General features: G+C 33.9%; 5 protein-coding genes and 6 long non-coding RNA genes across 13 annotated transcripts; 8 read left to right on the top strand and 3 right to left on the bottom strand.

Moving 5' to 3' along the window:
* The first annotated feature begins 38,570 nt into the window (after nucleotides 1-38,570).
* LOC105342642 (uncharacterized) lies at nucleotides 38,571-90,640 on the top strand. Of its 3 annotated transcripts, none has more exons than XM_066089232.1 (5): nucleotides 38,571-38,936; nucleotides 83,238-83,337; nucleotides 83,731-83,904; nucleotides 86,548-86,772; nucleotides 89,612-90,640. In XM_066089232.1, exons 1-5 carry the CDS (start codon nucleotides 38,610-38,612, stop codon nucleotides 89,824-89,826), a joined length of 1,041 nt encoding a protein of 346 aa, XP_065945304.1. In that variant the 5' UTR covers nucleotides 38,571-38,609; the 3' UTR covers nucleotides 89,827-90,640. The 3 variants fall into 3 exon arrangements, with proteins under 3 accessions (XP_065945304.1, XP_065921264.1, XP_065921616.1); XM_066065192.1 differs by lacking the exon at nucleotides 83,238-83,337 and adding an exon at nucleotides 40,951-41,050; XM_066065544.1 differs by lacking the exon at nucleotides 38,571-38,936 and adding an exon at nucleotides 82,025-82,443 and having other exon boundaries at nucleotides 89,612-90,639.
* Nucleotides 46,540-47,168, top strand: LOC117685899 (uncharacterized). The gene is made up of 2 exons (XR_010707595.1): nucleotides 46,540-46,584; nucleotides 46,845-47,168. It is a non-coding gene; the product is annotated as an uncharacterized lncRNA (long non-coding RNA).
* LOC117685540 (fucolectin-like) lies at nucleotides 54,449-58,306 on the top strand. The gene is made up of 4 exons (XM_066078257.1): nucleotides 54,449-55,007; nucleotides 55,809-55,905; nucleotides 57,585-57,830; nucleotides 58,092-58,306. Exons 1-4 carry the CDS (start codon nucleotides 54,708-54,710, stop codon nucleotides 58,304-58,306), a joined length of 858 nt encoding a protein of 285 aa, XP_065934329.1. The 5' UTR covers nucleotides 54,449-54,707.
* LOC105333615 (uncharacterized) lies at nucleotides 59,418-74,562 on the top strand. The gene is made up of 4 exons (XR_010712208.1): nucleotides 59,418-59,515; nucleotides 71,621-71,740; nucleotides 73,923-73,978; nucleotides 74,411-74,562. It is a non-coding gene; the product is annotated as an uncharacterized lncRNA (long non-coding RNA).
* Nucleotides 73,057-74,543, bottom strand: LOC136273966 (uncharacterized). The gene is made up of 4 exons (XR_010712209.1): nucleotides 74,417-74,543; nucleotides 74,066-74,137; nucleotides 73,900-73,953; nucleotides 73,057-73,647 (listed from the first exon to the last, which is right to left on the bottom strand). It is a non-coding gene; the product is annotated as an uncharacterized lncRNA (long non-coding RNA).
* A 22,451-nt stretch (nucleotides 90,641-113,091) lies between the features above and the next one.
* LOC117683940 (uncharacterized) lies at nucleotides 113,092-116,155 on the top strand. Its single transcript, XR_004597790.2, has 3 exons — nucleotides 113,092-113,562; nucleotides 114,620-114,685; nucleotides 115,962-116,155. It is a non-coding gene; the product is annotated as an uncharacterized lncRNA (long non-coding RNA).
* Nucleotides 116,156-116,358: 203 nt separating this feature from the next.
* Nucleotides 116,359-117,681, bottom strand: LOC136276203 (uncharacterized). The gene is made up of 2 exons (XR_010714679.1): nucleotides 116,776-117,681; nucleotides 116,359-116,669 (listed from the first exon to the last, which is right to left on the bottom strand). It is a non-coding gene; the product is annotated as an uncharacterized lncRNA (long non-coding RNA).
* A 2,461-nt stretch (nucleotides 117,682-120,142) lies between these two features.
* LOC117681791 (uncharacterized) lies at nucleotides 120,143-121,336 on the top strand. Its single transcript, XR_010712207.1, has 3 exons — nucleotides 120,143-120,314; nucleotides 120,613-120,703; nucleotides 121,255-121,336. It is a non-coding gene; the product is annotated as an uncharacterized lncRNA (long non-coding RNA).
* A 3,650-nt stretch (nucleotides 121,337-124,986) lies between these two features.
* On the top strand, nucleotides 124,987-125,958 carry LOC117685846 (uncharacterized). The gene has a single exon (XM_066086877.1). The coding sequence runs from the start codon at nucleotides 124,987-124,989 to the stop codon at nucleotides 125,956-125,958; it is 972 nt and encodes a 323-aa protein (XP_065942949.1).
* A 2,318-nt stretch (nucleotides 125,959-128,276) lies between these two features.
* On the top strand, nucleotides 128,277-129,593 carry LOC117685999 (uncharacterized protein F54H12.2-like). Its single transcript, XM_034460637.2, has one exon. It carries the CDS (start codon nucleotides 128,277-128,279, stop codon nucleotides 129,591-129,593), a length of 1,317 nt encoding a protein of 438 aa, XP_034316528.2.
* An 8,866-nt stretch (nucleotides 129,594-138,459) lies between these two features.
* On the bottom strand, nucleotides 138,460-139,148 carry LOC136276062 (protein transport protein SEC31-like). Its single transcript, XM_066086864.1, has 2 exons — nucleotides 139,143-139,148; nucleotides 138,460-138,966 (listed from the first exon to the last, which is right to left on the bottom strand). The coding sequence occupies exons 1-2, from the start codon at nucleotides 139,146-139,148 to the stop codon at nucleotides 138,460-138,462; spliced, it is 513 nt and encodes a 170-aa protein (XP_065942936.1).
* Nucleotides 139,149-144,179: the final 5,031 nt, after the last annotated feature.

The raw sequence follows: 144,179 nt of genomic DNA, 5'->3' as shown, positions 1-144,179 counted from the left end.
GCTCTCAGCGGAAAACCTTACTATTATTCTGAAAAAATTTCAAATTTCTTCTTATTTTTTTTTCTTCTAGACGCCAACTTTGATCCTAAATATCTCGCTCGTTTGTTCACTGATTGTTTTGAAATTTTCAGGACTGATAACATGCCGCGTGATGTTGTCGCTGCATATTTTAGTTGAGGAAAATCCCTATCCGGTTTTGAGTTATTCCCCTATTAGTAAAATTTAACGACTATTTTTGTCCAGGAGGTTTAGCTTTAACAATGACTGGCAGAGTCTCAAAGATGGGCTGGTTTGGAAGCTAATACATTGAATTTGTGCGAGATATATTTTATTTATTATTTAAATGCAAATAAAAGGGGTGGTATAGATGTTGAAACAAAGGTAAGAAAAAAAAATCAAAAAAATTCGCGTATTTTCCGTGTTAGTTTTCTACCGGATAAAAATGTGTTATAACATGTATTTTAAAAGTTCTTGGTCTTATCTAGACCTTTCATTCGGTATACCGAAAAAGGGGCTGGCCCTTATGATTAGGGAGCTAGAGGCGTCCAAAGTTTCTTGTCAATAACTTAAAAAGGAATAAAAATTTCTAATGCATTATTGAAGCAAAGTTGTAAAGATATTAGTTTTGAATCCTTCTATAGTATTCAATTTAATGTTTTCGTAGTTTATAGTCAGTATTTGCAGAAACAATTGTTGTCAGTTCGGTCCATTTTTTGTGGGGGTGCGCACGTTTATGAGGTTATGAAAAGGCTTCTTGTAATGCACTAACTGATACATGTAGCGCGCAAAAATAATTCCACATAAAATTCCCAAATGTTTTTATACATATGTACATTTTCATTTCATATAGATAAACCTCTTTGACCTTATTTTTGTTGTTTGTTTCATAACTGTGCCCCTGTCTATTTTTAGATGCATTACGAGACTCAGGTAACCGATCGATAGGAGAGTCGCTTGCTGTATTCAGGCCGTCGCCTAGACGACAGTGCATGTGCTTGTAGAGCTGGACGTACACGATTAACGCCCCACTGTGTTATTGTAACAGAGACATTTTGAATTGTTTCAGTACTGGGAGATGTGTTAATAAAATGGTTCCAATGCATGGTAATTAAACTCAACTTTTCTACAATACGTATACACGGCCGTCATATAAAGCACAATGTGTATTACTGACACGACAAATGTACGCTGGGAATTTAAACGAACGCGGGATTGCTCCCGATAGAACAATTCTTTTAAAGCAAAAAAAAAAATACTGATTTGCGATGGATATAATATAATTATCATCGTGGAGATGATTTTAAAAAGTGAACTTAATATTCGTATACGATAATATTTGAATCCAAAGCCGCTAGTTTTAAGTTAAAGTTATTAGGGATATTAGTTATGACTTGCCCCTCGTTTCAGGTTGTTTACTTGCAAAACATCTACAAACGAAAATACCAAACAAAATTCAGCAGCAACTTATAAATTATTTATTCCATACACAATTCTAAAGAGATAATTAAATAAATTTTATAAATGCTTTATACTTGTATTCGCTATCTTCCATGGAAAAAAGTGGCATGGAAAAAATGTTGTCCAATGTTCATCAAATACGCTGTAGCCTTAGCAATCGAAAATAATTAACAAACTGTATATTGATAGATTGACATATCAACAAACAATCAGACCGGCAATGTGTTTTCTTACAAGTTCTATAAAACGTAGACTCAATGACTGAATTCTTTACCGTTTTCCGTCTGGGTTATTTTGAATCACGTGTGTACGTTATGTGTAGCCATATACATGTAGATGAACACTTTAAGTGTTTAATTTTTAAAAGAAATTGTGTAAATGGTTCGTATCTTAAGTTTTAACTGCTTTGAAAGGTAGTATGGGTTTTCTGATAATTATGAACATGAATAATTAAATAAATATGGTTAAAATTACAGTAAAATTACCGGCATCGGTCTTCTCCGTGTGCGGATCTAGAAGGGGAAGGGTTCCAGACCCCCCCCCCCCCCCAGCGAAATTTCTTTCAATTACGTGTACATTATAAACTTACCAAATATGCCTCGGACATCCCTTGGCAAACTCAAATAACCGTCTGACTTTTCAACCCCCACCCCGGAAAAATTTTCTGATCTGCGCATGTTCCCCCTCCTCGAAATACAAAATTATTCTTCAAAATCCCTTGTAAAATTTCCAGGATCTCTGCATATATACTAAGACATTCATTGGCGCTTGCGTTCGATAAAAATGCGTGTAAAACGTTTGCCAATGATCTTTTTACCTTCGTACCGGGCATAACCACAGTCCCACTCTGTGAATAAAATGTGGCGAATCAAACATGTAGTATCATCGTGCAAAATGCACTGTTCAATTATAATTTTTTTTTACTTTACTTGTAAAATTCAACATCTGTTTCGTAATTTTTTCTCACAGTTTATTTCTTACATAGTTACTTTTTTATTGTTAGTGATTTACACTTTTCAGACTTTATAGGTGATTTCAAAGAGACAGAGTGTCATGTCTCAAGGACTGTTAATCTCTTAAAACAACATTGTGCAATTATCAGATTTTCATTTCTTGGACATCAAAGACTCATTGAGTTTATTTAATTATTTTACATCTGTGAACCTTTCACTCAGCTTACTTATATCATTACCTGTCAATTGCAGTTTATACTCATTGTTAAGATTCTTAAATAGTTATGTACAATTGTCAATGCGCAGTCTGGAATACGGCGGCCAGCCCCGGCCACGTCCGACTCTCCCAGAGTCTTGAGCCCGGAGGCCACTTCTGGCCATATCCGACCGTTTGTAACATGTCTGTCTGTTAAATTGTTATAATGTTGCCATCGTTGAGTCTCGTCCAATAATGTAGAATCCTGCATCAATTGCCTGTTTATTTCTCTGAAACTGTATACTGGTGGACCTTCGGGAATACAGCAAACCTACCCTCCGTTTAGCTTACGGCCCACAGCGCGCCCCAACCTTTTACCTTATACACTTTACGCCAACATTCCCTCACCCGGTTCGTACTGCACATGACCGATGCAGATCCAGACGAATTACCTATCACCGTAAAATCTATGCGGTCACAGAAATATAATACTTTGTTTCTCAGTGTTTACACATCTAATATTGTACTATGGTCAGCTATCAATTTTTTGTAATACGTCAGAAGTATGACGCAGCTACGACGGAAAACCTAATCGTTGCTTGCAACGAGCTCGTCTCTAGTCTTCTGTATTTTCTAGAAGTTCGTTGACAAAGCTGTCCGACGGAATCTCGAGGGAGCTTACCGACATATTGTCCAGGAAATTCCATTCATTACTAAATAAAGACAAAAATAAATAAAATAAAATTTGCACAGATGTAAAAAAAAAAACTACTTTCATAATAATTACTTCCATCTTTTTGGAGGGTACAATTAAATTGTTCAGATCTGGTGAAAAAATGAACTTGTCCTATTGGATTTCAGATTGCAAGGTGATTTTCTTAAAATTTAATTTGATTTTTATAAAAAAGAGATGCATTTTCCCTCCAATTTTTTGTACTCTGTTTAAGTTTTTTTCTGATTGGATATTGGTTTTGTTTTGTTATATATTGTAAATGTTGAATTTCCCTCCAACAACTTTTTTACTCCTACTCATTGGATGCAGAAAACAAATTCTTTGCAATTAGTACAGCGTAAGATTTTCTGATTGGATATTAGCGTTGTCTTGTTATACATTGTAAATGTTAAATTTCCCTCCAAAAACTATTTTACTTTTTCTGATTGGATGCAGAAAATGAGTTCTTTGCAGCTGGTACAGTGTGTTGAAACAGGTTAATGATATGTATATTTTCCTACGGGTGTAGATAAAATTGATACCGTAACCCTTTCAAAGTTTGATAAGATTGTACTTATAATGCTGTGTAACGTGACGAGAAAGAATTTTTTTTGTTAAGATGAAATCGATTTCAAAAATTGAAAGAGAAGCGCATAGTTTTCAAAAATTGAACACATTACTTTATACACTGGTAATGGTTTTTTTTTTAATTTTTTACGCGTATATTTAAGAAAATGCTGAATAAGTGAAATACTTTTCAAATAGGATGACCTTATTGAATGAGAAGTGCAAATTACCCCCCCCCCTTTTTTTTGCAATTATTTGTAAGAATGAATCACCCCCATGGATGTGATATGTTTTGACTCTTGTAAAAGGGCACAAAGCTGCTGACTTTGTATTTTTCACTTCTTTTGGAAAGGTTTGACCTAATAAAAGTAATTGCATTTACAATAAAATCAGCTCGATTAGAAACTTTTTTTGACCTTATGGGTCAAGTTAATTTCTAGTTTTTTTCAATATTTTTGTATTAGTGATTTCTGTTGACAAATAATTGTGCTGGTTCAATTTATTTTAACACAGATTTACTACACTTCACTTAATACAATGAACTGTTGCTAAAAAAAGGGCACATTTTGTGTCATCATGTATAGGTCAGCTCTTTTCAAGTTTTGAAACTTTGGGTGTTCTTCAATTATAGGATCAATTGCTACACCAGATTTTCCATTATCGTTTTTGACCCTCTAATGTTATGAGGGTCACAATTAAACTATATAAGTAAAGGTAAAAAATTTATCAGTACCGCACTTTGTCCTCATATCACACGGAGTATCTTGTTGAATTGTAAAAATGCAATTTGCTGTTTTTCTCCTGTTCGGAATTGTTGGACTATCGGTCCAACATTGTAATAATGTGAACTCTTGTTGTCGGGAAACCGCTCGTGAGTTTGATTGCGCCTTGAAGAGGGATCCATGCTCCTGTATCTTTTTATGCGGGGTGGCGGACAACGCCATTGTGGATATTGGTCCACAGACTATTTGCTTTAGAGAGGCTAATTATTCATCAACAGAGCACCACCATCTATACACGGATGTCGTGTCAAGGTCTGTTTTTGACAATATTTATTCAAAGATATCATATTTTTTAGGTAAATAAATATTTACAAAAAAGGGGGGTGGGTGTGAATAGTTACAAAAAAGGGGGGTGGGGATTTTGAATTTGTAACTGTTTACAAAAAGACTCAAATAAAAATCTGAAATAAAAAAAATGTTAAAATTAAGTATAAAATAAAAAAAAACTATGCTATTTTATAAGTGAAAAAAATAATTCAGGGGTGAGGGGACTATTTCGGAAAAATGTCGGGTTTTACGTCATCACTCTTCAACTATTGAACTTTATCGAGCGCGCATTCTTCGAAGCAAAATGGTAGGTAGATGACATTGTCATCCCGACACTTAAAATTTTATATTTTAATATGGGGGGCTTGATGGAAAGAAAGTACTTGTTAGATTGTGAAAGGTGTTAAATGTACTTAACTCACGATCCATTTATTTTCCCATTTAAAGATCGGATCGCAGACGACGGTTACCTGTCAAACTGTCATACCCCGCGATTTAATTTACGAAACATGAGGTCACATTTTTTTTAGTTGATGCATTGCATCAAAAAAGAGGGAAAAGGAATAAACTGAAGAAAGTTAACAGATAAAGAAGAGAATACCTTGTGATTTGTCTTAAAAATACCTACATATTTTTTCTTAACTCGATTTACCATTCGAATTTCATCATCGATTTTTTGGTAACATGATTACGCACGTGGGGGGTCAAATTTCGATAAAAACATTCACACCATGATTTTCACACACTATGTCAGAATATTTAGATTTTTTATGATTAAAAAACACAATTTCACTTAAAAGAGCGAAATATTAAAGCAATGCATATTTAATATGTATATATTTTTTTTTGTTTTGAAGAACCGTCAACGTCCAATAGCCATAGTGAGCCCCTTGCCGAGACAACAGCGAGCGAGACCAGCGCCACCGGAGGGGATGATCGTGGTTCATCTCCCTGCGAGGAGCCCATCCCCTCCGGTGAGCCTGTCCCCACCACCCTCCCCCTTCAGACTCCCAGCGAGGCCCCAGAGAGGAGCGAGGCCCCAGAGACCAGCGTGGCGGCCACCGGGGGCCGCCACTTCCACACCGGCCTTCAGAGGACCCCCACGGCCACCACCACCACACCAGGGAGCTCCAGCCCCAAGGAGGAGGCCGGTGTGGAGACCACCGGGGGCCGCCACCACTACCCAGGCTGGGAGGAGGCCACGACACCAGTAGATAAAGGGCGAGGTCTACAGGTAGAATAGGCAATTCTACCCACCCCTCCTCTACTGGTTCAACACCACCTGATGTTTCGCCTAGTTCTACCACACTCATATTAGGTAATTTGCAATCAAATACTTATCATATGAATTTAAATTACGTTTACTTTTTATTTTTACTTGTGTTGTGTCTTCCAATAAGCATTTATAGATTTATCATTTATTCCAAAAAAATATAGAATCTTGCAATTGGTCAGTGTTGTGAACCTCTTGGCGCAGCATAAAAAGCCCGCTCTTATCCCACGTGGCTTGAACTCGTCTCAGTCATAAGTACGGCCAGAAAAATCGTGTTCGAAAGGGTTGATTGCTCTTCGATGACCTGTCTATACCTGATCGGTTCTATATATACTACACCCAAACAACTACTTGTATAACTGCGCTAAAAGAAGTAGTCCGTAAGAAAATACAACTTACAGAAGTTTTAGTCCGTAAGAAAATACAACTTACAGAAATTTATGAACTGCAGGAGTGAGTTTATCAAGCAATGGGCACAAATTAACCATGCATTGGAGAAGTTTCAGTGCATGGTTTTGTTCTCTTACAGATAACAAGGTACAAATTCCATGCGTTATACCTCAACGTGTGTAATACAATATTTTTTTTTAAAAATAATTGATACCACTTTTTTGTTGACCAAGCTTTACATGTTTGAAGATAGAACATTTTTTAAATCCAAAATTCCTCTAGGTGTTGGCACGAGAAAAGGTTCTCTCACTTGCAAAATATTCATTACAAAGGCACTAGTCTAAATTCCAGACTGTAACCTTAAAAAAAATCAAAAACAGTAATTTAAGGTAATTATCCATACGTCAAAAAACAACGTCTGACGTAATTCACGCGTTATTACGTCTTATCCGTGCCCGATCTCATTGAGACCTAACGTTAAAAGGTGTATTTCAAAACAAAGAAATCAAACTGACATAGAAATTGATTCAAAACAAATTTATAAAAAATCCTGACAACTGCAATCAATTAGGCCTACCGGGGTATAAATCAGCGAAATAACATGACTGGGTTGTGTCGATTGCTTACTCGTTTTGAAAATACAGACCGCTTACTTTTGTCCTGCATAAACATTAAACCATTATAAGGTTGAATTTAATCCAATTCTTTGAACATTAATCCCTGAAAGTCCATAAAGATCCAAAATGAAATCCTGACCGAGATCTATATTCCAGTACACAAGGGAGATAAAAACACAAGGGGAAATAATTTGACCTATATCAAGACATCTTTATCCTATTCGCTTAGCAACAAGCATAGCTTTATTTTCCACGAAAAAATAAATGTTTTTAGAATTGAAATCATGTGCCGAAGAGAAGTTATTTCATTATAAGAAGAGTCTTTAAAACCAGTAAAAAAAAGTTTGAATAGAGGGTTTGTCTTGAAGGCATATATCAGGTAGTTAGCATTATCCACGCATGTGACTGCAATTTCTAAATACCGATCTCGATCCATAATACTTGCCGATATCCAAAGAAACCATATTTTGCGATTTAGATAATACAGATTAATCAACAGTTTGTTTAAATCATGTTTTCTATTTAACAGTAATCAAAACATATTTTTTTAGAGTTATGAAATAATGAACATATGCACAGTTTTAATTTTACGGATCTTTTTTGCAAAAAATATATTTTAATGATTTTACCAAAAATATACCAAGTGTGATCCTGAAAAGGCCGGTCCCTTGGGTAATTTTATTGCCAATTGATTAAGGGTATTAAGGTGTAAATAATATCAAAATTTTAAAGAATTCTGTACGTAATTTAAATTATAAGAGCTTAAATTATCTTTGAAAATTTATTCATTTTATCCAATTTGTATGCAGATTTACCTATTTTTTGATAAATAAGCAAGTGTAACATAAAAAATTTTGTTTTGAAATAATAATTTCTTTATTTTACATAGGATACAAGGCAAAAAATGATTTTGTGAAAGTCAGATTTCAGGCTTAGGCTTACATTCTTTATGTATGAGAAAAGCGCCATTTTCCCGAATCGGTTCTATTTTTAGCAACGGCACTAGCTTTTATAATACCGATGGACCAGCCAACAGGTTAAAATTTGATAAGAACATATCCTCAGATACACGTTTGAAAAATACAAAAACATTCTGTACGCATTTTATTTATCTAGTGGGGTATGGACCTTTACCTTAATGAATTTTATTTTTCCGAACTTCTTAATTTTGTGCATGAAAATAAGAATTTTTTTTAAGCCTCTACTGTTTAAGTTTGTACGATGCATGGTAAACTCACCCTATATTCTTAACAATACAAATTAATACATTGCACATAAAGACAAGAACAATTTCACAAAAAAACATTTTATTATAAAAAATTTAAACCGTGTTTTGTAGGATCAAGAACATCAATGCCACCATTGTGATAAAGTAATGAGCAATGAACACGACCTGATGTTTCACGAATTAGCTCATGATTTGGATCAAATGGATTACAGCGGTGAAGGTCCATGGTCCCCGTTGATTCCCAATTCAACATGTGAACCTATGGAAGAGGACCATGTTGCAGATCAAGAAATGGCTCCTGATTCCATGGAAACCGATGAAGCATCAACCTCTACTAGAACCAACCCATATCAGATTGGTTTTGGCGGTGTGAAAAAAATACCATATACCATTCAAAAAGTAGGAGAACGAACTATAATGAAAAATAATGCTATCGATATAAACTACAATATTCGATTTAATGCAGAAAACCCTGAACAAGGAATGAGGCTGACTGATCTGCTTCGTGAATTAGAAGATATGTTTGACAACATTCTCAATGAAACAGCTCGAGGACTTGACCCTTTTTTTGGATCTTGGACGAGTCATCATTCATCACATGGGATTGTACAATCCTGTGTATGTACCACTAAGACCCTTGAAAGATCTTACTGGAAAAAGTGTGATGGAGAACTTACAAAATGTCTTAAACAGCCATGAAAATCTTTCTCTAGATAAAAGTTTTTATCTTAATGTGGGGTTTATTAAAATTTCAAAGGGAGGTATAGCAGGCCAACGTATTAACAAAGTTGGTGGCAGCAATGATCTCTTCGAATCAAAAGATCATGTATCAAAATATTCTCTTTTGAGAAGTGGACAGGCATAGCCTACATCCACTTCTCTTCGCAAGCCCTCATGTTTTGATTCTGGAAAACGTGTAAATGTCGGAACCAAAGACGGTTTACGCTTCGACTCATATTTCGACTCCAGTTTCCCTGAATTTTCGTAGGAGACCTACTTTTTCTACATTTTAAACATTATTGCATCCATATATCACAAAAAAAATCTACACTAACCCGCTGTCAAATCATTTTCGCAACTTCTACATCCCGGGTTTAAATTTTGTGTATCACATTGTTTATCTAGGTCAGTGCAGATTAAATGTTTATGTTTCGGATAAAATTGGAAACATATTTAAAACAATAATGTCGAAAACGTAACTGAATCAACTTAATCTTACAATGTGCAAACGAGTTAAATAATTACAAAAAGGTATTTCTTCCCTTTTTAATCATCTCTTATGGTGACAAATTTTGTTCTACATCTGTTTTTTTAACAATAAAACGAACATTGATTCATATAGCATACAAGAAAGATTACAATAAAAGAGTTTTCATTGTTTTATGAGACAAAGTTACTTGTTTTATCGTATGCATTTTGTAAATTTGTCTTAAATTGTAAAACCGTATATAGCTCTGTAAATTTTAAGAAAAATACCTTTAATCTAAAGTCTACAAATCGAAACACTATTTTCCGTTTTTTCCGACTCTAAATTTTCTACTTTTTAAACCACCTATATCGAATGATCTCATAGTTTAAAACCGGAATGTAGAAGTTGAGAAAATGATTTGAAAGCGGGTTTGTGGTGATTTGTTTGTTATATATGGATGCATTTATGTTTAAAATGTAGAAATAATAGGTCTGTTACGAAAATTCAGGGAAACTGGAGTCGAAACATGGGTCGAAGTGTAAACCGTCTTTGGTTCCGACATTTACACGTTTTCCAGAATCAAAATATGAGGGCTTGCGAAGAGAAGTGGATGTAGGCTATGCCTGTCCACTTCTCAAAAGAGAATAGTATCAAAATTCAAAACACAGATGAATTATGCCTTGCTCGAAGTATTTGCATGGGATTTTTCAAATTACATCAAATTACAACATCCGAATGGCAGAAATTAGTACACCAAAGTGACAAAAGAACAATAGAAGAAAAAGTAATAGAATTGCAGAAATGTCCTATTTGGTTCTACAAAGCATGAATGAGACAGACCAAAAAAATAATGAGCATCCAAAAAAATTAGCCATTTGTTTTATGCCGGAAAGCCAATGTAAGCAGTGAGAGACGTCTGTCCATTTAAGCTTTTAAGAACGTATTGCATGTTAATATTCTAGTTGTCAGTGCCACTACCGGTAACAAATTCATACGGACTCATTAAACGAACAGAAAATAGCAGTGTCAGCAAAAGTTGTAAAAGAAATGGAAAGGCTAGGAGAGGATGCTGTTTTAAGAACATGTTTACCAGTTCTGAAACATATAACATCAGATTTGAAAATTATTTATCACAACACTAGCTCCTTACAATGTCATATGAAAGATGTTGCAAATGACGAAATCCTGAAATCAGGAGACATAATTGCTATAACAGAAAGTAGACTGGTACCTAATGATAGGGGTGAGGATTTCCTACTCCCTGGTTTCAATATGTATCGATTTGATACGTAGCAAGTGAAGGATGACCATTTAATGGAATGGTATTGTACTCAAAAAAAGAGTTGCCTAACCCAAGAAAATTTATTCTGTGTGGAGTAGAGACTGTGATTGCATCCATTGATTACCGAGATGCATCGGTGAATCTTCTGTTTATCTATTGCACCATAAATATGGCAAGCATAAGTAATATTTGCAAGTTTTTGAGGTATATTCATCAGTTAATATCACGGGAGACACAAATATTGACTTCTTTTCTCAGAGAGATCTCAGTTCATATCTGGAAAGATTGAATGTAAGACAAATAATGCACAGTTCTACAAGAGACTATGGAAGTTTCTTAGATCATGTTTATACACTTACATGTCAAATTCAGATATTTCCTGTGCCACCCTCGAATCATATTATTCAGATCACAAACCAATCATTGTATATTCGCCCCTGTAAAAGTAGTAATTCCCACAAATCAGATTACATTCATAGTACCGTTGAAATTGTTCTATTTAAAGAATGTGTTTTTTAAAGTTGATGTGCTATGTATATAAATTCATTATTTTCAAAACATTGATTCAGAAATAGCCTTTGCTAACTTTGGAGGTTATATTTTACTGAACAAATTTAAATTTAATAATGGGGAAATTCTAAGTACAACTAATTTTTTTTGTCAAAATCAACACATTTTTAGTTAAAAGCAACCTCAGTAGAATTACGATTAACACTCAACATTCCATTTATCATCATACAAGCTCATTGTGATGTTTACATTCTGTATTATAGAGTCCTTAAATGTTAGGGGGGGGGGAGTCAAATTCATGAATTAATACTATGAATTTCAGATGCATGAAAAAAGTCTCAAAGATTTGATTATGGAAAATAAAGGGAAAGAAGAAGCAGCATATCACATGGGAAAATAGGTTGTGGTGCAAAAGTTGGACACACTGCAAACTTCACTGGCAGCAGTGGAACGAAGGGAAGCATGTTGAACTTCAGCATAGCTAATAAAACTGATTGTATGCTGGCCACATTGAGTGACGAAAACCAGATGATGAAGATCAGAGAAGGCAAAACCATGCAGTTAGGAAATTTCCTCGTGAAAGAAAATAGGGTTGTCTCTTTATCTGACGAAAGAGCAGACAGATAAAGCTGTGCTGCTCATAACACAACTTCACCTTCCAAAACAATTAGAGAGGCTCTGGATATGCCCATAAGGGGTATTATAACAGTACAGGGACAGGTTATTCGGGTAAGTACAACTTAATTTAGCTTATTTTTAAGGTCTTCCGTTTTCCAACGGAAGACCTTATTGTTTTCGTTCGGTTTCTTTTTCCCTATTATTATTTTTTTTTTTCTTACAAAATTTGTGCAGGCGATTTCTCGGAAATGGCTGAACCGATTTTCGTGAAAGTTTCAGATCTAATAGATATTAATCCGAACTTAATATACATTTTTTTATTTTGATGACGTCATTTCCGTTCTTGAGAAAATGACGTTTTAGCGATTTTGAGAGGGTCGGCTTGTCCAGGGATCTCCTCCTAAACGGTAAAAGATATTGAGTTCAAACTTTCAGGGATTGTAGACAAGAGATTGTAGATGTGCAATTTGGCATTCAAATTTGTCATCCTCAAAAGGCGTTAAAGCTCGCCTGGTCCCGAAAATTGAGATGGAAAAAACGCCTTAATTTTTTATGGTTTTCTTAGTTTATCTCTTTTCTGAAAAATATTTTGTTAACACATGTAATGCAAAAAATGTTTATATGTACAAGACCTTTCATTTGATATCAAGAAAAAGGGACTGGCCCCTAAAATTAGGGAACCAAAGGGCTCTAAATTCTTAAATCTGTAGCCCTTTACTGAGAGATATTTTTTGAAATGTTATAGAAGCAAATATGTTTATCTCACAGTTATGTATTCAAGCAGTGTAATGATTTTGTCATGTATTACGTAATTAAGGGTTTTTAGGGGCCAAAAGTCCAAAATTTCGATCACCCAAATATCAGAAAGGAAAAATATTTTGTTATGCAACACAGAAGAAAAGTTGTTCAAATTAATGTTCTTAACAATATGCAACCTTCAAAATGTTGTTAAACGGCCCCTATGAGGAGATAAGGGATCGGCCCCTAAAACCTTCTTTCTCATATATCTCCAGAATGGTAACAAATTTCTGAACACGTGTTGAACAAAATTTGTTTAGAATTAAATGACCTTTCATTTGATATCAAGAAAAAGGGACTGGCCCCTAAAATTAGAGAACCAAAGGGCTCTAAATTCTTAAATCTGTAGCCCTTTACTGAGAGATATTTTTTGAAATGTTATAGAAGCAAATATGTTTATCTCACAGTTATGTATTCAAGCAGTGTAATGATTTTGTCATGTATTACGTAATTAAGGGTTTTTAGGGGCCAAAAGTCCAAAATTTCGATCACCCAAATCTCAGAAAGGAAAAATATTTTGTTATGCAACACAGAAGAAAAGTTGTACAAATTAATGTTCTAAACAATATGCAACCTTCAAAATTTCGTTAAACGGCCCCTATAAGGAGATAAGGGATCGGCCCCTTAAACCTTCTTTCTCATATATCTCCAGAATGGTAACAAATTTCTGAACACTTGTTGAACAAAATTTGTTTAGAATTAAATGACCTTTCATTTGATATCAAGAAAAAGGGGCTGGCCCCTCAAATTAGGAAACCAAAGGGCTCTAACGTCTTTAATCTGTAGCCATTTACTGAGATATTTTGTGAAAGGTTATAGAAGCAAATATGTTTATCTCACAGTTATGTATCCAAGCAATGTAATGATTTTGTCATGTATTAGGTAATTAAAGGTTTAAAGGGACCAAACGTACAACATTTTGATCACCCATATCTCAGAAAGGAAAAATATTTTGAAATGCAATACAGAAGAAAAGTTGTTCAAAAAATGTTCTTAACCATATGCAATCTTCAAAATTTCGCCAAACGGCCTCTATAAGGAGATAAGGGATCGGCCCCTTAAACCTTCTTTCACATATATCTCCAGAACGGTAATGAATTTTTAAACACTTGTTGACAAAATGTTTTCAGAATTAAATGTCCTTTCATTTGATTCCAAGAAAAAGGGACTGGCCCCTTAAATTAGGGGATCAAAGGGCTCTAAAAGTTTTTATATATAGCCCTTTAATGAGAGCCATTTTGTGAAAGGTTATTAATGCTAGATAAGGTATAATACGTTTCTATATCCTTACAATATAATGATTTTCTCTTGCGTTAAACAATTAGGGTTTTTAGGGACCAGATGTAAACAAAATTAATCTTTTCATTCTTGATTGGAGGAAATGCAAGCATTTAAAAAAAGCAATGCAATAGAACTTATAAAAAGCGATGCAATGAAGCATAAGTACTTCACTCCTTTTTCCATATCATGTTTTGTTGTCGAAAATCAAAGTCGATGATGTCATATTTACTTCTAAATATCGGACGGAAGACCTCCTCGTTGCTCGCAACGAGATCGTGTCTAGTTTTTTATATCTTCGGTCCTTTAACACATCAGGCCATGCAGGCAAATTGCACGTTAAGAGTGATATGATATTTTGACTGCACAGTCTGGTGTGTTAAAAAAAAAATGTTAATGCTATTATTTATGTTAGAGTTGATGTTTATTTGTTTGTAATATTTGTGTATCCTGGCTTTAAAGCCTTTACACGCCATCTTTGTTGTTTTGCGCGTTATAGAAATGATAGGAAAATGATCATCACAGATTTCCAATCGCAATGCAAACATAACGGGAAATAGAAACTGAGTATATATATTTGTTGATGGATTGTAATTTTCTTTGTTAGAATTTTCTACTTTTCTTTCAGGATTAGGCAGTAAAACTTGTTCAAGTAGGCCACCAAGAAACCAAAATAAGAACTGTTAGCTTAAAAGAGCAGGGGCACTCCATGGAGGTGACTCTGTGGAGAAACCTAGCAGAAACCGACTTAAAAGTTGGAGATTTCGTAGAAGTTACTCATTGCCTAGTGTCTGCACCCTCTGCGAGTTTACGCCGAACCAATTCACCTTCTGCTATATTTAGCGATGGCAGTAAGAAATCAACAGTTTTCCCACTTACAGAAGAAAGTGAGTTACTTAAAGAATACACTGTTTGTTAACAATAATGTTAAAAAAGGATTATTGATATATAAATTGCAGAATATTTATATATATGAAATAAATAATTATTTTTCTCCTAGAGTTCCAACGAAGGACAATTTTTTTGTTAACAGAAATCAGAGACCTGGTACAGTTGATACAACAGATGCCTTAAATTCACTTGAGAACAGCCTGGAAGACAAGGACTTTAAAATGAAAATGGTAAGTTTTATTTATATAAATATAAGAAAAATACTCAGTCTTATTGTATTCTGTGTTGTTAAAGAAAGTGTTATTTTTGGCATTGTAGAAAAATATGTTGATGTAAGTTGGGGGTTATGATGAAGCTGACTGTGTAAAGAAGTGTATACAGAGGTAAACAAATCTTTAACTTTTCTCTTGGGGGATGGGGAGGACTGGAATTCAATGCCATCTCAATTTTCATACATGATGTTTTCCTACTAGAGATGTCTATCAAATGCATTGATGGCTAATATTAATGTTCGAGGAAATAATGTTTTTGAATTAATGTGTTTGATGGTTCGCTCTATGAGGATACAGCGCTAGCGAATTCTCTCCAACACTCCATTCACTATGAACCGATAAGCGATGATGAGGATTGGTTGTCAATTAACTCAGAAATGTAAAGAGAACTTTTGGCTTCAACAAACAGGGAAAAGATGGACGCTATGGTGGACAAGATACTGGAGTGTGCGAGCCAAGAGCCCATGATTCCATTAAAGAAAGACGACAATGTTAACGTCGCTGAAGATGACGACTCTGAGTGCTCCGTTGATCCGGATCCAGCGATAATTCCGCCGACATCGAGGACTGTTACGGAAAGTTATATAAAGATGACGAAAACAGTTATTTTAAAGATGACGAAAAGGGCCGTAACATATAAAGACGGCATAACGGAAATAGTGCAAGAGACTGAAATATCTCATTCAGATACTATTCCTGCAAAAGACCTTGATGTTTTTAAATTCGCCACGGACGTCCTAAGCGACATTCCAGAACATTTTCAAAATTATCGGAACGTAAAAATTGTGAAATTGAACAATTGAATCAGATGCTACACATATTGTACATGCAAATTGTAAATACTTTGAATTAAAGAATGTATAGCCGTGAATAATGTTTAAATATTTTTTTTTATGTTGAGTTTTTATTGATCTGGTAATATAATTTTATTCATTGTTTTGTTTTATACATAGCCTACCAATTTCAATAGTTTAATTATGTTTGATTGTTTATTATTGCCATTATTACATGTGTCTGTTATTACCGAATAATGTAACATGACTACTTGTTTGCACACGACTATGCCTTGTAATGTTTTTTAATCTTTAATTATGTACAGTAAAAATATTGTTTATTTTATGTGTAGTCATGTGACGTGTGGGTTATACTATATTTCATTTAGTTTAAATATACATGTAAGTTTTTTTGATCGGAGTCAAAACTTAACTTGGGGAGAGTTGTAGCAAATTTATTCTTAGTACTGATTAATATTCAGATTGTAAAGTGTTATCTATTATCAATTTCTCATTTACCGTAAGCCTTACCTATCATCATGCCAGAACCCTAATAACCTTTTTATTATATTGTTAATAATTAATTTCCTGAACCGTTATAATTATTTAATATTATGTATTGCCTCCCCGCACTGAGGAGGTAAGTTTTTTACTCCTCACACTGAGGAGGCACTGTTTACTATAAAAGAAGGTAAACTAGAACTGTCCTAATGGGACTAATACCCCCGTAAGGCTAATTTCAAATGGGACAAATAATTGAATTGAATAATAAAGGTTTGGAACACATGCAAAAAAAAAATTGTAGAATTTAAAAAAAAAAAAAAAAAAATAGTTAAAGAAAAATTAAAATCAAAATTGTCAGAATTTCACTGTAAATACATATCTATATCAGTAATACAGTTACAAATTTATGTATCTGATGATATATATATTTTTTAATTTGCTTTAAAGAGAAACCAACAAAATGACAATAACCCCTCCCTTTGCAGTAAATGGAAATACCAGTAGCCAGGCAATGCTCTTCTGTTGATAAAACTTTCAATATCTTTCTAATAAGAGTCTTGACAGATGCAATTAGTTGTTTCAAATTTTGCTCACTTTCTCCTATGGCACAATGGAACTCCATATCAGAAAATTGATCCCATAGGACTATGATTTTCTTTGATGATCTTGTTAAGTTTAATAAACTCCCAAAACATTACCATAATTACCATACTATGTAAAAATATGTAAAAAAGAAAATTTAATATTACAAAAAATTTTAAAATTGCCAAAACACTACAATCATATCAGAAATTTTGAATTTCATTTAAAACAATGCCCAATAGGGTCACTTCATCAATTTACTTGACAAATAAATTTAAACAACCTCTAAAAATAGTTTAACTTCTTTATTAATAATGATATTTTTATTTCCTTATAATGATAGAACTTTTGGTTTACATAAAACAGTTTTAAAATAGCCCCAAAACCATCACCCATTTTACAGATTATCAATTTCCCCTAAACACATGCTCCATCTGAACCATGCCTCAGATAATGGCTCCCTTGAGACAAATGAATTCAGCCACACTTGTCTTTGATGTTCTTATTAGCTCTCAAGAATTTATCATTGACAAACAAAAACTTTGCATTGTCAGTTGATAGAATACTTATAAAAAATATTTTTTTTATTAATTAAGACATAAAAACAAAAACCTCCATTTGGATGTATTTATATAAATATATTTTTGAGTGTTTTAATACTATTCATTAATTAATAAAATCTGTAAGGATTACCTTTCTTACTTTTCAACATTAGTGTACAATACATAGAATAAGGAAAATAAAAAGTGTCATAAAATCATTAAATCTTGTCTGATCTTACACAAAATTGCAGGTGCACACATATGGTGTTCAACATATGTACAAATTTTCAAACTGTTCCATGCAGTAATAAAAAATTCTATAGAGGGGACAAAGTTGCGTCTACAGACAGACGGACAGGGTGAAACCAATATACCCCCCTAAACTTCGTTTGCGGGGGTATAATTAGCAATAGCAGTGGACAGTGTAGTGGAAATGTAGCAGTAGATAACGAATAGATTTGGATTTATACATACATGATGTTCTTACGTGGATTATTTCTTTTGTGAATTGTGTGGATTGTTTTTATGTGATGTGTAGACTTTGCGCTGTGCGTAGATATGTAGTAAATTAGTAAACTCTTTCAATGACTTTTCCATACAAGGACTTCATACATTCATTCTGACCTTGTTTGCATACAACAAATCAAAGTACTGAAGAACTGACGGGAATTGATTTTGTCGATGTTTATTGATTTTAAAATCAATGATGTTATTTTTCATGACAAGTACATGTAGTTTCTAATTTGAATTACGCACATTTTTATAATATGAATTTTTGGACTTTTTCGACAAGAATGTCGAGAAACCCCATATGAATTTTGTTAAATAATATTTAAAGATAATATTTATTCAATCAAAACTATGTATCAGTAATATAAATATTTCTCGAAAATTGTTTGGATCCAAGCAATATTGAACTCTGGTCTCGTTCAACCAAACGCTCGGCTGACACCGTACATCTCCAACAAGGATTTACGGAGACAGCCGAGCGTCGAGTTGAACGAGACTATATTTAACTCTGGGGTAGGAATATATACGACTACAAAAAATATTTAAATTGTTCGCACCATTTAAAATCTGACTATTTTTCAAAGTATTCATAAATACGTTTCCTTAAAAAACAATGCTTTAGCATACATTACATCGCATTTATCAATTATTTTCAAGAACTTAGTCTTATCAGCAGCAATGATTTGTGCTGAGGTCCAAATAGCTGCAATAATGTAGCCCTCTCCGATTTTTTATATCTGACGTTTACTGGAGAGGGCTACAATTCCACAGGATCTCCGTAATGGTGCAAAATTAAGTTTTTAATGCGGCTGACTTCGGTCTGAAAAGATCGATTTTATATTTGTCTTCCTTGAGATAAAATTATTTTTTAACTCAGGTTGAACAAATTAATCGTATATAAATCAAAACCAGATAAAACACATCAGCATGTTTACCAGTCGTCTTTTTCAGCAGCCATGACAGTTCTCGCGTGATTTAATGGGATGTACGCTTGGAGTTTTGATGGGCTTGATAACGTTAATGTCAGTGTAAACTAGAACTGTCCTAATGGGACTAATACCCCCGCAAGACTAATTTCAAATGGGACAAATAATTGAATTGAATAATAAAGGTTTGGAACACATACATGTGTACCAAAAAAAAATTCTAAAATTGTAAAAAAAAAAAAAAAATTAGTTAACAAAGAAAAATTAAATTCAAAAATGTCAGAATTTCACTGTAAATACATATCTATAACAGTAATACATTTACAAATGTATGTTTCTGATGATATATTTTTTTAAAAATTTAATTGATTTAAAGAAAAACCAACAAAATGACAATAACCCCTTCCTTTGCAGTAAATGGAAATACCGGTAGCCAAGCAATGCTCTTCTGTTGATAAAACTTTCAATATCTTTCTAATAAGAGTCTTGACAGATGCAATTAGTTGTTTTCTTTGATGAGCTTGTTAAATTTAATAAACTCCCAAAACATTACCATAATTACCATACTATGTAAAAATATGTATAAAAGAAAATTTAATGTTACAAACAATTTTAAAATTGCCTAAACACTACAATCATATCAGTAATTTTGAATTTCATTTAAATTAATGCCCAATAGGGTCACTTCATCAATTTACTTGACAAATAAATTTAAACAACCTCTTAAAATAGTTTAACTTCTTTATTAATAATGATATTAATAATATTTATTTCCTTATAATGATAGAACTTTTTGGTTTACATGAAACAGTTTTAAAATAGCCCAAAAACCATCACCCATTTTACAGATTATCAATTTCCCCTAAACACATGCTCCATCTGAACCATGGCTAAGATAATGGCTCCCTTGGGACAAATGAATTCAGCCACACTTGTCTTTGATGTTCTTATTAGCTCCTAAGAATTTATCATTGACAAACAAAAACTTTGCATTGTTAGTTGATAGAATACTTATAAAAAATATTTTTTTTTATTAATTAAGACATAAAGACAAAAAACCTCCATTTGGATGTATTAATATAAATATATTTTAGAGTGTTTTAATACTATTCATTAATTAATAAAATCTGTAAGGATTACCTTCCTTACTTTTCAACATTAGTGTACAATATATAGGATAAGGAAAATAAAGACTGTCATAAAATCATTAAATCTTGTCTGATCTTACAAAAAATTGCAGGTGCACATCTTCAGATGGTGTTCAACATATGTACAAATTTTCAAACTGTTCCATGCAGTAATAAAAAATTCTATAGGGGGGACAAAGTTGCGTCTACAGACTAACGGACAGACAGACGGGCAAGGTGAAACCAATATACCCCCCTAAACTTCGTTTGCGGGGGTATAATTAGCAATAGCAGTGGACAGTGTAGTAGAAATGTAGCAGTAGATAACGAATCGATTTGGATTTATACATACATGATGTTCTTACGTGAATTATTTCTTGTGTGAATTGTGTGGATTGTTTTTATGTGATGTGTAGACTTTGTGCGTAGATATGTAATAAATTAGTAAACTCTTTCAATGACTTTTCCATACAAGGACTTCATACATTCATTTTGACCAAAGTAAAATGAGTTGTAACTCCGAAATGTTCAGTTCGCACGCTCGGCGGAGAACTGCGCTACATCTTGTATTCCTTCTTTGTTGAAATATTCACTTTTGTCCAAAATTCATTTACCGCTTGCCGACTTCATTAGCCTTTTAAAAAGCTTACCTTGTTTGCATACAACAAATCAAAGTACTGAAGAACTGACGGGAGTTGATTTTGTCGATGTTTATTGATTTTAAAATCAATGATGTTATTTTTCATGACAAGTACATGTAGTTTCTAATTTGAATTACGCACATTTTTATAATATGAATTTTTGGACTTTTTCGACAAGAATGTCGAGAAACCCCATATGAATTATGTTAAATAATATTTAAAGATAATATTTATTCAATCAAAAATATGTATCAGTAATAGAAATATTTCTCGAAAATTGTATGAATCCAAGCAATATTGAACTCTGGTCTCGTTCAACTAAACGCTCGGCTGACACCGTAAATCTCCAACAAGGATTTACGGAGACAGCCGAGCGTCGAGTTGAACGAGACTATATTTAACTCTGGGGTAGGAATATATACGACTACAAAAAATATTTAAATTGTTCGCACCATTTAAAATCAGACTATTCTCAAGGTATTCATAAATACGTTTCCTTAAAAAAACAATGCTTTAGCATACATTACATCGCAATTATCAATTATTTTCAAGAACTAAGTCTTATCAGCAGCAATGATTTGTGCTGAAGTCGAAACACTGTTTCACTTTCGGATTGTCTGAGTAACTGCATAGAAGAGTTGATTAAAATTAACTTTCAAAAAGTACTTAGTCTAGATGAAAATGTAACGTACTCAGTTTTGTGGTATTTATACAGTGTTATGAAGAGATTGTAACTTTCACCCTATGAAAATACTTTGTCGTAAATTCTCATGACAAATAACTTGAGGTCGAGCTATCAAATCATACTTTAATTAGTGGAAGGTAGGTCATTCTTAAACTAATTCGCAGATAAGAGGAAATTAATTTTTTATTTGTTACTCTATTTTACGTATTTAATTACATTATGTTTCATTAGCAGATGCTCTGGAAAATATCTTCTCACGATACTTGTAATACATATATGCAAGTTAACTTATATGTGCAGTATATATTTAAATTATATCAGATCCTTTCCCCCTTGGTGCCCCGATAAAAAAGGGGAAAAAGACTTCAATACAACACAGATGTAGTAGGTTATTTCGAAGTCATTGTCTGTTTTCCTCAAATTATGTATTACAAGGAAATACATAAAACATTGGTGCACGCACCAAATTTATGGGACGTACAAAATTGCAAGAGTAGTATTGCTTCTATCGAGTAAGGTTTCTAAAAACTATGATTAGACAATATTAAGTATCCATTAACGCATAAACCTAATTATGTCCAAATGAACTATGAATGTTAGAACTTCGATGAATATTTATCAAGATATTCAGCAAACAGTATTTTCTTGTGTGCAGAAAACTTTGAACCTTTCACCTCAAAATCACTAGATCAGTTCTAAAGGGGCTACCTTAAACATTGCTTAACCTAACTTCAAACCATCTTCCTATGTGTCTTTGACCTTTAATCCCAACGCAGCAAGCTAAGGGTCATGCAGATATCAAAGTTAACTTAGTTATAAAATGATCAATTCATTTTGAATATATGAAAACTTTATTGACACAACAAGTTTTGAAAGAATTGACTCGTTGTAACGACTAGAACAAAGAATATCATGTTTTGAGAGCTATATTGAACTAAAATAATACAGCTTGTAAATATGTTCTATCGAGTGCTAAAGCTACAGTTTGTATAATGCTGCTTAAGTTAACAAAATCAACAACCTTAAATGATGACTACTGATACTACGTAATTCTATAGCATTGAAAATTACAAAAAAAGTAAAACAAAAGCAAAAAAACCAAAAAAACTAACATTACAACATTATTGCTTACTACAATACAACTGTCAGAGGTTAAACAACTCTGAGATGTTAAAAAAAGTGTATATCTCACACAAATATAATGTTGGAAACATTTTCAAATGGACACCTACACAAGACATGCTCTCACTTTAAAAGTCAACATCCTTTGTAATTTCTTGTAAATTGTCTCTTTAAATACAGCGCCTATTTCATCTTGCATCAATTCACGTCTGAACATATACTTCTATAGCTAGTGAAACTATTAAACAAAAAATCTACAGAAAAAAACCAGCTATATAAAAAAATCTGAAATAAAAAAAATCTGAAAAAACTAACATTGCTCTCTACAACTGTGAGATTATTTTGCTGTAATGTAACCTTTCAGAAAAACCTAACATTGCTATCTACAACTGTGAGATGTTGTAAAATGAGTTTTTCGCTGCATCTCGTAGTTGGTTATATTTTGTATAGCTAAAACTCCCATGCTTATCTATGGAAAGTCTGTCAATATTTTCCTTTGTGCAGTCTCTTAATTTCTCTGTTTCCTTTTCACTTGGCAGTCTAACTGGTCTTCTTAAATCAGACTCCCTTTTTCTACTGATTCATCAGCACTAGCAAAAAAGGAAGGCCATATCAGATGTAAACGGGAGATAAATTTGCCATTTCTTCTGCTCTTTCGTCCTCTGTCCTCATTAGGTAATTTGCTCCCATAACCTTGCAAACATCACTTTTAAGATAACGCAGGAAAACTTTCAGGGCCATATTAATTTTGCAAAAATTTAATTTCATATTCCATGCTTTCCATTATTTTACTTTGAGCGGAAACTGATTTCTGATAAACTAGCAAAGTGCTTGCGAATAACTGACGTCATATCAAGAGTTTGTTTTTACACAGCAGCTGGACTCAGTGGGCTATAATTAACAAATGCAGAAAAACATACCAGTATTTAATAAAAAAAAAATTATTAAAGAAATTTAAAGGATATGTGAAGTTAAAAGTTGTCACAAATTCTTGAATATGTTATGCCACAGATTGACATCCATTAAAACTTTGTTGATGATAAAGAATCAAATTATATAAAAAATAGTATGATAATAACTTAGTTCGCACTTGGGACCCTTCAGTTAAATAAACCAACGCACCGCCGACAGAGCTAAAGGATTAACCCTAGTGCAAGTAGAAGCCTGTCAGTACTGAGCCTTATATACACAGTATTAAACTCTTCCCCTTTTCTTTTGAGATTTCTATCCCTAAAAAATCTCGCATGAGACACTAAACTAATCCACGTTGGTATTTTGTTGGGCGCCAATGTAATAGAACAGGAGGAATGAACAACTTGGCTCGAAATTGGGACCATTTAGCTATAAAACCAACGCTCTACCGACTGAGCTAAAAAGTTAACACACTAGGTACATGATTATATCAAACTTTATAACTGTAAATAGAGATAGTGGAGGTTTATTGTTCTCATAAAATTAATGAATAACAAACTAGCATGATCAAAAAATGAATAACAAACTAGCATGATCAAAAAATACCTTCCAAATGATTCAAAAATTTTCCAACTTGTGTAATTGTTTTTCATTGCCAGGGGGCATTGGGGATACATCTAACAGAACATATGAGGTTGCAACATGGTGCATCATATATGTTGCACTTGTGTTGCGCTCCAATCCTGATTTTCTGCATAAATTATTTACAACAATCCACCCTGAATCATGTTTTTTTTTTAAGTTTTATGTTTGAAGGAGCATAAGAATTATTTTTTTATTAATTTCTGCTACTCTGCGTATTTCGTAATCGTTGAAAAATTTCATTGCTTGTCAGCATTCCTTTGGTATGAGAAGTGGCACTATAGCTTGGTTACCTTTAAAGCATGCATGTAAGCAATTTGCTTTCACACAAAAGCTTTTTTTACGTCATCTTCAACATGCTTCACTCTTGCTTCATCTAACAATGCACTTTGAAGGGCATCTTCCTAATCTTTGACTGTCATTCTGCTTGGCTTACCTCCTCGCCTGGCATTTAACAGTGTTAATCTACAAACAGCAAAATCACGTAGCTGGTTATTTTTTTTTACAGCCAAAATTTTCATGCATATCTATGGAAAGTCTGACAATGTTTTCCTTTCTGCAATCTCTTGATTTCGCTATACTTGGCAGTCTAACTGGTCTTCTTAAATCAGACTCAGTCTCTTTTTTACTTCTAAAACATCAGCACTAGCAAAAACTGAAGGCCAAACCAGCTGTAAAACATTTGTAAACGAGAGATGAATTATGCAATTTCCTCTGCGTTTTTGTTCTCTTTCATCATTAGGTAATCTGTACTCATAACCTCACTTAGATATAACGCAGAGATGCTGCATCCAGGAATAAATTTTGATGTTACTAATGCATTTCAATGACAACTAAATTAATAACCAGCATGAACAAATACACTGTGCTGTTGGTTTTGAATTTAAACAGTATCATGATTAACAAACATCAAGTTTTGCTAGGAAAGTTTTTACAGTCAGCAAGTTTGATTCTTAAGACATTGCATATATATTGAGTAGTTGGTACATATGCAGAACTTGGACAACACCAAAGTGATCTACAGCAGGATTACTTTAAGTTTAGTACTTTATTTTCAGTCTTTATATGCTGCTGAACCAAATTCCAAACATAATATTTAACCAACTGCCATCTTCTCTCTGAAATTAACTTTCGGATGCCCTCACATTTTCTCCCTTTTAATAAAATATCGTTTTTACTAGGTGGACACTTTGAAATAAATGTACTTTGGAATTTCTGCGCAGCAGTTGACGGTCTTCTTCTGCCCAAGGGTGCCGGATTCTTTTTTTCATTTATATTTTGCAATAGTCCCCGTCTTTTGATGGTCGTCCGACATTTAAGCTTCAACCAATTGAACAAAATCCATGAATTACATCTGTCAACACTAGTAATCACCCTTCATCCTGCCCATACAGCATTAAATATGAAATAAATGGTAAAAGGGAGACGAGAAGTTAACATTTTTATCAATAGTCATACTTCAGGTTCAACCATTCTAAAGGCGTCGATTTTGAATTAGATCAACATACAAGTAAAAACCATGATGTGGATAATACTGGCATCCAAATTGTTTCATATCTTGTTTCTATTTGGATTTATATTTGTAGCAAATCGAACATAGAAGAGAATTGGTGTTAACAACCTGTATTAAACAGAGGTCTCCCTGCTGGTGATTTGATGCTGTCGGCTGCCTTTTTCTGTTACGGTAAAAAAAAATTGGAAAAATGGTACTTTGCGCCATTTTTTCCCCACAAATTTGGCTTCCCTGGACAGTCTATCTTTAAAAGACTTCAGAAAGGATACTAGGTATCTGCTGTGGGTGAGTACTGGAAATCACAACAAACAAGGATTGTAAATGAGATTATTGAGGCTATTGTGAAGCTATTGAAACTATTGTGTGAGGGGACATTCGGGCTTGACTTAAAAATAATACGTGCAAACTCTCTTCGTATCTCTTTTACTCAAAATTGAAGTAAGTTGGTGTTTTGTTCATCTAAGAGCTCCGTTTGGTAAATTGTACAGCCAATCTAAGTATTCTTGTGGTCTAGGTACAAAAATAGGATCTGAGGCTACATAGGGGTTTAATCTAAATGGATATGTGGAGACTATTCTCGTAACTTTTTTTACTTAACGAAATCAATGTGAATTGAATGTTTTTAATCTTAGAGTGCTATTTAATAACTAGCCCCGACCAATCTCAGCATTTCCATTGTACTTTAAAAACTTTTAATTGTTTGGACGTTTTATGAATTCCTTCTAAAGTTCCCTGACATGCTTTAAATATGGTTCTCTTAAAAGCTTGCCAAAGGAAGGCTGTTTAAGTTTCGACACAGGGAGTACCATGCAGCCTTACGAAAACATCAAACTTTTATTCTATTTTCCAAATTCTTAAATGCCAAAAAAGTAATAAGACGTATCTTGATGTATTAATTCACATTTTAGTCATAATAAACACTTTACAATGACAAAGATAAACTGGATAAATTTATAACAATTTGATTTAAAATTGTCCTGTTAATTACCTTATAATTACTTCTGATTGGCTTTCTTAAGAGCTTCATTAAAATATCAGGGTTACTTTAGACTCATCGAATGGTTTAAAAACTCCCTCATGATCTTTTTCTGTGTTGTCACATCATTTAACTCATCACACACTGCATTTTTAATATTTATGTATTTGACGCCATTCCTCTAATTTGTAAATTTTATAGACCAATGAAGTGATATAGTTTTTTGTCTATTACTTTTGCATCTTTTTGGCATGGTAAAGTGTATTCAAGTTTCATTTAGTTTTCGCAGTATAGAAACATGGGCTGTCCACCAATAAAAATGGTTGCCTCAATGGAAACTTACTGAAACTTGAAGTTTTTGTATAGTGTTAACATCCATAAATTGTTTGGATACAAATGGTTTATAAAGGGTTTCCGCAATTGCAACCTACTGAAACCCTATTTTTACAACCAAGAAACTCTGCTGACTATATGAGCTAAGGATTGGATACGATATTCGAAATGGCAGCTTGGTATCTAAATTCCTTTAACCCTTCTTGAACAAATTTCCAAATTACAATTCAGTGAATATCAACATTTCATTGAATACTTGATTTCTTTTTCAAAAGCTTCCTGCTGTAAGCGATTATTTCTGTCACACCATCATTAAGTTCGGCGTCTGATGGAACGTTGAACCAATTCTTCGAACACTAACTTTATACATAGTCTGAAAAACCAATTTCAAACAGGTCCAAATTAATTCTAAATTGTTTCCGATAATGTATAAAATACAGCCAAGATAAAATAATAGAGAGACATTCATATGGCAATTCTCTTATCGTGGACTTTTATTTAAAATATTACAAAAAATGTACAACAAAAAAACAACAAAAATATTAATCGCGGTATTAAAACAAGGCCAGACTCTAGTTATTCAGAAAACACAACACAGACGCAGAAAAAAAAAACCAGAAAATTAAAAAACTGCGTTTACAAAGCCGCAACTTTGACGTCGTTTTCTGAGCATTATGACGTCAAAAGAGAAGGGCCCTTTTCTCATGACGGCAGTCATATGTAAATGTAGCAATTTATAATTTGCCTAACTAAATTCATTATGAAGCGGAACTACAATCATTTCCCTTTAAATATTTTTATTCGAAATTTTTTGTGACAGCAGCATGCATATGAATGTGCCATTCTGCCATACATAACTTGATTGCTACATGTACCAGCGTTCGTTGAAAACCAATCTTTTCGTTAAGAACATGCATAGTTTGTATCTATCAGATACTGCATATTAATGCCAACGATTTTTCAGCACTACCCGTAAGTAACATATGTTAAAATTGTATGTTGTAGAAAAAGTTGATTTATACAAAAGTAACACTGGACAACTTTAGAAATTTAAACTCAATCAAAATATTGACATTTCATGTGCCAGAAAACGGCGAGACTAAAAAAGTATTTTAATTTCTTGTTTAAACAATGGCCCAGTGGCGGCAGGAAATTTAAGTTGTCTTTATTATATAATGAAACATTTATTTAATGCACAAAACAGCTTATTTCGTCCCTAGGCAAGTGTGCAACCGAATTTTTAAAAGAAATTCACACACTGTCGTAATATTTCATCTTTTTATTCCCCTTCCATGTTTTCTTTCCTTGAAACGAATCTCATCAACGCCTGTTTGATATGAAACTTGCAAATATCTATATGTAAAAATAACAACACGAGTGAAGATAGTGAAACGCTTTATATAAATGTTTCAACTCCCGCTGAATAATTTAAAACAGTTTTTTTTAGAGTTTTTTGATACATAAAAAATTTCGTCAAAGAGGAAAATGATTTAGAAGGTTGAAAAGGTTTATAAAAATAAAATTACATTGAATACAGTTAAAACTTTCCAAAATGATACACAGTACCTGGAGACATTTTTCGTAAGGCATTGCTCCTTGCGATGTCACAATCACTGACAATAAGGGGCGGGTTCCACTGCGGATCTCATGATTTAAGAATAGTAAGGCCATCGAAAATCGGTTTCCTCTTCTGTTATAATGATATCGATGGGAATATAACCAACGCTCATACAAAGGAAGTTTATATTTCGATGTGTTAAAAGGACTGTCGATGTCAAAACATACCCCAAAAGTTGATAGTATCTTTTTCTGCCATTCTGTCTGTATTACAGCCATTCTGTCTGTATTACAATCAGAAACTTTAATCTTTTTCTTCGCTACAAAACACCATTTGTTAATTATTATCTTTAGGTATTTTTGTAGTTTTGACTAATTTTTTTTTTTAAAGAAAATGTCGTAGTTAGATTTTGAGTTTTTTCATTGTCATTTGCTTACATGCCGTTAATTTTTTTTTCATAAAAATGTCTTAAGGTGTTTTAATACATTTTTGACTTTAATTTTTTTTTTGTTGATTTTTTTTTTAAAGAAAATGTCTTAGTTAGATTGTGAGTTTTTCATTGTCATTTGCTTACATGCTGTTAATTTTTTTTCATAAAAATGTCTTAAGGTGTTTTAATACATTTTTGACTGTAATTTTTTTTGTTGATTTTTTTTGAAAGAAAATGTCTTAGATTGTGAGTTTTTCATTGTCATTTGCTTACATGCTGTTAATTTTTCTTTAAATAAAAATGTTTTAAGGTGTTTTTATATATTTTTGACTGTAAACATTTTTTTTAAAGAAAATGTCTCAGATAGAGTGTGAGTTTTTCATTGTCATTTGTTTACATGCTGTTAAATACTATAATTAAAAACAAGTGTTCTTATGAATGTTGTTGTTGTTATTTATGAATATATATATTTTAATGTGACAAAAAGATGGGGTTTCTACAACATGAAATTGATGTTTTTTAAAAATGTAATTTGAAGGTATGGCACAAGACAGTTTACTGAAAGAAATCCTTGACACATTGGAGGATCCGGACACCGTGCAGTTATTTGCAACAGCCAATGGTTTAGTCGGTGATGCCGAGGTCGAGAACCGATTAAGGGAACTCCAATGAGATAAGCACATTGACAATTTATGGCAGGAGGTTCTCTCTGATATTGAGTCTCCTCCTAAAAAAAAGTGTCATTCTCTCAATGATGGCAATCAACCTTCTACAAGTAGGCAGGTGGGGGGCGGTGGGGAAAGTTCTGATTCTAAGAACACATTAACAAAACCTTACTATATATGGAAGAGAGATACCAGGACCTTCAAGAAAAATCTAGCCCGTGACACGACCTTCAAGGTCAAGTTCAATGATCAGTGGAGGGGAGATAAATTGTTAGATATACCAACAAAATTGCACGAGATGTTCGACGACCTGTTGTTGGAGGCCAGGGGTCACGATGCTGATCTTGGAAGGGTGGTACTGAGTCATCCAAGTTTAAACAATCCGATCGTTGTACCCCTCCAGTCCTGGGAAAATCTGAATGCAGATGTTGTCATGTCCGAAATTACCAAGGTACTCAATTCGAATGAAAGCTTGCCTGTGGACGAAAATCTGTTGGTCACCATTGGGTCTATCGATTTGCCGATAGGGGGAGGTAACCCTAGAAAATTACCTATCGCGTCTCTATTCGGTCCCAAAAATAGCTTGCAGAGAAAGAGATCACTTTTTCATGTTGAGAATGATAACAATCTATGTATGGCAATTTCCATTGGTCTCTGTTTTTTAAAAACATGCAAGAAAGTAGATTCTGATGTGTGGAAAGATTTAGTCAGGGAAGATTCCGGAACTATGCTGGACCATGTCATCAAACATCACACTGTTACTCAGTCTTACTATGACAATATCTTAAAAACACAGAGAAAAAAAAAAGCAAACCGAATTGGCAATGTGGCTATGTGCAAGAGCTGGCGTGCCCAATGACAGATACTTAGGTTTGAACGATATCGAACCGTTCGAAGCCTTACTTGATGTTTGTATTAACGTTGTGTCCTCTAGAGTAGGGAACAAATTCGTCAGGGTGACAGAGGACCAGGAAAAGCCGCGTCTGTATTGATATCACGTGGACACGGAAACTGAAAAACACTGGCATGGGATTGCCAGTATACAGGGATTTTTTAAGACCTCGTATTTTTGCCATACTTGTTTAAAACCTTACAAAGATAAATCCAAACACACGTGTGCCACCTCGTGTGAAATTTGTTTGCATGACCACTGCCCAGAAACGGAGTTTCAAATCGGTTGTCGAACTTGTGGACGGATCTGTCGCTCAAAGGCATGTTTTGAAAGACATAGAAAACAAAGAGTCGTCAAAAAACAGAGTTACCCCCCTCCCTGTGATTTGTTTCATCAATGTAAAAAATGTAGGGTCGTTCTACAATGCTGCAAACGCTCTCCAGACTTACACGTTTGTCAAGAATGGCAGTGCCCTAACTGTCTGGAGTATCAGATTGGAGAACATCATTGTTTTCAAAAAACGTATGGGTCTAATTTAGAAAAGAGAAACAAGAAATTTATTTTCTACGATTTTGAGACGCGTCAAGATGACATCTTTCAGTGTGAGCAAGGATATCGACCGTCTCGTATCAGATGTGAGCAATGTGTCAAAAAACAACGCCAATGCCTAGACTGTAGACTCTGTAAGAATTGTCGTGATCCGTCCTGCGGTCTACAACAGCATAAAGTCAACTTTGCTGTGCTACAGACCTCCTGTCACATGTGCGAAAAAGAGGAACTAGTGGACGATGCCACCTGTAGTTGCTGTGGAACACGATGTTTTAAATGTTCCAGAACCTATAAAGGTGAATACGTGAACCCTCCCTGTCCCGATACGTGTGGAAAAAGAGAAGTTGTGTGTTCGGGTGATGATGCTGCCGAACGCTTTTGTTACTTTGTCACCAGCAAACACTGTAAAGATTCAATCTTAATTGCTCATAATGCAAAAAGTTTCGATTTATAACCCGTTTTAGAAGTGCTCATCGATCGTCACTCCATTCGACCTAGCCAGATTATTTACAATGGTTCAAAAATCATGTATATGCACATTGCCCAGAAATTAAATTTGACTTTTGTGGATTCCCTCAATTTCCTACCCATGAAGCTAGCCAAAATACCCGATGCTTTCGGTCTGCAAGAACTCTGCAAGGGATATTTTCCCCATTTGTTTAATACCAAAGCCAACCAAAACTACGTGGGACCGTATCCAGGATTAAAGTATTACGGATACGACTTCATGTCGGCCGGGGATCGGAAAAAGCTTGCAGAATGGCATGCAACGAAACGAGACGAAACCTTTAACTTTCGAGAAGAAATGTTGCAATACTGTCGGTCAGATGTGGATATATTACGGCGGGGATGTTTAGAATTTAGAAATTTGATGATCAATGTGACAACTATCAATAGGACGATAGGAATACCATCAAACACCCATCTACCAATCAGACCATGAAAGAATTGTACGATATGACAATAAACAGAGAAAAGGAACTGAAAGAGCTTGGATACAAATTGGTCATTGTATGGGAGCATCAATTTAAATTTCAATTGGAGAAGAATGCAGCATTGCAACAATTCGTATCTACCCTAGATCTTCAAGACAGACTCGACCCACGTGACAGTTTTTTTGGTGGCAGAACCAATGCCATTAAACTACATTACAAAGCCTCAGAAGAAACCATACAGTATTACGATTTTACCGGTCTTTATCCCTGGACCAACAAATACTGTCGCTATCCCGTTGGCCATCCGACCATCATCACGGACGATTTTCAGGGTTTGTCGCAATATTTTGGACTTGCTAAAATAAAAATTCTGCCCCCTAGACAACTTTATCATCCCGTGCTTCCATACAATTCGAATGGAAAATTAAAGTTTCCACTGTGTCGCACATGTGCGGACAGTGAAAATCAAAGCGAATGTACATGTTCTTTAGAAAAAAGAGCTATCACGGGCACGTGGTGTATTCCCGAAATTCAAATGGCAACGTCCAAAGGATACAAAATCTTAAAAATCTATGAAGTTTATCATTTTGCAGAGTCTTCCAAATACGATTTCGAGTCGTGTGAGGGGGGATTGTTCGCTCAATATGTGAACATGTTTTTAAAAATTAATCAAGAGGCTTCTGGATTTCCGGTAGGATGCGATACGGAAGAGGGCAAAAGAAAATACATAGCGGAATACAAAGAAAAAGAGGGCATCAAATTAGAGTATGATAAAATTAAAAAAAATCCCGGTTTGCGATGTTTAGCAAAACTTTGCTTGAATAGTTTTTGGGGGAAATTTGGTCAGAGGTTGGGCATGCAACAGTCTGTTTTCTTTCACGAATCAGGAGCCGAAAATTTTTTTCAAATGCTCTCAGATCCCACTAAAGTGCCTCACAATTTTCACATTGTTTCGACGAACATACTTCAATTAGAATGGAGTAACAACCCCTTATTTGCGTCATTTGACAACCAACATTTACTTGGCCTCGTTTACGACCATGTGGGCTCGGCTGAAATTGTATAGGGTTCTCGACAAATTAAACGAGAAAGTACTCTATTTCGATACAGACAGTGTCATCTTCAAGACAAAAAGGTCGGACGACTTGAATTATCTCCCCATAGGTAATTACCTTGGAGAATTGACCAATGAAATCTCCCCGGAAGACGGGTACATTGTCGAATTCGTTTCGGGGGGTCCTAAAAATTACGCTTACCGTACATTGTCAGGTAAAGAGGAATGTAAAGTTAGGGGTTTTACACTGAACTGGGCAAACTCAAAACTTATCAATTTCCATGCTATTAAGTCGATGATCTGTACCTCACATGACCGACAAATCGAAATTGTCAACCCTTGTAAAATATCTCGAGACAGTAGAAAGAGAAAATTGTTAAACAGGGTTGAAACTAAAAATTATAAAATGGTTTATACCAAACGGCGAATTCTTCCTAATTTAGACATGTTGCCATTTGGATTCTGAATGTAAGAAAAACCAGAATGTTTTATATGTCAATGTTTTACTGAATACACACACAAATAAAATGATCAAGACACTAGTATTTGTTGTTATTACATTGTTAAATCTATAAATGTAAGACGATTGAAGTATACATGGAGAGAATTGTTACTGATAACAAATCTGTAATATGTATTTTTGTTGTTGTTGTTGGTAGTTTTTTGTGTTTTAACAAATTCTAGTCATGACAAATGTATGTTTATTATCACTTAGTTGATTGATTATTGTTTTTATTTGATCAATGCATTTGCATAAATATTTTAAAACTTGGATGATGTGTTCCAATTGTAAGTCTGTAGTTAAGGAAGAAATGTTATTTATTTTATCCATTTTCCAAACAATGCAAAATTAACTGTAAAAACAGGAAAAATAATTTTTGGCAAAGTGCCAAAACATACAATTTCTATGTCATAATATTTTTTTTCTCGAATGTTTCTCCATAAATGTTTTCATCATATTAAAGGTTCTATGTTTGACAATTTATTGCTTATAATTCAATTTCTTATATCCATTTTCCAAACAATGCAAAATTAACTGTACATTACAGAAAAAAATACGATTTTTGGCAAAGTGCCAAAACATACAATTTTTATATCATAATATTTTTTTTCTTGAATGTTTCTCCGTAAATGTTTTCATTTATAAAGTCCAATCCACACTTTGCAAAAGTTGTTCCCCTTTGCGGGGTCAACCCAAAGGTCAAAAGGGAAAAAACAACTTTTCCCTTCTTTATGCAACCAAATGTGTGGGCGTCCTGTGAAATAATCTTTTGGAATTTAATTTATTCCTTCCATGTGTGGGTTGCCCCAACTTGGGGCAATCACAATTCACAGAGGAAACCGATTTCTAAAGTCAAATGACGAAGTTACAACCCTCTAAACTACAAAGGCTACTGTGAGAAATATATTGGTTTTTCCCCAAAGATGGCGGCCAAGGGACATAACTTTTGTAAAGTGTGGATTGGTCTATTAAAGGCTCTATGTTTGACAATTTATTGCTAATAATTAAATTTCTTATATCCATTTTCCAAACAATGCAAAATTAACTGTAAATAACAAAAAATACGATTTTTGGCAAAGTGCCAAAACATACAATTTTTATGTCATAATAATTTTTTTCTTGAATGTTTCTCCATAAATGTGTTCATTTATATTAAAGGTTCTATGTTAGACAATTTATTGCTAATAATTAGATTTTTTATATCCATTTTCCAAACAATGCAAATTTAACTGTGAAAAACAGGAAAAATAAAATTTTTGGCAAAGTTCCAAATGGCAATAAATTTGCATAAGAGCCAGGCAAAAAATAATAATCCCATATTTATAAAAACTACAGAAAATGAAAGGTAATTTTATGAAAATTTAAGATTTATTGACATTTGTTGTGGTATTATTTTAGCAATTTAAAAATGTTATGATTAAACACTGGTAAAATTGGCTGATTTTATTTGTGTAATTCAGCTTCATGACACCACTATCAGTTTCCATGGCAACGGAAGTAAGAATTTTGGTTCAAAGGTCAAAATTGTGTAAAATAGTGTAATTGAAGATGACACAATGAAAATCAAGGTAATCTGTGACATTGAGTGGCCAGACCCCTTCTCATTTCCTTGATTCTTACATAGAATTAGTCTTAATATTCTAGTTGTCATTGCCACTACCGGTGACAAATTCATACGGACTGCTCCAAAAGATGTCATTAAACGAACAGATAATAGCAGTGTCAGCAAAAGTTGTAAAAGAAATGGAAAGGCTAGGAGAGGATGCTGTTTTAAGAACATGTTAACCAGTTCTGAAACATATAACATCAGATTTAAAAATTATTTATCACAACACTAGATCCTTACACTGTCAAATGAAAGATGTTGCAAATGACGAAATCCTGAAATCAGGAGACATATTGCTATAACAGAAAGTAGACTGGTACCTAATGATAGGGATGAGGATTTCCTACTCCCTGGTTTCAATATGTATCGATTTGATGCGCACGTAGCAAGTGGAGGACGACCATTTAATGGAATGGTATTGTACTCAAAAAAAGAGTTGCCTAACCCAAGAAAATTTATTCTGTGTGGAGTAGAGACTGTGATTGCATCCATTGATTACCGAGATGCATCAGTGAATCTTCTGTTTATCTATTGTCCCATAATAAATATGGCAAGCATAAGTAATTTTGCAAGTTTTTGAGGTTTATTCATCAGTTAACAGAGACAGATATCCCCCTTGTGGTCATGGGAGACACAAATATTGACTTCTTTTCTCAGAGAGATCTCAGTTCATATCTGGAAAGATTGAATGTAAGAAAAATAATGCACAGTTCTACAAGAGACTATGGAAGTTGCTTAGATCATGTTTATACAACATACATGTCAAATTCAGATATTTCATATTATTCATATCATAAACCAATCATTTTATATTCGCCCCTGTAAAAGTAGTAATTCCCACAAATCAGATTACATTCATAGTACCGTTGAAATTGTTGTATTTAAAAAAATGGGTTTTCTGAAGTTGATGTGCTATGTATATAAATTCATTATTTTCAAAACATTGATTCAGAAAACGCTTTTGCTAACTTTGGAGGTCATATTTTACTGAACAAATATAATAATGGGGAAATTCTAAGTACAACTATTTCTTTTGTCAAAATCAACACTTTTTTAGTTAAAAGCAACCTCAGTAGAATTACGATTAACACTCAACATTCCAAATATCATCATACAAGCTCATTGTGATGTTTACATGCTTTATTACATGAGTCCTTAAATGTTAGGGGGAAAAAACTCAAATTCATGAATTAATACTATTAACACGTCGTGATTGATTGATTTCTTATGTTACTGTCTCATTTTTCTTTCATAATTTCGAATCAAATATAGTAAAGTTGGTTTTGTGATATTAAGAGAATCATTATGACTAAATATTTTTTATTTAGTCATGTTTGTCTACATCGTATGCTCATATCGGCTTTTTCATTCCCTATGAACTCGCCCAGTCACGTGACTTTCTAGACTCATCAGATATAATAGAATAATCATATTGAGGTATAATACATGTAATAAATAATCATATTGAGGTATAATACATGTAATAAATGCTGCTGCATCTCTGTGTCTTCTTGGATGGCATGTTCTCTCGCTTTCAACTGTGTCAACTATACTATAAAAGCGTCAAAAATGGGCGGTATATGCCCCCTCTGACTCGCACGAGCACTCCTACCATAGAACGCACAATCGCACGTCCGATCGCATTGGCGCACGTTCAATCCAATCGTCCGATCACCTGGTCTCTCACGCGATCCTATCTTATTATCCTTAATGAGTCGCTTTAGACGCAAGATATATCGCAAGACATAATGCGTTTACAACGCACAACGCTTGCTTAGATCTTGCGAATTACGTACGAAAACTTTTTTAAATGCGATTATGTCGGCAACAGTTTACGATTCATATCTAATTTTTTTTGGTCGCACGAATATTTTGTCGCTTCTGCTCGTGCGCCAATTGTGAAAGAGGCTTAAGGGAAGGGGGTATAACAATTCGGGCCTTGAATAGAATAACTCCATCTAAAGGGTGGAGGTTTTTTCTGAACTGGAAGTATTCCCGTAGGGCAGGGGAGAATTCGTGCCTGGATTCAGGCAAGCCTGATTCGATAAGCTGAAGTAGCTGATGCATGTTGGTATCGCTAGTAGTAGCTATGCGGACCTGTCCCACGTGACTGATTGAATGGATAGAGTTGAGTGTTGTGCTTGCTGCAGCGACTAAGTTGTCTTCCATATTGTCGGGGTCATCGTCAGAACCTATACTAGCAAGAAAATGAGATTTTAGAAGGGCATGGCTGATAGAGGCTATGTCATCAGATAGGTGCAGTTGTTCTGGTTTTCCTGCTGGGTGGCGCGAGAGGCAATCAGCTGCAGGTTGCCGCACGCCTGGGATATGAGTGACGCGAAATCGATATAGCAGTGTTTTCTCCTTAGGGTTTCAAAGTCGGGAATTCGGAATATCCTCTAGGGATCTGTCTCAAAGTATTTCTAAAGAGGTTTGTGATCATCAGTGATGATGAGATTGTCTCATCCAAGTATAAAGTATCTGGCCTTATCCAAACCATCTGCAAAAGCCAGGGCATCACCCTCTATGGGTGCATATCTTGATTCAGCTTGATTGATGAATCTACTCCCGACAAGTGTGAATTTCTTGCTTGATGTGCAGCAAAGTTGATCTTGTCCAGGGCATGTGCAGTGCTTTTGAAACAGCCAAAATCCAAAGCCAGTTTATGCCTAGTCTGTGGCAAAAACATAAGACGAGTTCAAGGATCCAGGGTTTTTGTTTTTTTTTTTTTAAAAACGTCATTATTTAACCCCAAGGACTAATAGATTATTTTTAAAAACTTTTTTATAAAACAAAATGACACCCCAAATCCAGCGCCAAGAGTTCGGCCTGCTGGTTTATAGGATGAAAGAGCAGTTGTTAAAAAGTAAAACATGACGGACGGACGGACCAGTGAAACAAAAATATACCCTTTAGAAAGTGCAGGTATAATCATGGAACTGATACTTTATACCTGTATTGATGTAGCTGTATTGTGAAACTTCTAAAACCAATTAGTTTTTGCATCACTGAGTTTTTCATTTCATATATTATTTAAAGTAGATATCTTCAAGTGGCTTTGTTTAACCACAATGAGGTTTATTGATCAAAGTAAATGAAAACGTATTGTCATTGTCACCTTAGCATGTTTTCTGATTATTTATGAAATATTCATTTTAACTTTTCATGCCTACCATTAGTCTACATATCAAGAACGTTTATTAAAAAAAATCAATAGTAATACAAAATCTAACTGGCCCTAATTTTTTTTCTAAAGTGCGCAATTTAAGTTCGTCAAGGTACGAAAAACTACTTTAAAATTGTTCAAGGTACAAAACACTACTTTATTTTACATGAAACCTTATCCTACATGTACATTACAATGCAACTATCTAAAATCTTCAGATATCCGTGGTTTTTATTCAGTATCCTTGTGTCGTGTTATGGCAGCCTTAAAACGGGCTTCTCTCTACTTCAGCATGGGCACAGACTTGACGGGAAAGTAATCCAATCCTACGCAGAAATCAGTTTCCTGGACTGTGTGACTGAATGCCTGGTTACACCGCGGTGTAAATCTGTTAACTATTTCAAAGGGGCCAATTTCTGTGAAAGCAATTATGAAAATAAGACGACAGCAGAGACAAGGTACATGGAGAGTGCTGGTTGGGTATACAGTGAAAAGGAGCACTGGCCAAAGGTAAATGTGTTAGAATCCTTAAAAACAACTATTTATACTATGTCTCAAGATATTTGTGCAGCAAGACACATTTTCTTAGATTATTCGATATTATAAACAAATCAGGGGTAAAAAGATGTTTATTTAATAGTATGAAAATATCCGACGATTTCTCTATTCAAACGCCTTTTCTAGCTTGTAAGTTTTCAACACACGGCTTAATAAATCATAGCAACAGACATGAAATTAGCATGCCGTATTTTAAATAATTGATTTCAATTGCACTTCTTACACAGGTATGTTTATTTTTTATCAAAATCGTCAAAATATGCTGCATGAATATCTTGGGGCAGAACAGGGTTTGATTAGGCATGTGGTGTATGGTCTTTGCCACTTTTTAAAAATCATTTAGATCTTTTGAAATTATTTATTTTCTTGACAAGATAACCCGAAATATATATTAAACATTCAATTGTACAACTGATTTTAAAATCTCCGTTGTGGTTTGAATTGTTTCTTGAAATCTACTGTGTTTGACAAACTGTCAGACAAACATGCTCGCATATATTTTTAATCTAAATCCATTATTGCAATTACCAAATGAGCAAAAACTGGTTATCTGCTTATTGGAAGTGTTTCAGATGTTGATTCAGATTTCACTAGGTGATTATATCTGCCAGAATAAAAAAACTTTACTAAAAAAAAAGTTGCTTTTGAAAATGCATCAAATCAACTGCTCTTAAAAAGACTGGGTCATTCAAAACAGATGATTTACTTTTTGAGTATGACACATATAGGAAGAAAAATACTGAATTTGATCATACTAGAGGCTTAATAATACAATACCTGAAACTTTCTAATTTTAGACTTTGCTGACCGTGTGCTCAGCTTGCGTTCGCCGTTCAGTTATGCGAGTTGCTTTAGACATTGATTTGAGTTTCACGTGATTGCGATATCGTCTACAATTTGTGACAGTGGGATTGACGCCGTAAGAAAAAAACTGGAGTTAATCGATGCCTGTAGTGAGAAATACGAGGGTTGCCGTCGTATGCATCCATAGAGAGTGCATCTTCAAAATACAAATACATTATTTCTTGAAAACATAAGGTTTCACTAAGAGACCGCTTGCTTATGATATATGTCACTCTGCCGTATTTACATTTTCTTGCGCGGCTATGAAGCGGAAGTGAAACTCAATATTTATGTGTTTGCCCAACGAATAATTTTATTTTCTCAGCTTATCAAAACTTAGTTTTTTACGTGATATATATATATATGAAATATGTACAAATCGTGTAAAACTTATTAAACATATGTTTAATATCTTGGGTTTGTGCGGTACCAGGATCCTTTACGTTTTAAATGTTAAGAAAAACGTAGTGTACTCACTTTGTTAGTGAGAGTTTTAAATAGACGATCACAATAGCATAAAAGAAACTATTTGTTTTTGAAAAAGTGAATATTTAGGAATGTCAAAAACAAACAAGATTATTTGGTAAATAAATACACAATGATTTCTGTTTATTTTTCGCGTCGAATGAAAACATAAAAAAAATATGCGACCCGCAAATGCACGTTCTCATAATGAAAATGAAACTTAATAGGCATAAAAGATTTACGAGTCATGGGTTTTTTGCAAATTATAGCGTCACATTTACTTTATATGATTGTATTTACGCAAATCAAAACGAAACAAGCAGCAGCTCCAGGAACTAAGTGTGTAGAAGCTGGCAGTCAAAAAAAGAAAATGATTAATGTACTGCAAGGGTTCATAAAGAAAATTATTTAATCGTGTGATAACAAAATAAAATATCAGTAAAGAGATACACTTTAAATAAAAACGTCTAAACCGATCTAATTATAAAACGTAATATATTAAATGGCTAAACAGTTTGCAAAAAAAATATTTCTAAAAAAAAATGTCGGTATATGGTCGAAATAAATTTCTTTATTATTGCAAATGTTCACTTTAAACAATGCGCACGCCTTATGATTACAAAGACTGATGATTCAAGAGCTGGTTTTATTCTGGTAGGATCTGGCTGGAGCTTGTCTAAACTCAACCTGTCAAATCAGCGAGAAATGTAGACACAAGAGATATTCTGAAGATAAATTCTTTGAATGTGTTTTGTCAGGTAATATTATAATATTCTTTGTCTTAGATACAAATAAAAATCAACACGAGTTGAATAATTTGGCAACTTTTTAACCAAAGAAAGTTGTGTTTTATAAAAGAATTTACTATCCAATACCAAATTTATAAATGCCCATTTTTTTAAAATGTGATCTTTGTTTTATCTTAATATACTTGCAGATATAAAAATTGTTTGATGCGAATTGTTATTTATAATTTATACCAGATAAAGATCATTACAAGAGACTGGAAAGGTTGACGACTACTTAGGATGATCTTTTGTTAAGGAAGCTCTGGTGTATGATAAATTGTTATAATATTCCAAGGGTCAATCTATGATCAATAAGTATTTGAAAAATCATTGTACTTCTGACTCTAGTCTGGGATATTTTATTAACCTTGATATTTATCTACAAAATTTCAACGTTAAAAACTTATCGTTTACGATATACCCCTTTTTTAAGATTGTGGAATACCCGATAAAAAAGGAATAGATTTGAGTAAAGCAAAACGTGAGGACGCCATTGGTATACACAGGAGGATACACGCCTCGTATATTCCCAGTCTGGTTCGGGGCGACTGATCTGCCAGTCAAACGGAGAGTGGAAATACGACATTGTCTGTAAAGAAGGTTAATTATTAATGTTTTATTCTTGTTTTAATTGCATAGTACTTTTTCATAATATCACAAATGCTGAATCACGTTCACGGCGCCAGCAATGTCAACACTTATGCGAAGTGCAATGAATTTTAAATCAAGCATCATGTTTGCAGTTAGTGACTTAACGTAGCTCGCGGGTTTGCTGACGTCACAATAGGAATCGACGTAAAGAGTTGACCGTCATAGTAAACTCATATTTTTATTTTAAAATGACAAATGAGATATTTAGAAGTTTAAAAGAAAATATTTTAAAAAGCTTATATGCGGTTTATGACTGTTTATACAAAGATTTATAATATCAAGTGTTGAAAATTTAAAGATGTCACATACATTGTCACATTCTGTTCTATAAAGATAAAGAATGAGTGTGAGTTAGAACTCTTCCATTTAAAGTCATGTTTTAAAATAGAATGTATGCATTAACTTCGCTTTTTTTTCAATTATAACTTCCGTAATCTGTACTACCGATTAAATTCTTAAATTTCTTTTGGCTTGAGATAACTGTTTTATTCGATTAATTACTTACAATGTCAGTAGTTGCCTGGCATTTTATTTTTGCATTGATTGACTCAGAGTTTCATAAAAACAAAAATTGCAATTTTCTGTATCTTTACAGCCTTACATTAATTGGATTTGATAACATTAACAATAATGTCTAATAAGCATTTACATGTTCTAAAATGCGTTAAACAGCTAGTCTTGTCAATAAATGCATTTCAATTTTGGTGTTCTAAGAATTAAGGAAATGATGACGTCAGGCTAACGTCGTAATGAAAATATAAGGTTTTGATAAATCTTTTAGATCTTTAAAGTTTTTTTGCGAAAAATTGGTCGAGAACACATACTGATATTTTTTTATAAATTGATTCATAATTATCTCCTCTGTTTTTGTGTTGAGTATAATTAATTTCGTCTGAATCGTTTAAAAGTTTGGAGCATAGTTTTGTAATGCGTTTCTCGGCTAAAATGTGCATTTCACTATATATTTCATTGAAATGGCGTTGCTTGATTTTATTAATGACACTGTATTTGAAACACGATAACATTATTACCGCGCAGACGAATCTTAAATAAATTTTAGAAATAAAACTATAAAACCTATGGATCACGTGGACAAATTTTCAAGGTAGGTTTTCTCATAAGCAGGTAAACCCGCGAGCTACCTTAAATCAAATACCCAAAGTACATATACCTGGCTCCGGGATCATGAAACTGTCTTAAATCTTAAGTCAATAAATTTTAAGATTGTTCTTAAAGTGGATCACAAAAAAATGACTTAGGGTTAAGTCTGAAATATTGTCTTAAATCTTAAGACTGCTATTAGGCAGACTTCAGTTTATAGATTGTTACTAAGTAAGTTCAAAATGGCAACACTCGTTGGATTTTTAATAAGAAATGATCAGCAAAGAAGGCGGCTCCCTCGTCAACGGGTTTTCTATTTATAGTCTAGGGTTTTCTCTTTGCTATTGAAGTTATTTCCCTTTGTTAAAGTGAAAGTTTGTAAACACGTTTGTAAAATGACTGGCATGTTATCCAGTAAGAAACTATGGTGATATTTGTGTAGAGCATCTTTTAAATATAATTTTTTAACATTGTGATGTATGATAAATGTTTACGATGCAGCCGATAGGAATCTTCAAACGAAGTAGAGTTCCACTTTTAACAATTTCGGTCGAAAAATCGCGTGTGTTACTATGACGTTTAAGCTAAGACACATCTTAGCTATGTTTTTTCTTAGATTTTTTTGTGATCCACTTAAGTAAGCAATCTTAACTAAGTCTAAATCTTAGATTTAAGACAAAATTCTAACTTAAATTTAAGACAGTTTCATGATCCCGGAGCCTTGGCTTATTTGATGTGTAATGAAAACGTTTTCATTATATGACTTAACTGAGTTTTTAAACATGTTTAAATATATTTATATTGACGTAAATGTAATACTGAGTAAATCGTGCGGGGGTAAGAGATATAACACCCTAATTAAGATTAACTGTTTTATTATATATGTACTTAAGACATAATGTAAAGTTTACTTGAAAATTATGTGTGGATATCTAGGTCACATGAAATCGATTTCTATTTGCAGTTTTTATAAAATCGTTTTGCAGAAAATGTGTAATATTTTCATTGAAATATTACTTACTTTAGCTTCTGTACAATAATGGTATTTTATGTACTAATGTTAGAATTCAAGTAACCTATGTTACCTGTTAACAAGTCTTCCTTAAAAAAATCAGGTCACCATGTTTTAAATCAGAACAAGAACTCAAACACATATATTATTGTTCAACTAGCTGTAAATTGTGATACCAATTATGGCGCGTGTTTTAACAATTACGTCGAAAAATAAAATAAATGGTATTATGTTTAGGGTGTGTGGTAACTGATAAATAAGATAATGTTTTACAATTATATTTGTTATTTTTCTCCACACAATATTAAATTGTACACATCAAAAGGTCTAAAAACTTTTTAGTATTTGAGTAATAGCTCTGTGGGCCAATAACTTTTCGTGGTTTTTTTTATGGTTAGTGTATTGTGTTCTCTCAATATTATCACTTAGTATCTAGTGTTGTTATGTTGACAGCTGCTTTCAACCTTGCATTGAATAAACCTGCAACACAGTCATCAATGTTTACATGGCCAAAAGCTGGACTGAACTACTCCGCCAATCTGGCAGTTGATGGCAACAACGGTACAGACTTTGTCGTAGACAAGTGTTCATGCACAGCGGGTAGAGACACAACACCGTGGTGGTCGGTGGATCTGCAGGCTATTTATACCATTAAATCTGTCAGAATATTCAATAGAGGAATGGACGAGTGGGGACTAGGTAAGGGCACACAGTAACACTGTACAACGAACTACCGGTATAGTCTACAAGTAACGACATTGTCAAACGACGTCAAGTACAGTATTGATTACAGCTTTGATTACATCCGTGAATATAAAACGGGGAATACCCCTTTATCTCTTACTATTTTTTTTAGCAAGGAGAAAAACAACAAAGAAAATAATGGAATTTATGCAGTTTTCTGAGTTATTAGTTTACAATTTCACAATAATTTATGTGGATTTTTTTTAATTAGATGTGTCAGACAGGCTGCGGAATGTTACCGTCACTGTAGGGCTGACAGAGTCAGATGTCAACACTCCCTGTGGTTTCTTTGCTGGTCCCTGTACTTTGTCACAGCTGGTCGTCATCGACTGTTCGACATTACCACAGGGGAGATTCGTAAAGATCTCCATAATCACTGAGTATCTCACTCTATGTGAAGTTGAAGTGTTTGGATACTCTGTCTAATTATTTTTGCTGATATCTTTTATCTGAATGATTCTCTTTCCTACCAATCAATGTCTAGTATATAGATGTTCAGGTGAGGTTAATGTTTAGTTTTATGACAAAACTCTTTATTTAATAATTCCTTTAATTATAAGACTGCGTGCAGTTGATATAAAATGTAAAGCTTTTTATAAACTATTATCGGGATATTTGATTCAATATTTCATAATTAACTTGAATAATAATTAAACAGTATGTGTTAAGTTTTAATTTGTTGCTGTCTTGTTTGGGGTCAATAAAATATATGCAGTTATGTTGTTTTCCTTTTTAACCGCATGCTTCGATTTTTTAGCTATAACAGTATCAAACAATTTCAAAATTGATCTGCTTTCAATTTATAAAATAATTCAGTCAGTTAAAACGAAAGAAATTAGTCACCACGTACATGTGCATGTATATAAATTTAATTTCAATTTAGAATTTCATTACTGTCCGCTCCTAATAGAATTCGGCCGCTTTGTTTTTGCAGTTGTTTTTTCTTTATTTCAATTTTATAGAACAAGTTAAGAAAAGGAATAAAGAAAAGTTTTGGAAACAGTACATACAAAAATTAAAAAAATCGTGTTAAACATTTTTAGCATGGTATCAAGTCAATGTAAAGAAGTGTTAATTCTCGTGCTTGCGCGGGATATCAAGTAGTTCTTCGTAAAATGTCAATGTAAAGAAAGCATTTTATAAAAATTAATATATGCGCTTAAAACCAGCAAGTTCTTCTTCAAATATGTCTCAGATCTCCAACTTCTTAAATGTTTATCTTCTTTCCTGATCCAAATGATTCCCCATGCTCGGTAGTTCGAGACATAAAAGGTCTAAATACATGTACTCACCGACAATGTTACTAAAAAATGTCTACCTAAAATGTTTGTTTACAATGTTAAATAGATTAATTTTAAAGACTATATTAAGATAAAATAAACCGTATCCAATAACAAAAAAAACAAAAACAAAACAAGGTACAAACTAAAGACCTTGTATGAATATGTATAACTTAATAAAATTAAAATGTTACATAAAAAAGATACATTAAATCCATAAAAATTACTATCATGTTACCAAAGAGTAACTAGAATTTCTATTGTAACTTGTTTAATATTGTAATTCATAACTATATCTTGCACACAATATACCCCAATAAATAGCTATGGACAACGAATTTAGATTCCTCTGGGTCACTAATTTTACAGCCAGCATCATTATAATAATATTCTTTCAAAGAATTAGTTGACAGACTTGTGAATATTCAGGTGCAAGCAAGATTTTCGAGTTTTGCCTTTTGATAAAAAATAATCTAGATGCTGTCATTAGACAGTAATACCCGCACCAGGTGTTTGCCCATAAATAACTGTTTTGTACCAGTTTAATCAAAAATGAAGGCCACATGTAGCTCCGGTAATACATTTGAAAATTAAAGTTTTCATAACTAAGGATGAGATCCCTTCCCATATGATAATACACATGAGCAGCACTTTATGTGCAATTTTGGGTTGAACTGTCAGAATATTCAATAGAGGAATGGACGAGTGGGGAGTAGGTAAGCGTACAAAGTAACATTGTAAAACGAACAACCGGTATAGTCTTCAAGTAACGATAATGTAAAACGACGTAAAATAGTGTAGTACAGTTTTGATAACATCCGTGAAAAAAAAAACGGGGAAAACACCTTTATCTTTTACTTTTTGAGTAAGGAGATAAAAGAAAAAGAAATACAAGGGAAAAAACGGAATCTATGCAGGTTTTCGAATTATTACTTAACAGTTTCACATTAATATATCTTTTGGTTTTTTTATTTAGATGCGTCAGACCGTCTGCGGAATGTTACCGTCACTGTAGGGCTGACAAAGTCAGATGTCAACACTCCCTGTGGTTTCTTTGCTGGTCCCGGTACTTTGTCACAGCTGGTAATCATCAACTGTCCGACATTACCACAGGGAAGATTAGTAAAGATCTCAATAATCACTGAGTATCTCACTCTTTGTGAAGTTGAAGTGTTTGGATACTCTGTCTAATAATTATTACTGATGTCTTAACGAAACGATTCTCTTTCCGACCAAATAATTATGTATGTGTGGAGGTGAATGTTCAGTTTTACATCTGTAATAAAACTCTTCATTTAACGATTGCTTTAAGTGTTTTTATTAATAAAACTGCATGCAGTTGATATACAAATGAAAAGCGTTTTTATAAACTATTTTATCACGTGTAGAGTATACCATCCGTGTGATAAGCCTTTGCTTTTCAAACGAATGATGTTTTATCAAATACACCCGGTCCGACACAGCATAGTTGCAGGTCTTCAGCTCCCGGTCTTAAATAAATCAAGATGGACGACCAGGGAGCTACAGTGCCAACCATTGAAAAAGTTGTATATTTATTGCCCACAAAAATCTGCAATAGTTTTGGACTGATTACTCTTATTTATACGCAACTTCTGTGAAAACAAGTAATATCATTTTATTGTGCATGCAATTTATTACTGATATCGTCTCCTTACTTGCCTCAGGCTTTCTTCGGAGAACGCTATACCGACTTCGGAAAATTAAGAATGTTAGATTTTCAGCGAGATCGAGAGTCACCATTGTTACATGTAAACACACTGCACCACTTCTCTTTACGGGGCTGGTAATGATGCTTTAAAAGAGACAATATCAGTAGAAAATTGCATGGCGAATTTACGTTTACGTTTGCATTAAGTATACAGTTTTTCAGTCGGTGGCACTGTAGTCCCCAGGTTGTCCATCCGATTTTTTTTCAGACCGGAAGCTTCAGACCTGCAGCTAGACACAGCCCCTCCCATCAACGCTTCAGTGACCTATTTTCGAAGATTTGCTAGTACTTTCAACATAAATATTTCACACAGAGACTTTCTCTGTTTGTGAATAAAATTAAGTTGGGGGAATAGCTTGGTAGGATGCCATTCGGCTTTCTACTGGTTGCTAATGGAAAAGAGAAACAATTCCGTAAAATTAAAACAAGTTCTTTATTCTTTAAACGTCGGATGAAAAGTAAATTAATACAAAAACATATTTCGAAACACCCTGTAGTAAAACACAGCAATGCGAGATCGTTTTTACGCTTATAATCTAAGGATCGATAATTCCGCATAAGTATGAAAATGCATAACGCTTATAAAATGCAAGAAAACTAGAAAACAAAAAAAAACTGTTGTCGTTAAATAATTAAAGAGGAAATAACTTACAAATATTACTTAGCTGACGAATTTCTACCGATTCTTAAATTCACCTTCTCGCACTGAAGAGTTCATACAGGTTTACAATAATTACGCGGCGAATTCAAACTTTATAAAAACAGCATTTAACAACATAGAAATTCAATAATAAAAATCACATTTAAACGAAATGAAGCAAAATTATTTATCATGGCATAATAAACAATGACGCGAAATATCTTTTATAGAAATGAAAACTAAAATTCTGAAATGACAAATTCATAGTTCCGCCGAATAATAAGAAATATTTAGTTAATCATTGTTCTTAAGTATTTTAAACAAAACAAACTAAAATTTATCTCAATTAGCAACAGAAAAAATATAATAAAATACTGTAATGTAAACCTAAATTACTGAAAATATATAACATTTCATTCAAGCTTACCTAATGGAAAAGAGAAACAATTCCGTAAAATTAAAACAAGTTCTTTATTCCTTAAACGTCGGATGGAAAGTGAATTAAGTAAATTCACTAACCATCCGGCTTAATTTGGAATTGCTCTCATTGACCAATCAGGTTACTTGATTTAAACGCTAGCGGGCTAATTTCACAGAATTTCTTCTACGAGCTGACACTGATTAATAAAGGCCAAAAAGGTGATAAAGTCAATTAGATGAATTTCGATGTACGTATGTTAACAAACAGAAGATTAAGTAAAGCCGAAACGAGTAAATAAGTTTTCTGACGTAATGAAAATAGAATAATCTTCGGGAGTCGCTAAAGTGTCGCTCTGATAACACAAAGAATTTATCTTCAAAGGTTTGCCTGAACGAGGAATTTGTCAGTTTATCTAACAAATTAACTTATTGTCCGACAATCTGTCGTAACTAAATAATTTCCAGAAAAGTGTCAAATTGTTTAGATGCCATGGTTATACAATTAAAAAGTAAAACGCTACCAATAAATTTCCTCGATTAAGAAATAAAGTTTAACAGTGAGAAAAAAAACAAAGCATTTAAAATAATTAAAATTCGAATGATTTTGAAATAAAAATTGTAACTCTAAAATGCTAAAAATGGAAAAATTAACTTGTGTTGAGTTAACACTCAGAAATTATTTCTCGTTCGAGTCAATTCAAACTACCTAGCATTCGCAATTTCGTGTATGTCAACAACTTAATTGTGCAAGTATTCTGATCAGTATTTTCATTAAATGAAGTAATTAAGCTCTAAGAAAAATTAATGATAGATAAAAAAAATATTTTATAGTTTATTTCAGTGAAATTTTACATAAAAACAGTTAGATTTAACTCCGAAATAATAACTTATTTGTATTGCACGATGTCACTAAATATTCTGCCTCAAGAAGACAGATAGCTCATCAATGACTTATTCCTGAATTCGGTAAAAAGCTACAATAAAACAAAATGATAATAAGTGTATGTCCATAATCAACTCAAATATGACACCAAATTACACATTTCCTCAATTTCCTTAAAGCTGAACACTGCTCGTAAATATGCACTTGCGCCGTATTTCTCTCTTACCACCGTTATCCCTACAACCCCTTATAAGCTGCAGACCTCTTCGCAGTTTAAACTATTTCGCTGTAGAGGTCTCACCTGTGTGGACATACATTTTGCCTCGCCTTGTTACTCGATCACAATAAAAATATAACGCTTTACGCACCTTTTTCATGCCAAGAGAATACTATCACCAAATAAACTGGTCAAAATATAATAACAAACTGAATAAGCACATAAAATAAGAACTAAATGCATAAAATCCAAAGACCACGAAAAGAATACTATACCTCAGCGACGAGTTTCAGTTGGAAATCCGGTGTAACGAAATCGAAGGGTTCATATACCAGGTACCTGTGTGGCGGTGACAATTTACGAGTGGTGTTCAGCTTAAAGAGACAATATTAGGGTTCTGAGCAATTCATGCATTCAGCACACATTATGTATAAAACTAGCATATACTGCAAAAATACATGTGTTTGACCTATTTATGACGCTACAGATGGACCGTAGATGAAAGTTTAAATCTTCATACACAATATCATGAATTATAACTATTAGATGCACGTTTACAATACTTGTTTCTGTTACATTAGGACAACACTCTTTTCTCTAATTATAAAGTTTATTCCCCCTTTCTTAGGAAAACGATGGAAAATATATAAAATAGGATGAACTTCAAATTGGTCAATAACCAAAAGGGTTTACGGAAAAGGGTCGCCAAGCAAAGTTCTGAAAATTTCACTATTTTTAACAAACACTTGGTTGGTGTAAAAAACAAGAAGGTTATATTGCTACTTAACAAACCAATTTACACGGGAATGACTGTTTTAGACCTGTCAAAACTATTCATGTATCAATTTAATAATGGATAACTATGTCAGGAAACAGTATAGTGACAGGGCAACTTTGCTTGTTTTACAAGTTTCAAACGGAAGATTTGTATCAGGACATGGCTCGAAATAAAGAGTTATTTGATACATCCAACTACCCAAAGAACCATTTCATTTACAGCGACACAAAACAGATACGAAGTTGAGAAGATGAAAGACAAAACAGGAGATGTGTATTAATTTGAATCACGTGGAATATTGATTGTTTCTATATACTTTTAACGATTAAACTAATACTTTCGTCATAATAATGTATTCAGGATATCCCGTAAAATATACAAAAATGAAAAAAAAAACAGAAATAAAAAATATTAATGTGTGAAATATATATTTCCACGCTTGCGGGGGATATCATGAAGTATTTACAAAAATAATGTAAACAACAGTTGTATTGATTAATTTCTAAAACAAATTGTTTTTCAGCCTCACTTATTTCTATGTTTTATGAATGATATTTAAAAGCATTTACTACTAAAAGCCTTTGTTCAACCACAGAAAATGTATAATGACGAGACTTTAACAGAAACGACACAACTTACTGTTTATTTATCGAATATTCCTTTTACCATTTAATGCTTACTCACAAATGACATTGAAGCTTAACAAATTAAAAGCGTCATTGTTTTGAGCTACAAGTAACAAAGAATGATAATACTAAAATATTAATTGTCCTTAACTTCTTTATACTCATGTTATTCTGCTTGCAATAAATCTCTATGACAACTGGTGTGATTTTAAAGCTTTTTTCAATATGTTTAAATTGTGTGTCATATAATTGTCGTACAAAAAAATTAAAAACGAATCAACAGAAATCATGCAAATTATTTTGACTACCACATACATTTTGCCTTTGTTTCAGTACTGCCAAATTAGTCTTGAAGAAAACGAATAAGGAAATTAGATGGAATGTTCTCTGTTTTTCTATAGGTATATTTTTGTATCAGCTTAAACCATGAACAATGCTAAATAACATCAATATCATTTAATTCATATTTTGTGCAGAACAGACTTTACTCATGACAAAAAAATTAATAATAATATAAAAGAATTCGACAACTCAGATCATGAGGAAACCACTTTCTTTATGTTTGCTGCGAAAGTCGGTTGGAGATTAATCGCATGATATTTCAGTATTAGCTGTTTATAATGGAAAGTAGCTAAATTTTTCAATTAATAAGAGTCGAATTAGTTTCGACATAAATAATAGAGACAGCATTTTATTATGAAATAAAGTTCTTGAAATTTCTAACAGAAACTCAATTTGGCATTGCAGACATTGAATGAAAGCACATTTTAATGAACAGTTATTTCAAGTAATTTTTCTTTGTTTTGGTATAAACGGTATTACTTTGCATTTTATTAACACTATCACCAAATATTGTTGACAGTTCTCTTGGCACTTGCATTGGGTAAACCTACCGAACAATATACATATATTACATGGCTTCGAGGGCGACATACCAGAATATTTGCCCCGAGGTGACAGGAAAGCCCTGGAGTGTTATGTCGCCCGATGCCGAAGGAATAGACGCAGGAGGAGGTAAGTGTCCAAACTGACGTTATCGGGTAGGTTTATAGAGAAACGTCATTGCTAAATAATAATATAAAGATGGGCATGACACAGTCCACCTTACTTTGCTGTAAATGCCAAAAACTTATATAAAATCGATGATATACGGGGAAAAAAACGTTTTATTTGCCATTCTGTTTTTTAAAATTATTTTTGCAAGTATAATTTTATAGTATTCAAGTATTACTTGGCTGCAAATGTTTCTGTTGTGAAGTAATTAATTTTCTAAGAAATACAACATATTTTTTTTTTAAATGTATCAGACCGACTTCGGGAGGTAACCGTCACTGTAGGGCTGATCGAATTTGGTGTGAACACTCCTTGTGGTTTCTTTGCTGGTCCCGGTACCGCGTCACAGCTGGTCGTCATCGATTGTACGACATTACCACGGAAAAGATTCGTAAAGATCTCCAAGACAACTGAGGCCCTCACTCTATGTGAAGTTGACGTGTTTGGATTCTCCGTCTAATTAATATCATAGATAAATTCTTGTCTTAAAACATACCGTATAATGCAAAATCTTTGCGCGTTCCTACCCTTTCAGGTTTACTCCTTATATATATGTAAGAGATCTTACTGATACTTGTTGGAGTTGCACATTAGACTATATGTGATATATCTATAACACTGCATGCATGGATTTATGAACTTTTATATTGAGTTTCTCTTATTAAAAATACCTAATCAGAACGGATTGGGTTTTATCCTGTTTTATAATAAAAAAAAACAGCCTATTTTTACAGGTAGAAATAACTGTAGAAGCTACAATCCTCACACTGATGATACATTCCCAGCAATGCTAGATACTTTATTTGATCAGTAAGAAAACAGTTTTTTAAAATCAATACCTTGTAAACATACTTATATTCATATACTGAAATCATATAATCTGTCGACTATTTGATACTTACCACCAAAATGAATGAGATCTATAGTCTACATTACGATTAACGGCAACATCTATGTAAAGGAAACACGTAGTTTTAATAAATGTTTCAATATCAACGTTACGATACATTCCCTGAGTACTATCGAATGAAATGCAGATTGTGATGTCAAAGTTAAGTGTACCGCCATATTGTATGAAGTACAGACGAATGTTTTTCTATACATCGCTATAGGAAGCCTTAACATACCTGCACGAGGGTGTATCACACGGGTAGTATACACATAAAGTCGGTTATGGCATGTGCGGTTTCAATAAACACGCTTAGAAAAAAAATGCATGTTTCAAATGTTACATTACACTTTGTATAATGTTACAACAATTGATATAAGATTTTTTCCATTTTCCCAGACATTGTCCTTGACTGCTTGGTAACGTTTTTACAGGGACACTTGGTGAAATGTAAGACACCGTTGGAAAATTAAAATAAATTGCGATGTGTATGGCAGTTACACGTACAATCTAATGTGTACTGCATTTGTTAAGCTACCACCAGTCGTTAATAAAAAAGTTACTATTGGCCGATAATGTGTAGATCAAATATTGTCAACTAGTTGATAGTTTGTTGATTTTGAACCAAAACAGACTTAACACAAAAATATGATATAAATTTCACTAACTAAGCTCGAAGTCGGGAGTGAACGGTTACCTCCACTTTCTGCAATCATGTAATAATATTTTTTCATTGTTAAAAAAGTAATATTAATTTTACTGTATTGACTTAATGGTACAAACAACTTCAACTTTCTGCAATTTACATACATATGCTGCACTTACATCGGAAATAATTCTAAATATGCGTATGTAATAATTATTTCGCCAAAAAAAAAATAAAAAAAAATTAGAAGCCTGTTCTCTCTTTTAAGTAATAATGGGGAATGCAAAAAAAAAAACAAAATATAAAAATCCAGGATTTGGTATCAAATATGGACTTTGGAAGAAACTAAATTTCAGTTACTTTTTTTTTTACAAATTATAAAAAAATAATTGTTGCAGTAGGTGACAGAACAATGCAATGTTTGTTAGAATCTCGTACAGTGGGGTACAGTGTTGGTCAGTAGAGTACATTGCCTCTGTACAGTAGATGTACAGTCAATTAACAGAAGGGAACAATGATTATACAGAAATGGCAACGATGTCTTATAATTATTAGAAATACCAACAGATTTTGAATTCAGAAGTTAAAGAACAGCTATAAGGGAAATTGATTGTAAATGATATAGAAATATCATAAAGAACAAAGTAACTTCAATTAAAATATCACATTCTGTTTACGATATAATCGTTCATTGAACTGGGTTTTTTGTCGATTCCATTGTTCAAAGACAGCTTTTCTAGAGAATCTTTTAATATATATTATTAATTTCGTTAAAAGCTTTTCAAGGAGAGTTCTTTGATAGAAATTCATTCAATTTTAATTTATATTTTTTCTGCGAAAAAGATACACGTATTAGGCTGGTGGCATATTATACAAAGTGTAATTGTTTAAGCAAAGCAAAAAACAAAACCTAAAAACCATCATTTAATTTTATACTTAAATCTGAAACAAGCACAGAATGGTTCACCTTCTGATTGGTAAATATTTGAATGAAGTGACATTTACAACAGTATTGTTGTGTGTTGTATCATTGTACGAGGGAGTGACATCTGCGGTTGTTCCCGGTGAAAGGTATCGTTGCCCCGTTGTTCGGGTGTTGGAGATCATTGGACAACAGCAGTGTGTCCGGGAATGTAGACACAGACCCAAGCTATGTCGGGGAGTCAACTACCGGAAACAGGAACTGTTGTGTGAACTCGTGTCGGCCATCGACAAAACGGAAACCAATCCCGACTATGTTAGAATTGAACTTAATCAGGTATTGTTTTATCTCTTCTGTTTTTGACTGGTCAATAATACGTAAGAAATGTTCATAATACGAAGTATCAATGACATTTTTTTAAGATCATACATTTTTAATATTGCTTGTTTTATCATATGTCCTGAGGAATTAGAGTTTGTTAGGAAAACGGGCTCCTTATATTTAAGGGGGAATAATAAAGCATTCTTGTAAATTTACAAGATATAGAAAAATATTCTTTAAAAAAAAGCTGTAAATTGTGTGCAAGAACCTTCAAATGGTTAAGAGGCTAATTTGTTTAAATCATAGCGTTTTGGTTACCCATTATAATTTTTTTCTGCATCTTGTAAACAATGTCAGTTATTAGTAGGTAGAATGGTAATGTTTAAATTGAATGAAAGATATATCATAGAGAAAAAGTCAAGAAACGCGATTTTGCAAAATAAATATCAGAAACGAAATTTCTCAGGGTTAAAATGCACTGATTAACCAAAATGCCAGGTACGCTTAGTTACAATACCAATTTGAGACCTACACGTACTGTATAGTTCATAGCTTGCAAATTGAAGCCAGTAAATGGAGGAACAAATAAATGATAATTCTTTCTTACTTTTGAACATTGACTTTGTGTGTTTTATCAACAACAACATAAAATACATTGCAGGAACACCTTTAAGTAAAATTTCAGCGATTGAAATTCGTAAAATTTGTTATTAAAAAAAGAAAACCGAACCTAACAGATAGCCACGTATAATGTACATGTCTATGTTAACCAAAATAAATAACATGCTTTTATAATCAACCGTGACCGTCTTGTAGACTGTAAATGTACCAGAAATGAACCAGGAATGTCTGGCGTGCTCCTCAGACGATCAATGTGTGACGCTGTCCAGTAAGAAAGTCCATTGTATTCGAAGTGGGTTAAATGTTGATTATTTTATACAGACAATGTAAATCTGTTCACATAATATAAAATGAAACTAATAAAACAGTGATCCTCATTACTTAAAATAATCAATATATTTGTTTCATTGATATGTCTTTTGCTACAACACAAAGAGTTGGCGCATGCTTATATTTTATTTCAAGATCAATAAAAATAAATACCCATTAAGTTAAAAAGAAAGATTCGTAAGTCTAGCTTATTACAACAACAAAAGCAATAGTCACTTAAGTACCATAGCCTATACAAGTACTTGTCAAGGTGTCTCATATATGCATTAAATTAAGTTTCATATTGGAGTAGAAAAATCTAATATTGTAATGACGACCACCTCCCTGCTAGAAATATTATAAAAATGGACAATGAGGCCTACAATTTTAACAAAAAAGAAAAACGACAGGAATAAAGTGTATATTAAAAAGGTGCAAGACTGATGAAAATAATTTTCCCATATTTGTTAACTTTCAATAAATTTTTATGTGTATAACAGTATATGCTTTCATAGATAAACTAAAACAAGGTGGCTAAATACAACAACCTGCCATCTCCAATCCCTTGGGGAACAAACACTCTCCCTGTGGTCATATAAACTAAAGAAAAAGCTCTAAAATCTACCATGTGTTACTCACTTCTCCTGTTAAAACTTTTAAATATTTAACCTTCATTGATTCCACATCTGGCATTTTCATTTTAAATGTTCTGCTTGTTACTTTTTTTGGTTAGACAATTAATACTTTTTTATTAACAAGTTTATTTGTTTATTTAGAAATTACAAAGATAATTGTTAAATTTTGATCGTAAAACGTCCTTAATCATTATATTCAATGATAAATAACTAAATATGAACAAGCAAAGGAAGACAACTCCATTATATGGTTATAGTTATAGTTATATAACCAAAAAAAATGGGTTTTGTTTTATTTGCATCGTTCTTTAAATTCTAATACATTTTCTCCGCAGTTGAAGTTCTGCGGTATGCTATTAAAATATTGTTTTTAAAAAATGGAATGTTTGCCTTATGTTTAATACTTTAAACATTAAACTCTCAAATAACAAGATAATATGTTTCACATAATCAAAGTGTTCAGTAATAAGCCATGAACAAATGTACCTGGAATTATTGTTGAAACCACATTGTTTTACATCATGTATGTGATAAACCAATCATTTTTTTAAAGTTAAAATTTTAATATTAACAAGTTGATCCTTTGCTGTTTCTCTCTCTCTCTCTCTTTCTCTCTCTCTCTCTCTCTCTCTCTCTCTCTCTCAAATTAACACGTTAAAATGATGGAAAAAAAATTCGTTGCATTTTACAAACTTTAGGGGGCTCAATTTATATTATAACTGCATGTTAAATGGGATGCTTATAATATCAACACACAGAGAGAGAGAGAGAGAGAGAGAGAGAGAGAGAGAGAGAGAGAGAGAGGTGGATGATAGGTTTTTGAAGAGAGAAATAGAGATAGACAGAAAAGGGAGGAGGGGAAGGGAAAGCGATAATATTTGTTAGTCTATTCTACATGATATTCAAAATTACACTTTAAAAGAATAAGGTCTTTTAAAGCCGTTGATTTTTTTTAATCAACGGTCAATGTATTGTATTTCCTTTAAATAATCAATATATATCTGCATTTTTGTAATATTATTGACAGCTGTTTCCAACCTTGCGTTCCATAAGCCTGCAACACAATCATCAACGTTTACATGGCCAGAAGCTGGACTGAACTACTCTGCCAATCTGGCAGTTGATGGCAACAACGGTACAGACTTTGTCGTAGACTTGTGTACCAGCACAGCGGGTGGAGACACAACACCGTGGTGGTTGGTGGATCTGCAGGCTGTATATTCCATCAGATCTCTCAGAATATTCAATAGAGGAATGGACGAGTGGGGACAAGGTAAGGGTAAACAGAAACATTGTTAAACGAACTATCGGTATAGTCTACAAAGTTACGTCATTGTAAAACGACGTAAAATAGTGAAGAATAGCTTTGATTACATCCGTGAAAATAAACGGGGAATACCCTTTTATCTTTTACGTTTTTATTTTTAACAATGCGATAAAAAGACGAAAATATAAGAACAAAATGGAATCTATGCAGGTTTTCGAACTATTAGTAAACAGTTTCACATTAATATATGTTTGTTTTTTTACTTAGATGTTTCAGACCGGCTTCGGGATGTCACCGTCACTGTAGTGCTTACAGAGTCAGATGTTAACACTCCCTGTGGTTTCTTTGCTGGTCCCGGTACTCTGTCACAGCTGGTCGTCATCGACTGTCCGACATTACCACAGGGGAGATTCGTAAAGATCTCCATAATCACTGAGTATCTCACTCTTTGTGAAGTTGAAGTGTTTGGATACTCTGTCTAATTATTATTACTGATGTCTTAACGAAACGATTCTCTTTTTGACCAAATAATTATGTATATGTTGAGGTGAGATTTTCAATAGCTGAATGTTCAGTTTTACATCTGTAATAAAACTTTCTATTTAATGATTGCTTTAATTGTTTTTATTTATAAAACTGCAAGCAGTTTTTATACAAATGAAAAGCGTTTTTATAAACTATTTTATCACGTGTAGAGTATACCATCCGTGTGATAAGCCTTTGCTTTTCAAACGAATGATGTTTTATCAAATGCTTCCGGTCCGACACAGCATAGTTGCAGGTCTTCAGCTCCCGGTGTAAAAAAAATTAAGATGGACGACCAGGGAGCTACAGTGCCAACCATTGAACAAATTGTCTATTTATTGCCCACAAAATTCTGCAATAGTTTTGGACTGATTACTCTTATTTATATGCAACTTCTGTGAAAACAACTAATATCATTAAATTGTGCATGCAATTTACTACTGATATTGTCTCATTACTTGCCTCAGACTTTCTTCGGAGTACGCTATACCGACCTCGGAAAATGAAGAATGTTAAATTTTCAGCGAGATCGAGAGTCACCATTGTTACATGTAAACAAACTGCACCACTTCTCTTTACGGGACTTGTAATGGTGCTTTAAAAGAGAGGATATCAGTAGAAAATTGCATAGCGAATTTAATGGTACTAATTGTGTTCACAGAATCATTATAATACTAGCGCACGTTTACGTTCGCAATAGGTTTTCAGTTTTCAGTCGGTGGCACTGTAGTTCCAAGGTTGTCCATCCGATTTTTTTTCTGACCGGAAGGTTCAGACCTGCTGCTAGACACAGCCCCTCCCATCAACGCTTCAATGACCTATTTTCGAAGATTTGCTAGTACTTTCAACATAAATATATCGACTCCCAAAGACTGATATAAAATGGATTTTATCAAAGATTAAAGTTACAAATATGAAGGAAAACGTATAACTCTGTAGTTTATTAAATTGCAAATTACGTTAGCTATCAAAGAGTTAATCCTGACAACGCAATTAAAACAGAACGCTTAAATTTACGGAAAAAATGTTGTCGTATGCTTATCGCTCCGAATCACTCCGACGCTTGATCAGCCATGGCGAAGGAGATGTAAACAGCTGACGACGGAGAAACGTATTTTTGTTTAAAATACAAATGGTATCGGGACAAAGACAAAACGAGCAATAAGGTATATAAAGGGTACTCATTTTTCTTTGGTATAAGACGAACAATACTGCGTGCCATGTCATTTTTACAATGCTAAAGTGAATTAAACAATAGGAGAGTTTTACTTTACAACACACGTGGTTTTGACTCAAAATGGCTTGTGCATGCATCAGTGTTTGCCACGATTAAAAAAAGTGTCGCTATATGCTAGTTTTTGTTTTAACACGGAAACGTATGTTTTATTAGGGTCTTCCGTTTCTAACGGAAGACCCTCTTGTTATTCTATTGTTTCTTTTTATTAGGGTCTTCCGTTTTCAACGGAAGACCCTCTTGTTATTCTTCGGTTTCTTTCTATTATTAGGGTCTTCCGTTTCCAACGGAAGACCCTCTTGTTATTCTACGGTTTCTTTTTCTTTATTATTCTTTTTTTTCTTTTTCTGACTTTTTTGGAGCGCTATTTCTCAAAAACTATCCAACCGATTCGCACAAAATTTTCAGGACAGATAAAGCATGATCGGCGCTACATATTATAAAATTTTTAAAGGATGACGTCACTTCCGGTTTCAGATATTGACGATTTTGTAAATTTTTAAGGGTCATTTTGTCCACGCATCTCCTCCGAAACTAATCAAGATAGAAGATTGAAATTTTCAGGGATTGTAGATGAATGTATGTAGATGTACCTCCATGCTTCCAATGATGAAAATTGCTCAAGGCCTCAAAGCTCGCCTGAACCTGAAAATTAGCACCAAATTTTTTCACGAAATTTTTGCACATTTTCTGTGATATCTTTTGATGTATGAATATTTTGTTAAAACATGTAATGCAAAAGTTGTTTCAAATTACACGGGCTTTCGTTTAATATCAAGAAAAAGGGGCTGGCCCCTCAAATTAGGGGCCAAGAGGGCTGTAAAGTCTTCTTACAATAACTCTTTACTGAATTATAATTTGTTATTAATTATAGAAGCAAAAATGTTCATTGTTGGGCTGTTTATCTATACAACACCATACTTAAGTCATATGTTACTTAATTAGGGGTTTCAAGGGGCCAGAAATTCAAAAATTTGATCATTAATATCTGAAAAAGGAGAAATATTTTTAAAAGCAATGTAGAACAAAAGTTGCTCAAAATAATGTTTTGAACAGTATGCTACCTTAAATGTTTTTGTTTATGACCCCATTTAGGAGTTAAAGGGTCGGCCCCTAAAACACATTTGTACATATATCTCAAGAATGGTTAACATTTCTTGAACACTTGTAGAACAAAATATGTTTGTATTTGCAAGACCTTTAATTTGATATCAAGAAAAAGGGGCTGGCCCCTCAAATTAGGGGCCAAGAGGGCTCTAATGTCTTCTTACAATAACTCTTTACTGAACAATAATTTGTTATTAAATATAGAAGCAAAAATGTTGTTTGTACATCTGTTCATCTATACAGTACCATACCTAAGTCATAAATTATGTAATTAGGGGTTTCAAGGGGCTATAATTCAATATTTTGAGCATTAATATCTGAAAAAGGAGAAATATTTTGAAAAGCAATGTAGTACAAAAGTGGTTAGAAATAATGTTTTTTACAATATGATACCAAATATTTTGTTGTTAGTGGCCCCGGTAAGGGGTTAAAGGGTCGGCCCCTAAAATACAGTTGTTTAGATATCTCGAGAACGGTTGACAATTCATGAACACTTCTAGAACAAAATATGTTTATATTAGCAAGACCTTTTTTTTATATCAAGAAAAAGGGGCTGACCCTTCAAATTAAGGGCCTGAAGGGCTACTAAGTCTTTTTATAATAACTCTTTTCTGATCAATAATTTGATATAACACAGGATGAATGACCATCTTTAAGTCCTCCTTAAAGATAGCTTAAAGGTGTTTAAAGGTAGCTTAAAGACGATCTTTAAGCCACCTTTAAGCTACCTTTAAGCTATAAGTATTGCTTAAAGGTGGCTTAAAGAAAGCGTAAAGATGGCTTAAAGGCAGCTTAAAGACCATCTTTAAGCCACCTTTAAGCCACCTTTAAGGACAACTTATAGGTCCTTAATGTCCAAACTTCTTTAAGCCACCTTTAAGCCACCTTTAAGCTACCTTTAAGCCACCTTTAAGCCATTAAAAAAAAATTAATTCAATATTGTGCTTAATTTCCAACAAAATGTATTAACTTTATGAAAGAAAAGGTATTAAAACGGTTTTTGTTCTAGAAAAAAAAAAGGAAAAAAAAACACAAAAAAAAAACCGGCCACGGCGAGGATTGAACCCGGGACCCTTAGCTTACTAGCATCACCACACATCCTCTGCGCCACGGCAACTTACATATATATGAGCGTTTTTATATCCTATATATCAGTGGATATTGAATCACTGTATTGAATGTGTTTACTTGAAAAGATTTTGACAAACCATTCAGTTTGTAACAATCAATTATATCTAATTTATAAATTAAATTAAATAAAAATGTAAGAAAGAAAATGAAATCATTTCTTTTATTAAATGCATTGATACTATTAGGGTATTTGTTCAATTTCCCGCAATTTCCCGGTTTTCATGATCGCGGCGCCGTTCCAATATGTTTAAATATTTACATGTAATTGTATGTACATGTACATGATTTTTAAACTATCAATTCTATAACAAACAAAATTACCAATTACCGGTGACGTATTTACTGCATGTGGCAATTGCAAATGACTTGTACATACAATTGTATGATGTGCCAGGCCGGGTATATTTGACATATTTACCCTTATACATATATTTAAATAATCAACCCCTATTTATGATCACCGGTACATTAATTAATTAGCCTCAAGATTTTACTCTTACATACATGTATCGTTAATTTGTAGACGTAACATCTTTGAAACCAAGAGCTAGGAAATAATACTTTGAAAATGAATTACAAATGTAAATTAACTTTTATTCACTAGACTTATCGTATACTCGTACATACTAAGATTCAACGCCTTTAGAAACCATGACGTGCACCTGGGCACACGACACACCTGTTGTGTATATCTTGTATATTCTGTGTTAGTTCCAGGGGTTTTCTAAAGTTGGACAAACAATAGACTTTAATTAGATATACACAAACATGCACCTGGGCACACGACACAACTGCTGTGTATATCTTGTATATTCTGTGTTAGTTCCAGGGGTTTTCTTAAGTTGGACAAACAATAGACTCTAATTAGATATACACAAACGAACAAAACTATGTCTAGACAAACAAAGCAGTAATATCCTGCCCGATATAACAAAGGCAGTTGAGAGTCTTTTCATCTTTAACATGTATCTAGCAGATCTAGAGTTAGAAATAATGAAAATTGAAAAAAAAATACAAACCTTAAACCAATTAACAAATTAAATCATGCATTTTTGGTTCATTATCTTTATTTTGTTTAATAACCGGATGAACTGAGAGAGAGAGAGAGAGAGAGAAAGAGAGAGAGAGAGAGAGAGAGAGAGAGAGATTTTTTTCACCGATTAATTTATAATAGGAAACAAACATACTTTAATCAGTTTTACGCACATATTAAGATACAGAGACTGCGCTCATACCTACAATAATTTTGAAACCCCCCAAAAATTATAAAGAATTTTATAACGGCAATCTGTGTCCATCAGAGCGGTGCTGATGATAGCGATCTGTGTTTAATGGAGCGACGATTAAAACCGCCTGGAACACCCCCCCTCCTTCCGTGGAAATTATATTATCACTCGGATGACCCCCACCCATCTCTATAAAAGAGCTTTTGCATTTAATATATGTTTTTATTGTTCAGCTTGATCAATATTGACTTAAAGGCCACTTAAAGACAGTGTAAAGGCAGCGTAAAGAGAGCGTAAATGCCACTTAAAGATGCTTAAAGGTGGCTTAAAGGTGGCTTAAAGGTAGCTTAAAGAAGTTTGGACATTAAGGACCTATAAGCACTTGCTTAAAGGTGACTTAAAGGCGGCTTAAAGGTTGTATAGCCTTTAAGCTCCTTTAAGTCACCTTTAAGCTACCTTTAAGGACTTGCTTAAAGATGGTTTTTCGCCCTGTGTAAATCATAAAGCAACAAAGGGGCTTTTATAAGCTTAATTTAAACTGATATCCGTTTTAAAATTGGACGATGCATTACAGAGATATTGGGATTTAAAAATTTAGCTTTCCGGAAATTTTGAATCCACGTTCTTGGTTAAGGCAATAGTGTTGTGTTCAAAGATAAATTAACTCGTACCTAAAATAATTCGGAAATTGTTAATTCGTACTTAAACATAATCGGATTTTTTTTGTTAAGTCGTTCTTGCAATCAGAAAGGTTTTTGTTAAGTCGTACTTAAAATAATTCGTATATTGTTAAGTCGTACCAGGACTAATTCGATTTTTTTCATCTTTTTATTTTAGTTTTTCTTACTATTGGTATAAGAGCTCTGCTTCTTACAGGAACTTACAGCTTTACTTCCAACATTAACGGAAGACCCACTCGTTGCTTTGCAACGAGCTTTGCTCTAGTTATTATTATTCTTTTTATTTTTTTTTCTGACTCCTTTTCGGCCTTATAACTCAAAAAGTTTACAACCGATTTTGATGAAACTTTCAGAGATTATGTGAAATTATAATACCTCGAAGTTTATGAAGTTTCTTTGAAAACGTCACCTCGGTTTTAACGTTACGTCATTTTTAAAATTTTCAAAAAGTCATTTTGTCCGCGGCGTTACTCAAAAACGCTTTAAGATAGAGGCTTGAAATTTTCAATGCTTATGATTTGGTCGATTTACCTCTGTAATAAGGCTCGAAATGAAAATCTGTTACTTCCGGTCGAAACCGGAAGTGAAACAAATTTTTGGAAAAAATGAATTTTTTGATCAAATCAAAAATGAATATGTGTTTTGTAGAACTTATTAAGCTGAATCTAACACTGAAAGCCGTTTTAAATTCGGACGATGCATTACAGAGATATCGGGGTTTAAAAATTGATTTTTCCGGAAATTTTGATTCCGCGTCCTTGGTTTAAAAAATAGCGTAATGTTCAACGTAAAATTAACTCGTACCAAAAATAATTGTTAAGTCGTACTCGAACACATTCGGATTTTTTTTTGTTAAGTCGTTCTTGAAATCGGAAAGGTTTTTGTTAAGTCGTACTTAAAATCATTCGTATTTTGTTAAGTCGTACCAGGAATATTCGATTTTTTTCATCTTTTTATTTTAGTTACTCTTGTTATTGGTTTAAGAGCTCTGCTTCTTACAGGAACTTCCAGCTTTACTTCCAACATTAACGGAAGACCCACTCGTTGCTTTGCAACGAGCTTTGCTCTAGTTATTATTATTATTCTTTTTCTTTTCTTCTGACTCCTTTTTTGCTTCATAACTCAAAAGGTTTTTAACCGATTTTGATGAAATTTTCAGAGATTGTTGCAAGTTGGCGTCCCTCAAAAATGTTAAAGTTTTGAAGAGAACGTCACTTCCGTTTTGACGTGACGTCATTTTTAAAAATTTTAAAAAGTAATTTTGTCCCGGACTTTACTCAAAAACGCTTTAAGATAGAGGCTTGAAATTTTCAATGGTAATGATTTAATCGATTTACCTCTGTAATAAGGCTCGAAATGAAAATCTGTCACTTCCGGTCGAAACCGGAAGTGAAACAAATTTTTCGAAAAAATGAATTTTCTGATCAAATCAAAAATGAATATGTGTTTTGTAGAGCTTATTAAGCTGAATCTAACACTGAAAGCCGTTTTAAAATCGGACGATGCATTACAGAGATATCGGGGTTTAAAAATTGATTTTTCCGGAAATTTTTATTCCGCGTCCTTGGTTTTAAAAATAGCGTAATGTTCAAAGTGAAATTAACTCGTACCAAAAATAATTGCTAAGTCGTACCTGAACACATTCGGATTTTTTTTATGTTCAGTCGTTCATGAAATCGGAAAGGTTTTTGTTAAGTCGTACTTAAATCATTCGTATTTTGTTAAGTCGTTCCAGGAATATTCGATTTTTTTCATTTTTTTTATTTTAGTTACTCTTGTAATTGGTTTAAGAGCTCTGCATCTTACAAGACTTCCAGCTTTACTTCCGACATTAAAGGAAGACCTACTCGTTGCTTTGCAACGAGCTTTGCTCTAGTTATTATTATTTTTTTTCTTTTTCTTTTTTTTCTGACTCTTTTTCGGCTTCATAACTCAAAAAGTTTTTAACTTACTTAAAAGAAACTTTCAGGGATTATGTGCAATTATAATGCCTTAAAGATGTTACAGTTTCCATAACAACGTCACTTCCGTTTTGACGTTACGTCATTTTTAAACTTTAAAAAAAGTCATTTTGTCCGCGACATTTCTCAAAAACACTTTAAGATAGAGTCTTGAAATTATCTGTGGTTATGAATTTTGCAATTTACATGTGCAATAAGGCTGGAAATAAAAATCCGTCACTTCCGGTCGAAACCGGAAGTGAAACAAATTTTTCGAAAAAATGAATTTTCTGATCAAATCAAAAATGAATATGTGTTTTATAAAGCTTATTAAGCTGAATCTAACACTGAAATCCGTTTTAAAATCGGACAATGCATTAAAGAGATATCGGGGTTTAAAAATTGATTTTTCCGGAAATTTTCATTCCGCGTCCTTGGTTTAAAAAATAGTGTAATGTTCAAAGTAAAGTTAACTCGTACCAAAAATAATTGTTAAGTCGTACTTGAACACATCCGAATTTTTTTTGTTATGTCGTTCTTGAAATCGGGAATTTTTTGTTAAGTCGTACTTAAAATCATTCGGATTTTGTTAAGTCGTACCAGGAATAATTCAATTTTTTCATCTTTTTATTTTAGTTTCTCTTGTTATTGGTTCAAGAGCTCTGCTTCTTACAGGAACTTCCAGCTTTACTTCCGACATTAACGGAAGACCCACTCGTTGCTTTGCAACGAGCTTTGCTCTAGTTTTGTTATTCTATTGTTTCATACAATATAAACGCTGGAGATCTGAAGCTTTTTTGTGGGAAATTCGGAATAACGCAGAGTTCTGTTGCGTAACTTACACAATTGTAAAAGTACATTTTATCATTTGTGGTTATTCGGTTAAATCTCAACATTTTATATGGACAAACAAAGATTTCAGAATTTTCCATTTGCTGTTGAAAAAAAAAAACCCTGTGTGATTTTGTTCTTGTAAACAAATTCAAAGCGTACATCATAGTATGTCTCAAGATATTTATGCAGCACACTTGGACCATTTTTTATACAAATGCACATACCTGTTAAAAAGGTGCAGTTGAAATAGATGAAAGGAAAATTATCCAAAATAACACACAGTATATCAATTTTCACTGGAACGAAAAAAAAATTCTACCAAAGATTTATAATGGTCAGGGAAATGTTGACATCTTTTCTCTATTTGAAAGTTATTCAGAATACACAATTTTTCAACATTATCAGTCTGATCTGTTGTAATACAAAATCCCCGGTTCCCTGTAGACTTCACATTTTTAGCTCACAGAGACGAAGTCAGGGGGAGCTTATGCTATACCCTCGGCGTCGGCGTCGGTGTCGGCGTCGGCGTCCGGACCTGGTTAAAGTTTTTGTTGCAGGTCCTGTATCTAAGCTATTACTTGTCCTATCTTCACGAAACTTGCATGGATGATGCACCTGGACCTACTTATGGACTTGAAAGACTTGGATGCTGAATCTGAGTCCTAAATTTCAGATGCTGGAGGAGGTTAAGGTTGTTGGACCAGGTTAAAGTTTTTGTTGAAGGTGCCCTTTGATAGCAATATCTAAGTTACTGCAGGTCCGTACTTCACCAAACTTGCATGGATGGTGTGTCTTATGATACTGATGCACCAGACAGGCTTGAGTGCTGAATCTTAGCTATAGGTTTCGGATACTGGAGGAGGTTAAGGTTTTTAGAGCTGGTTAAAGTTTTTGTTGCAGGTGCCCTTTGATAGCAATATCTAAGTTACTGCAGGCCTGTACTTAACTAAACTTGCTTGGATGGTGTGTCTTATGATACTGATGCACCAGACAGGCTTGAGTGCTGAATCTGAGCTATAGGTTTCGGATGCTGGAGGAGGTTAAGGTTTTTGGAGCTGGTTAAAGTTTTTGTTGCAGGTGCCCTTTGATAGCAATATCTACGTTACTGCAGGTCCGTACTTCACCAAACTTGCATGGATGGTGTGTCTTATGATACTGATGCACCAGACAGGCTTGAGTGCTGAATCTGAGCTATAGGTTTCGGATGCTGGAGGAGGTTAAGGTTTTTGGAGCTGGTTAAAGTGTTTGAAACAGGTGCCCTTTGATGATTATATCTTAGTTACTACTTGTCCTAACTTCACCAGACTTCCATGGATGTGCGTCTTATGATACTGATGCACCAGAAAGGCTTGAATGCTGAATCTGAGCCATAGGTTTCGGATGCTGGAGGAGGTTAAGGTTTTTGGAGCTGGTTTAAGTGTTTGAAACAGGTGCCCTCTGATGATTATATCTTAGTTACTACTTGTCCTAACTTCACCAGACTTCCATGGATGTGCGTCTTATGATACTGATGCACCAGAAAGGCTTGAATGCTGAATCTGAGCCATAGGTTTCGGATGCTGAAGGAGGTTAAGGTTTTTAGAGCTGGTTAAAGTGTTTGAAACAGGTGGCCTCTGATGATTATATCTTAGTTATTACTTGTTCTAACTTCACCAGACTTCCGTGAATAATGCGTCTTATGATACTGATGCACCTGACATGTTTGAATGCTGAGTCTGAGCCATAGGTTTCAGATGCTGGATATGGTTAAGTTTTTTTGGAACAAGTCACATGTTTAATAGAAAATAGTACTTTTTCAAACTTGCATAGTTGATTAAACTGTAGTATGAATGAATCATAGAGGAAGCTTCAGATGCAGAGCTTGATCTCCATTATCAAGGATGCAAAAAAATATATCTTATTTATTACAGGTCCTAACTTCACCAAACTTGAATGGATGGTGTGTCTTATGATACAGATGCACCTGAAAGACATGGATGTTGAATCTGAGCCATAGGTTGCGGATGCTGGAGGAGGTTAAGGTTTTAATTGCTAGTGCCCTCTGATGATGATATCTTAGTTATTACTGGTCTGAACTTCACCAAACTTGCATGGAGATGCGTCTTATGTATACTGATGCACCTGACAGGCTTGAATGCTGAATCTGAGCCATAGGTTTCGGATGCTGGATGAGGTTTAGTTATTTTGGAACAGGTCACATGTTTTATAGATGATAGCTTGCATAGTTGATTTAACTATATTATAAATGAAACGCAGAGGTTGCTTCAGATGCAGAGCCTGATCTCCATTATCAAGGATGCTAAAGAAATCTCCTACCTCACTTAAACCTGCTCGATAGATAGATGTGTTTGTTGATAAATGATATAACATGATTCCTATGATATAGTATTGTATGGTATGAAACAATATTGTTTAATATGATACAATATAATATCATATGTAATATTATAAAAAGTTATATGATACGATATGATATTGTATACATTTTTTTGATATTATGTTATGATATTGTATCATAATATCGTTATGTATAGTATTGTATATTATGATACAATATTGTATAATATTATATTGTATTATTAATTTATTATTTAATCACATGATACTATTACATAAGATATTGCAAAATGTAATATTGTATCCTAAGATACTATATTGTATATTCTATAATATTATATCATACGAATTTGTATAATATGATATTAGTTTCTGTAAAAAAGAATTATATCACATGAAATTGTATAATATGATACTGTTATATTATATAATATCGTATCATACGATTTGGTATAATATAATATTGGTTTATAATATGATATATTATCACATCACATGAAATTGTATTGTATGATATTGTAAAATATATTATTGTATTATATGATACAATATGTATAATATAATATTGTATTATATAATATTTTACTTTATCACATAATATTGTATCATTTGATATAATGCAATGTTGTATCAAATAATATTGTATCATATTATACAATATCATATTATGTATCAAAAATTATACAGTATCATACCATTTCATACTATATTATACAATATAATATCATATGTTTCAATGTTATAATGTATTACGTAATATGATATTGTAATGTAATACCATATTGTTTTATATATTATGATATTGTATTATTTGATCAAATACAATAACGTATACAGTACCCGCAACGTTATTTTTTACAAGATAAACGATAGGATAGGATTCACGCACGATAGGATAGCATTAACGCACGATAGAACAGTATACACGCACGAAAGGATAGGATTAACGCACGATAGAACAGTATTCACGCACGATATGATAGGATTAATACACGATAGGAAAGGATAAACGATGTTCATGATAAACGTATGATCGCTTTAAACGATATTATTTACGAACAAACTGATAATGGCAGAATTTGAGAGAGAACACGTACAAATAAAGATTTACGTGGAATTTCTTTTAAGTAGCAATTGCCGAGTTGTTAATCATCGCTGCATCATTTATAGAATGTATAAAAATGACCAGTTAATTTTTTTTCAATTAAAATTATGAGCTTTAATGATCAATAAATTTTCTGCATTGTTAAAATTGTTTTCATTACCGAACACCCAAGCCGATCGCCGCGAATATTTCAGCCCGATATTAAATCACTCGGGTTTAATTACATAAATCCAACTCTTTATAAAGTAAATATAAAATCTATCAGAAGTACATTTCTTTCTGTATCAGAAAATGATACATTAAAAAAGATTTATAACAGACAAGTTATAAATAAATATTTACGCAGATACACTTTCCGCGTACGATTTGTAAACATTGTTTTATTACCACACACCCTAGCTGATTGCCGAGAACATTTTAGCCTGAATTTAAATATCACACGGAAAATAACGGGTTCAAAATACAACTCGGGTTTTAATTAAATATAAATTATATCATAAATAGTTTTGTTTCTGTAAAATATGATGCAACAAAATTATATTGCATAAAAGTTAATGTTTACGCAGGTTTACGCAGGTATACACTCTGCGTACGATTTAATATATTCGATATACAGGTAAATATGTTACCTTGTTCCTAAGAACGTCGTTTTTCATTTTCAATGTTAACAGATATGATTTACATATGATATTGGTTAATTTTGAACTAAAAAAAATTAGTATCCTGACGGAATGTTGGATAGGATTTTACAATTCTTGTTCGATAAATATTCGGCGCACCGAACGAGTTGCAACTTAGTAATAAATTTACTTGCTTATGAGAAGTCACGAAACGATTAACACGATAGGATAAACGGAAGAATTGTTGAAATTAGACGAAAAACCTGATAGGAATAACGCACTATAGGATAGGATTAACGCACGATAGAACAGTATACACGCACGATAGGATAGAATTAACGCACGATAGAACAGTATACACGCACGATACGATAGGATTGATACACGATACGATAGGATAGGATTGTAAAAAATAACGTTGCGGGTACTGTAACACAATACAATGTCATATCATACATTACAATATCATATCTCATCATTGTTTATTATGGTATTTTATTGTATTATATGATATATATTGTAAATATGATAGGATGCAATATTTAATTTTATTTTATTGTATTGATTAACATATGAACATATGATTATCATACAATTTTTTAACAGATGATATACGATATTGTGTCAAAACAGAATCCATGAATATCCAAGGTCATAAAGTATGATTTTCATTTAATATGATTAAGGTGGTCTCATAAAGGTGAAGTCTCATAAGGGTGATGTCTCGTCTCGGTGAGCTTTGTAATCTGTGATTACCTATGTTTAGCCTTGTATTGCAATTTTACCTGATAAGCTAGAGGAGGCATTTCAAAGGAGAGTTCTTGAAATTTTTTCTTACTTTTAAATAAACTTCAAACGGAGTTTGAACCCTACGTATTTATTATAATTATCGAGTTATTAAGCAAAATGTGAATCGAGTATATCTTGGGACAGAGTATAGGAGTGATGGAAGGGTTAATGTCCAAATACATGTAAATCTTCATTAATTTAATAAAAGTTTTTTTCTATGCCTTGATAATGTCACAATCTAAAAGCTGGGCATTCTATCTGTTACCAGATAATGGTTTCTAACGGAGACTCAGAGCATGGAATCTGTTTCAATCAAAATTTTTAAGAGGAATAAAAAAGATAGCCTCAGGATGATTTGCTGTAGTGAGCACATTAGTCTTGGTTCTTGGTAAGTAAGTCACCTGTAGTTAGAATAATATAACATTAAATATTTAACATTTCATATTAACTGATATGTCTTTTCATCAATAGCGCAGATAAAATAAGTCAACAATGAATAAAGTAAATTACCTTATGACGAAACGTCAAAACATTAAATTGGTATTTTTTTTTATACGATAGACAATTTGTTTTATTATACTTTCATGTTAAATACTTAAATCTGATTGGTTTAGATGCAGTTGGTAATCCGTTCTATTACCCTCAGCGTTAGCAACACACTTGGCAACGGGTAACACAACGAATTGTTACATGCGCAAAAATTATGCACGTACGGTTCGCCGTAGAATTCACTTCATTTCTGTATAAAAGCAGTAAAATTTTCTTTGAAAATAAGACATTTAGTATAATAAAATAAATAGTGCCTGTTTGGGAAGGTAACTGTTGAAATCGACATCACTCGAAAACCATTGTCAACCTCTGTTTCGCTTCGGTTTTCTCGGGGTGTCAATTTCAACAGTTACCCTCCCAAACAGGTACTATTTATATAATGGTTGATATTAGTCTTTGGTGATAGTTTAGAAAGAAACGAAACACTTAACATGGCCAAAATGATCATTGAGAAAACAGCCATCTGGATCCCAGATTGCCATGTAAAACATCCTGATATGTTTGTTTTATCCCACTTGATTATTTTTTTTTAAACAGCATAATAGTGAAAACTTTTACAATTGGTTTCTTTTTGTGGGAAATAAAATTGAGGGAAAAAAATTCAGTGCTTAGCTTAGTAGTAAGAGTGCCATATTAAGGTAGTACAAAACAGTATCCGAAAACCAAGCACTTCCGAAATCCTTGCGCAAGTCAAACGCTAACGAGATACAAATAAATGAGGTACATCATGTTCTACGTGTCTTATTATGACGTCATGCCGTGGAAGAACTGTTAGAAAAATACTTTTTCACAAAGTGGGGGATGGGGGTTTAAACTACTTTTTAAAAATATCTAGTGGTGGAATTGTTTTGGTATTTACATAATACTATCTACATATTCCAACAATTTATATGATTGTTATTTGTGGAATTTGAATAATAGGAATTTAAATAAAAAGATGAACATATATGTATTAAGTATAACATTAGAACATATTTCGGTATACATGTACTTAAAATCTTGTTCATTGTATATGGTTTTCTTGCTTGAAAAATTAAAAACATAAATGAAAACATAAATATTGAAATTTTATTCATTAATAAATAATAGATTAATTTATTACAATAATACAAGTATAAAAGTTGCACTTAGAGGACATGGACACAAGCTCAGACCATGATTTTGTTTACATTATACAGAGTTTAAACTTAAAATGAATGTGACTAATGTTAGGAACTGTTCATTTGTATTCAAAATGAACTAACAGATAGAAAAAAAATTGTTTGAAAGAGAACTTTAAAATTTAAAGAAAAAAATGTAAAATTACAAAAAGAATTGCTGTAAATGTCATGTGTCTTACTGATATTGCATCATCTCAGATTTAAATTTGAGCTGAACATTGAAATTTTGTTAGCATTTAAAAAGAAATGTTATAAATTGACAAAAATTTCCTCAATTATCCTTTTAATGTCTGTAACATGTACTAATTTTTCCATTTGATAACTGCAGATTAAAAAATATATATCCCCCAATGATTTAATAGATCTTCCGCAACTTTTAACAAATCTTTATTGCTGTTGGTTTTCCTGAGATTGTTATGAATTTTGCTGACGGATGTCTGCAGCTTTGCAAGAGCAACCTCGTAGGATTTTACTAAAATCTTATCCCGAGGATTTTCCTTAAGCAGTCTTCTGTACTTGAAATATTCTTGAGCAGTTGAATCACCAGGGAGAAGTTTCTCAATTCTGCTTGACATGGATTCAGCATCTTAAGAATCATATAAATATAAAAAGGAATTTAATTTTTACATGCAACTATCATGTGTATATATATAAAAGTAAATAGTGCCAAACATTTTAATATGGTGATAAATTTGAATAAGCATGGATCCAAACTTTTACACAAATTACACTTTATGATGTGCACTCTTTATTAATTTGTATCAGGTTATTATAAAGAAAACTATATGAATTCAGACGTTGTAATATTCAAACTTAACATGCAAAGTACATATCTTACCTGATTTTTTTTGTTTCTTGCAGGGGGAATGTTTATTTGAGGCTGACCTGTCTTCTGCAAAATTAATGTACTTGTATTGGTAAGATTTCATAGCAAAGTTTGCTGCTTTATTTGTCTGCTTTTAAAGACATTGTGCAGTTAAAACTTAATTGTTACTTGTTCTCACCTGTTCCAGTATCAAACAATTTCCTTTTGCACCTTGTAAATCTTTTGATTTGTTTGCTTCCAAATTTGACAGCTAAAATTAAAATGTTTGCCGGTAATTAAAATATTTAAAAGAATGGTTTTTAATCAGAATAAAAGTTTTCAACTTCATTTCGGAATTTGCTATGTAGAGGAAGGGTGATGAAAAACCCAAAGGGCTACTCTGTGATATTAAAAGAGTTGTATAATTATTTCTTGTATGCTGGATTTATAGCATAATATGTAATATTTTTTTTTCATTTCATATTAGAATCATTATGTTTTAAATGATGTACATTTCATAAAACTTTAAAGTATTTTTTTTTAGATATACCAGCTGCTTGTGTGGTTTGAAGATTAATGGAAGATGCACCAGCAGACTCATTCCCACTCGTGTCATTACTGTCCCCAATGTGGCTTACTTTGTCCTTACACAAAGTGACACCTACCAAAGAAAATGAAGGCATGTACTCATTGTAGAACATACAGTAAAATCTTTACCAGTACTATAAATTAACTTTTTTTGCATGCAAGAAATATTTTAGAATATACAAGAAGTCACTTTTAGTTGAATGAAGAAATAACAAGAGGCCCATGGGCCACATCGCTCACCTGAGGAACAATAGGTATGATAAAATCAGCTCAATGGAGTCATAATACAAACTATCTGGACAATGTACAATAATTCATGTAAATCCTGTATAAATAAAATCCATTTTCCCCTGGATATTCTTATGTTTATAATCATTAGTCTCTTTTCTAACAGGATGATTTTATAGTCATATCATATGTTGAGTATTGCAGTTCTAAAAAAGATCCCTAACAATAGTTTATATATGGGATATAAACGTACATCAAACTCAGAACCTTCTCGTGAGGCCAAAGAATTGTCCTGGGGCCAAAGTCTTAACAATTATAAAGAATTATCTGGCTGATTAGTTTCTGAGAAGATTTTTAAAGATTTACCCTATATATTCCTTTGTTAAACTTTGACCCCCCCCCCCATTGTGGCCCCACCCTACCCCTGGGGATCATTATTTTCACAACTTTGAATCTACACTACCTGAGGATGCTTTCACACAAGTTTCAGCTTTCCTGGCTGATTAGTTTCTGAGAAAAAGATTTTTAAAGAATAACTCTGTTTATTCCTATGTAAAACATCGACCTCCCATTGTGGCCCCAACCTTCCCCCAGGGGTCATGCTTTTCACCACTTTAAATCTACACTACCTGAGGATGCTTCCACACAAGTTTTAGCTTTCCTGGCTAATTAGTTTCTGAGAAGAAGATTTTTAAACATTTACTGTATATAATCATATGTTAAACTTCGATCCCCCATTGTGGATCCAACCTACCCCCAGGGGTCATGATTTTCACAACTTTGAATCTACACTACCTGAGGATGCTTTCACACAAGTTTCAGCTTTCCTGGCTAATTAGTTTCTGAGAAGAAGATTTTTAAACATTTACTGTATATAATCATATGTTAAATTTCGATCCCCCATTGTGGCCCCAAACTACCCCCAGGGGTCATGATTTTCACAACTTTGAATCTACACTACCTGAGGATGCTTCCACACAAGTTCCAGCTTTGCCGGCGAATTAGTTTCTGAGAAGAAGATTTTTAAAGATTTACTGTATATATTCCTATGTTAAACTTCGATCCCCCATAATGGCCCCACGCTACCCCCGGGGGTCATGATTTTCACAACTTTGAATTTACACTACCTGAGGATGCATCCACACAAGTGTCAGCTTTCCTGGCTGATTAGTTTCTGAGAAGAAGATTTTTAAAAATTTACTGTATATATTCCTATGTAAAACGTCGATCCCCCATTGTGGCCCCACCCTACCCCCGGGGGTCATGATTTTCACAAATTTGAATCTTCACTACCTAAGGATGCATCCACACAAGTGTCAGCTTTCCTGGCCAATTAGTTTCTGAGAAGAAGATTTTTAAAGATTTACTTTTTATATTCATATGTTAAACTTCGACCCTCCATTGTGGCTCCACCCTACCCCCAGGGGTCATGATTTTCACATCTTTGAATCTACACTACCTGAGGATGCTTCCATACATGTTTCAGCTTTCCTTGCCGATTAGTTTCTGAGAAGAGGATTTCTAAAGATTTACTCTATATATTCATTTGTTAAACTTCGACCCCCCATTGTGTCCCCATCCTCAGGTGAGCTAAAAAGGTTAAGTTTACAATTCAATAAGTTGGTTTCTGGAAGAACAGATTTAGAAAATTTTCGTAATTAATATTGACAATTTTTTTACTTTTTAAAGCGCTAAGCATAGCTCAGCGCTTTATTGTCGTTAGACTTCAACTTCCGGTGCATCGAATAACCGCCCCCTATAAGCAAAAGTATACATCATTTAAACTGGTTAGGGAACCAGTTTCAGGGGTTTATGCACATAACTGCACTGGCTATTGTGAATCTAATATTTACGGGCTATTGTGAAATTAATGTACGGGGCTTACATACATCATTGCAGGGACTGTCATGCAGTGATGAGGAAATATAGTGCGTATACAGAAGCTGAAATGCTATATACATATATCTGTTATATACATACAGAAGCTGGGTTAGCGCTTTTCAGTACTATCAGTACTTTGATTTAATCTTTAGCTTTTAAGATCTGTGTACAAACATAGTATTGTGAGCAAATCTCTGTATCTTGCTTATAATTCGAAGCTTAACACTCAAATATGGTTAGTAAATAGAAATTTTAAACAACTAAACACAAAAAACATGCACTACATGTATAACAAATAAAGAACACAATTTATTTTTTCGAAATGAATCATATATATACATGTATATACCTACATATTTCCGTAAGCGATATCAAACTCTATTTAAACTGAATAAACTAGAGAAAATGCCGAGCATCTCAACAAAACCTATTGCATAAATCTACCATTACGCAAAAGATAATGCCGAATTACCGATAGAATGAATTGTATTTCAGTACTCCTACATCAGATTTTGCTTAATTTGCGCAGGTAAACAGTTAACGTAACTGTTTGATTTACCGAAGTCTCTGTTTGATTTGATACGTAAAAATCACGAAATACAGACGACAGTTTCCAGGTTACAAAGCATAAATAATGAAAACGAAACGAAAATCAGAACAAGCTAGCATCAACGTCATGTGTGAAAACTGTCACCGCATTGAAATATTTAGCCTCAATTTACTTCACAAAATCGGCACCAATATATTTTTCATGTTTCAAAATTTCCCTTCATACGCGAACTGTTGCACAACAAGCAAATTCATCATAGTCAGATCGACCCTTTTTCGTATAATGTCATGGCTGCTTTAAACAAAGAACCTCGTTTTAGAAGTATGGAATACGAGTCTTGGTAAAATGGGTATGCAAACTCGGGCCGTGGCAAAATAAATGCCGGGGCAGATCGGCAATCGTCAATTCCAAATACGCATTATTTTGCAGCAATATCTACAGCGAATACAAATATACTAGTCCATCAAATATCCAGAAATTTTAATGAGATTGGCAGATTAATAACTGCCAATCTTTTGTTTTGCCCAGGCCAAGTCTTGCCTACCAATTTTACCGGATGCCGAGCCCGAAGCTATTAAACTGATTGAAACACGCCTTTTATTTATTATTATTTTCGTAATAACTTAGATTTGAAACAAAATTACCCCTTAATTTTTGCAATTTATATTTTCCTTCCCATAAGGATAATTTATGCTAAACTACGTTGAATTTGCCTTGGTAGTTCTTGAGAAGAAGATTTTTAAAATGCAACCCCCTTTTTCTACAGTTTCAAGGTTTTCTCCGCTTTGAATACAGATCGGACTTTTATTTTTGCAATTTATATTCGCCCTCCCATAAGGATGTTTTGTGCCAAATTTGGTTGAAATTGGATAAGCAGTTTTAGAGAAGAAGTTCAAAATGTAAAAAGTTTACAGACGGACAGACGGACGGACGACGGACAAAATGTGATCAGAATAGCTCACTTGAGCTTTCAGCTCAGGTGAGCTAAAAAGTAGTGTTCAATGGGATATGAACTTGGTAGGTCATGGGATCAAATCCTGTGATGCCCAAAGGGCTTCTAAGAATATTGATCATGTACCGTTCAAGTTTATATCCAAGTGAATGTTTTAAAGCTCAGTTTACCCAAAGGCTCTGGTGAGCTATTCTTATCAAAAATTTCTGTTGTTGTTGGCTAACTTTTTACACATATTCAACTTTTTCTCCAGAACCACTGGACCAATTCAATCAAATTTGGGGAAATTGTTTATAGATAAGAGTGCAAAGTTTATTCAAGTCAAAGAGATAGGTTACAAATATGTACATTGATGATGACTTCTATAGAAACAACTATTCTTCTTTTATAAGAAAAAGTAGGTTATACCTGCTGATACTTCAACATGAGCATCGGAGTGAGTTGTCATTACTATAGCTTTGTCTCCTAAGTTCGATTCTTGTCTATAGAGTGTTTTATGTTCGATCGTTGTAATATAAAAACGCTTCCACCTAAATCGATGTATACAAGTTTCATTCAACCACGTAAATATAATATAGGGACAAAAAAGGGCTCAATTATTTTTATTGGGAACGCCTATGACTGGGGCCGGTGACAAACAATGTGTAAATATAGGGATGATATAATGTCAAACATAGTACGTATTGAGACTAAACAAATACTGTGGAATCATTAGATTTCATGGTGTCTTAATTTTCGTAGAATTCATGGGTACCTCACATCCACGAATTAACATCTCCCATGAATTAATAGATTAGGTTTTCAAAGTCATATTTCCTAATGCTGGTTAAAGTTAATACACAAAATTACGTCCCCCCGACTCTGTAATATTTAAGTGATCAACAAAAAAAAGGTCCCAATGAATTTAGATGATTCCACAATATCATGGAGAATATGGGCAATACATGTTTAGAAATCCAAAGGATTGATATATCTTCGTGTTGAAGACAACGTTGGTGCTAGCTTACATGTTTATCATTGACAAATTATAACACAAAACTTCTTTAAATATTTGATATCGATTTTTCTAATTATTCCTTTTCTGTTAAGATATTAAAGATAAAGTTTTGATATTATTTGCTTTTTAGAAAGTTTTTAGCCAATATCCAATTTATTTTATTTTGTTTACAGCTACACCAAACTAAAATATAGATAGTTTATATGTTCTACTATGTTGGTAACATCCTACTACAGTTTTACACTATGGATTACGAGGTCGTACGTTTTTAAATGATTGGCTTAGCCTAGTAAAGCGACAATACTAGTATGACCTGACCGAATAATTTTATGAAAATAAGTAAATCTACAGAAAATGTCAGGAAATAAGGTTCTTAAGTCAAAATCTGGCGCAATGCTAAGTGCGCCATTAATTGCAAGACATAAGTGTTTGGTTTTTTTTTTACTTTAATTGGACCAGATTGTTTATTTTTTCTTTGATGTAACTTCGATCGTTCTAAATTTGCATTGATTGATATTTCAGTAATGAAAGTTCAGTAATTGAAATATTATAATTATCGAAAGGTATTGTTATCGGAACCATTTCAAGATGTTCAATCGTACATTTCATTTTCTTTTCAAAACTATTCATTACCAATTGTCAGTGAAAATTTTCTATTTGAGTGTTTATGCATAATAAATGTGAGACGTTTACTATGTTCCAAAAGTAACGTATCTAATTTGTTTTCATTCAGCAGTCAACATTGCTCATCAGTTCCCTCCTAGCTTTATTCAGTATATCACAAACAACTGTAAGCTTTTGGGGGGAAAAGTAAAAGAAAAACCCCCTTAAACAAAACTGCCTCCTAATTTTACAATACAAGTGACTCTGTATTCCTTACTGCTATCAGATCAGATATGAGAGGACGCATCGTATTTTAACCTGATAAGGTTTGGATTGAGTAATTTGTCGGAAATTGATATTGTTTGTGTAAGTACCGAATTGGTAAAACATTTATAGCTTTTTAATTCTAATATAAAACGAAACATCGATAGAACACATTTAATATTTAATATTTCGTGGAAATTTACGATAAGATAAATTGATCACGATAATTTTGACAAAAGTAGAGCTAAAGTCGTTGTGAAGCAACGAGTATGTTTTCAGCTGCAGATGAGAGTCGAAAAAACAAGTTGTAATGAATAATTAACATATGTGCTTTATACTTTTCCAATAAATAAACCAAGCTTATATTAAATAGCAATATGCCTTACGTCAACTACAACAGCGCACGATATTAAATTGACGTTTAATCTCTAACAATTGCAGAAGATGTAAATAACATGGGGACATAATTATCTAAGTAATTTCTAAAAAGATAATAAAAGGTAAATATAATGGTTAATTTGTTGCACACAAGTCCTCCTTCATTTGTCATTTTGATAAATTATAATAAGGCTTTGTACGATCTGTCTATGCTTTGCTTCCAAGTGCGCTGTTACGATACGTTTGTACAATACAAAACTATAAATAACTGAGGACCTCAAAGAGTATTTGTTTAAAAATTTCAACTGCGTTTTCGAATTTACATGTAATGCTTTCATGAAATTCAAATATCAGGTTTTACTCAACTTTAAAGAGGTCAAGTGTGATACATGTACGTAATGAAATATATATATATTTTTTTCCCTAGTGTCCAGTTTCCTGAGCTGTGATATAGCAAGTGCCGCACACAAGTCACTAGAAATCAGGGAGCTGATGTTTAATACCTTAACATGTAGCTTACTTGTTGAACTTCTTATAACAAATATGATGTTGCGTCACTAAGTTCTATATATAATGAAGTTATTTTCTTTATATAGAAATACAAATAAATATGTAATGAGAAAATATTTTCAGAGTATTCGATTATAGGTTATTAATTGTCCTTCAAGAGGCTTTCTTTTACACAAGCAAATGTGTATTGATTAAAATTATTGAAAATGTATCTCTCCCATTTTTTTGATAACATAATTTACTTATCAAATATTCATTGTAATAATCAATGGATATTGATTACCCATTTGGAAATCAATTCAAAATGTGAATTACAAGATCCAGTAAAAAAGACAAGCAAATACGGTTCACATTATTGTTCTTGAGTGCACAATTCAAGTTGTTCAAGGTAAAAAAAAAAAAGGTTTTCGTGATTTTTTTTTCTATAGAACAATATAATGCCTGTAAATAAATATTAAAATCTTTAAAAAATAATAAAAATACGATTTATGTAATATTCAAGGTTTAAAATATTTGATTTATGTAACAATGAGTACATGTGAGATTGATAAAAGACGTGAAAAATTATCTTTAATTTTTGACCTGTGGATTAAAAGTGCATTAAGTATGATCAATTATGATATAAATATTCTAGCTTTCGGTCTTTACATTTAAAGAAACACCAGTTACACATGCCTGACTGATAGAAAGCTAAATTGCACAAAAAGCAAATACATTTTTTTTTAAAAAAAAAATTACTTTCAAATAAAGAAAATATATTGTACCTCGGTTTTACAATGTATTTTTGCCTTAAGTAAATGAAGGGCATGTAATATACTTTTGGTTAAAGAAAGTACTGAAAATAACCATAACACAGAATTATGCCGATATTTCGTATATTTAAAGAAAAATGAAAATAAATACTTTACACAGTATTTCGTACCTTATAATATATCACACCGTTACAATGAGAGAGAGAGAGAGAGAGAGAGAGAGAGAGAGAGAGAGAGAGAATAAAATGTCATATGAACTGCAGAATATTATATGAGGCAATTAATTGTTCCTCAAGATTTAATGTTTAACCTTAGCAAAGGTAAATTGATTAAAATTGATAAACGCGACGAAATTCCATCTTTTCTAAATTTCTTGATTACCGATTAATTATTCATTTTAACATTTAAGTGCTTATTGATTGACATTATTCAATAAATCAAAACTTTAAAATACAAACTCTATATAAAATACAAACTCAAACGGTATTAGAATTTATTTCTCTGAAGTGCGCATTCGCACTGTTCAAGGTAGAAATATACTGTATATTTCTACAGTACAATGTTGCTTTTCCAAATCATCCGATGTCATTGGTTTTTAATTGGCGTCCTTGTGCCGTGTTTTGGCAACTTACAACCGGGCTTCTCTAGACTTCAGCGAGGACACAGACTGGACAGGAAACTGATTCAATCCTTCCCAGAACTCAGTTTCCTGGACTGTGTGATAGAATGTCTGGTTACACCACGGTGTAAATCTGTCAACTATTTCAAAGGGGCTAATTTCTGTGAAATCAATTACGAAAATAAGACGACAGCAGAGACTAGGTACATGGAGAGTGCTGGATGGGTGTACAGTGAAAATGAGCATTGGCCTAAGGTAAATGTGTTAGAATCTATATTAACTAATATCTATACTCTATCCCAAAACAAAATATATATACAGCACAATTTTAAATGGCTATTTACTATTTATATTGTCTGCGACAATACTGTGGAATCATTTTAATGTAATTTGATTTTTAAGACAATTATTGTGATATGTATTTTTTCTTGATAAAATAAATATAGTGAGGATAGAGATTTAATTTAAAAATCAGGAATGAACTTTTTAATTTTTAAATAGACTGGTTCTGATCGGTACTGCAGGGTAACGTTAAGTTAGAATATTAATTGACGAGTTACCTTTTTAATGATTACAAAGTCGAGGATAACTGTTTATATTTCTGTTTTATCAAATGGAATAGAAGTGAAAAATACGGCGAGTGTTAGGCTAGTTCCCGAGTTATCGCCGATAAAAAAAGTGCCCAATTTGGCGCAAACATTGTGATTTTATCGTATTTGGCTTCGACTGCTCTGTTTTAGCAATAAAGTGTATTAAATAACCCATTTTCTAAACCACTGATTTAATTAGAATATATTTAAATTTTGCTGTGTTGCGCGTAATAATAGCCGCAGGCGTTGTTAAAACAAACGCGTCGCTCTATGACGTCAACGTACTAACAAATATACCAAGTCAAACTATCAGGACATGTGAACATTATTATATACGTTCAGTTAGTCCATCCATAACTATCATATTTCATATTTAATAAATTGCACGTTTGATCATTAAAATTTTACTGTGATTTTAAGGGGTTTATTTAATAATAAAGATTCACCTTTAACATTTAGGAGCTGGCTGGAGCTTGTTCGAACTCAACCTGTAAAATCAACCAGACATGTAAACACAAGAGATATTCCGAGGATAAATTCTTTGAATGTGTTCTGTCAGGTAAATCATCCGGTACATTGCTTTAATGCAAATAGATACCATTAATAATATACATGTGGTACATGTACATTATTGGTTTTCCTTATGCATATTGACAAAAACCAAAGTATCAAAGAGAGCTCTTTTTTTAACAAAATAACTCATCGAAACGAAATATAGAAAAGCCAGTTTGTCGACAAGTATTATGTTTTAATTTAAAACAATATACTATAATACTTCCAGGAATTTAAATTATTAGATTTACATGTAAATAATTATTAATCTAACTGTCAGTTGAAGAAAATACCATAATTGACTAGAGAAATTGAAAACATTGTCGTACCTTTTTGTAAAGGTAAAATTTAGCCTCTTATCCTAGGTATTAAATTTAGTGTATGTGCCTTTATTTGTAAGATTGTGGAATACCCGATCAAAATGGAATAGATCTGAATACAACACGACGTGAGGACGCCATTGGTATACACAGGAGGATACACGCCTCGTGTGCTGACGGATACTCCCAGTCTGGTTCAGGATGGCTGATCTGTCAGTCAAACGGGGAGTGGAAATACGACATTGTCTGTACAGGTGAATATGGGCGCACTTGATTAAGCTTCACTTGGTGTACACCGGTATACACCGGTGTAAAAATGTTGTATTGTATATCAAATCCACTTTAATGGTGTAGTGTACATGTTGTAGGGAAGTTAAGAATGAAAATGACGGAAAAGAGTGCAGTTTTAACAAAGAAGCTGCTGTTGTGTAACAATTAATAGTTTTTTTGTAATATAAATGCAATAAAATAAATACACATTTCAAATTTAATGGCTTTCATACAAACGACAACTTATATGCAACGTCAAATTCGTTACATTACTTAAAATCATTTTCCAAGTTTCCATCATAACATTCGTCCGCCATATTGGTTTCAGTATACACCCAACAACACATGCCCCTGACTCGGTGTAGAAAAGTGTAACCCGGTGTACACCTAAACGCTACACCTTTTCACTTGATTTACAAAAGTGTACACGGTGTACACCTTTTAGTAAAATCAAGTGCGCCCATATATGCTAATATGATATGTGAGCAGGTAAATTATTCATGCTAATATGATGTGTGAGCAGGTAAATTATTCATGCTTTAGTTTTGAAAAACAGATGGTGTATTAAATGCATGTAAAATGAAACCAAGATTTCCAATAATGCAGCAAGTAAAATAAAACTGGTTTATTAATATTTTTCGATACCACGAGTACTGAGCCACATTCAGTGCACCAGCAATGCCAACAGTTAAGAATAACGCAGTGAAAGTGTTATTAAACACAATGTTTGTAAATTGTTATATTTAGCAAATAAATAAAATGATTGACAATTGTTCCAATGAACATGAAATAAAACACGTACAACTGTGCAAACAACATAACCCACTAAAGCGTGTGTAGCATTTTTTTGTTAATAATGATAGACGTAAACCTTTGAAAAAATCAATATCTTCATATTAATCATATATTTCAACATTTTTATTTTCTGTACTTTTTTACAATTTCTTTTCTTTGTTTTCCCAAGATGTTTAGTTCTGCATTAAAATCATTATCAAACCTTCTCCGGTCTGCATTTAACTTGAAAACTTTATGAACAAAGAAAAAATCACCAAGCACACAGTAGTTCATTTTAACATTGAGTCTCCCATTGTCGTCGTTTTTTCTTAAATTCAAATAATCGAAAGTACCTAATATTTTCTATTAAAAACGGAAGATGATTAGCCTCTGTCTGAACTTTGCTTATGCGTCATTTAAAATACAAATGTCTTCTGTAAATGATTGATAATTATTTTATTTTTTTCCATAACAAAAAATTATGAAATCTGTACATTTTACTATGTTTTGATTAAGAAAAGAAAAAAAAACGCAGATTATTTTTTACTCAATTTTAAACTGTAAATCAATTATGACCGAATATAAAAATGTCGATAATATACGAAAAGGGTCTTTTCTGTAAAAAAAAAAAAAAGAAAAAGAAAAAAAGGGAGGGCTGTTAATGTGGTAGTAATATTCAATATTTTTTTTTTCTGCAAAGTTATTTACTGATAAAGTTTTTACTACAAAAATGTTAACATGCATTCGTAGACTTTCATACGTAGACAAATCATTATGAATTTTGCATGCAAAAGAATGTTCCTTAACTAAGCTAATCGATTTATTTTTGGAATATTTTTCAACCTCGTATTTTTTTCTTCATAAATATCTTGTCAATGCAAGCATAACTCTAAACAAAATGTGATATTAGAGTTTCTTGATATACATTTGTTATGATTTAATATATATGTACCCTCTTGTTTCTTTGAATGGTTATTGTTGTGTTTTCGCCTGTAGATCTATCAGGTATATCAGTCTTACTACTTTTATATATATCGTATTAGTAAATTGGGTTCATTGAGTAATACTGTTACTGTATACCGGGGATTTCCGCCCGTGTTATCTCCACCCCTTTTACTTGCAAACAGTTCGCCATGTTTTGAAATCGCCCAGACACAGTTGATTAAAGCGAAATTATTTGAAATAATGGAAATCGCCAAGTCTTGAATTCAGCCGCTGACAACGATGGCGGGAAAGTGGCGAAAATGAAACTGAGGCAAACATTTCCTTGTATACAGTATGTGTTAAATTTTTAATTTAAGGCGACGTATAAACCATCAAAAAAGCTTTTGCTTTTTTGATACTGAATTATTTATTGTTCAACATGATTATCAAATGAAAATAAAATTGGTGGTTGTTTTTTAAGATCGATTTTCATTTCTCGTCCATCAGTTTAAAACTTGGGTGGCAAAATATTATCAGCGTAACTAAAAAAGGTTAAATAAGACAAAAAATCGATACTCCGGATGTAGTATGTCATGTTATATTTAAACGGCAAAGTTTGGCATCGGCTGTCATGTAAACGCATGTAGCAAACATCCACGTTCCCATTATTTTCAGATATGCATATTTTCATCAAATTTTGGTGTTTTTATTGCAAACCTTACTCTTGTTCATATTGAACCAGTGTAAAATGTTCAACATGTAACATATTGATGCTAAAAAGTGTTGAATACAAGTCATTTAGCTATCCTCAGAAATTGAAGATTTTTAATTACAGCTCTATTTATCAAAGTAAATTTAGCATTCAATGTAGTAGATAGTATGGTCTTATCATTATCATGAAAATCTTATTTTTGGATTATCGTTGACAGTTCTGCCGAACATTGCATTAGGTAAACCTGCCGAACAATCATCAACATATCTTGAGTATAACGCCTCGTATGCAGTTGATGGCAACAGAGGAACAAATAATGTTGTAGACAAGTGTACAAACACAGCTGATAGCGACATCAATCCTTGGTGGATGGTGGATCTGCAGGCTGTGTATTCCATCATATCTGTCAGAATACTTAACAGAGGAAAAGATCAATACGCTGGTAAGTGTAAAAAAACATTATAAATTGAATCGAAATATAGTAAATCAAGAGAACACTGATGTTTTGATTTTGGTTTTTGTCCATACCTTTGATCAAATAAGTGAAATTAAAATGGTTACGCCCCCCCCCCCCCAACGCCCAAAAAAATCATTGTTGATCTGCTTTTTTATATTCTCTGCAATTAGAAGTTGTATAATTGGTATTATTTTGCAATAAAGTAACACGATAAAGAAATAAATGGGTGAACAATTACCGGATGACATACATGAATGGGACAATATATCAGCTCAGTTTAAAGAGTCAGAATATTCGGATAGGATTAAATGAGATTTTCAATACGCTCGTAAGTATATTGAAAATCATAATATTAAAGATACAGTTTTTTTTATTATATGTTCTACGGAATTCGAGATTCCTTTGGATCTAACCCCCTTTATGATATTCTGTACTAATGAGTATAAGGAATACACCCAACACACACGTTATATAAAATGTAAGGGGGTTCAGTCAGGAACAGAAAATTAATTTTATAGCGGTGATAAGTATATAATCACTTTGGTCTTTAAAATGACAATACATATGTACTTTAACAATGATTTCTCTAAAAGTAAACACAGGTTCATGGTTAAAAAACTAATGATGCCTACAGGTTAAGTACTGCTAATGTTAATCTCCTTCATCTGAAATAGTATGACTTAAAATATGTATCTACAATGAAAACCAATCCAATCAGTATGTACCATACATATAATAAAATCCTAATGTTTACTGACCTTCTAAAAATGGGGGACATAACTCAGTGGGTAAGAATGACTACTGTAATGGCAAAGTTTTACATGTTTATATGAACAAAGACATAAAAAAAGTATTGAACACATGTATATTCTGATAAAATGTAAACTTAATACTAATGTTTTATTTATACCTCCATTAAGTCAAACACATGAGAATTTTTTATTGCCTTAATGTCAACTTTTATAACAATGATTATTTGAAAAATACTACTATGTGAATGTGTATATATGTGTGTATATATATATATATATATATATATATATATATATATATATATATATATATATATGAAAAAAATCACAACACCGAAATAAACTCAACTAGTTTCATTTTAAATCATCAGGAGTTTAACAACATGTTGCTAAGTTACACAAATACACATACATACGAATACATATTTCTTTTTGTGACGTCATAAAACGCTAGTATAATATTATAAAAGTCCTAATTTTACCTTTTTTCCTTTTTACAAGTTTCTCAGGGATACCTCAGAAAAAGAACGTGAGGCAAAAGAAAAACTGTTTATCAACAAATATAGACCCGTTTTAAATGCCTTATAATTATATAATGTATCAGATAAAAACTGTTTCCCGTAATTATTTTATATATTTCTATTATTTGTATGGAGAATTTTATTTCCCCGTACTTAATGTATATCTTTATATTATGACGTCATAATCAATTCGGCTACATAAGGTAACATAATACTAGCGTTTTATGACGTCACAATAAGAAATATGTATTCGTATGTATGTGTATTTGTGTAACTTAGCAACATGTTGTTAAACTCCTGATGACTTAAAATGAAACTAGTTAAGTTTATTTCGGTGTTGTGATTTTTTTCATATAATACTACGTGTGTGGATTTAAACTATATATATATATATATATATATATATATATATATATATATATATATATATATATATATATATATATATATATATATATATATATAATTTGCATGTTGCAGTTCTTATTGGGTAATATATTTTTTAAAATAAATAAACCATTAAAAAGTTTATATGTAACTGATAATGCCTTGTCAAAGAATCTTAACAAAAGAAGTTATGCCAGCTTTGAATTTTCCTTTTTTTCGGCATTATTCAGAAGTTTACAATACTGGGAAACGATGCTTTCGTGAGCACCATACTACATATTTACCCAATTATGACCCTAAAGGCACCTTTTTAACTCATATACTCATAAAAAATACAGATGATAATTTTGAGAAAAAACCACACTATTTCGACTCATATACGAGTTTAAAAAAAAGTTATAACTTGGCACTTACGCATTCCTCAAAATAAAATGCTCAAAACCATGCGCACTCAGACTGTACTCGGCCTCGTAAATTGTTCCATTAAAAATTTCCACATCCGGCCGATCACTGGCCATCGGACATAAAGAAAACCGTTACTGTGTACGTTATTCAAGAATATATGGTACAAAAATAGCTAGTTTTTCTTAAAATTCGGTTTAGAGAAATTTGTAATGCATGTTCAATCGATTGCATACAGTGAAGACCTATTACTTGTCCATGAAATGAAAAAGAAATACATGTAGCTGAAAAGAAAACAAAATGCCTGATAGTATACAAGATGTCGTTTTAGATAAAATATCCGATGGCGTGTTCGGTAAGACCTGCATATATATACATGTGCATGAACACAGATAATTAATACCTAAATAGAAAATTAAGGAGTTGAATAATTTTATAAAAGTTGATAACTGTCTAGACTTTAGGAGTGAAAAGCAATTTTTTTTTCACAAAGATTATTATATTTCCCTGTAATGATATTCATGTATGTTGCTTTTAAACTCTTTATCGCAAAGTAAAAGGCTTCAGGCCACGACCGCCTCATTATAAAAGCAAGCACATCATTCAAAAAACTTGAAGCTGTATTTTATAAACAGAGCCGTGTAAAAAGTGAATGAAGCGTATTGTTCAAAAAGCATAATGAACTGATCCGTTCAACTGGTGTAGTAGCATGTTCTAGTGTTCTGAACATATCCTATATGACCATAAAATGTCTTATTTTAGATGTGTCGTTCCGGCTGCAGGACGTTACCGTCACTGTAGGGCTGACAGAATCAGATGTCAACACTACCTGTGGTTTCTTTGCTGGTCCCGGAACTGCGTCACAGCTGGTCGTCATCGACTGTCCGACATTACCACGGGGAAGATTCGTTCAGATCTCCAAGACAACTCAGTATCTCACTCTTTGTGAAGTTGACGTGTTTGTGGTCCCCGTCTAATCATCAAATGATTTGGTGTCATAGATAAAACGTTACCGTATAAAAATACATGCATTTGTTTGTGCATCCCGGATAACTAATTATGTATCTTTTTTTTTAATTCAGCTGGCCAAGTCGTACTTATGCCTTCAGTTAGTTCAAGCATACATGGATCATTTACAACATATAACCAAAGCATACAATGTAACAGAGCACTGAAATCTTATACCACTGCTTTGGAATCCGATACCATTACATATAATCTTATGATTGCCAACCATATCATACCATAACATAGCATACAGCATGATTTAACTCGCTTTTAAATTATTTTATTTTCGAGAAATAATGTTAACATTACAGAACAGTGGTGGGTTTTAGCTTCCTTTCATTTTAATTCAAATGTGTTGAACTCTTGTATACAGAGGCGTTTCCGTGCAAATATCATAGCATATCATAACACATTTTATCATTAAGCCTTTCATTTAAAATTTTCATTAATAGCATATCATTATATTAGTATAGCATATCATAAAAATAATATAGCATATCATTAAAATCATAACCATAGCATAGCGTTATTATAATTGTGAAAGATATGCATGAAATGATTTTTTACATGTATTTGTTCGGTATGTCGCTTGATGACTCTATCTTATCTCATTTACATGTATAATACTACATACACTGGATATATTGACTGTGAATCTTTCATGTACCTCTATATGTATCAACATGTACAAATTTCGTTCGAATCAATTAGTGTTGGTTTTTATTCTGTGTTATTAATGTTGTGTCAATAAATAACAACTGCGGTTTTTTTTTCGTTTTCTTTTAAATAGGACAGTGGATAGGACATTGTAACCATTGACCAAGAGAATATTATTTTATAACTTTTGTCTTTAGATTAAAAATACATAATGACGTGTTGAAGCATTACATTTTTCAAAACTTTTAAAAGAAATGCTTGTGCTAGCAATTTATTTTTTATGAAAAGAAGAAGAATTTTGAATTTATGTAAAAATGGTCAAAGAAGGAAAGGGTTCTTATCCATTTGAAAGAAAAGTTAAATATAGATAAGAGGTTTGCTAACTGTAGTACTGTGGTTTCATTAATATTCAAGGGTATCAATTTTCGTTGATAAAGTGAAAATCATGGTTTCAGGGATACTTAAATTCGTGGCCAATGATCCTTTCAATACAAATTATTAGTAGTGAACACTTAATTTCATGGATAAACTTAACAACGAAATCCTCAAAAGTTGATATTCAACGAATATTGATGAAACCACCGTATATGCATATTGTAGACTGCTAACTGTACAAAATCGTGCTATTAAGATGTTCACTTGGGTACAGCGTAAAAAGCGTGCATTACATTCTAAATATAGTATGCACCAGTTTGTACAGTTAGCAATCTACAATATGCATATACTACCATCGGCTGGGATATAATCTTGCAATACGGTATAAAGTAAATGTTTTTCACCCTATGAAGTAAAATGTGAATGATTAAATAACACTTAAATTTTTCTTTTAAAAAATCATTGTAAAAATTGTTGCAGATTTTATACTTACTATAGTCTCCCCCAAGATATTTTGCCGCATATTTCCTTATATTATTCGATATTTATAAATACCTCTAGGTTCAGACGATATTAATTCAATATTATGTAAAAAAAAAAAAATCTTAAGATTTCCCCTTTGAAACGCCACCTCTAGCTTGTCGGGTATCAATACACGGCTAAAAATAAAAAGTCTAGGGGGGGGGGGGGGTTCCATTGCGATGAAGACGCCCGGATGATAACGTTTAAAAATTGCGCGAGTTGTCCCGAGTACTTCCGAATTGAGAAAAGATGTCAACATTCCCAATTATAAATTTCCGTAGGAAATCTGTTTTCGTTCCTGTGAATTTTTACGAGGGGAAAATGATAATATGTGAATGAAGTTATCTTGGGAATTTTCCCTTTCATCGATTTTATTTGCACTTCTGTCACAGGTATGTGTATTTTTATTAAAAGTCGTTCAAATAAGCAGCATAAATACGTTGGGACAGACTATAATAACAATGGTCATAACTGTGCTTGTGTGGTTCCCTTAAAAAATGCTTCAGCGTACATTACATCGAATTTATCGATTATTTTCAAGAACTAACTCTTGTCAGCGGTGATGTTTTGTGCTTAGGTCCAAACACTGTTTCAGTTTTGGTTTGCCAGAGTAACTGCATATGAGAGTTGATTAAAATCAACTTCCAAAAACGCACCCACATTTTAAATACAGTTTTGAGGTTTACCCCATTTTGAACAGAAACTGGCACTTCAATTCTGCAATTTATATTAACATTTCCATAAGGATGCTTTATGTCCAATTTGGTTGTAAATAACCTGCATCTGATGTAATGAACACTCTTTGTAACAGCAAACACATAAAGGTTTTCAGGGAGAATCTCCACGCTCTTCATTGTTTTCATTCACAAATCTATGATGCTTTTTGTTTTATCAGTCAACAAAATAGGGACTTTGTTTCCCCTCCTTTCCTTCACCTCTAGACGAAAAAAATTGTTACATATTTATTTTCTCACGGGATCAAGTACTTGCTGGTTTCTTCATCTGTCTTTTTGGTGCAAGCGAATATTCAGCAGCAACTTTCATCCTTGATGTTTTTCCACTTTGACGACGATTAAGAAGTGTTATTTGACATGAAATAACTTAAGCCAGTTCATACCATACTTTTTCTGTGACATTCTGTTTAAGTTGATGAGAACTTCTTTAGATGATTTCCTTGAAGTGATTGGTAAGCTAAAATCGATACTCTAACACTTCATTTCATTTTGCGTAACTAAAAAATGTCATCAACTTCTTGTTTTCTGTTTGCGTCACCATCGAATTAGGTCTGAGCCTTTATAATTTTGCAACATTTTGCAGAAATCTTCCCAATTCCCTGATCTTTTGACTTATAAAATGTCTATTTTTTTTCTGTCTTCTATTTTAAACAGTTTTTCTCCATATTGAAGAATAAATGGATCTTTTCTCACCATGTGTCACTATATCTCGTAGTTTCTCATTTCCAGAATCACATACAGGCAAAAGCAATGCACTTCTTGCTTTAACACTACGATTTAGTATTCTTTAACACTACGATTAGTGTCTTTTTGTCATTCTTGGGCTAACCATGACAATTCTTCTGATGCTTTCAAAGACCAGTTTCTATGAAAAACCACAGACAGTACTCAAATGGAGATAATTCATTTACTGATACTTTTTGTTCTTGACTGGGACACTTAAAGGGTACATGTATGATTTCTCCATGCCCACTCTCTAAAACTTTAGAATTTTAATAAAATTTCCTATGTTGGTCATTTCTTCAAGTAATAATTTCCCCTCCTTAGAACGTATGCGGAGAGAGAAAAACCTGGCAACAGCTCATTTGCATGTTTTTTCTACAAAATGTCTTTGGAGTTTAGGTTTTGGCTCATTGCTCTATATGCTAATATTTTCTTATCCCATTTTCTCTTTTCTTTAGTATTGGTAGTCTTTTCTATAGAAACTGATCCTTTTCCTGTACTGCCTGTCAAAGTCAGTCGTGTTCTTTCAGTGTCTACAAAAAAGAGTATAAAATATACAATACATAAATCTTCTTGAAAAAGAAAGGAAATGTTCAAAAATTTAAGGCTTGGGTGATTCATGCAAGAAATGAATGTTGCAACATTTCATTGTTGACGTTTCGAGCCGCGTCACAAAAGTAAGGCCTGATGATATCTATGGTTGAACGGTGAAATGGCCGACACGACTAATAAGATCTTTTATAATTTACAAATGGACAAAGTTAAGTACTTTCTTGTTGGTTAATTTGGTTCATCCTTCGTCCTTGTCGTACATATAAAGCTAAATATTCAGTATAACTAGCGCATGCACAGTAATGACCACTAATTCACAGAAAATATCGAGAAGCTTTCGCGCCACTACCCGTCATAGTTAATTCAGTGCTCGCTTGGAGAAGACCACCCGTGTAGTTTATTATTGTTGTTTCCTTTTTATATTTTGTGAGAACTGTTCATTCTGTTTGGCCTTTATTGGATTTATATGTGTGATCCTTCTGTTGTTATTCTCTAGACTTTTGAAATCATAAGTCAGATCATGTTTTATGATATTTATTAAGCACTGTAATCGTATAGTGGTCTAAAATCAATCTACCAATTATTAATCAAATCATAAGCATAAAAATCAGTAACATAGAATAAGCAATTGTTAATACATCCTTTCGGGTCACAGTTCATAAGTGACTTCTCAACGAAGTCCATTGTTAAAGGTTAATTACAATTAAGAGTCTTGTATCCGTTGACCGCTTTCCAAAGTCATCATCGAGAGTTTTATTCTTCTTGGTTATTCCGCTAACACCACGAATTCTAACTACGCAGTTGTCCTTTTCGGTCGATGACATTTAACATTGTTCACTATACACTTATCTCGTATCAAGTGCACATCAAGCTAATGACTAATTAACGTAAAGCAGAATACAATCATAAAATTATATTTCATATATATACGGCTATTTGGTTACAGGAGATGCTGATCACGCTGACGCCATTGGTCAGAGGAGGGCACGCTGCCTCAGAGCAGCTTACTATCGTGCGCACAGAATCTTCAATGCCAACCATTTGTGGTTCTTATTCCACCTTTTTTGTGGCATTGCCACACTCTGTTACTGTTGATGCCGATTGAAAACAATTTGACTTCGAAATCGCTGATAGACCCATAAGTGGTAATTTGATACGCCAGCCATTGTCTTCTCCGCCTCTTCATAATGACTCTGTTTTGGCGCATGCTTTACCTATACGTTGACTTCGCCAGTCAACGACATCAAAGTCTTTGTTGGCAACGTCAGTCAGACAAGTTACAGAAATGCACAAAGTCGGAAGTACGGCGTCTAGGCCTAACAACGTTCCGGATTCCTACACACAGTCGGGTTCACGTGTTTCCGGAAGTTGAAGTGATGTCACTTCAAAGATGGCGGCGCCTTTGCTCGATCAAAACACAGTCACTTGTTTATATCAGGCATTGGAATCAATGCCGTCGTGAGCTCAATTAGACAATTAACGGCACTGATGCATAGGGATGAAGAGAAAGAAATGATAATGACTGTCGGCCCACAAAACGTATCTAATTAGATCATGCAAAATCAGAAAACGAGCACGATAACTCGGACGTACAAATAGAAGACGAAGTAAAACGATTTGGTTTAGCCATCGTCAGAGTAAGACTTCAGGTAGCATAAAAATGTCACTGGCAGACATGATGAATAAAGCGTGTACTTTAACAGCAGATTCAGATTCTGTTAAAGACATGAGAGAAAAATATAAACGACCAAGTTGTGTTCCTTTTTTGTTTGTGCCGACAGTCAACAGTTCGATTTATAAGAAGATGTCAAGGTTTATTGTAAAATTCACTGAATTACTCTTATTGTACCTCTGTACGGTATTACATATTCGAAAGGAAAGAAAACAGCAAAATCGTGTTAGGTGGGAATTTAAGCCTGACATCATGATTATTTCGTTCAGTCCGTGATTTTTTTGAGTTGTAGGTTTCAACCAATCAATAAACAGGGCATTTAGATTTCAGTATGGCTATTTCTATAGAGTTATGAATTAACTAAAAGTTTTCACGAGAAATAGATGGAATCTGAATCATGCTCAGTAGATGTAAATGTATAAAATTAAATGTTGCATATTTCCACTGAAAACATAAGAAGACACTAAATGTAAATAAATGTATTTGACAATGAATTTATTTAAGAATGGAATCTGTTCTTAATTAAAATATGTTTTCTAAACAATCATAGGTTATAAACTCATTTGTTATGACTGTTTGTCAGAGGACAAACCTATGCAAGCACTGCGCGCATAAAACAGCGACTCAAAATCATGAAAGATGCAAAGTAACTTGTCCTGTCAATTTGCAGTAATAACTCTCTAAAACTCATGATCCAATGTCATAAACCCTTAGCTACAGTTTTCGGCATTATATGTTCAGCCATGGGAGCGAACTAATAAATGTTCATATGGTGGTTCCATGTAAGTATCCCTGACTAGGAGCATAAGTAATGCTTTTAAAGCAACAATAGAAAAATACATTACATGTGGTAAAAATGGTCTGCACAGCCTTGGATTGTTATAGAACAGATGACATGAAAAAATAGCCATCTTATGCCTTAAGTGAGCGTCTCAGAGAAAGTCATGCAAAACAGTCCACAAGCATGGTTGATGTATCGATATCAATTTTGGTGTGCAACATAGTATTAATATGGCATAAAATTTACCACATGTTTTTGTCATGATTGGCATAGTTCATGAGTAAAAGGCGTGTTACTAAAAATAGAACAAGGGGTCAAAAATGGGAACAAAAACCATGAAATCTACACATATTTCAGGACCTCTCAACTAACGGTGATTATACATGCATAGAAACTAACATAGGAGGGTAAAAGCATGTTGTCTAGCATTTCATCTGGGGAGGTACATTTATATATAACTTATCTAGTTTAAGTACAAAAAGGTCAAACTTTTCAAATTGCTACGTTTAATGAAATGTTCAAATTTTATCAACTTACAAAGGATTATTTTGGGGTCTGTAAACGCTTCAATTTCTTTTAATGCAATTACACCTATAAGTACAGACCATGAATAGTACAATATAAAATTTCTGACTTTGGACTCTATAATCTAGGTCAGATATGAGGTCACCAATAAGACTGGTATTTTCATTTTTACAAAAAAACGTTAAAATGGCTAACATTCAATTCATTTAAATCTATACCAGAAATGTTCTAAAATATCACAGCATCATTTTGACAATTAAGACAGCAACAAATAATGAAAATTAACTTTGAATATTTCAAAACAGGAAATACAAGTTGTCATTAATAACGCCATTATATAAGTACATAACGTATATTACTGTTATTCATAAACACTTCAAATTGTTGTTTTTCCTCATTTTGGACTTTTATCACTTTAGGAAAAAACAAATTCTGATGTTTTATGGTTTTAACAGAAAATACTAAATTAAATGTTTTTACTCTAAGATAAGTTTTGCAAATATTAATTTCAATATTTTCAAATACTATAGTAAAATTGGTTACAAAAATGAAAAAAAAACTTGTTTCCAAGGAAATACAACCATTTGCGTTTGTTTAATTTACTTAGAAAACCTTATATATTACTGACAGTGCATTGAACCTTCAGAGAATTAACTTTTGGTGGTGTCTAATTAGAACTGACAATAATCATTACATTAAAAGAAATGAATCATTGCACTAATGTAACCTGTAAGTTGCCATGCTCACACAAACATAAAAGATAAATACCAAATGTAATAAGAAATACATTCATGCTAAAATACACATACTGAGACAGTATATTTTTTTTTAAACCTGGAATTTTTCACCTTTACAGATATCTTAAAGTATAAAACATTGATAATTTCCATGTAAATGCATGTTATACAGGTTGCCACAGAGATATCCAAAGGTAAATTAAATATTTGCTGCATTAAACACATTTTCATAGATGTCGGATAGAGTCTGCTGACGTTCTGCTGCCTTAAGATTCATTTTTTTAAATTTTTCTTCTTGTTGTTAATATATGATGCAAACAAGTTTCTCAGTTGATTTGCTGTTAGCCACTCAAATGGTATAAAAAGGCGCTGTCCATTTTCATCACAAGATTTTTGAAGTTCTCCACTTAAAGCTGCATAGTTCGGCCGTTTTCCTGTCTTTTCACAACTTTCAAAAATCTTCTTTATATACTCCTTCACATTTAAGGATAACCTGTTGCATTTAGCAACAAATTTCAATGCCCATCCTCCTGAACTTTGGGAAAAGAAACCTTTATCACCACTCTGAGACAACACTGTCTCACAAATGTGAGCATATTTCTCTCGGATGGTAGAACACTTTTCAACCCATATTTTGATGCCACAATCAATTCCGATTTCTTCAGCTTTCCTGTAAAGGTGATTGCCTAATGCTAGATGTTTCTCAAGGTTGGCAGACCTCACATACTGTTTCTGGCAATAGGGATCTGGACATGCATACAAATCATTATTCAGGTGCCCCTGATCCTGGTTCTGTTCCTCCTCCATTTCATTTTGAATGTTTGGGTTTCTCATTCTAACACAGACTTGTCCAACATCAACTGCATGAGATGGACATTCTTCTAACACCTATAAAGCAATAAAATCCAAATTACATTTGTAATTTTTAGACTATATAGCACATACATTTGTAATTATACTACAGAGACTATATAGTAAATGCATTTGTAATTTATATAACAGAGACAAAATAGCTAGTATGTCTTCTTTATGATATTGAATCGAACATTATATAAGTAATGATTAATAGTTTTTATAACTAACATTTACCTCAAAACCATTCATTTCTCAAACATTAAGATGCTGATCCTTCAAAGTATTGGTCTCAATAAGGCGTCCACAACCAATCTGATATGCCCTTCGTGCAATAACTGAATCCACATCAAATCTGAAATTGTTCAGAAGGCTAATCTGAGGAATTTTGGATTTTATCTTTGGCTCCTCTGCATTGTCAATGGAGATAACACAGGTCTTTTTCCTTTCAATACATTATTACTTTCTAAGACTCTCTTCAAGTCTGAGGCAGAAAGAATATCATTTCCCTCATTCAGAAATCTAGCCACATGCATTCGACAGGAACCAGTTTTGCTGTCACAAAGATCTTTTCCAGACTTTAAACTTAGTCATTTCTTGGCAAAATATTGCATATAGGGTACTCCATTTCACTGGATACAGGTTGACATGGATTATGGATACAGTTCACATAAAAAAACCGGTTTGCTGTCACATTCACATCACTTGTTTACCAAATTATATTTATTAAAAAAAAAATAGTACATTTCATCATAATGTAAAAATGTTAAATGATAATTTAAAACATTATTTTTATATCAGTATGCAAAAATTTACATATTAAACCCGATTTTAGCCGATGTTTATAAACTTGGGCTGCTTCGGTGCTAAAACCTGCGAAATTCTGCACGTGTCTTTAATTACGAAGATGGCAAACCAAACCGGTGGAAGTATAGGAACTGGCAACTTGAACATGCTGAAATTAAGAAATTACGTGATGGCTGAACCGCACACACGAAACGAAAACATGTTTTCAATAATGTATGATTAGACCAACGATGCCATAAAAGCATATTTTTCCCTCCTAAACTAAGAAGAAACGTTTTAATAGGTTGCTTTCCTTAGGGTCAAACGTGGGACCAGAAAGTATCACGATAACTGAAATTTCGAGGTTAAGTTTAAAAGTGTGAAATTTAAAGGGTCATGGTCACGATTTTGGTCAACAATTATTTTTTCGATTTTAATGTTTACAATGCTTCAGTAAGGCATTTTTAGTAGGCGAGAAATATTGGTATATAATAAACTGCTTTTTTAATATTTTTTATAATTTTATCAAGCCAAATAAAATTGATGATGAGCGAAATATTGAGTCTTACCTTTGAGGGTTATCAATTAGTAACAAAATGGAATACAGATATGAACGAGGAAAAACAGAGAAAAATATTGAGGGTGTTAGCTTTGGCTCGGAACATCACCAGTTTGAATTTTCTTGCCCACATACTGTTGATATTAGCAGTAGAAAATCTTTTCCCCGGAAGACTAGCCACAATTTATTGGATTTGCGAGGGGGCCAAGATTCAATTACTCGAGAAATTAACAGGCGTCTCCTACAATGATTATCAGAACTTCGGGTACCTGAGATGCATGTTCACCCATCAGGGGAGAGCTTGTCGTCGAGTGATTTCACAAATAGACAATATGAAGATGGTGACTTTGGAATTTCTATACCTGAAATTGAACACTCAAGCCATAGAAGAAGAAAACAGAGTGTAAATTTTAATATGGACATTCAAGTGTTGGAAATACCATACGAAGATAAGACAAGTGAATGGATGACTTTGGCAAATAACCAATTTCGTTTTCAAAGAAGAATTCAACAGACTGCAATTGTTTTAGAGCCTATGGTAAAAAGACATTTGTTAAATAATTAATTTGTGTTTAAAAAAAGACAATTGTTCCAATGTTTAATTGGTTTGTTTGAAAATAATAAAAATAATTTTATTTCATATAGTTTTTTTTTAATTTCTACCATTTAAAATAACGAATAAATGTTTGTTCAAATGTTTAATTTGTTTGCTAAAAAATAATAAAAATTTCACATTTTATTTCATATATTTTTTTTAATATTTACCATTTCAAATAACGAATAAATGTTTGTTCAAATGTTTAATTTGTTTGCTAAAAAATAATAAAATTTTCACATTTTATTTCATATTTTTTTAATTTCTACCATTTAAAATAAATGTTTTGCACTCTATAAGACTCTATAGGGAGTTTGCAATGCTTTTTCCCGGTTGTCATGGTAGCCTGGCTAGTAGAGCCTTGCTTAAGACTTGGAGCGGATTCAAGTACAAGATTCTGACGTCATAAATGAAAATGAGGTCATATCTAGTGATTAATAGCAGCGCACTTCCGCCCAGCTCTCATTCGTCTGCTAGATTTCTTGTAAATCGCTCCAAGATGAATACTAATGGGTTGAGGAATTTTTTTACAGATATTCCCAACCTCAGAAGAGTCATTGAAGTCGTTACAAACAGGTGGGATGAAGAGCAGGGAAGGTATTTTAGGATATGTTCGGAGCCGGTGGCTAATTTTCAGGCCCGGGATGCCCCCTTGGATCCCCTGGATAGTATAGGGAGAGGAGGATTTAGGGAGGGTTTTGAACTTGTCTCCACCGCCGCCTCCTCCCCCAGGACCCGTTCCTTCACTGGAGGACGTTGTTGCCATGATGGAGAGGAAGCAGCGGCAGCAGCAGTCAGCCCCCTCGACGCTGTCACCTCCACCACCACAACCAGCACCTAGAGTCAGCAGGGGACCGGCCGCACTCTTCCGGCGGGTCTGGAGTGTTGCTAGGAGGGCCATGCCCTACCGGAAGGATGGCCCGGGGGTGCGGTTGTCTTTGCCCCCCAGGTCTGCGTCGCCATCGCCTTTTGCGAGCCCCCCTAGAAGAGTTCCGGCCATTTGGCCTCCAGGACCTGGTATCACCGTCAGTAATTTTTTAATATATTTTACATTTATAATGTGATAGTATGATTGATTGATGGTGTTAAAAATGGTAACGATTGGCCTGTTAGTTTTTAAGAAGAAGTTAAAAATGTCAAATTGTTAACGCACGATGACGGACGGAGACATTGTAATAGGTCACCTGAGTCACGTGATTCAGGTGACCTAAAAATTGACACAATAATGAATGTATTTGTTTTCTGTAGGTTTTTACAAGGAATAATATCTGCATATGTAAATGTGATTATATTTTAAAATTATACTTTAGACACCAACCATCATCCAGCGACTCACGCCCAACATCCTGGAGACCGCTACCTTCTGATGCAATGCTTTACACCAGCTGCTGTTAATTTGCTAAATTTAGTTTTAAAGGTAAGATTTTTTTCATGTAGTGTAGAATGTGACATAATTACAGATATCATAGATATTGATTGTTAATAATTTTGTTTATATTATAGAAATCACAATGTTTAAGATGCTTACCAGGAACTGGTTGGTTGTATCCATTTTCTGACTCAGCCACTTTTCCTCTTCTTGTGTCTGGTGGTCTTTGGTTCCACTATCTGCAGTTGCTGCAAAAAAGTAAGTTAAATATGCAAATACAAAAGTTGGTTTGAAAATTATTCAAAAAGAAATTAAAGACAATTTCCATTTCATTCTCAGAATAACGTGAAGGCAATGATTTCATGTCACTTAAAACAAATATGTCAATATTTTCTTTTTGATAATGATTTTATGTTAGGGTTAAATACCTTCTTGCGCTGGATAAACATAGTTTACTCTGCTTTCATTGTAGGTTTTTCACATCCCTGCCACTTCTGCTGAATCCGTGTTCTCTCTTCTTTCAATGAAATTGAGCGGAATTGCTAATTGTTAAAGTTTGTTTGGCAATTATTTGTGTATGGTCGCTATGAGAGGATAGAAATTGAATTCTAAGCATGGTGTTGTCCGCAACATATTTTGGTTGCCTGTTTGTAGTATTCCCAGACAATCTTCTCAGAGTTCCAAAGGTGCGCTCTTCCTGCTCTGGCATAATAGACAGTTTCAGGGACATGTTGTGGATTCCCTATACCTTTTTGCAAAGAAGGCCAAATAAAAAGTAGAGTAGCAGATTTGGAATGGTTTCTTTAACCTTACTATCTTCAAATTTTTGAAGTGTGAAGTCGCAAGCTTGACATCATAAAGCCTAGCATCGGACCCTTAAGCTGATTTCGTTGCCTATAGTTTTGTCGTTGAAAGACAGGAACTGTTTATTGTTATCTCCAACATGATTGGGTAGCTCTTGAATCAGATTCTGGGTGACATTTGTAAGTTCATGTAGGGGCTCACATGCTAGAGCTACATAGCTGTCAATGTTAAGTTGAGAGGTGGTCTTCTTTGGGTCAAGCCAGCACAATGCTGGTGTTCGAGCTATTTCATGGAGCACTTCATTTCGTTTTACTTGAACAGCGGATTTTCTTTCATCATTGACCATATACCTCTGGTTTCCAGATCTAGCAAAATGTCATCCTTCTTTAAACCCTGGAATGGATTGACAGCTCCCGTACTCATGTTTTGCAATGCCTCACCAGCTACAACATGCTTTCTTCTTTCTTCCAACGTTAGTGGTTCAGTGGTGTAGCAGGTGATGAAGTTGTTATGTTCACTTGTCAAAACACCACATACACAACTAAACAGCCCCCTTCGCCACACGATTACAGCCCCCTAAGCCACACGGGTTTTCGATCAAATTCTCCTCAATTCACACATGTGAGTTGGTTTTCTTTTACAAATGTAGATTCTTTATTCACATGGAATAATTTTTGGACGAAAAAACTTGAAGATCTGCGGTAGGATTTGAATTATTTTATAAAATACATGGCGCCTACCCCACTTGCATATTGTTGAAGTGTTTGAGCTTTTCCAGAGATATCTCAACCCCAATGTTACTAGGGGTAGTTCTTCAATAATAACTGTCTTCCGTGCGATACTTTTAGTTATCAAAATCGATTTTGAATAAACATAATAAATCTTTCAGTACTTGATGACCTACTTTCACCGCTTCAAAATCACGTTCCCCGTGTTACATCGATCACGGCCCCCTTTTGTGGGATTCTTCACGGTCAACATGAATACAAAATTTATAAGACTAATTCATTGATTTAGTGGATGGTATGAGAGGATTTTTGGCAGATGTCACTTTCAAGAAATGAAAGAATGGTTCATTATTATTTATTAAATTAACTTCTTTAAATTGACTTTTTTTTGCATAAGACGATAGGTGAATAAGGCGTGTAATATGCCCATATGAGGAATGATTAGATAATGAAAAATTAAAATACCCGAGTATGTTTAGGAAGCATATGGAATCTGAGTTATTCCGTGTAATCACAAATCATAGTTATTATGTACATATTAATATATCTAAGCAACGAAACGTTGACCAAAACCAAAAAAATACTAAAGACATTTTTTTCAGAAATTAGTTGGTATTAGGTAGAATTACACATTTATGACTTCATGATTAAAAGTTGAATGTCGTGTGAATTTGATCGGAAAGCATTGTAAACATATTCAAAATATAAATCTTCTTCTAGGATTTCATTTTCGACTGATATTTTTAAGGCAGAGAATTCTTAGATAATGAATCGTGAATGTAAAAGATCATGTATATTTTGAAATATCTTTCCTGATTTAATATTAACAGTTTATAACAGTAGTACTATTCAAAATTTGAATTACTTTAAACGTGATATCAAGGGTAGAATTGTAGCAACGTTGGTGGTTAAAATCGTTTGTCGGAACAATGCATTTAATGGTGTAAAGCATATCATTTCTAAGGGTGCAATTGATGGCTTTGTCTCCCCAGGGAGTAAGGACGCACGTCTGTTTCTCATAAGAGAGACGGAGTTCTCTCCGCTGGGTCCCGTAGGACGTAGTTGCCGCCTCTCTGACCTGAGGATGCAAAAACTGTTACGTCTAATAATGTAATGCAATAGTATAAGTCTTATAAACAGCAAAATAAATGCAATGCAATTACAGTCGTTATGGCAACTGGAGAAAGGGAAATCAGTGTCCCATTTCCTGCTGTGGCGGCGTCCTGTATTTTTAACATGGGTGGATTTATGAACCAATCGCGGAGAGCGTCCTCCGATCCCAAATGCGAAAAGCTTTTGTCCATAATATATATATATATATATATATATATATATATATATATATATATATATATATATATATATATATATATATATATATAGTTATTTACATAGAGCTGTGATGTAGTGTAAGCATTAATTTGAATTTGTGATTTAGTGCAATATGCCAGTACTGCTCATCAGGACAAAACTGTATATGAATTTATTTCTTTTAAAAAGCAATAAATTAAGATGCGCATATATTTACCACTAATATCTAACACGATTTACATGCATGATTTAAAAATAATTTATAAACATTAGCTTGCAATATTATATACAATGAAGTATTTAGATTATCTTAAACAAATAAAGGAATCTAAAAATGTGGCATGGAGAGCAACATTGATCCTAAATTGTATGGATCTTTTTGAGAGTGTATGGTAGATAAAAGTCTTAGTAGAGGTCTCATCTACCATAGTTCTCATGAGTTTAAGTACAATATCAGGAACTGTGTCTGTAGTGGCCTTTTGTAGGGATGGGTATGGTTGGTTTGGCAGCAATGTACCTTCTGACAAGTGAAGCACTGAAGCTTCCTAGCAAAGACTGTCACAACTTCTGGCATTATCCCACATAAAACTAGGCAATAGTCAGCTCCAAATGGCAATTCCACAAGACCTGCATTCTATTGTGAAATGAGATTATCTTAAACATATTGAAAAGGGAAACAATCTACAACCCATCACTTTGATAAGATACAATTGTATCCATAATTCATTATTATATGCTCACGTAAATAACATGAATTTGAATATCAAGAATTATTCCTTAAATACACCATACCGGTACTATTAAACTCTGAAGGTTTAAATCATGCCCTCTAGCCAGATCGATTAAAATAACAGCTAGCATTTTTTTTTACTGGATGATGGTACTATGTACATGTATTAAAAATGATGTTTACCACGAATGGGTACTGCCCAAAATTACATATTGTGATATATCATGGTTTTTTCTAAATAAAAAACATGATAACTTTATTCAGAGATTGAAATACAATTAACAAAAAAACAATTAGTAAATGAACATACATATACTTAAACAAATTATAAAATTAAAACGGTGCTCTGCTGATCGGAATGTGAAGAAATAGCGAGAGGTAACTGGCGTTATAGATGAAAACGGTTTCCACCTGACTGAGATTGATATCACAAAACCGCGATGATGTGGATAGGTGAAAATCTATACCGCGAGATTGCCAAGTCTTACATGAGCTAAACCGTGATCAATTCCACTACACAGGGACACGCGAAATGTCAACAATTTTCTCCTTGATTCTAAGTCTCACTTTACCGTTATATGTTCCTTTTGTAAAGTGAGACTTAGATCAGAAGTAAGCTCGTCTGAGTTTCATGGCCCCGGGGCCTGGTACCACCAACACCTTTTCAACAAATCTTGCAAAATAATAACTCCTGAGGAAATAATTTCCTTTACCTTATTACCAATTATTATTACTATTTGTCGAGTCACCAAGAACATCTGTAGTAGAACTCGCTGTTGTTGAACATTGTATGGACAAAAGGTGGTGCTTGACATAAAGTTCTTCCACGTTCCTGTGAAGTTGTGTTCACTCACTTCTTGAATTTCTTGCTCATTTTCTTTATTGTATTCCGTAGAAAGGAACAATTTCGTGCCACATTTTCGGGTAGACAATAAAGAAGTTCGTTTTATTTTGGGGATACGGATTTGATAATAATTTGCCTATCCTGCTGTAAAGAAATATTTGCTAGATTTGCTTTACATTTTCCCCGCAGTTGTCTAGATTTTTACGGGCCGCCAGGAGGAGGTTTTCATTTTTTCCCCTCAAAACAATGTAACAGGATCTATATACGGGACATTCAACAGGCCAAAAATACTAAATACCTGAATGACATGAAATTTTATATAAATGTTATATTTGCTGCGTCAAATAAAATGGCTTTGTGTGTGTGTGTGTGTGTGTGTGTGTGTGTGTGTGTGTGTGTGTGTGTGTGTGTGTGTGTGTGTACTAAAATAAAGTTTTAAAAATATTGAAATAAAATTTTTACATTTTAATAATTTGAGGGTATGTAAAGATAGTTGTCATTGATCTGCTATTTACCTGCAATTATTGTATTGATTGAAGATATGAATTTTACAGAGGGAAACAATTTTCAGGCAGAGTAAATAAATCATTCTTCACTTAACTTAAAACACTTAAGTAGCATTGTAGCAACAAATATTGATAGTTCAGAGTTGTGGCACAAAGCAGGATAATTAATCCCTGAAGACTTATTTATGTTCATCTTTTCAATTTGGCTGTGTAAATTATTTAATTATGATAAAAATTCTTGATAAGTTAAAAATAATAGACTTGTTGAGATATTACAGATAAATAAAATCATAAATTAATCAGAAAAATGATGTTCTTTCATGTCTCATAATCTACTTACAAAGCTTTTTTAGTTCATCCATCAATAATACTTCTTCAGTCTTGTCTCCATTTCTTTCTCTTTTTGCTTTTTCGTGTACATTGTGGAGATCATTAAGGGTGATGACTTGGCGTTGTTGTGCCTCAATGTGTTCTTTCAGGTATTTGACTTTTCACCAAGCTCAAGCATTGTTTCCACTTCTCTTGTTCTTTGCTTCACTTAACCGCCGTTGTTCTGGGTAATGCTGAAATGCATTGCTGAAAAAAAGTTTAAATACACATTATTGTTCACATGTATATGTTATTTCATTTTAAAAAATAAATCAATATGTTTTATGTCAAGATTTGATTAAAATTGAAAGCTTAATTAAGGTCTTCCGTTTTCAACGGAAGACCTTTTACCAATTCTGTTGGTAATTCTTTTTATTCTTTTTTTTCTTCTAGACGTTTTTTAAAACTCAAATATCTTGCTTGTTTGTTGTCCTATAAAGTTCAAATTTTCAGAGCTTATTGGTAGTTACTATTTCTCAATATCTAAGGAAAATCGTTTAAATCGACACTTCCGGTACCGAGTTATTCCCCTTTTTCCCAAAAATATAGGCATTCTTGTGCACGCAAAGGCTCTGAAACCGCTCACAGCATGTGTTACAAAGTCACAAATCTTAAAAATAGAGAGTTTGAACGTTGTCCTCCGAGTTTTGTTTTTACAATTTTCTACCTTTAAAGTTTCAAAAAATTAATTTGAATTTGTGTTTCAAAAAATGCTGATTTTTGGTTGTGTTTTTGTTATGTAGCTCTTTAGTTTAAAATGTTCTCTAAACACATTGCTGTTTAGCAATGTGTTTCACAAATCTTAAAAATAGAGAGTTTGAACGTTGTCCTCCGAGTTTTGTTTTTACAATTTTCTACCTTTAAAGTTTCAAAAAATTAATTTGAATTTGTGTTTCAAAAAATGCTGATTTTTGGTTGTGTTTTTGTTATGTAGCTCTTTAGTTTAAAATGTTCTCTAAACACATATAGAACAAAATATGTGCAAAATATCAAGGGCTTTCACTTGACACCATTGAAAAAGGGCTGGCCCCTTAAATAAGGGGTCTAGAGCCCTTAAAAGGTTTCGCTTTATAACTCTAAAATGGTTAATATTTCGCTATAGCAGTCGATAGAAAAGTTGTTCATTATTGTGTTATCAATGTCGTTACAAAATTATTTTGTACCGGTAATGCGTAATATGAGTATAAAAAGCTTGTCTTGTTTACATGTACCTGTATTCATTTGGCAAGTAAGCGAATCGTCTTCGTGCGCATAACGTACATAAATTAACAGCTGAAAGTGTACCAGCATATACGGGATGCTTTGATTCATTTGAAAAAGTGTCTAAAAAGTATACGTGTACATGTTTTTCTTACAGCCTTCCTTTTTGGAGTCACCTCTGTTTAGGTCCTATAGTGGACAACCGTTAAGAAAAACAAAAACGAGAAAATATAAACGTTCTTTTTCTTATCTAGTGAGATACATAAACTAGATTTTAAAAAAAATAATTGCCATGAAATGGATTTGAGTCATTTTACTGCAAGCATTTCAAATCGACCTAAATTCTTAGTTGTTTGCGTCATTACATAACCCATCTCACCCGCGGCCGAGAAAATCGATCGCCAAGGTCGCGGCTGGACTACCTAGCGGTCAGCGGTTATCTAATACACAAGAATCGCGTCTGTCATATGTGATTTTATTTAGCCGCAAACACAAGAATCGTACACAATGACATTAAAGCTTACTCTTCTTAATTTGAATTAAACGATAGAGTGTCAATAAGAAATCGTTCTGTTTAATCATAAAAGCAATGCCATTCTCGAACTGAAGCAGTATCAGACAAATAGATCAACTGTGGGATTAAAGGGGAAAAAAAACTTATATTAATTAGAGTTTAGTCATCATACTGCAAACATTGTAAATATTCCTGGGTTCTGAGCTCTCTATGTGTGTTTTACCTTTACGTAAGTTATCCGATCCCTCATCCGCGGCCGAGGAAATCGGTCGCGGCTGCACTACCTAGAGGTCAGCGGTTATCTAATAACAAGATATATATATACAAGAACTGTTTATATTTTATGTTCTTAAAGTTTGTTCACCTTCAATTTATTTAATTAAACATTAGAATGTGAATTGAGAAGCCCCTCTAAAAATTGATAAAAGCAATATTATTCAAAATCAGAAACATCATCAGACATAAATCAATAGTGAATTTGTAATTCTAAAATGTTCTAAAAACTATACATGTACTAATAATGTTATAGATAAACAACGAAAAACCACAAAGATTAAACCTTAAAATGATGATTACCCCTAGAACATAGCCAAGGAGATCCCGCGCGAGTGGACAAGTGATCCGCGGTAGCTTCGTGTTCTTCTACATGTACTTTATCACACGTGCATGTTTATTGATATTTTGTATGATTCCAACTATTTGTTTATTCGAGTTTTTGACCGGTACATGTAAGATTGACTTGTGTTTCAATTTAAGATTTTTTCTTTACCCACGAATATTTCCGCTAAATACTGCTGAGAGGTTTTATAGAAAGCGTAGAAATTAGTTGACGTCTTCATAAGGTTGCACATAAAATGAGAGAGAGAGAGAGAGAGAGAGAGAGAGCGCTCAAAATTGGAAGCATTATTTAGCCGAATTTAGAAAATGAAACAGTCCCCAAGCGTTCAAGGCAGGATAAAAAAAAATCAAATATCAAATTAACACATGCGGAAGAGGCAATTGCAACTTCTCTGGCCTTCCCGGCAAGTTTGGAAAAACACCTCGAATGTATTAACATCACCAGATGTTAGAATTTTATACAAAATGGAGTCGCTTCCCATTAAAATAAGTATCGGCAAGAAGTCTTGTATGTCGTTTCTGTGTTATATTTTAGTGTATATTGTTTACTTTAATGAAGTATAACTCACATCTCAACAGATCATCAAATGTGTTGTAATTATATCAAGTTTTATAAAAAGGGGGGTTGTCATGGACGCCTAGGTAATACATTCGAAGTGTTTTTCCGAGCTTGCCGGAAAGGCCCCAGAAGTTGCGATTGGCGGGAGAGGCTGACACGATAAAAGAATTGTCCAGAATTGAGGGATTTAGTGAGTATTTTTAGAATGTTCGCATGAGTTTTTAAACAAGATTTGTTTAGAGTTTATCAGTTTCATGATCTCAGTGCAAGGGCTTTATTTTTTTTCAAAATGTGGCGAATACCTATTTATGGCGACTACTTAACATGTGTACATTTTTCTCCTCAATGTATGTCACTTTCCCACCCGTGTGTTTATTCGGTCAGTCTATGCCAAGTCAATCCGCTCCACGTGCGACCGAAAATCTCGTGTCGCGTCAGCGCACATAGCTCAGAATATTGCCCCTGGGCTGCAGATCAGCAGTTGATAAATAATTGAGTAACATTTGGAAGGATGCTTTCACTGCAGCGGTCAATTGTTAAACAATAAGTGTCTAAATATTCGATGTCAATCAACCTCACATTAAAGGTGCGATATCGTAATCTGAGAATATGGCTAAAAAATTAACCTGTTGAACACGCTAAACGTCTGTAGTTATGAACAGAATAAAATATATATTATCAGAGACATAAATAACTTAATAAATTATTTATGTCTCTGGTTTTATAAGTTAACAGTTTTAAGTCAAAAATTAAATAGAATTTGTTCTCAGGATTAGAAGTAATGATATACGACATTAAATCATCAGAGTACTGCAAGTGTCGACAGTTTCTTATTTCTTTGAAATAATTGTAGTAGTTCAATTGACTTGCAGACTATAATAAAGCAACTTTTCTGCATCTCAAAAATGTATGCATTTAATTGCGATAGATATTTGTTCTTGGGGATTTTACTTATTGTTATATGCACATTGATAAAAAAAAATCATTGAAGTTGTGTAGTATGAGGTTGTAATGCAGATTAAGTGACCTAAGACTCAGCTGAATATTTTATTTTTAATCTAGCTTGTCAAAATGGGAGATTGTTAACTTGTAGCTTGTTAACTCTGAAAAAGTCTTGAACAGAAGAAATAAAATCTTTATAGCTTTCGCTACATCTTCTTATTTATGTGTACGCGTACATAAAGCTATTTTAGATTTTTTTTACTGTATAAAAAAGTGTTGTTTTTCCTAACCTTAAATTTAAATCTATAGAAATTCAATATCTACATGTAACATCTCAAAAGCTTTGATAGCTTACCGCTTGGAAATCATTTATTGATGCAAATTGACAAATGCCCATGAAAAGACATTATTGGACCCCAAGGGTTTTTTTATCCTTTCCGACGATGATGAGAGGAACTCAAATGTGCATACAAATCATACATTTACATGTATATTTATATGTGATATAATAGAAATAATTGAAAAATATAGGTCTTTTTTGTGCCGCACTAAACGGGCGAAAAGGAGTTTTATACCCCACGAAAATAAATTGAGGGGGGGGGGGGTAAATAAAAATCACCTTGTCCGTCCGTACATCGTGTCCGGTCTATATCTTTCTGATGGAGAAACATTGGAAGTGTTCTTACTTCATACAAATATTACTCATTACCTGACGAAGCGTCATGACCTAAACCCAAGGTCATTTGGACAAAGTAAATGTCACTGGCAGGTAAAGTGCAAAATTTGTTTCCGGTCCACTTTGGAATTTCTTACTTCACACAAAGATTGCTTATGACCTGAGGGTGTGTAATGATTTGTCCCTAAGTCATTTAAGGAGAAACATTGGGAGTTTCTATTTCATGTAAAGATTCCTGATGACCGATGATGTGTCATGAACTTGACCCAGGATCAGTTGCGCAAGTTCAAAGTCATATTAAACATGTGTCATATCTTGTATTAATGGAAATGAGTAAAAGCTAGAGTTTGACATGAAGATTACTTGTGAGCTGTAAATATACCCTGCCTTGTCTGACTCACTTAAGAAAAAGAACCATCCATTATTCTCTAATAGAGAAATACGTGAGTAATGACTTCTTTCTTAGCGGGGATATCATTTGTGAGCTTGCTAACAGTACCTTTTAGATGGTCCAGTGGGAGCAATGCCCCCCTTTCTCTCAACCAAAATTTCTCTTAAGTTAACGCTTAGAAAATTGATTTTTGGGTCATTTCCCCCACCGCCACATCCACACTATTATTATAATTAGATTAATTATATACATGTACATAAATGATGTACTTTTTAAAGTTATTCTAAACTTGAAAATAAGTTAAACGAAGAACTTGCCTGGTATGAAAATAATACTTTGAAATTGAGTCTCGTTTTCGATTTCTTGAACTTGCTATTATCATATTGATAATCCAGTATCATTAAAAACCATTTCCCTTCTCCTTACACTCGCCAGGTTCTGATAGACCCCTATCAACAACAGACTATCTCCACTTGACCTCCACATTTGCATACAATCTAAATAAACACCTACTTAGCAAAGATATGCCTTTATCTGTTTAATGAGTGGTGCAATACTCAATCTAGAGGTTACATAGAACACAAGCATGAATTAATTTTTTTTGTCTCCATTTGAAAAGTTCCAATCAATTTTCTAAAGCTCTAATTGGTAAGAAGAAATGGTCGTGTAAAATGACCTTTTATCAATACAGGGTCTGTCAGGCTCTGACAAGTGTCCGGAAATGGAGGTGTTTTAATCAGACTTATGGACAATCCTTTTGCGACACGAAGTTGCGACGGAAGACCTACTCGTTGCTTTGCAACGAGCTCGGCTCTAGTTTGTTAATGTTTTCCTTTGACTTTGTCAAAAGTGCAATCCAAATTTGATAGATTTTCATTGGATTTCATTTTTACATTGAGACCTTAATACATAAATATAAATGAAATCTTATGCATACTTACTTGCTAGTCTCATGATTGTTAGCAGTGACCAGAGTTTGAACAACAAGCTTTGTCTTCTCTTTGTTAACAGTGAGAAAAAGTATTGCTTGGCAATCTTGTTTAAAGGAACTAGAATTAGAAATATGAAGTGTTATCGAGCTGTTAAAAACAGTCAAACAACTACCATGATTATTCTGACATAAAGTATTTAGATTAATATTCAGACTTAAATCATGTTATCATTTTTGATAAACACTCCACATTTAATAGCGTAGTGAAGAATTTTACAGAGGCAAGACATATGTTAAAATAACGTTACTCACCGTGGCATCCGCCTTGAGCTCAAATCCATAAGTTTGATGGTAAGTTGAGTTAAATATTTTATCACATTTTTTTGTACGGAGTTTTTCAATATATTGTTTTTTGAATGGTGAAATATTGGCTATCGTCTTTTCCCCCTGGACAATAGCTTGTACAACCCAGATAGCATGACGTTGTTGGGCCAACGTTGGCCCAACAAAACCAGTTACATTGGCCCAATGTTGGCAAATAAATGTTGGCCCAATGTAATTTTGCTAATCGGCCCAACATTGGCCCAACATGTTGGGCCGACATCGGCACAATGTCACATTTGTCATCTTCTGATATTGGCCCAACAGTGGGCCAACGTACGTAACATATGGGTATATCCCTTTAACTATTTTTAGAATCGGTAGGACAACAAAGAAGTGCCTTTAAGCAAAATAGTCCCTATACTTGCAGAGTGTATATACATTTATTGGGACATTTTAAATCAGAATGCTTGACACATGTCAGAAAAGAGGATTTGCAATTTTTAAAACAAGTGCCAAAATTGAATTATCATTTGAAGAAAAGAATTGAAATTGTTTGATGTACACCCTTTCCAAAACTGAGAAATTCCCTACTTTTACTTTCATTTTCAGAGTTTTTCAATACAGACGCATTTTGCCGGAAAACGAATCTGACTTCAAACCACGAAATTTTAACAGGAAAGAGACGATTTGATGAGCTTTCATTCAAGAGGTCCCTCGTTGCTTAACGAAAATTAGGGCCGGAGCTATGAACCATAACGTTAACATTACCGCCTATGGAAAATGCATTAGTGGACTATACCCATATTGAGCTCCATGCCGGTAAGGCATATTTCTTGTTTATTTGCAATTATTATAATAAACATGCATTTTTCTTTTGTACATCTTCTCATTTATGTGAATAAACTAAATTTCCAACAAGTTCAACAAGTTTAATCATCTTAATAGCATATTTTCCAAGAAAATATCCATCACAACACCCCCCCCCCCCCCCCCGGGATTTTCAAAAAACCAATTTAAATTAAAGAAATTGTGATTTTAACTTGAATGTAATTTATTTTGAGTTTTTACATAAAAAACATGAAAATGTAAGTGTGTTTCCAATTATATATGAGTTTAGAAGACATTTTTATAAATTTTGAGACGAAATATCACTTCGGGTTTTTAGTGCGATCATTTCAAGCGAGCAAAAGTGAAAGTAGAAAAGCAGAAAGTTTCCGGTGAGGAAAAATACTTCATTCTAGCAGTGTCCAGCTATCTAAGATTAGTTTGCATCGTAAGGGAATTGTATTAGTGTCCGGTAGTTTCCAATTCTATATTTATGATGATAGATTTGCATTAGATTGGAGTAAATTAATTTGTCGTGCATGTGACATGACTATGTACCGAAGATGTAGGCATGCACCCTTTAACATGTAGAAGCCTACCATGTTGGTTAGTACTTAATCCACAAAATATATCTTTGTTTGTAATAATCAGAATTGAATGAAATTATCAGTAATCATTTTAAGTAGATATTTACTAGTATTTATTTATTCATACTATTGAAAAAATAGATCAATATGTTGGGTTGGGGGTTGATATTGAATGTTATTGGGGGGGGGGGGGGTGTTGGTCTTTAGGCCGTATAGATGTGTTGTGCATGAAGATGTAGTTATTGTTGCCTATCTGTTCTCTCTTTCTGTATCTTTCCCCCTCTCTCTAATTCTCTCTGTCTCTGTCTGTCTGTCTCTGTCTGTCTGTCTGTCTGTCCGTCTCTCTCTCTCTCTCTCTCTCTTTCTCTCTCTCAACATATGGCTGCTTTTGATGTGGAATTGCAAATAAATGTTGGGAAAAGTGTTGGATAATGTAGAATTTAATTCAAAACATTTCATTTTAGATAACATGTAAATTGAAATGGAAGTCTTCTTCAAAGAATAAAACACAACAATGAGCCACACTTGATGTAAGTAAAATTTATTTTTGTAACTTCACTCGTCCAAGTTTAAAAGAAGGAACCTATAAAAACTATATACTAGTACCCTGCATGGCCAGTATTTTTCATGCAGATAATTTAGAATATTATAGATACTGGGAAACTTTACATTGATTATACATATTTCACAGACTTAGTGGGTATTTCTTGTTCTTCTGGATTTTGAACTTATTAAGTTAAATGTAGACTCTCTTCCACAGGATATGTCTTTTGATAATTTGTGTTAAATTTGTTACCATGGTAACAATATACAAGAGTAAAAGAAAAAGTCCTTATAAGCAAGTTTCTTTTCCCTATGACATATATTTAATGAGTTAAGTCATGGTGCATTTGTTCCGAAATTAGGCTTAAATAAATGTTCAGCAAATATTACACTTATATGAGTAAAAACAACTCATCACTATGACGTCATTATAACGTCATAGGTGAGGTAATCTCAAGCTAGCATCAAAATGGAGCAAAAACTGAATTGAGGGTCTCACATTATAGAGTCATATAACTTTATTATTTATAAACCAATACCTACATGTAATACCTTGATGGATAGGGAAATTCCTATACTTTTCTATTTTACCTTTTTCGTGGTGTTTGAAAACAATTCTTTTTTGTAACTAAAGAAAAACTCATGATTTTTACGACAACAATTTTAAAAAATCAGACATAATTGAGCTTTTTCAAAAGAATATGAACAAAATAAATTTGGTAAAATATTAAATGTTTATGTTTTACATGTGTTTTAATCCTTGAGATTAAAGTTTCCTCAATTTATGCAATTTGAAGAGCATCGAATGCCAATGAGCTATATGTTGTTTAGGTAAATTATGACTGGACTGTTTCTTCAAATTTCATGCATGTGTATCAATGCTGCAAAATCCATAGTTATGTATTGAATTTTTCCAAATTTGGAATCATGGTTCTTTATAGTGTCTAGAGTGAATATATAAGCTAAGAATTGTAAATAACCACAATGACTGTTTTATATTGGGTATATCCCTCTAACTATTTTTAGAATCGGTAGGACAACAAAGAAGTGCCTTTAAGCAAAATAGTCCCTATACTTGCAGAGTGTATATACATTTATTGGGACATTTTAAATCAGAATGCTTGACACATGTCAGAAAAGAGGATTTGCAATTTTTAAAACAAGTGCCAAAATTGAATTATCATTTGAAGAAAAGAATTGAAATTGTTTGATGTACACCCTTTCCAAAACTGAGAAATTCCCTACTTTTACTTTCATTTTCAGAGTTTTTCAATACAGACGCATTTTGCCGGAAAACGAATCTGACTTCAAACCACGAACTTTTAACAGGAAAGAGACGATTTGATGAGCTTTCATTCAAGAGGTCCCTCGTTGCTTAACGAAAATTAGGGCCGGAGCTATGAACCATAACGTTAACATTACCGCCTATGGAAAATGCATTAGTGGACTATACCCATATGACCAACACTGGCCCAACGGTGGGCCAATGTACGTAACATATGACCAACACTGGCCCAACGGTGGGCCAATGTACGTAACATATGACCAACACTGGCCCAATGGTGGTCCAGTGTACGTAACATATGACCAACACTGGCACAATGTTGGGTCAATGTTGTTCCAATATAGGTGCAACAATACAAATGCAACAATATATCACAATTTAAATGATGGATTTATTTTGAATCCAGAGTGCACAAACCATGATAAAAATAATCCTTGAATTTAAATGACGGTCGTTCGTTATCTAGCTAGCATATGTTCACAGGGTAAATCTATATCCACACTTTTTAAACTTAGTTACTCCAAAATAGAATAAAGTAATAATTCACTCTCTTCTGTTAGTTTTGCTTCATTTATATCTTCAACTGTTCATAGTCATCCAAATAAAACACTGGTTTTCAAAAACATCAAATTTCAAAGTAAGTTGAAAGTTCGTCAGACTGGAAGGGGGCAGCTTGAACATATTCCCTTAAAATAAAAAATACAAATATTCAATATATGAAAGAAACATTTATTGAGACGTTAATGAAATTGACTTAATAAATATCTGCAGTTAGAGATAAATAATACTTACATTTCTGTTTTATTCACTTGACTGTGGCTATACATTGAGCAAACTGTTTAGATCTGTCCTACAAAATGTTAAATGGGAGCAGATTTGGCCATCCCAACAGATCAGATATCACAATAACCATGGAAACTGGCCAGTCTCACGCTGAGAAAACTCTGTCTTAATTGCTTGGTCAGTGAATGTGCTATTCTCTTATCTCAGGATCGGCAACTTAAATTCTACACTTTAGAACAATATTATGCAGCTGAATACATTTGCAGAATATCTTCATTTTAATTTTGGGCTTTCACAATTTTTAGCTTCTTTAAAAGAATAAAAATTAAACTTGCATTTTTAAACATGTTTCCTTTTATAAAGAGTATGTACATGTAACTATTGACAGTATATTTACCTTTTAGTAATGATTCTATCTCAAAACATTGTAAAAAAAATAATAAAAAGAGATGTATAAACATATAACCACTGTTGAAAAGGTATGCGTGTTTTTATAAATGTAATCGACCAACAAACTAATCAGGAAATAAAAAATGTAATTAACAGACGTTGGATCATTGTTGGGCCGATATCTTGTCTCAACTGACATTGATTATAAATTTACAACATTGACCCGAAATGTTGGCCCGAAGTTGCGTTCTCAAGTAACATTGACACTCAAGTTAGATGTGTCAAGTGTACATTGGCCCAATGTTTGCCCAACGTTGCGTTCCCAACTAACATTGACACTCAAGTTAGTTGTGTCAAGTGTACATTGGCCCAATGTTGGCCCAACGCTGTGTTCCCAACTAACATTGACACTCAAGTTAGATGTGTCAAGTGTACATTGGCCCAATGTTGGCCCAACATTGTTAAGCCCACGCAAACCTTACAACCTACAGCCAATGTTGGCCCAACAAAGTCATGCTATCTGGGAAAATATTTAGTCGATTTCCCAGAGAGCTAAATCGGGAATTTATGATTCTAGTTTCTATTCCAACTACTGCGTAAATTTTGATGCTCTACAAATAAAAAAAATATCCAAAATAAATTAATGTTTTTAAAATCCGATTGATTCTTAACTCGAATAAAGAATAATGTAAATGATTTCATGAACGACTTAGCAAAACACAAACCAAATATGTTTAAAGCTGAAGCGCCGCGATTTAAATAGCCAGTTAGAACATTCAAAAGCGCTTAGAGTCCTAAAATCGGGGGTTACTCTAAAGGTTCGATATGCGTGACTGATTTTAGGCGAGTGTGGTCGAGATGTAAACATCTCGGGGAGTACGTGTCAAAAGTAAAGAAAGGGGAATTCCGAACTGAATAGCAAAAAATTAACAAGTACCACTCTTATCCACAAAATAACATAAATTTCGTGCAGACATAGTGGATATAAAGAGATACACTGGCCATTCCTCTTTCTTCCGAACACGGTCGCGTACGTTCACAGGTATAGACGAATTATAGAAGAAAGTACATTGAGTTGATTCCTGGCGATACAGAAGATAGCAAGTATAGTGGCAGCATCCGAATACGATACAAAGTAAGTAAGAAGTGTTTCCGACACTATTACTAAACAATTTCCACATGTTTATTAGTTTATAAAAACTAACTCGTCATGCAGCCATTATCCGTGCTCGAACTGCTATAAAGTGAACACTGCGCAAGACGGTATTCTGAAACCGAAAGTTCGATTAGGGGAGAAGTAATTTATAAACAGGGAAATCTCTTTGAAGTCCCAAACGCAAAAAAGTATGTTACATATAATTGTTTTATGTATTATTAACGTGAAATCCAATGCACAATCAATAAAATAACATCTTTTCTTATTATTTGCTTTTGAAATAATATATAAGATGTATGTTATCCCACATCAATTTACGCGATTCACATGTAATTTGTAATGTTGCTTATAAGTTATATGATATCTGTCATGTTTTGCGCAGTGCATTCATTGCCGTCTTGACTATGCATTTCATTTTAAATGAATGCTGTTACTTACAACGTGAGCTTTGATTAAGCTTTGTTTACTAATTCGATATTATTTTTACGATCTCGAAGCATACTTTTTACTGGCCTTGGATCAGTCCTTCAACTATACATGTATAGTCGCATGTAGGAGAAGGGGATAAAACTAACCTAATACCACATGGTTACATGTACAGTTAGTTTTTGTTTGTATTTATGTTGTATAAGTTCACTCCAGCACGTTATTTTATGAGTAATAGTTGTGTTACAATAAACTGGTGAGAAATTGTTGTTATTAGCAATGCCAGTATATTTATAATGACTTTTATCTGGTCATCATATACCCAATTTAGAAATTTTTTGCAGGTTTCTCATCTTTTGAACATGGAAGACCAACTTGTGGAGAATATGGAGATAGAAGATGCTTGTAATTATAGCTCAGAGGTATATATTATTAAATTTAAATGAAGATGGTTAGTGCCAAAAGCCATTTAACAATGTAATTATACAGCATGTGAATATCAGAATTGAATATTTATATATTTTTTAATTATGATGCGTGTTTGCAGAGTGTGATGGTTAGACCAGAGACATATAAACATGAATGTTATTTATATCTCTGGTTAGACTACTACCGTTGCACACACCAGAAAGCTCAATTGGTAGATCACATGACCAGTAGATTCAGGGTCACAGGTTCTAATCCTGGTCTTGTCTGTCATGATATTTCCATCTTACTTTTATAATACTAAAATCTTTTCGAATTTACAAATTTAATAGTACAAAAAGGCAAATTTACATGTGATATACTTCGTGCGTGATGATGCTTCTGTTATATGAATGTGTCTGTTCCTCTCTCATAGGGAACATACCCTCTTTATTCAAGCAAATATAAATCGCAATACATGTACAAATCTCAGAATGTCTAATTAGGGTTTTAGTTGGCTCAATGAACTTTATCAAATTTTGATAATATAGTTAACCAATATAAGATCTTTGAAAATTAGTTTCTGTGCAACCGGCTATTAGGAGATGCTGTTATGTTATATGTATATTCCCCCTAGGAGGATGATGAAGTCAATGAATTGATAAGAGAGATATTTGGTGATGAAGAATCATTGGAAGAGGAGCATAAGGAGGAGTATGAAGATGGAAATGAAATGTGAAATGAGACACGGTATAAACTATGTATCAATTTACAAAAATAGAAGATATAATAACCTGGACTTATCATTCATATGTACTTGATATTTGTTTACATATATGATATTTATTTTGCTACTATGTATGCTAAATTACCATAAATGAACCCATTATAACATGATTCAATAAGTTGTGTAATAGTACATGTTTTTTTTTCTTCTAAAATATCATAAGTTACATATGATTATATAAAACTGTATCAATACATGTATTTCTAGAGAAAACTATGAAGATGAATACTCTCTTCTGAGAGGAGATTTGTTGTTGGTGAGGGTGCTCTCGTAAGTCTCATCAAGAGGACAACATGTGAGCAGTGTGGGGAGTCCATAGACCCATCAACAGTTGTCGAAGGAGAAAAGATACCAGCAGGAGTGAAGTATAAATTCCTTTGCTGTGTAAGATTACATAATACTCCTTATTGATAAAATTCTAATATTTGTTGATCATATTAACTGAATTGTCATACCCGTTTCTTTGATTTTGTTTGAATTGATACAAAATGTATCAATGCACAATTAAATATAGTTGTGGTATACAAACGTTTCTAAAAGTTTTTTATGACTTGATAGTCTTCGTATTTTTCATGGTTTGGAGGTTTTGATGATTAAATTTTTCACTCTATGAATAAATGTCTAATTATTTATGTTCAGACACCACATGTACATGTTTATCCTTATGTATATTAATTTTTAGAAGGACCATCCAGGAAAATGGATTTCCACACCATTTTATGGAGGCAGAAGCTTCATTAGTATTTTACTCCAACTCATGGTGCTTCTTACAGGTAGGGAGCTAATTAATATTAATATGTATATGTTCTTGATTGTGCTTTAAATTTTAACATTGATTTCAAATGAGATTTCTGTTAGATAACTTATTATGAAATAGGATCTAATAACCATTTTTTACCATTACAATTTCTAATTGCCTAATGGATGTGTTATTACCATATTTGCAGATGCATAAATCAGACAGGCCATTATATACAGTTGTGAACTCATGATAACTTTAAATCTATTCAGAAACTTTGTCAATATTTATTAAAAGCTTTGAAGCTGAGAGAAAATTTAATATGGTTAATTCCTTATGATATATGTCATGTTTATTTGCATATATATTATAAATCAATGATATTGTACACTGTTAGCCCATATGATATATATACCATGTTGAATCCTTTGCCATTCTACTGTTAATATGCATGTACCTATGAGTCACATGGCTTCTTTTGTCAATAAGGAATAAAGAATATGCACAGTGTCTGTCAGGGTATCCTTGATTACTTTATGGATAATAATACCGTTTTTTTCACAGTTCTTTATGAATATTTTTTAGGTGCTTCTTGGGAAAAATTTGCCTTAGGTGCAAAATTTATAAACCTTGTTGTTGGATCTTCCCGCCAATTTTACAAGATAGGGTAAATATTAACTACCGATAAAATTAATTTCGTATTGATCTTGAAGTTAATAGAATAAAATGATACATCTAAACAGATAAACAAAGAAATCCTTTTTTACATGCTTTTTACAGACTGCAATAGAAGAGAAGTTCCAGAAGCACATTTCAGAGGTGTACAAGAAGTTGGGAGGTTTACCACTTAGTGTGGCTGTAGATGTACGATTTGACTCACCTGGTAAATATTTAAAATTATAAATTACAAACATTTACAACAACTTAGGATGAAGTGCCAAACTAATATCTGCCTGTTGTACATTTTTACATTTTTTAGAAACTGTGTTTAATATTTTTGATCAGGTTTTGCTCAATAAATTCCAAATGATAGAATTTTAAATCCCAAACAAATGTTTCCATTATTAAGCTTTCAGGATTTTGTGCAAGTAGATCAACTGCAGTATTTATGGATTCTAACACCAAGGCCATAATACACATGGAAGTAGGCGATTCCAGGTAAGTTGACAGGCACAGTTCCAAGATGGAAAGGCTTCTCATTGACAGAGGACTACAACATCTACTCACTGCCTCTCCTCTTGTTATATGGGAAATCATTTCTGATGCTGATCTAAACCTGCTGCTGGTCAGTGCTTAATGAAAAATCAATAATTTATATAAGATGTTAAAAAAAATTCAAATGTGATTTTGAAAAAGAAAAAAAATGTTATACCATGAGTATGATTATGCTAATGTGTTAAATGTACCAGTGTGTAATAGAAAATTAACAATTATGTATATAAATATATATTTCAAGTATTCAAATAAAAAAATTGTTTTTTTTAGGATCCCATAAACATGATGATGAGGAGGAGGATGACTTTGAGAGGTTGTTTGGCCACCAACCACGGTAATCCCTATTTCCCGAGGGAAGCTAGACGCCTACGGACCCTGGGGCTAGTAGAATATGTAGGACTAGGCAGTCCATCCAGAGGAACATTAACTTCGGTGACCATCGTAAGAAGAACCAGGACCGAGACCAGAGAAGACTTGGAAGGGCCACCCTGGACTCTTCTTATAAAATGTTTTAATTTTCTTGTATATTGTTTCGTTGAGTGTGTGGATTGTACGGTATTTATTTTTGTTACTTCCGTGGTTTCTTTAGTCGGAATTGGGACATTCCTCCATAAAATGGAGGGGGGGGGGGGGGTTGGTTGTAGTGTATTTTTTTTTTGGGGGGGGGGTTAATTTCCGTTTTATTTTTATCGGGTTCGGCGTCTTTTTCGCGGGCTTCTGCCTCCTTTTCCCGGGGACCTCGACAGAGAAGCCACGCGAAGGTCCGTTAATGTTTGTGTCTGCCTTTTAAAGTTTTTATCTCAAGAATATACCTGTTTTTCACTTAATTTATTTGTTGGCTTGTTATTGACCGCGGACATCACTTCACAGCGAATAAAATATATACGTTACCTTAAAGAACCCATGTACTTACATGTGGAGGAGGGGGAGGAGGAAGAGACAAAGTGTCACCGTCCTGATGCTAAAAGAATATATTTGAATAGAATATGACATATGCATTTTAAATTATGAATTTCGAATAAAACGCTTAACTGAATATTATCTTGTTATATATTCTTGGATTTTTTTCTATTTTTTTCTAATTCAATTAAAAACAAAGGAAGATAACTCTGTCTATATTCATGTCAATTTGCGCATGAAAAAATGGCGAACCTTCTTGCATAACTCTGTTGACAGGAATACTTTCACGTGATCTGGTGCATCAATGTTTCCCCTCATAGCATCACCATCTTGTATTTCAATAATGCGGAGTTCTGGTGACAAACACGTGTAAGAATCTTGACTTAAATAAGCGTCGAAAAACCATGGTGTTGAACTTCAAATTTGTATCAACATAATCTCCCGCACCACGCCAATCGCACCCTAACATCCCGCTCGTTGATCGAATGAACTCAGTTACATCAATAGCAAATGTTCTTGCCTCATAGCAATGGCACAATGTTGATAACACTAGTATCCTCATCCACATAGTGTAGTACTGGAATATTTCCGAAGACAAAACATAAACAAAAGTAGTAAGGGGGACAGAGTGCAGTCACTCTGCAGTCAGGATGACGTCATGGGTTTTCCCCAGGGATGACGTCATGGGTTTTCCCCAGGGATGACGTCATGGTTTTCCCCAGGGGGTAGTCTACAGTCAGGGGGTAGTCTACAGTCAAGGACACTCTACAGTCAGGATGACGTCATGGGTTTACAGGGAGTCTACAGTCAAGGGCGCTTTGCAGTCAGGGGGTAGTCTACAGTCAAGGTGGGACTCTTCAAGGACACTCTACAGTTAGGGGTAGTTTTTAGATAAATACAACGATGATACTGATTTGTTATTAAAAATGGAAACTAAGGAGAAGCAGACCAAATGGAAAATTGTAGCATGGAATGCTTTAAAAAACAGTGACAAGAAAAAATGGACTTTACAAGAGAGTCAATGGTTTGACAAAAAACAGACATGTATGAATGATTTTAAAGAAAAAAAATGAAAAACGGTTACGATGTTGTAGACAGCTGGGGATCCGAAGAATACCTAATGAAACGTCGAATTATGCCCAGAAGGACTTTTACGATTTAAGTTACACAGAGATGTGTGCGTTAATTTTTCATTGGGCGAGTTGAGGGTATAAAAACGCTAGACAACACAAAAACACAATCAATGTGACAAAAAATGACTGAACAAATGGTCATGATGGAACTTCTAACAAATAACTGTGGAAACGAGTGTAAAGGCATGCTAAAAGATGAGTTGAAAAAAAGAATAAAAATAATTATACCTGGGATTTTTGCGGTCGCGCTCATTATTTCTTTGTGCGTTGTTGTCAGTGTCCTACACCAGAAGAAGAAGAAAGACGACACTTTGATATACCGTGTTTTACGCCCTACATTAAACAGTGCACTTAAAACTTGTTCATTTGTGGATCAGTATCCCCTTTCAAATGAGATTTACGTCAGGATATGTGTCAATGAAACTGTTCAGATTGATATAAGACGGTTTCATAACGGAAAACCTGGAGATGAAGGAATTATCTTGACCAGAGCACAGTGGCAATACCTGAAAGCATCTGTAAATCATATGGATGATTCTATTTTAAAAGCACAGAAAAGTGAGAAATAATAAATCAAGGGATGAAGAATAAGAACAAGACTGTGCACTTTTCAGAAAAGTTAACGGTTATCCCTATTCCCTATGAAGATCGAAAAGGGGAATGGATGGCCATGGCTTTGGACAGATATCGCTTTAAAAGACGAATAGAAAACGCATCAAATATCATTAGCCCTGTATTGGAGAAACATTTACAAATAATAGCAAGAAATTACACTAAGCTAGATGACAGTCAAAGGCAGCATTCTATTTTAATGTCAGCACCTAGAGTCATGGAGCAGTCTACAGTCAAGGAGGAGTCTACAGTCAAGGAGGAGTCTACAGTCAGGGAGGAGTCTACAGTCAAGGAGGAATTGGGAGTCTACAGTCAGGGAGGAGTCTACAGTCAAGGAGGAGTCTACAGTCAATGACGTCATACGATTACACACACCACCACTTGATCTAAATTGTATATAAACTTAAATCAATTTGGAAAATTCACCAATTCTCTGAAAGTCTTTGTCGTCAGCAAGATGGAGCAAAAACACAAAGATCTCATCAAAGCAAACTACTCTACATTGGTAAAGAAGATGATGTCTGGTTCAGTAGCAGGACACTTATACGCTTCGCACATCATTACAGATGAAATGAGACAGCAAATAGAAGCCGAAAAGACCAGTTATGACAAAAACAGGAAACTATTAAGCATTATTTTGCGTCGAGGTTCAACGGCTTTTATGGGACTCCGAAAGGCATTACTCAAAGCTAACCAAGGCGACCTATCCAGACTCCTGATGAACACTGATGAAGATTCAAAAACCGAATACGAAAAGAAGTTAGCCATGGCAAGGTCGTTAGTGATCAACATGAAAGACAGGGGTACGTCTGAATCTAAAAAAGACGAGCAGGAGCAAAGATGTAGAATACCATTAGATGACGTAAACGACCTCTTTCTCACTGCCATGCCTTACAAGGGGATACTTTACATACATATCCGACACCTTGCAGAGTCCCACGGCCGACTCATTGCCACAAAGAAGGGTGTTACCTTTCCTTTAGACCGATGGTTGAAGTTTGAAGCTCTTTTGCCAGATATCCAAAGCTACATCGACAATGTCGGACAAGAAAATGACGAAGCAGAGTGGCATGTTGGCGGAGGAGCGTTCGTTTCATTATCACCGAACAATCCTACAGTAGACATAAGACATTTCTGGAAACCAGATGACGCTACACAACCGGTTCCAACAAAGAAAGGAGTCACACTAAACAGGAACAAGTTGGCAAGACTTGGGTATGCTGTCGAAGAGATGCATGAGTATGTTCCGGAGTTAAAAGACATAGAACTCTGCATGCTGAGCGAGTCTCACCAGAATCAGCTTGGAATGCTTAACTGTACCGAATGTACTCCTTTCGGATACGACTCACAAGAGACTCTATCCTCCTCCATGGAATGCAACTCTGGAGATACTCAAGATCCAATGAACCTGCAGAGTGATTTTGAATGACAACTTTTTAATTGATATTTTACGTTTGGTGGCTAGGATATATATATATCTATACATATATATATATATATATATATATATATATATATTTATATATATATTATGTATGAAAATATTGTATTCCAACAAAAAGAAAATGATAATCGACCAAACAAGACTTGTGTTTTGCTATATAACTGTGCACTTAGAATCATGTAGATAGTTTGTGTCAAGTATGTCAAACTACACGGATTACTTACGGGAGCTTTATTATACACCCGGTAAACCAGGCGCATTTGCTGGTCCCGAAAAATTGTACCAAGCTGTAAAATCAGAGGGCAAATATAAGATTGGTAGACAAAAAATTAAACAGTTTTTAAATAACGAAGATGCTTACAGCCTGTATAAACTGATTCGAAAGACATTTCCTCGCTCAATTGTGGTTGTTGACACGATTGACTCTATGTGGGATGGTGATTTGGCAGACGTCAGCAATATAGCTTCTCATAACGATGGATACAAATTTCTGCTAGTGTTAATAGACATATTCAGTCGATTTTTATTTATCGTTCCTTTGAAAAATAAACAAAATCAAACGATCATTGAGGGGTTGAAATCAGTTTTTCAAAAAGGAAGAAAACCGCACACATTGAGAACAGATAAGGGTAGCGAATTTAAAAATCGTTGGGTAAAAGCTTTCTTAAAAAAAGAAGCTATTAGTGTTATATACACTCAAAACGAAACTAAAGCAAATTATGCGGAGAGGGTAATACGCACCATGAAAAATTTAATGTATCGTTATTTCATGAAGACAAGAACGTACCGCTATGTGACTGTATTACAAGACCTGGTGAACAGCTATAACAAAAGACCACACAGGTCCTTGGGTAGTAATGCACCCGCTAATGTGAATAAAGATAATGCTGACGAAATCAGACTAGATACATATCTATCGAGACAGAAAAAGACCAAACTAGACAAAAATGTTAAGGTTGAAGAGGACGTAAAAACATCAAACAAAGTATTACGAAAAAGAATAAAACCTGTGTTTAAGTACAAAATCGGAGACAATGTGAGAATATCACAACTCAAACATCCCTTTCAAAGAGATTATCAGCAAAAATGGACAGGAGAATATTTTAAAGTGAGTGTCAGATATAAAAGAGGAGGGATTCCTGTGTACAAAGTAAGAGATTTAGACGATGACGCAATCGAAGGTACCTTCTACGAATCGGAACTTCAGAAAGTCATAAAAACAGGAGATGTATTGTACAGAGTTGAAAAAGTGTTGAAAAGACGGCGTCGGGGGAACATAAAAGAGGCCTTTGTAAAATGGGAAGGATGGCCGCGTAAATTTAACTCGTGGATTCCAGAAAGTTCTTTAGAAAACGCCCAATAAAAACGAGCAAGTTTCATCTATCCTTTTTCATTCAAAATGAGCGTCCGAATGGTATTGACGTCTACCGACTGCTCTGACTATTTTGATAACAAACCAAATTGTTTCCGAGTTCAATTAAATAAGCAGATTCCATTCGAAGGATATTGGTCAGTTGCATTAACAGAATTCTCAACAGAGAGTTGGATTTCTTCAAAGAAGAAGAAATCGGAGTTGTTTGTGTGTTGTGATATCTGTGAGGAAACGATTGTTGGGGGGAAAGACGCCCCTCTTTTGAGACGTGTATGTCTTGGGGAAAACCCAGAAAACATAGCGTTTACTGTACCCTATTACATTCCGGTGAAAATCTGTGAATTACAACAGATCTGTATATATATAACTGACAGAGAAGGGAACTTGGTTTCATTTTTAGATGGACCGGTGACCGTGACACTTCATTTTAAAAAGTTCCCTTACGTTTTATGATGAACAGTCAGACTTACGTTAGCGACCCCAGACTCTGGGAAGCGTTTTACAAAAATATGGCAGAGAAGAAGTTTAATCCTTACAGCTACAAGCCTAAGCAAATAGGAAGAGGAAGAAAACGACATAGATCTTACGTCATTCCTTTGAGGCCACACTCACAATTAGAATCTACCGTGAACTCAACTCACGTGACTCCCATAGCTGCAGTGGAGGAAAGGGCGAAAACTGAACACGCGAATGATATCAAAGAAGGTGTTCCATCCGTCAAGGTACACAGCAAGAGTATAAAAAGGCCCTGTTCTGGATCTTCCGTCATTCCTACAAAGAAAACCAAGTCTTGTAAACTAGCTAAGCAGCTAAAATCAATCAAAACAAAGCCGGTTACAAAGAAAAGGCAAATACCTGTCAAGAAAACAAAGTCAGCTCAAGTGAAAAAATTCAAGATTGACGCCTACAAGAGTATCTTTCGGGAATAAATATGGCTTTTTTAAGCGGTGATAACAAAGACATAGCTCAGCCTATGGAATTGTCTCTGTTTGCATCACCTACCAATCAAGTAGCTGTAGAGAAAGTATATTTTACGGAAGCAAGACCAATATCCAGCATAGGTGTATCAGACACACCAATCGAAATTGTAGTTTCGGGTTCGGGTGCAGAATATATAGATTTAAAAAGAAGTAAATTTTACGTAAAAGCACGGATTTTAAAAGCCGACGGAACAGCTTTGGCTGAACAAGAAAAAACGAGTATCGTCAATCTACCTCTGCAAAGTATGTTTTCTCAGATGGACGTCTATTTAAACAACAAACTGGTGTCCTTCAATACAAACAACTATCCATGGAAAGCGTATCTCAAGACAATTTTGTTCAGTGGGAAAGACGACTTGAAGTCTCAAAAGCAGTCAGAATTGTTCTATAAAGACGAAGGGAAGATGGACGACGCCAACGCTTACAACGGAGGTAATGCTGGATTGGTGCTACGATACGGTTTTACTGAGCAAAGTAAAACTTTTGAGCTTGAAGGAAACCTGAAGGAAGATATCTTTGATCTAGACAAGTACTTGATAAACGGAGTAGATATTTACATCAAACTATTTAGATCCAGCACCCCGTTTGTAATCATGTCTGCAGAATCTTCAGCAGCTTACAAACTAGAACTGTTGGATGTCGTGTTCAAAGTTGCAAAGGTACGAGTTGATCCTGGCGTTCTGCTGAACCACAGTAAACAAATAGAATCGACGCCTGTAAAGTATACGATATCAAGGAACGAACTAAAAATGAACACGATACCCAAAGGATCGACTGAATTTTACTGGGACAATATTTTCCCACAGGCTGTACCAGACCGTATTGTGGTAGCTCTGGTAGACCAGAAAGCTGTCAATGGTGATTATTCGGCCAACCCATTCAATTTCGAACACATGGGAGTAACAGATGTCGGTATATACGTCAACGGAGAAAGCGTACCTGGTAGACCACTAAAAACAGACTTCTCGGCGGGACAGTATGTGGCAGCTTACACTCGTCTGTTGGAAGCATCGGAAAAATGGAACTCTGATGCTGGACTGGATATCTCCCGAGAAAATTTCGGATCGGGATACTCTTTGTTTGTCTTCACCATCGATCCTTGCGGGTTTGGCGAAGAATATTTAAACCTCATTCGTCGAGGAAATACCAGACTGGAACTGAAATTCAAAGAAGCTACAACTAAAGCTGCCAACGCCCTTGTATTTGCTACGTTTTCTTCCCTGCTTGAGGTGGATAAGTCACGTGACATCAATTATATTCAACCATGAACTCGACGCAGATGTTAAATATTGTGAGAACGGACCCATGCTTAAGACGTTACGTAAAAGGAGTGTTTGCTAGCAACACGCTACCTGCAACTGTGACTCAGTTTCCGAGTGCATTTATCGTGAACACACAACCTTTACCGTTCCCCGGAGAACATTGGGTTGCGTTTATTGTGTTTGACTCGATTATAATCCCGATATACAGAACTTTTTCAATAAAAATAAAATGCATTGTACTTTCAAAACAATCCCATTGCAACCCTATTATTCTGATTGGTGTGGGCTTTATGTATTGGTGTATTTAATTGCCAGATTGTGTTTCAAATATTCGTTGAATCGGGTGTATGCTTTGTTTCCTAACATACATGTCAATGATACTTTTGTAAAACATTTTATGCATGACTATGTGAGATATTAATAAAATGAGTTCAAACTGTACAACGTGTTATCATATAAATATGAGGTTAAACGCCACGTGCTCTCAGTTTAAGAATGGCCAAGGAAAAAGAAACAGTGATCATGAACGACTGGTGGAAAACGAAAGCTTTGCTTCCATTTTCTGCCCCTACGACTATTTTGATCTGTGGTTGCACACAGAGTGGTAAAACCTATTTTACTAAATCACTTCTCCAACATGCGAACGGAATGTTCTCTGTTCCGGTGGACAAGATTATTTACGCCTACACCGAATACCAGCCCATCTTTGACGACATGTCTCGGTCAATCCCAAACTTCACATTACACCAAGGTTTGCCGTCTAAAGAAGACATAGAACAGTATACGGAGGGAGTCAATCACACCATCTTGGTCTTGGATGATTAGATGTTAAAAATAGCTCAATCTCAAGATTGTGTTCACCTGTTTACGGTGACATCTCATCATAGAAACGTGACTACAGTGATGCTTTCACAGAACCTTTATCCTCCCGGGAAATATGCCAGGACCATATCGTTAAATTGTCTGAATGTTATTTTGTTTAAAAATTACCGCGATTCCAGACAGGTTATCACGTTCGGTTCTCAGGTATTACCGGGACAGGTTTCTTTTTTCAAAGCCGCTTATGATTCGGCGACCAGAAGAAATTTTGGGTACTTACATGTCTGCTTAGAGCCTACACAAAAGAGGGAATACCAGTTAAGGTCTTGCATACTCCCCGGAGAAGATATGATTATTTATCAACCTATATAAAGTTGTAGTTAAAACATTTCGTCTTAGTTGATAATCATGAAGCAGACGGTGAAGAAGCATAGAGCTCTTTTAAATTGCCTTTTGTATGCTGACAGTACACAACAAAAACTAATTATGAAAACCTTTACTAGCGAGCAATTCGACGTGATGAGTGAAATAGCTCTAAATATTTATACTGGTACATATCCTTTGCCCAAAAAATATATAAATGAACTGAGACCATTCGAATTAGACATTCGCAAGCTGGGATCCAGAGAAGTGAGCAACAAGGAAAAACGTCGAATATTATTAAACCACATTGAATTGGTGCCTTTATTATTGAAACCCATCGTGTCGAGTTTTTCATAAAAAATGGCAAAAGAATTTATACTTGTACCTAAATTAAAGTATGACCGTCTTGTGGGCCAGCATGTCGAACAACAATTGTCCTCTACAGAGACTCAAAATACTCCGAATTTCCCAAAGGAACTTATGGGCGATAAAGAAGATAAAAACAGCATGTTACAAGAAGGAAGGGGTTTTGTCAGCAAGAAGCAAACTATCGGCAGACCTCCCGGAATATCTGATGGTAGACGCAAAAAGAAGAACAAAAACATTCCTTGGATGGCATATTGACATTTATGAAATGAAAATAAAAAAAAACATTTTTACATGACTGGTGAACGGAATTCAATAAAAATGATGTACAAATATACATTTTAGCGTTATTGTTATTCTTTTAAAATCCAAATGGCAATGTATCTAAATTGGGTAGAATTCTACGTTTGGTATAAACCATTTTATAGTTTTTTGTTTCGACTCTGTTGAGAAGTTTTCTCTTTCTACTGTCCCTCGAAATTTTACAAGGATTGACGATCTCGATTTTACTTTCGGGTGACGTACAGATGATCGATTTTATGGCCTCGAAATTGATTAATTTCGAGTTGGCCCAGTTCAATGTATATCCTCGAACTTTACATTCTTCTTTGCCAGACGATGTGCGATAGGCATAGTTCTTTGGACCCCCCGAGACGAATTCAACAATGTAGCCGTCTTTGGGGCGGATCTCGTTCGTTAATTCTCCTAAGTAATTACCTATGGGAAGGTAACTCAAATCGTCCGACCGTTTCGTCTTAAAAATGACACTGTCTGTATCGAAATACAATACGTTCTCATTTAATTGATCGAGAACACTGTACAATTTCAGTCGAGCCCACATAGTGGTAAACGATGCAAGGAAGATATTGGTTTTGTTATCGAATTGAGTAAATAAGGACTGTTGCTCCATTCTAAATGAAGAATGTCTTTTGAGACGATGTGGAAATTGTGGGGGATTTTGGTCGGATCAGAGAGCATTTGAAAAAATGTTTCGGCCTCCGTTTCGTGAATAAACGTGGACTGTTGCATCCCCAACCTCTGACCAAATTTGCCCCAGAAGCTATTCAAACAGAGTTTGGCTAAACATCGCAACCCTGGATTCAGCATAATTTTATCGTATTCTAAATCTATGCCCTCTTTTTCTTTGTAATCCTCGATGTATTTACGTTTTGCCTCTTCCGTTTTACAATCAACTGGAAATCCCGACGCCTCCTGTTTAATTTTTAAGAACATGTTGACGTACTGAGTAAACAATCCCCCCTCACACGAGTCGGCGTTGTACATGGACGACTCGGCAAAGTGATAGACTTCGTAGGTATTTAAGATTGTGTACCCTTTAGACATAGCCATTTGAATTTCAGGAGTACACCACGTGCCCGTGATGGCCCTCTCCTCTAGGGAACACGTGCAATCGTTCTGATTTTCATTGTCAGCGCAAGTTCTACACAAGGGAAACTTCAATTTTCCATTCGAACTGTAAGGAAGCACGGGGTGATAGAGATTTCTAGGGGGTAAAATTTTAATTTTAGCAAGTCCAAAATACTGAGAGATGTCTTGAAAATTGTCCGTGACGATGGTAGGATGTCCAACGGGATATCGACAATATTTGTTTGTCCATGGATAAAGACTGGTAAAGTCGTAGTACTGAATGGTTTCGTCTTCCGCCGCCTTGTAGTGTAATGTTATGGCATTAGTTCGACCACCAAAAAAACTATCACGTGGGTCCAATCTGTCCTGTATATCCAATGTCGACACGAACTGCTGTAACGCCGCATTCTTTTCCAGTTGATATTTAAATTGATGTTCCCAAATAAAGACGACTTTGTATCCTAGATCCTTGAGCTCTCGTTCTCTCTTCTTCGTCATTTCATATAATTCCTGGATCGTCTGATTGGTGGAAGGATGTCTGAGATGATGACGATCTTCGGCGTAACAAGACGGACAACCGTGGAACACACAACCTATTTTTTTTTGTTAAAAATGAGAGAAAACAATAAACGTATTTTATGGTCAACACTCGATACGCCGCCGCCGCCGCCGCCGCCCCCCCCCCCCCCTTCAATTGAGGGGGAGAGGGGGTAAATGTTAAAGATATGTAGGTTTATGGTCTTACCATAAAATTCGTAAACTGTTCCTTTTCCGGTTGGAGAGGGGACAAATCCGTCACATCTGTAGTTCGTGCCTGGAATCTGATATTCACCTCCGTTAAGAGCGTGTGAAATATGAATGGGGTTTCCCCGCTGACGGCTTTTTTCCATTAACCACTCTAACCATTGAATCGAAACTTTACTGTAGTTATCGCGTTTTGTATACCCTTGAGAGGGAACGACTGCTATTGGACTCTCGAACTGTCGTTTGCCTATTTGCACGTTCTCGTCATGTTGAAGGTCGACTAAGGAGACCCATGATGCTTCTTCGACGTTGACCACTTGCAGTCCTCTTAAATGTTCGATGTCGTACCATTTCGTGTCCCCGTCTTTGGTTATTTGTATTTTTTCCTTGCCTTTCAAAAATAAAGACTTAAATACGCCCATGCATACACTTGCGATGGTGACGTAATCGAAAGGGTCGACTCCATAAGTAGTTTGTATTTTTAACGTTCCGTCTGCTTGTGCAACGTTTTCTTCGATGGTCGTCACGTCGATCATTAACTTTCTAAATTCGAGACAGCCCCGTCGCAAGAAATCGACGTCCGAGCGGCAGTATTGCAACATTTCTTCTCGAAAATGAAACGTCTCGTCTTTTTTCGTTGCATGCCAGTCTTCTAGTTTCTTTCGCTCTTCTGTCGACAGGAATTGGTATCCGTAGTACTGCAAGTCTGGATACGGGCCCACGTAATTTTGATGAGCTTTGGTGTTGAATAAATGAGGAAAGTATCCTTTGCAGAGTTCTTGTAGACCAAACGCTTCTGGTATTTTAGCTAATTTCATGGGAAGAAAGTTGAGAGAATCCATGAAAGTTAAATTCAGTTTTTGGGCTATGTGCATGTACATGATCTTGGAACCATTGTATATGATTTTGCTTGGTCGAATGGAGTGTCGGTCGATGAGAACTTCTAAAACGGGGTACAAGTCAAAACTTTTTGCATTGTGTGCAATTAAAATCGAGTCTTTGCAGTGCTTTCTGGTGACGTAAGCGCAAAAGTGTTCGGCGGCGTAGTCCCCGGAAAACACCAGTTCCCTTTTTCCACACGTGTCTTGACATGGCGGTGAAACGTATTCTCCTTTGAGTGTCCGAGAGCATTTTCCACATCGTGTTCCGCAATGACTGCAGGTGGCATCCTCTACCAATTCCTCTTTTTCGCATTGATGACAAGTGCTCTGTAGTACTGCAAAGTTAACTTTGTGTTGCATAAAACCACAGGACGGATCACGGCAGTTCTGACACAGTCTACAGTTGACGCACTGACGTGGCTCTTTAACGCAATGTCGACATCTGACACAAGACGGACTGTATCCCGCCTCACATTGGAACACGTCACCTTGCCGTGTCTCAAAATCGTAAAAGAAGAATTTCTTGTTTCGCTTTTCGATGTCGGATCCAAACGGTTTCTGGTAACAATTATGTTCCCCGGTTTGATATTCTCGACAGTTAGGGCACTGCCATTCTTCGCAAACGTGTAACTCGGGGGAACGCTTCACACGTTCCAGAACGACTCTACATTTTGTACATTGTTAAAACAGGTCACAGGCAGGGGGATAACTTTCATTTTTGACTGTTCGTTGCTCTTTATGACTTTTGAAACACACTAGAGATCGACAAACTCGACCACAGGTACGACAGCCCATTTGGACATCCGTTTCCGGACAGTTGTTGCGTAAACATACCTCACAAGAAGTGGCACAAGAATGTTTTGATTTATCTTTATACGGTTTTAAACAGGTATGACAAAAGTACGACGCTTTGAAAAACCCTTGTATGCTGGCAATCCCGTGCCAGTGTTTTTCGTTTTCTGAGTCGATATGATATAGATAAAGACGAGGTTTTTCCTGATCCTTTGTCACCCTGACGAACTTGTTTCCTACTCTAGAGGACACGACGTTTATAGAGACATTGAGTAAGGTTTCGAAAGGCTCGATGTCATTAAGACCTAAATATCTGTCGGTAGGCACCCCTGCTCTTTGACACAGCCACATCGCTAACTCGGTTTGTTTTTTTTTTCTCGACGTTTTCAGGACGTTGTTGTAATAAGCCTTGGATACAGTACGGTGTTTGAGAACGTCATCTAGCATCTCCTCATTGGAATCATTCTTCACTAATTGTGACCAGGTATCCGCGTCTACTTTTTTACACGTTTTGAGAAAACACAGACCAATGGAAATAGCCATGCATAAATTGTTATCGTTTTGTACATGAAAAAGTGATTTTTTCTTTCTATGCTATTTTTGGGTCCGAAAAGAGAAGTGATGGGTAGTTTTCTAGGGTTACCTCCCCCTTTGGGCAAATCGATGGATCCTATGGTGACCAAAAGGCTTTCGTCTATGGGTAAGCTTTCGTTCGAATTGAGTACTTTGACGATTTCTGACATTACAGCATCTGCATTCAGAGTTTCCCAGGATTGTAGCGGGACCACTATTGCATTGTTGAGACTCGGGTGACTGATGACCACTCGCCCGAGATCCGCATCGTGACCCCTGGCTTGCGACAACAGGTCGTCAAACATGTCGTGCAAATTGTTTTGTATGTCTAGTAATTTCTTACCCCGCCACTGTTCGTTAAATTTGACTTTGAATGTCGTATCGCGTACCCAATGTTTCTTAAAGGTTCTCGTATCCCTCTTCCAAATGTAGTAAGGTTTTTCTGGCGTGTCCTCAGAATCGGAGCTATCCTCACCGCCCCCAAGCTGTACACTCGTTGAAGGCTGATCGCCATCAGCGAGGGTAGGTCGACTTTTTTTGGCAGGGGATTCCATCTCCGAAAGAACCTCCTGCCATAAGTCTTCGATGTGTTTTTCCCAATTGAGTTCTTTTAATCGGTCCTCGACCTCAGCATCACCAACTAAACCATTTGCGGCGGCAAATAACTGCACAGCATCACTGTCGTTCAAGGAGTCGAGGATTTCTTTCAATAGACTGCTGTCTGCCATATTCTAAATTCAGAATATTTATAAATGTAAAGCATGCTTCAAAATTCTAAAAAATTAATACTGATTTGTAAAACTTTATTACATCATAACTTATTCAATTAAATTTAATGATGTCCTTAATTTATTCATTTTACTACACTTTAAAAAAAGAAAAACAAAGCCTGTTTGAACTTAAGGTAGCTATCTACATCGAATTTTTACCTCATGACTTGTTGCAGTAATTTTAGGTAACCTTGATTTCCCTGTTCAAAGGCGGACTGTTGCTTTCAATTATTTTATATGAATTTTTTGGTAATTTTTGAGAAAAAATGGAAAAATCGGTTTGACTGAAAACGAGAGGTGATAGAGTTTTAAAATTGCTTCTAAAAATTGTATATTATAAGGTTTATCAATAATTTAAAAGTGGCGATAAAGACTTTGTATTTTTTATAATAAAAAATAATTATTAAAAATTAGAAACAAATTTTCTTAATATTTTTTTTTTTAATTTGAAAACCAAGTCATTTCCAGCCATTGAGTATAAGAAAAACATATTTTGAAAAGATATTGGAAAAAAATAGAAAAAAATAAAGCTAAAAAAGCCTACTTTCAAAGTAGACACTAACCTGATCGGAATTAAATTAGGGAAAAAATGGAAATATTCTTCATTTTTTTTTTTAATGTTATGACGCTAATAACTAATTAAACCCTTTGTAAATTGAATGAACTTATCAATAATTAAGAAGTTTGGTGGTGAAGCTTCATTTATTTTCGTGCCAGTAGGTTTTTTTAATAATTAAGATCAGGATCAGGCAAATTTTAATCGGGATCGGTTTGATCTTGAAAATTAGCAATTTTTCCTTAAATATTTTTAATTTTTTCCAATTTCTTTCTAAAATATGGTTTATATATATTAGTTTTACTTGATAGAAACATGTCTAAAATATTTTGACCATAGGTTTAAAAAATATTTTTAAAATGCACTAATTTTACAAATATTTTTTTTATTTAAAAAAACATATATCTCATTTTACTTCTATAGTTATGCTTTATTTATATTTCATAATTTTTAGAGGAAACTTGAAACTCTATCACCTTTCATTTTCAGTAAAAACTATTTTTCCATTTTCTCTCTTAATTGCTAAAAAATTCATATGAAATAATTGAAGGCAACTGTCCATCTTTGAACAGGGAAATCAAGGTTACCTAACAATATTGCGACAAGTCATGAAGTAAAAATTTGATGTAGAGAGCTACCTTAAATTTATTTCAATTCAAAACAATAAAAAAAAAAAGCAAAATAGAATACTTTTTATTAACAAAATTCCTGTAATATAGATTTTAAGTATTTCTTAATACTTAACATATTTTTAAGAAATGACATTAGGGAAAAAACAAAGTAAACAAAAATACTGGTCTAATGACAAAAATCTTTAAATAGCACTAAACATGTTTAATATTAACCTTGTACAAACTTTTTCTTTAAGACAACTTTTATATCAATAAATTCAATTTCTAGCTTCACAAATGTTCAAAAATATTTAAAACCCACATTGTATATCAGGTAAATAATATTAAGGATTGTAATCTATAAATATTGGATATTAAATATTATTCTATAGGAATACGTTCTACACCAATTAACCCTAATGTCATAACTTAAACATCACAATTATAATAAGCAAATGATCAATGTTAGGTGTAAATCACAATTATCAGTTTTAAAAAAATAAAAAAGCTTAAACATCATTTAACATCAATTGCGCATGGCAAAAATCACCAAATAATCACTGTCATGTGTAAATCATAATACTAATCAACAAATAAAGACAGGAGTTAAAATTTTCCTTTCATCAGTATTCAAGTAAAAGACAAACTGTCGCATAAAATAAAAATTAAAAAAAAATACAAAAAAAACATAAAAAGCAACCCTAGGAAAACACAACAGAAAAAATAACGAGTCAATGTCCTTAATTAAACAATACCATTGTACTACATGTACATTCATTAAAAAAATTACTTGATACAACGTCATCAAAATTTCAAATTTTCATACTTCATAAAAGTACAGACTATACATTCATCAAAATATTAAATCTTACTGACTTTCAAACATTAGTTTCTTTCTTGCTGTTTTGCTTCTAGTAGTTGGTCCCTGTTGTGGAGCGGGGGCGTGTTGTCCTTGCTGAGGAGCGGGGGCTTGTTGTGCCGGTTGAACAGCGGGGGCTTGTTGTCCCAGTTGAACAGCGGGGACTTGTCCTAGCTGAGGAGCGGGGGCTTGTTGAGCCGGTTGAACAGCGGGGGCTTGTTGTCCTGGCTGGGGAGCGGGGGCTTGTTGTGCCGGTTGAACAGCGGGGGCTTGTTGTCCTGGCTGAGGAGCGGGGGCTTGTTGTGCCGGTTGAACAGCGGGGGCTTGTTGTCCTGGCTGGGGAGCGGGGGCTTGTTGTGCCGGTTGAACAGCGGGGGCTTGTTGTCCTGGCTGAGGAGCGGGGGCTTGTTGTGCCGATTGAACAGCGGGGGCTTGTTGTCCTGGCTGAGGAGCGGGGGCTTGTTGTGCCGGTTGAACAGCGGGGGCTTGTTGTCCTGGCTGAGGAGCGGGGGCTTGTTGTGCCGGTTGAACAGCGGGGGCTTGTTGTCCTGGCTGAGGAACGGGGGCTTGTTGTGCCGGTTGAACAGCGGGGGCTTGTTGTCCTGGCTGGGGAGCGGGGGCGTGTTGTCCTTGCTGAGCGGCTTGTTGTCTAGGTTGTTGAGGTGTGTCTGTGTCTGCTGAAGTTGTGTATGATGATGGTGACAACAAATGTATATCCGAAATGTTAAGTTCCGGGCAGCAGCGATTTATCAAAAACTTTACAAGTTTCCTCAGCCCAAAAAATATAATTAATGATGTAACTGCAACTGCCCAAGCCAGAAATCCTAAATTAAAAAAAATAGAGTAGATATACATGCATGAACTATCAACAGAGTATTTAAATTCTAGCACAATTTAAGTAATTTATACTTCCGTACATTTATAAAGCGAGTTTTTCCTAATTTTTTCGTTGATCTAATTTTTGTAAAATCCTTAATTGTTTCTTTTAAAACAAACACATTGTTAACAAATGCTTTTTTTTTTTTTTTACACCATATTGAAATAATATGACTAATACCAGTTCCCACATCACTTAGTGATTGTTGAATTCTGTGCCAACTTGTGGGGGGCTCAGATGTAGCTCTATATCCCTCAGCAACAGATGTAGGTTCCTCGGCTACAGATGTAGGTCCCTTGGTTACAGATGTAGGTCCCTCAGTTACAGATGTAGGTCCTTCAGCTACAGATGTAGGTCCCTCAGCTACAAGTTAAGTTGGTAGATTTTCAGTAGCGTTGTCATTACTATTGTGGGAAGAGGTTTTATATATGAAAGAGAAAATATGTCATCTTTTGATTTGTTCGAATATTTATACTTCTGTACATTTTATAAAGCGAGTTTTTCCTAATTTTTTCGTTGATCTATTTTTTGTATAATCCTTGTTTCTTTTAAAACAAACACATTGTTAACAATTGCTTTTTTTACCATATTGAAATAATATGACTAATACCAGTTCCCACATCACTGAGTGACAATTGAATTCTGTGCCAAAATGTGGGGGCTCGTCTTTCGGCTACAGATGTAGGTCCCTCGGCTACAGATGTAGGTCCTTCAGTTACAGATGTAGGTCCCTCAGTTACAGATGATTCCTTGTGATATACTTTAAATGTGAAGTAAAATAAAAATTTAAAAAATAATTGATACAAACATTTTCCTCAGACCACTTAAAAATCGAGTTTTACGGACACAGCCTTTTTAGTCCAAAATTCCTGTAGGAGCTGGCACGATAAAGAACCCCTTTTGATAAATATTCTTTAAAACAGAAGCACTACTCTAAGTTCCTATATGTAGATTTGAGGATTTACATTAAAAGAAATCTGAATAGCAATTGAATAAACTCATTTTTCCTAACCTTTGTATTTGTGCATTAAAACCAGAAAATGTTGTTATTTTTAATTTCTACTGTACTGCTATAGCTGTCCGATGCTTGGTAAATATTGTCCGATCCATGGTGAAATAGTTCAACACCTCAATAATTTGCTTTATTTTCTACATTTTTAACAATTTTACAAATTTTTCTCCAATATTTAAGCAAGGGGAAAACCTGTAACTTTTAAAACAAGTTTTATTTATATTTGGATGATATTTTATTCGCGAACAAAGGGAAAAATCCAAAGGTGTCCGATGCATGGTGAAATCACCCTATAGTTTATGTATACACAGTAGATATTTACCCCCAGGCTACTCTATATAGCTACATTAACCATACACAGAAAAAATATCTTTGTGAAACGGATTGGGGCTAATGTACTTATAAAATATACATTGTTCTTTTAATATTTAAAGGAAGGTATTCACACGTTTTCTTACAAAATTGCGTGAAATACATGACATGTACAAGGCAAATTGAATCACAGAATTACAGAAACTGTAACTACCGGAAATATATTTAAAAAAAAAGAACGACTTGTGAGATGACCCCTCCCCTTCTTTTTATCATTTACTACATAAACACATTCCATAGTAAAGATACAACGATTTGATTGGCTGATTAAATCACGTGTTCTAATTTTTCTCACGATAATTTTAAAGTCTACGAATCGTTCCCTATAAGCCCCCTCCTTTTAAAAATCACTCAAAATTACCAGACCAGTCCACATTAAGACAATTAACGACTTACAGGTCATAAATGAGAAATAAAAGGGTCAAAACATTTTAATTTGAACCACCCCCCCTTACCCATATTCCGCAATGTATAGATATGTACATAATTTACTTACCGAATTCATGATCATGGCATTGAGTTCCATGTTTGCTCCGCACTACTGGAAACGGCGCCTTTCCGTTGACGACAATGGTTACATCGCACTTTGCAACCCGAATTTCGCGTATCTGGACATTGACATCGACGGCAACACAGTTGCTTTGTACGTAGAGAGCGCAATTGACCAAACCATGACTGGACGGACATCTCGGACATCTAGTTTCAACACATGTGTAGAACTCAATAATGACAATGAATATTATGCATATCAGCCTAGCTGCTGCATGTGATGTTCGCTTCCCTCCTTCCATCTTAACATCAACGGCGCGAATTCTGCACGGACATTTCAACGTCATCATCATCATGTGACATTTAGGCCACCCTGATTTCGCGCGATTTGTCTAATAACGCCCTTATAAGCATTTTAACTGATTACAAATCAAAATAAGGGAAACAGATACTGAGGGAACTAAAAACAATGGTTCTCGTATGTAGGGATAATTATATTTATTTAGTGTTGAAAGAGTTTCAAAGCATTTGTGTGTTAAACAATCTCACACATTTACATGCGAGACAGTGACTATAATTTTTTTAATTACTGAGGCCCTGTGAATTATACAATTACTATATTATAAGCCTTAATTTGTTATTTTCCTTTACAAGTATGCGTTTACATACACGAATAAGTCAGGTTTCTTGCATGTGTAGGTTTCTTGCATTTATCAAAGGTAAATTTTAAATATCGACTAAATGCGCTACAGTGTTGAAAGCTTTCTTGTAGGTTTATCAGTAAAATAGAAAAAAAATATTTGTTCACAACAAACTATTTGGAAGTAATTTCATTGTCACTTAATATCGGTGGGTATAAATAATTTACAGCGGATTTTTTTTTTTTGGGGGGGGGGGGGGTTAAATATCACCCTTTAATGTAGTGTACATGTACATTCTCTCACTTCATAAAACAAAAATCAAATAAATTTTTAAGTAATGATAATTATCCTACATGCAGTTGATTTCTTTTTTTTTTCAAATTAAAGCAATATTAATGGTTATTTAAACTTTACTGTAAAAAAAAAGACTAAATATGATAAACATTCTCTTAAATAGTTGAATAAAGATGCTACATTGGATTGAAACGAGGTAACTTAAATTGCTTTTTTTTTAAACTTACAATACCCGTGTTTACAGGTGTAGAAAAAATAGAGCAACTATGAATTAATTAACACAATATCACTTAATCAGAGACCCTAGGGTAATGCGCAGATCACTCCTGTCCCGTGTGTCGCGCAGATATGTCACGACACAGCGGTGTTTTTAAAAAGGGAATATAATTCAGTTAATGGGGTAGAGCATCTACGTCATTATCGTGATGTACTTTTTCTTTGACACAGGATGAATGACCATCTTTAAGTCCTCCTTAAAGATAGCTTAAAGGTGTTTAAAGGTAGCTTAAAGACGATCTTTAAGCCACCTTTAAGCTACCTTTAAGCTATATGTATTGCTTAAAGGTGGCTTAAAGAAAGCGTAAAGATGGCTTAAAGGCAGCTTAAAGACTATCTTTAAGCCACCTTTAAGCCACCTTTAAGGACAACTTATAGGTCCTTAATGTCCAAACTTCTTTAAGCCACCTTTAAGCCACCTTTAAGCTACCTTTAAGCCACCTTTAAGCCATTAAAAAAAGTTTAATTCAATGTTGTGCTTAATTTCCAACAAAATGTATTAACTTTATGAAAGAAAAGGTATTAAAACGGTTTTTGTTCTAGAAAGAAAAATGAAAAAAAAAACACAAAAAAAACCGGCCACGGCGAGAATTGAACCCGGGATCCTTAGTTTACTAGCATCACCACACATCCTCTGCGCCACGGCAACTTACATAGAGTTGAGCGTTTTTATATCCTATATATCAGTGGATATTGAATCACTGTATTGAATGTGTTTACTTGAAAAGATTTTGACAAACCATTCAGTTTGTAACAATCAATTATATCTAATTTCTAAATTACATGCATGCATGTATTTAGAATGAAATACAGAACTTGGTCTTCAGTGAACAAAAATATATTATACCTAAATGGAAACCGTTAGGTTCACTATAGTAGGCTTTCTGACATGTAGTTAATAAATTTAAACCGAGTAGATATACGTTCATCTTATTTATAGCTATAAAAATGTAAGAAAGAAAATGAAATCATTTCTTTTATTAAATGCATTGATACTATTAGGGTATTTGTTCAATTTCCCGCAATTTCCAGGTTTTCATGATCGCGGCGCCGTTCCAATATTTTTAAATATTTACATGTAATTGTATGTACATGATTTATAAACTATCAATTCTATAACAAACAAAATTACCAATTACCGGTGACGTATTTACTGCATGTGGCAATTGCAAATGACTTGTACATACAATTGTATGATGTGCCAGGCCGGGTATATTTGACATATTTACCCTTATACATATATTTAAATAATCAACCCCTATTTATGATCACCGGTACATTAATTAATTAGCCTCAAGATTTTACTCTTACATACATGTATCGTTAATTTGTAGACGTAACATCTTTGAAACCCAGAGCTAGGAAATAATACTTTGAAAATGAATTACAAATGTAAATTAACTTTTATTCAGTAGACTTATCGTATACTCGTACATACTAAAATTCAACGCCTTTAGAAACCCTGACGTGCACATGGGCACACGACACACCTGTTGTGTATATCTTGTATATTCTGTGTTAGTTCCAGGGGTTTTCTTAAGTTGGACAAACAATAGACTTTAATTAGATATACACAAACATGCACCTGGGCACACGACACAACTGTTGTGTATATCTTGTATATTCTGTGTTAGTTCCAGGGGTTTTCTTAAGTTGTACAAACAATAGACTCTAATTAGATATACACAAACAAACAAAACTATGTCTAGACAAACAAAGCAGTAATATCCTGCCCGATATAACAAAGGCAGTTGAGAGTCTTTTCATCTTTAACATGTATCTAGCAGATCTAGAGTTAGAAATAATGAAAATTGAAAAAAAAAATACAAACCTTAAACCGATTAACAAATTAAATCATGCATTTTTGGTTCATTATCAATTATCTTTTGAGAGAGAGAGAGAGAGAGAGAGAAAGAGAGAGAGAGAGAG

Source organism: Magallana gigas, chromosome 1 (assembly GCF_963853765.1).
Source record: "Magallana gigas chromosome 1, xbMagGiga1.1, whole genome shotgun sequence".
In the NCBI taxonomy this organism is placed as follows: Eukaryota; Metazoa; Mollusca; class Bivalvia; order Ostreida; family Ostreidae; genus Magallana; species Magallana gigas.
Note: the sequence above shows the minus strand (reverse complement) of the source record. Positions and strands in the feature narration are given on the sequence as shown.

Coding starts and splice junctions, on each gene's coding strand:
- LOC105342642 (XM_066089232.1), top strand. CDS start 38,610: ATGTACATTACAATGCAACTATCTAAAATCTTCAGATATCCGTGGTTT. Junction 83,338..83,730: donor CTTTGAATGTGTTCTGTCAG/GTAAATCATCCG, acceptor TTTATTTGTAAG/ATTGTGGAATACCCGATCAA. Junction 83,905..86,547: donor ATACGACATTGTCTGTACAG/GTGAATATGGGC, acceptor TATCGTTGACAG/TTCTGCCGAACATTGCATTA.
- LOC117685540 (XM_066078257.1), top strand. CDS start 54,708: ATGGTTCACCTTCTGATTGGTAAATATTTGAATGAAGTGACATTTACA. Junction 55,008..55,808: donor TTAGAATTGAACTTAATCAG/GTATTGTTTTAT, acceptor ACCGTCTTGTAG/ACTGTAAATGTACCAGAAAT. Junction 57,831..58,091: donor AATGGACGAGTGGGGACAAG/GTAAGGGTAAAC, acceptor TTTTTTACTTAG/ATGTTTCAGACCGGCTTCGG.
- LOC117685846 (XM_066086877.1), top strand. CDS start 124,987: ATGGAGCAAAAACACAAAGATCTCATCAAAGCAAACTACTCTACATTG.
- LOC117685999 (XM_034460637.2), top strand. CDS start 128,277: ATGGCTTTTTTAAGCGGTGATAACAAAGACATAGCTCAGCCTATGGAA.